General features: G+C 45.4%; 6 protein-coding genes across 11 annotated transcripts in view; 4 read left to right on the forward strand and 2 right to left on the reverse strand.

Annotated features, from left to right (window-relative positions):
• The first annotated feature begins 6,141 nt into the window (after window positions 1-6,141).
• LOC108699488 (RUN and SH3 domain-containing protein 1-like) lies at window positions 6,142-32,143 on the forward strand. 2 transcript variants are annotated; one of them, XM_018231585.2, is made up of 11 exons: window positions 6,142-6,283; window positions 8,025-9,853; window positions 12,044-12,298; window positions 28,955-29,017; window positions 29,148-29,224; window positions 29,303-29,480; window positions 29,558-29,657; window positions 29,794-29,840; window positions 30,089-30,776; window positions 31,303-31,434; window positions 31,978-32,143. In XM_018231585.2, the coding sequence occupies exons 2-11, from the start codon at window positions 8,206-8,208 to the stop codon at window positions 32,141-32,143; spliced, it is 3,354 nt and encodes a 1,117-aa protein (XP_018087074.1). In that variant the 5' UTR covers window positions 6,142-6,283; window positions 8,025-8,205. The 2 variants fall into 2 exon arrangements, with proteins under 2 accessions (XP_018087074.1, XP_018087075.1); XM_018231586.2 differs by lacking the exon at window positions 12,044-12,298.
• A 157-nt stretch (window positions 32,144-32,300) lies between these two features.
• LOC121397269 lies at window positions 32,301-34,800 on the forward strand. The gene is made up of 2 exons (XM_041573862.1): window positions 32,301-34,201; window positions 34,294-34,800. Exons 1-2 carry the CDS (start codon window positions 32,301-32,303, stop codon window positions 34,406-34,408), a joined length of 2,016 nt encoding a protein of 671 aa, XP_041429796.1. The 3' UTR covers window positions 34,409-34,800.
• Window positions 34,801-36,264: 1,464 nt separating this feature from the next.
• LOC108699167 (histone-lysine N-methyltransferase ASH1L) lies at window positions 36,265-87,820 on the reverse strand (the record flags this gene model as incomplete). Its single annotated transcript, XM_041574013.1, has 27 exons — window positions 36,265-37,931; window positions 38,010-38,293; window positions 38,494-38,534; window positions 38,864-39,030; window positions 39,478-39,650; window positions 39,963-40,101; window positions 40,179-40,269; window positions 40,584-40,670; window positions 42,919-43,167; window positions 43,246-43,378; window positions 43,588-43,642; window positions 46,465-46,617; window positions 46,693-46,841; window positions 47,101-47,195; window positions 47,374-47,535; window positions 48,065-48,173; window positions 48,920-49,066; window positions 49,556-49,762; window positions 49,906-50,014; window positions 62,822-62,867; window positions 63,990-64,063; window positions 65,975-66,069; window positions 67,124-67,300; window positions 75,706-76,345; window positions 77,678-77,767; window positions 81,738-85,377; window positions 87,575-87,820. Coding segments are annotated over 27 exons (7,650 nt in total), but the record flags the coding sequence as incomplete, so codon positions are not given.
• A 26,145-nt stretch (window positions 87,821-113,965) lies between these two features.
• Window positions 113,966-127,547, forward strand: dap3.L (death associated protein 3 L homeolog). 2 transcript variants are annotated; one of them, XM_041573863.1, is made up of 13 exons: window positions 113,967-114,190; window positions 120,661-120,701; window positions 120,874-120,978; window positions 123,588-123,689; window positions 123,872-123,983; window positions 124,080-124,172; window positions 124,251-124,381; window positions 124,557-124,637; window positions 124,727-124,885; window positions 125,478-125,537; window positions 125,636-125,725; window positions 127,059-127,176; window positions 127,312-127,547. In XM_041573863.1, the coding sequence occupies exons 1-13, from the start codon at window positions 114,178-114,180 to the stop codon at window positions 127,395-127,397; spliced, it is 1,191 nt and encodes a 396-aa protein (XP_041429797.1). In that variant the 5' UTR covers window positions 113,967-114,177; the 3' UTR covers window positions 127,398-127,547. The 2 variants fall into 2 exon arrangements, with proteins under 2 accessions (XP_041429798.1, XP_041429797.1); XM_041573864.1 differs by lacking the exon at window positions 125,636-125,725 and having other exon boundaries at window positions 113,966-114,190.
• A 7,989-nt stretch (window positions 127,548-135,536) lies between these two features.
• On the forward strand, window positions 135,537-139,837 carry msto1.L (misato 1, mitochondrial distribution and morphology regulator L homeolog). Of its 2 annotated transcripts, none has more exons than XM_018231592.2 (14): window positions 135,537-135,698; window positions 135,798-135,933; window positions 136,015-136,087; window positions 136,381-136,456; window positions 137,584-137,629; window positions 137,782-137,914; window positions 137,995-138,115; window positions 138,191-138,325; window positions 138,402-138,554; window positions 138,635-138,766; window positions 138,846-139,039; window positions 139,116-139,220; window positions 139,299-139,414; window positions 139,502-139,837. In XM_018231592.2, the coding sequence occupies exons 1-14, from the start codon at window positions 135,555-135,557 to the stop codon at window positions 139,723-139,725; spliced, it is 1,788 nt and encodes a 595-aa protein (XP_018087081.1). In that variant the 5' UTR covers window positions 135,537-135,554; the 3' UTR covers window positions 139,726-139,837. The 2 variants fall into 2 exon arrangements, with proteins under 2 accessions (XP_018087081.1, XP_041429802.1); XM_041573868.1 differs by having other exon boundaries at window positions 137,998-138,115.
• Window positions 139,838-139,872: 35 nt separating this feature from the next.
• Window positions 139,873-144,179, reverse strand: part of gon4l.L (gon-4-like L homeolog) — a 31,438-nt gene continuing 27,131 nt past the window's right edge. For all 3 annotated transcript variants that reach the window (XM_041573867.1, XM_041573866.1, XM_041573865.1), the window contains 2 exons: window positions 140,205-140,307; window positions 139,873-140,119 (listed from right to left, as the gene is read on the reverse strand). In XM_041573867.1, coding sequence (XP_041429801.1) covers window positions 139,991-140,119; window positions 140,205-140,307 — 232 coding nt within the window. In that variant the 3' untranslated portion in view covers window positions 139,873-139,990. The remainder of the gene's footprint in view (window positions 140,120-140,204; window positions 140,308-144,179) is intronic.

Genomic DNA, 144,179 nt, shown 5'->3' on the forward strand with positions numbered 1-144,179 from the left:
ATGTGCCAAGATGGGGGTGTAGAACTACAAGTCAATGTTCCAGGTTCCCAAGTGCAATTGGTCTGTGTGTGCTGCAGTGCTTGCTGGTTTCTCCCCATACAAGTTAGGTTGACTCGCTATTAGGAGTTTGGGGGGACAGACAGTTAGTGACAGCTCAGGGACTTTATTTGGAGCCATTTAGTGGAGCAGGAACATCAAATAGATTGTGGAATCAATCAAGCCATAGACTTTAGATGATAGGTGGGAAGAGGAAGAAGCCTGGAGCTACTTGTAGCCACCATGTCCAACCATTCTGATTCTAGAGGAACATGGAACAAGGAGATGTAGGCCAGGAGCCCATTGTGTTGCCTATAGTTGGCTTTGACTTTTTCCCATGTGGACAGAATCAAGTTGTACGTGAAGGACATCTGAGGGACATCCCAACACCAGGAATGGAATTATTCACCCACATATGTTGGAATGACTAGGGGGTTGGGTCATTTTATTACATAGTTGTCTCCTTTGTATTTCATGTGTCAGGACAGTTCTCCAAACAGCAGAATGAGAACCTTACTATATGTTCTTGGGGAAGTGCCAGTGGCCAATGGCAGCACTTGATTTTGGGAATATTGCCCTAAAATAAAGCATCTCAGATATTTTTGGTGAACATTGTCAAATGGAGCCCACATCTGCCAACACGTAGGCGCATGAGCAGATCAGAGGTGGTTTTATTGTCTCTTCTTTTCCTGGGGTCTTCCATCCATTGGGGTTAGGGTTAGTCCACCCATTATCTATTCATGTTTACAAAAGGTCATTTAACGGGAAAGTATGGTTGTTTCCTTGAAGAACATCCTGGGATCTTACCCTCCAAATTTTACATTTTTGGAGTATCCTTCAAAATGTGTTTCCATACCTATGACCAGACCAGAGACCAGAACTTTTCTGAAGGCGACTGGGACCTCTTTAGTGGGTTAGTGATCATGCCGAGTAGAGATGTGGGTAATACACTGATAGAATGGAGCACTTATAAGAAGAGTGAAAGCCTTGAGGGCAAGGTGCAGAGAGCTAAGAACAGAGAAACTCTATCTACAAGAAGGTTGTCACATCCTAGACCTAGAGGCAGAAATGGCGGCTTATTTCCCAGGATTCCTCTGTGGCACCATGTCATTACTAACGCCCACTCTGTGTAACAGAGCCACGTAGCCTCCAGTCTTTAATAGCCAGAGTCACAGTACTGGGGTAATAGCCAGACAAATACCCTCTATTTACTATACTGTGTGTGGAGTATTATATGGGCCAGTTCTACTATATTATACCTGGTAGTGGCAATTCTGAGCTATTATACATGGAATTGTATTTATCTGCTGTGGGTTCTGGGGTATTATACATGGAATTGGTCCTGTATTTATCTGCTGTGTGTTCTGGGGTATTATACATGGAATTGGTCCTGTATTTATCTGCTGTGTGTTCTGGGGTATTATACATGGAATTGGTCCTGTATTTATCTGCTGTGGGTTCTGGGGTATTATACATGGAATTGGCACTGTGTTTATCTGCTGTGGGTTTCTGGGTATTATACATGGAATTGGCCCCTGTATTTATCTGCTGTGTGTTCTGGGTATTATACATGGAATTGTATTTATCTGCTGTGGGTTCTGGGGTATTATACATGAATTGGGTCCTGTATTTATCTGCTGTGTGTTCTGGGGTATTATACATGGAATTGGTCCCTGTATTTATCTGCTGTGGGTTCTGGGGTATTATACATGGAATTGGCAACTGTGTTTATCTGCTGTGGGGTTCTGGGGGTATTATAAGCATGGAATTGGCCCTGTATTTATCTGCTGTGTGTTCTGGGGTATTATACATGGAATTGTCACTGTATTTATCTGCTGTGGATTCTGGGGTATTATACATGGAATTGGTCCTGTATTTATCTGCTGTGTGTTCTGGGGTATTATACATGGAATTGGCCTGTATTTATCCTGCTGTGTGTTCTGGGGTATTATACATGGGAATTGGCACTGTATTTATCTGCTGTGTGTTCTGGGTATTATACATGGAATTGGCCCTGTATTTATCTGCTGTGTGTTTCTGGGTATTATACATGGAATTGGCCCTGTATTTATCCTGCTGTGTGTTCTGGGGTATTATACATGGAATTGGCACTTGTATTTATCTGCTGTGTGTTCTGGGGTATTATACATGGAATTGGCCCTGTATTTATCTGCTGTGTGTTCTGGGGTATTATACATGGAATTGGCCCTGTATTTATCTGCTGTGTGTTCTGGGGTATTATACATGGAATTGGCCCTGTTATTTATCTGCTGTGGGTTCTGGGTATTATACATGGTAATTGGCCCCTGTATTTTATCTGCTGTGTGTTCTGGGGTAATTATACATGGAATTTGGCCCTGTTATTTATCTTGCTGTGTGTTCTGGTATTATTATCATGGAATTGCGCCCTGTATTTATCTGCTGTGTGTTTCTGAGGGGTAATATAACATGGAATTGCGCCCTGAGTATTTATCTGCTGTGGGTTTCTGGTGATTATACATGGAATGGCCCCCTGTATTTATCTGCTATGGGTTCTTGGTAGAGTATTATTACATGGGAATTGGCCCTGTTTTTATTCTGCTGTTGTGTTCTGGTGGTATTATTACATGGAATTGGAAACACTGTATTTATCCTGCTGTGCTGTTCTGGGGTACTTATACTATGGAATTTGCACGGGTGTATTTCATCTGCTGTGTGTTCTGTTATGGTATTATACATGGTAATTTGCTCTAAGTATTTATCTGCATAGTGTGTTCTGGGATATTACTATATGCGAATTTGGCACTGTATTTATCTGCTGTGTGCTTCTGGGGTTCATTATACATTGGACATTGGCCTTAATTATCCTGCTGTGTTTTCTGGTCTTCCACGGCGTATTATACATGGAATTGCCCTAGTATTTATCTGGGCTGTGTGGTTCTGGGGTTTATACACTCGGAATTGGCCCTGTAATTTAGTCCTAGCTGTGGGTTCTGGGCCTATTTATTACTCCGGCAATTGGCACTGCATTTATTGTATCTGCTGTTGGTTCTGGATGGTATTTCATAACATTGGTAAATTGCCGGACAAAACCTGTAATTATCCTTTCGCCCTGTCGTGTCTGCGATTATTACATGGAATTGGCCCAAAGAAATATTTATCTGCTGTGTGTTCTTGGGGATATAATATACATGGAATTTGTGCCCGTGTGATGTTATCTGCTGTGGGTTCTGGGGTATTATACCATGGAATTTGGGGCCCTGTATTATCTTGCTTGTTGGGTTCTTGGGGTTATTATACATGGAAATTGGCTCCAATGTATTATATTCTGCTGTGTGTTCTGGGGTATTATACATGGAATTGCACTGTATTGTATTCCTGCTGTGTTTTCTGGGGTATTATACATGAAATTTTAGGCACTTATTTTATTGCTGTGTGTTCTGGGTATTATACATTAATTGGTCCTGTATTTATCTGCTGTGTGTGTTGGGTTATCATACATGGAATGGGCATCAAAATGATATTATATCTGGCTGTTGTTACTGGGTATTATTTTGGATACCATGGATATTAATTGGATCCTGCTATTTATCCGTGCTGCCTAATGTTGTGTCTGGTTAAAGGATATTTATACACTTGTGTATTGGGCCCTGTATTTATCTGCTTGTGTTCTGGGGTTACTCTATACATGGTGACATTTGCCGCCCTACCTGTATTTATCCCTTGCTGTGTGTTCTTGGGTATTATACATGGAATTGGTACTAGTAATTTATCTGAACTTGTGTGTTTCTGGAAGGCTTATTTCAATATACATGGAATTGGCCCTGTATTTTCTGCTGTGTTCTGAGGTATTATTTACAATGGAATTGGCCCTTGTATTAATCTGTTCTGTGTGTTCGAAATAACGAGAATATTAATACATGGAATTTGTCTCTGGGTATTTATCCTCCTGTGTGTTGTTCTGCGTGGTCCTATTTTATACTATTCGAATTCTCCGCGCACCTTTTGTCCTATCTCTTATGGTCTGCTGTGTGAATTCCCACTGATGGTATTATACATGGAATTGGGTCCATGTATTAGGTTTATGCCTCCTGTGCATGGTTTCTGGGGGTTATTATACATGGAATTTGGTCTGGCTGTTTTTAGTTTATCCTTTGCTGTGATTGTTCATGGTGGTATCAGACCAATTGGAATTGGGCACGTGTGATCCTATTCATCTGCTGATAGAGAAGCAGAATGTTCTGGGTATCCTATAACAATTGAGAAATCCCATGGTTCCTGTATTTATCTCTTGAGATGATTTGTGCGTGGGTATTATAGCGAGGTGGAATTGGCACTGTGGATTTATTGCTGTGTGTTCTTGGCAAGAGAGAATGTATTATACATGGAATTGGTCCTAGTATTTAATCCTGAACCGTGGTGTTGTTCTGGACCGCGGGTATTATACATGGAATTTGGCCCATGTAATTGTCTGCTAAGTGTTTAATTTTATGTCTTCCTGGGGTATTTATTAAACAATGGGAATTGGCCCTTGTAATTAATATCTGCTGTGTGTTCTGTGGTTTATACATGGAATTGGACTGTATTTTAATCTGCTGTGTGCTTCTGTAGCGTATGATATCATGGAGTTAATTGAGCTCTTCCTGTATTTTTAATTATCTAGTCTGTGGTGTCCAATACTGTTGGTATTATAAATATAGGCATTGGAATTGTGCAACCTGTATTTATTACTTTGACTGTGCTGTGTTTTCTGTTTAAGGTATTATAACAGGAATTGCGTCCTGAAGTATTATAATATCCACTCTGTGTGTTCTTGGGGTATTCATACATGGTTAGAGTTGGCGACCCTGTATTATCTGCTGGTGTGTTCTGGGTATCTATACATGGAATTGTCCTGTATTTAATCCTTCCTGTGTGTTCGTGGGGGGTATATACATTTGGAATTTTGGTCCTGTAATTTATCTGCGTGGGGTGTGTTCTGGTTAATTGGTGTATTTCTATAACATGGAATTTGTCCTGTATTTTAATATGCTTTCTGTGTCGCTTGTCAAGAGTGTATTACCTATCGATGGAATTGGGCGCACTGTATATTATCTGCTTGCTTTTGTCTCGCGGTATTGTATTACACTCGGGAATTGGTCCTTGTATTTATTCTCGCAAACGTGTTGTTTCGTGTGCGCCTCATTTATACATGGAATTGGTCGATACTGCGTATTTTATTCTAGCTGTGGTTCTGGGTGAGTGTTTATAACCCACTGGAAATTGGTTTCCTGTATTTATTCCTGCTGTGTTGTCGTCATCTTGGGCTTTTGAGTGCTGTCTCACGTAGTTATACCATTGGGAACTTGCACCTCCATGTATTTATCGGTCTGATGTGCGTTGTTTCTGACTGCCGGTATAAGCCTGTCTGACTAAGTTCTATAACCAATAGGATTACTTGGGCTCCTCCTGTTTATTTATCTGCTGTGTGTTCTGGGTATTTAATACCAGTGGACTGGATTGGCACTGTATTTATACTCCCCAAGGTTGTGTGGTGTTCTGGAGGGTATTATCCTGCTGTGTGTTCTGGCAGGTATTATACATGAATTGGACCCTGTATTTATCTGCTGTGTGTTCTGGGATATAACATGGAATTGGTCCTGTATTTATCTGCTGTGTGTTCTGGGTATTATACATGGAATTGGCACTGTATTTATCCTGCTGTGTGTTCTGGGGTATTATACATGGAATTGGTCCTGTATTTATCTGCTGTGTGTTTCTGGGGTATTATACATGGAATTGGCCCTGTATTTATCTGCTGTGTGTTCTGGGTATTATACATGGAATTGGCCCTGTATTTATCTGCTGTGTGTCTGGGTATTATACATGGAATTGGCCCTGTATTTATCTGCTGTGTGTTCTGGGGTATTATACATGGGAATTGGCACTGTATTTATCTGCTGTGTGTTCTGGGGTATTATACATGGAATTGGCACTGTATTTATCTGCTGTGTGTTCTGGGGTATTATACATGGAATTGGTCCTGTATTTATTATGTATTAGCGTTGGATAAATAAATATGGCCCTGGCTTGTTGTCCCTTCCTGTGAGACGCACTGGTACTGAGCCTGTCCCTATTGGCTTTTGAGCCTGTGTCCCCGCCCCCAGTGATACAGCAGTGGCCCCTCCCTGAATGTTGGGGGTGGGATGCTGGTGCCGGTGAGACATTGGCTCAGACCTGATGCAGCGGCTCCTCTATTCCCAGTGAATATTCTGCTCCGGGGAGGGAGGTGAGAGAAGGGGGGCAGGAGGGTTTGGGATGGAGGGGCAGTGGATTCGGTGGGTAAAGGAGAAGGATTTGGGGGGCAGGGAGCTGTTTATTTTGGAGAGATCAGAGAGGGATGTGTGGGGGCTGTTTCTCTATAATTAGCAAAGGACATGGGGGAGTCATGGGGGCCCTGCCAATATAAAGACTTGATGTGTCCTGAATGGGGGGGGGGCTTTTAACCTCTTCCTGACTGTAGCTTGTATGTGTCAATATTAACCCTTTTCCTACATTTAAGTGGCATGTTAACCCATTCCTGTGTTTAACCTGTATGTACTAGTATTAACCCCATCTTGACTGTAGCCTGTGTGTATCAGTGTTAACCCATTCCTGTGTTTAACCTGTATCTACTAGTATTAACCCCTTCTGGTCTGTAGCCTGTATGTACCAGTGTTAACCCTTTCCTGTGTTTAACCTGTATCTACTAGTATTAACCCCTTCTTGTCTGTAGCCGGTATGTACCAGTGTTAACCCTTTCCTGTGTTTAACCTGTATTTACTAGTATTAACCCCTTCTTGTGTGTAGCCTGTTTGTACCAGTGTTAACCCATTCCTGTGTTTAACCTGTATGTAGTAGTATTAACCCCTTCTTGTCTGTAGCCTGTTTGTACCAGTGTTAACCCATTCCTGTGTTTAACCTGTATGTTCAACTATTAACTGCTTCTTGTCTGTAGTCTGTATGTACCAGTGTTAACCCTTTCCTGTGTTTAACCTGTATTTACTAGTATTACTCCCTTACTGCCTGTGCCTTGTATGTAAACCCCTTCCTGTGTGTAGCCTGTATGTTCAAGTATTAACCTTTTACTGCTTGTACCATGTATGTACCAGTGTTAACCCATTCCTGTCTGTACACTTTGCACTGTTTACTCATTTTAACCCCTTCATGTCTGTACCCTGTTTATATAGCAATATTGACCCCTTACTGCCTATTTCCTGAATGTACCAATATTAAACCTTTATTGTCAGTTCTCTGTTTATTTCTCTTTTAACCCCTTACTACCCTCTTGTTTGCGCTTACACTGATGACACACCTATTATTTACAAATTCCAATTGACCCTGTATTTGAAATTCAATGGTTTAATCATCAGAGCTATCAAGGGAAGTGACTTGTGCTTCTTCTGTGCCCAAGTGCAGGTGCCAGAACCAGCAGTTCACATGCTCGGTCTGTAAGAAACAGCTGTTCTTGTTCTAGAATGAACTGGAATTAGTACACAATATGTGTGTGATAGTCTTAACACAAACAAGAAGGCTGTGTGTCTGTTTTCAAGCTCACAATGAATCACACCCTTGCGGAGTTAACTATTTTGTGGAATTGAGAAAGAAATCAAGAAGGTTGTGTTTCCTTTCCCTTTTGATTGTGGCTGTAGCCAGTGGGGATTAGTCTTTTATTGGAGGATGAGGCACTGCTATAGGTGCTGCCCACATCAAATGGCCAGCAGGGTGGGTGGGGGGTTTGGGGGTGCCCATTTTCTAGGGTACAGGTATGAGGTGCAGTTCAGTAGCAATTCGTAGAGTTTCCAGGGTACAACATGAGGGACACAGGATGATTTTTGGGTGACAGGATGAAGGTTGGGGTGAGGAGATGTGGACTTTAGGGGTACAGCAGTGAATGCTTCAGAATAATGGCACACAGTGTTCTGTTTGGGGGGGGGGGTCCCCATACATATTCGGGTCTCCTCAATGGGACTGATTGTCTTTTTCTGCAGGTCTCGCGTCAGTGGAGCAGAAGGTTGGCACCACACAAGTCCACTGCACCAGTCCATGAACAAGTGATGGCTCTGATGTAGAGGGTCCCTCACACTATAAAACGGTGAGCAAAGTCTTGTCTGTGCAACTTTTGGCCACACCACTGGATTTCTCACGGGGCTGTAACTGACGACTGACACCATGTTGGCGCCTAGAAAAGGTCTTTTGGGCAACCTCAACTATGTTCACTTACAGCATGTGTCCCTCGGGGTGCACCTGTCCCTGCGGCCCGAGCTAGTGGAGGGTCCATTCACCAAGGGCCCAGGGAAGGAGGAAGAGCTCACTAGCTGTTACCACTGCATTAAGGAGGGTTCAGTACCCAATGAGGTGGATGCCAATTCGAATGACCCTTCTGTTCCGTGCCAATGTTGTGACCAACACCCTGGGCAGGGCAAAACCTGCAATTACAGCCCTCAAGACAACATGGATCCAATGACCAGCGATGATGAGCTCTTGTCTCCATCGGATCCTCCACTCAGCCCATTCTCCCCATCCTCCAACAGCAGCAGCTCTTCAGATTTCACTCTGGATGACTCTCCTGTCTCCATGTACTTCCGGGAATTCCTAGAGGGTGGGTGCGAGTCTCCTGACCACCAACCAGAGATTATCCCGCTAGATTCTTCCACTGGAGAACTCAATTCTTCCATGGGCCTCTCATCTCAGGACCATTCTCTGTGCCTGAACAATGAGAAGAACCAGTATAATAATCTAATGGTCATTACACCAGAGATACCCAAACACCTCAATATAGAGGCCATATCCAAAGTCTGGGGTTCTGGTTCTACTTTGGATGCCAACTGTAATGCAGTGCCAGACTGCCACACTCTGAATTTCAACCCCCCTGACAGAGCCACAGATAAAGGGGACATAGATAATAGGGTGGAGGAACTGAGGGGTACAGAGAAGGACACTGGCCCTTCAGCTACAGAGTTGAGTGAAGAGTCAGCAGCCCGTAGCCAATCTTACCGGGAAGCTGATGACTATATTACCAGTGTGTCCATGCCAGGATCATTCCAAAGCCCTAAGAAGAACATCACCTCATTCCATGAATTAGCTCAGAAAAGGAGAAGAAGTGGAGGGGTCCCCCCAGCCCTACAAGGAAAGAAAGACAAGAGTGACTGGCTAATCATGTTCTCCCCAGACACAGAACACCCCCCAATCAATGAACTGACATGCTCAGACTTCTTCCAGTTAAATGTAGGGTCCAACATCCAGACCCTTCCAGCAGGTAAGGAGACCATCACATTCAAAGAGCTGCGTTATCGCAATGCCCTTGTCAAGCAGAGCAGCCACCCAGCCAAATGTCAGCCTGATGGACAGAAGGAGCCCCTACAGCCTATTGCGGGACAGTGGTGGCCTCAAAACACAGCAGGAGACAAGGGTCCTCAGATGCCAGTTGGCAGTGACCCAGGACTGAAGTGCCACTCTGAGGAACACAGTGAGATCCAGGAGCCTTCTAAAGAAGACAAGGTCCTCCATGACCCACCTGCTGGTCAGTTAAAGCAGCACTCACAAACAATGGCAAAGGGAGACAATTATAGCTTGTCCTCTAAAAACCTGGGACCTCAACACTTATACACAGGCATGGACAATAGTATAAATAAGACCCTACAAGGAGCACACACTGCAAGTCCCTTGGCAGATTCCATCCTGGGGGGAACATTATTGCACTGCACCTTCCAGAGGAACAGATCAGAGAAACAGCAGCCAGTCACATGGACCATGCCAACCATAACCAAGGACTGGAGGCGAGGGATGGCAGATGGAGGAGACAAGAGAGGCAGAGAAGGTAATGGATTCAAACTTCTCTACTGAGTGGCTGGGGAATGTCTAAGCTCTGTGGGAAGATGTGGCTTGAGATCTGTACATACATGTAAGGACAACCCCAAATATGTTAGGCCTTCAGTTCTCCAAATGAGACTCCCTAATGGCTGGGGAGACTAAAAGTTAATAGTAAAAGTATTTCCAAACCTAATATATTTGTAATATACATGTACCCTGGCCAAAGTATGTAGCATTCGAGGGTCTCTAACCACCACCCTAATCTCACTGCACCCTGAGCTCCTCTCTAGTCTGTTACCATTACTTTTACATAGTTACATGGTAGATGAGCTTGAACTAGTCCCAAACCTGATCTCACCCTAGTCTCTAACTAGCACCCCAATCACACTCCTAATCTCTAACTAGCACCCCAATCGCACTCCTAATCTCTAACTAGCACCCTGATCTCACCCCTAGTCTGTAACTAGCACCCCAATCCCACCCGTAGTCTCTAACTAGCACCCTGATCTCACTCCTAGTCTCTAACTAGCACCCTGATCTCACTCCATCTCTAACTAGTACCCCAATCCCACCCCTAGTCTCTAACTAGCACCCCATAACCCCTAGTCTCTGACTAGAGCTCCTCTCTAGTCTGTAACCATTACTTTTACATAGTTACATGGTAGATGAGCTTGAACTAGTTCCAAACCTGATCTCACCCTAGTCTCTAACTAGCACCCCAATCTCACTCCTAATCTCTAACTAGCACCCTGATCTCACCTCTAGTCCATAACTAGCACCCCAATCCCACCGAGTCTCTAACTAGCACCCTATCACTCCTAGTCTCTAACTAGCACCCTGATCTTACTCCGTCTCTAACTAGTACCCCAGTCCCACCCCTAGTCTCTAACTAGCACCCTATCACTCCTAGTCTCTAACTAGCACCCTGATCTTACTCCGTCTCTAACTAGTACCCCAATCCCACCCCTAGTCTCTAACTAGCACCCTATCACCCCTAGTCTCTAACTAACACCCTATCACACTAGGGGGTATATTTATCAAAGAGTGAAGTTAATAGTGCAGTTCCGCCACTAGAGTGAAATTCCGCCACTTCCCATTCATTTCTATGGGGTTTTTATAGGCGTATTTATCAAAGGGGGAACTTTCACTTTCACCCATTGATAAATACGCCTTTCAAAATCCCATAGAAATGAATGGAGAGCTGCGGAATTTCACTCTAGTGGCGGAACTTCACTCTTTGATAAATTTACCCCTAGTCTCTAACTAGCACCCTGATCTCACTCCGTCTCTAAATAGCACCCCAATCTCACCCCTAATCTCTAACTAGCACCCTGATCTCACCCCTAGTCTGTGACTTGTCTAGTCTGTAGGTAACTAGGATAATGCAGACAGTGGGTTCCTCTAGTGCTGCTGAGGGAGGGGCGGGTATTTAGTTGGTTACCTGGAATTGTGGGTTTGTTTGAGCCAATGGGAATGAAGGAATTAGCCGGTACCTCTTCCCTCCCCAGACTTTCTGATAAATAAATGGGGGGGGGTATGTTCATCTTCATTGTTTGTTCTGTGAAAGACTAATGGTTTCATCTCTCTCCCCCACTGTCTGCTCCTCCCACTGACCCCCATCCCCCCCTGTTTGCTCCTCCCATTGACCCCCATCCCCCACTGTTTGCTCCTCCCACTGACCCCCCTTCTCTCCTCCCCCCCATTTCCCGCCCACTGTCTGCTCCTCCCACTGACCCCCATCCCCCCCACTGTCTGCTCCTCCCACTGACCCCCATCCCCCCACTGTTTGTCCTCCCACTGACCCCCCTTCTCTCCTCCCCCATCCCCCCACTGTCTGCTCCTCCCACTGACCCCCTTTCTCTCCACCCCCCATTTCCCCCCCCACTGTTTGCTCCTCCCACTGACCCCCTCCTCTCCTCCCCCATTTCCCCCCCACTGTCTGCTCCTCCCACTGACCCCCCTGCTTTCCTCCCCCCACTGATTGCTCCTCCCATTGACCCCCCTCCTTTCCTCCCCCCCCATATTGCCTCTGGGCTCCCCATTCTGTGTCCCACCCATTGGTTCCATGTTGCTGTGGGTGCCATTACATTTGGGACTCATCGCCCCCCCTGTGTCACATGTCCATTCCTCGCCTGGCTCTGCCCCCCCCCCGTGCTGCTTACACCCCCTGATGGGCATCTGCTGATTGATGGTACAGGGCCCCCACAATTCTCTGCTCCTGTTCTTGCCCCAGTCTCAGGCGATGCCCCAGCACCTCACCCCCCCGGCTTGTCTATGCAAATGCTCCCCACCCGCCTCTCCCCACTGGGTGCCTTTTCCCCCCCACATCGGGGGCTGCTGCCCATGTTGGACCCCCTTGAGTTCGCTGTTCTGCTGTCACCGCTGTTTCCCAGGAGCAGGACCCGCCCCAGACCGACCACAGAGGAAGCAGCCCCCCAGCAGGACTCACCAGGTTAGGGCTTTGTTCTGATTGGCTGCTGTGGAAGGAGGGGGTACAGGGAGCAGGTGAGGGGTGTTTGGGGGGCTTTATATAAAGCTGAACCCCCACATCTGCCGACGTGCCCAGGTCATTAAATAGTTATGTGACATGCTGCAGACTGTAGCGGCTTCTGTGCAACACGTATAGAATATGACTAAATACTATATATATATAATATAACTGCAACATTAACCCAAACACAAAGTCTCAGTAATAACTTCATACTTACTTCAGATCCTCCATGCAACCCTATAGGAACCACTACAGTCTGCAGCAGCCTCACATTAATAAATAATAAGCCATGCAGCACAGGGGGGGGGGGGGGGTATCTCTCACTCATGTAGTTCAGCCAAACCTTATGTTCTCATTAACCTGATCCTATGGAAGGAAATAGTTCTGCTCCTACAGCTCTGCTTCATCTTCAGTCCAGTTCTGCTCCATCATTATTCTAGTCCTGCTCCATATTCATTTTAGTTCTGTTCCATCATCATTTTAGTTCTGTTCCATTATTACTATTCTACCTCTGCTCCATATTCATTCTAGTTCTGCTCCATATTCATTCTACCTCTGCTCCATATTCATTCTAGTTCTGTCCAATATTCATTCCAGTTCTGCTCCATATTCATTCTAGTTCTGCTCCATCTTCATTTTAGTTCTGCTCCATCTTCATTTTAGTTCTGTTCCATCTTCATTTTAGTTCTGTTCCATTATTACTATTCTACCTCTGCTCCATATTCATTCTAGTTCTGTCCAATATTCATTCCAGTTCTGCTCCATATTCTTTCTAGTTCTGTTCCATATTCATTCTAGTTCTGTTCCATCTTCATTTTAGTTCTGCTCCATCTTCATTTTAGTTCTGTTCCATTATTACTATTCTACCTCTGCTCCATATTCATTCTAGTTCTGCTCCATATTCATTCTAGTTCTGCTCCATATTCATTCTAGTTCTGCTCCATATTCATTCTAGTTCTGTCCAATATTCATTCCAGTTCTGCTCCATATTCATTCTAGTTCTGCTCCATCTTCATTTTAGTTCTGCTCCATCTTCATTTTAGTTCTGTTCCATCTTCATTTTAGTTCTGTTCCATCTTCATTTTAGTTCTGTTCCATTATTACTATTCTACCTCTGCTCCATATTCATTCTAGTTCTGCTCCATATTCATTCTAGTTCTGCTCCATAGTCATTCTAGTTCTGTCCAATATTCATTCCAGTTCTGCTCCATATTCATTCTAGTTCTGCTCCATCTTCATTTTAGTTCTGCTCCATCTTCATTTTAGTTCTGTTCCATCTTCATTTTAGTTCTGTTCCATTATTACTATTCTACCTCTGCTCCATATTCATTCTAGTTCTGCTCCACATTCATTCTAGTTCTGCTCCATATTCTTTCTAGTTCTGTTCCATAATCATTCTACCTCTGCTCCATATTCATTCTAGTTCTGCTCCATATTCATTCTAGTTCTGTTCCATAATCATTCTACCTCTGCTCCATATTCATTCTAGTTCTGCTCCATATTCTTTCTAGTTCTGTTCCATAATCATTCTACCTCTGCTCCATATTCATTCTAGTTCTGCTCCATATTCATTCTAGTTCTGTCCAATATTCATTCCAGTTCTGCTCCATATTCATTCTGGTTCTGCTCCATCTTCATTTTAGTTCTGCTCCATCTTCATTTTAGTTCTGCTCCACATTCATTCTAGTTCTGTCCAATATTCATTCCAGTTCTGCTCTATATTCATTCTAGTTCTGCTCCATCTTCATTTTAGTTCTGCTCCATCTTCATTTTAGTTCTGTTCCATTATTACTATTCTACCTCTGCTCCATATTCATTCTAGTTCTGCTCCATATTCATTCTAGTTCTGCTCCATATTCATTCTAGTTCTGCTCCATATTCATTCTAGTTCTGCTCCATAGTCATTCTAGTTCTGTCCAATATTCATTCCAGTTCTGCTCCATATTCATTCTAGTTCTGTCCAATATTCATTCCAGTTCTGCTCCATCTTCATTCTAGTTCTGCTCCATCTTCATTTTAGTTCTGCTCCATCTTCATTTTAGTTCTGTTCCATCTTCATTTTAGTTCTGTTCCATTATTACTATTCTACCTCTGCTCCATATTCATTCTAGTTCTGCTCCATATTCATTCTAGTTCTGCTCCATATTCTTTCTAGTTCTGCTCCATATTCTTTCTAGTTCTGCTCCATATTCATTATAGTTCTGCTCCATATTCATTATAGTTCTGCTCCACATTCATTATAGTTCTGTCCAATATTCATTCCAGTTCTGCTCCATATTCATTCTAGTTCTGCTCCATCTTCATTCTAGTTCTGCTCCATCTTCATTTTAGTTCTGTTCCATCTTCATTTTAGTTCTGTTCCATTATTACTATTCTACCTCTGCTCCATATTCATTCTAGTTCTGCTCCATATTCATTCTAGTTCTGCTCCATATTCATTCTAGTTCTGCTCCATATTCATTCTAGTTCTGCTCCATATTCATTCTACCTCTGCTCCATATTCATTCCAGTTCTGCTCCATATTCATTCTAGTTCTGCTCCATATTCATTCTAGTTCTGCTCCATATTCTTTCTAGTTCTGTTCCATATTCATTCTAGTTCTGTCCAATATTCATTCCAGTTCTGCTCCATATTCATTCTAGTTCTGCTCCATCTTCATTCTAGTTCTGCTCCATCTTCATTTTAGTTCTGTTCCATCTTCATTTTAGTTCTGTTCCATTATTACTATTCTACCTCTGCTCCATATTCATTCTAGTTCTGCTCCATATTCATTCTAGTTCTGCTCCATATTCTTTCTAGTACTGTTCCATAATCATTCTACCTCTGCTCCATATTCATTCTAGTTCTGCTCCATATTCATTCTAGTTCTGTCCAATATTCATTCCAGTTCTGCTCCATATTCATTCTAGTTCTGCTCCATCTTCATTCTAGTTCTGCTCCATCTTCATTTTAGTTCTGTTCCATCTTCATTTTAGTTCTGTTCCATTATTACTATTCTACCTCTGCTCCATATTCATTCTAGTTCTGCTCCATATTCATTCTAGTTCTGCTCCATATTCTTTCTAGTACTGTTCCATAATCATTCTACCTCTGCTCCATATTCATTCTAGTTCTGCTCCATATTCATTCTAGTTCTGTCCAATATTCATTCCAGTTCTGCTCCATATTCATTCTAGTTCTGTCCAATATTCATTCCAGTTCTGCTCCATATTCATTCTAGTTCTGCTCCATCTTCATTTTAGTTCTGCTCCATCTTCATTTTAGTTCTGTTCCATCTTCATTTTAGTTCTGTTCCATTATTACTTTTCTACCTCTGCTCCATATTCATTCTAGTTCTGCTCCATATTCTTTCTAGTTCTGCTCCATATTCATTATAGTTCTGCTCCATATTCATTCTAGTTCTGCTCCATATTCTTTCTAGTTCTGTTCCATATTCATTCTAGTTCTGTCCAATATTCATTCCAGTTCTGCTCCATATTCATTCTAGTTCTGCTCCATCTTCATTTTAGTTCTGTTCCATCTTCATTTTAGTTCTGTTCCATTATTACTATTCTACCTCTGCTCCATATTCATTCTAGTTCTGCTCCATATTCATTCTAGTTCTGTCCAATATTCATTCCAGTTCTGCTCCATATTCATTCTAGTTCTGTCCAATATTCATTCCAGTTCTGCTCCATATTCATTCTAGTTCTGCTCCATCTTCATTTTAGTTCTGCTCCATCTTCATTTTAGTTCTGCTCTATCTTCATTTTAGTTCTGTTCCATTATTACTTTTCTACCTCTGCTCCATATTCATTCTAGTTCTGCTCCATATTCTTTCTAGTTCTGCTCCATATTCATTATAGTTCTGCTCCATATTCATTATAGTTCTGCTCCACATTCATTATAGTTCTGTCCAATATTCATTCCAGTTCTGCTCCATATTCATTCTAGTTCTGCTCCATCTTCATTTTAGTTCTGCTCCATCTTCATTTTAGTTCTGTTCCATCTTCATTTTAGTTCTGTTCCATTATTACTATTCTACCTCTGCTCCATATTCATTCTAGTTCTGCTCCATATTCATTCTAGTTCTGCTCCATATTCATTCTAGTTCTGCTCCATATTCATTCTAGTTCTGCTCCATATTCATTCTACCTCTGCTCCATATTCATTCCAGTTCTGCTCCATATTCATTCTAGTTCTGCTCCATATTCATTCCAGTTCTGCTCCATATTCATTCTAGTTCTGCTCCATATTCATTCTAGTTCTGCTCCATATTCTTTCTAGTTCTGTTCCATATTCATTCTAGTTCTGTCCAATATTCATTCCAGTTCTGCTCCATATTCATTCTAGTTCTGCTCCATCTTCATTCTAGTTCTGCTCCATCTTCATTTTAGTTCTGTTCCATCTTCATTTTAGTTCTGTTCCATTATTACTATTCTACCTCTGCTCCATATTCATTCTAGTTCTGCTCCATATTCATTCTAGTTCTGCTCCATATTCTTTCTAGTACTGTTCCATAATCATTCTACCTCTGCTCCATATTCATTCTAGTTCTGCTCCATATTCATTCTAGTTCTGTCCAATATTCATTCCAGTTCTGCTCCATATTCATTCTAGTTCTGTCCAATATTCATTCCAGTTCTGCTCCATATTCATTCTAGTTCTGCTCCATCTTCATTTTAGTTCTGTTCCATTATTACTTTTCTACCTCTGCTCCATATTCATTCTAGTTCTGCTCCATATTCTTTCTAGTTCTGCTCCATATTCATTATAGTTCTGCTCCATATTCATTCTAGTTCTGCTCCATATTCTTTCTAGTTCTGTTCCATATTCATTCTAGTTCTGTCCAATATTCATTCCAGTTCTGCTCCATATTCATTCTAGTTCTGCTCCATCTTCATTTTAGTTCTGTTCCATCTTCATTTTAGTTCTGTTCCATTATTACTATTCTACCTCTGCTCCATATTCATTCTAGTTCTGCTCCATCTTCATTCTAGTTCTGCTCCATATTCATTCTAGTTCTGCTCCATATTCTTTCTAGTTCTGTTCCATAATCATTCTACCTCTGCTCCATATTCATTCTAGTTCTGTCCAATATTCATTCCAGTTCTGCTCCATATTCATTCTAGTTCTGTCCAATATTCATTCCAGTTCTGCTCCATATTCATTCTAGTTCTGCTCCATCTTCATTTTAGTTCTGCTCCATCTTCATTTTAGTTCTGCTCTATCTTCATTTTAGTTCTGTTCCATTATTACTATTCTACCTCTGCTCCATATTCATTCTAGTTCTGCTCCATATTCATTCTAGTTCTGTCCAATATTCATTCCAGTTCTGCTCCATATTCATTCTAGTTCTGTCCAATATTCATTCCAGTTCTGCTCCATATTCATTCTAGTTCTGCTCCATCTTCATTTTAGTTCTGCTCCATCTTCATTTTAGTTCTGCTCTATCTTCATTTTAGTTCTGTTCCATTATTACTTTTCTACCTCTGCTCCATATTCATTCTAGTTCTGCTCCATATTCTTTCTAGTTCTGCTCCATATTCATTATAGTTCTGCTCCATATTCATTATAGTTCTGCTCCACATTCATTATAGTTCTGTCCAATATTCATTCCAGTTCTGCTCCATATTCATTCTAGTTCTGCTCCATCTTCATTTTAGTTCTGCTCCATCTTCATTTTAGTTCTGTTCCATCTTCATTTTAGTTCTGTTCCATTATTACTATTCTACCTCTGCTCCATATTCATTCTAGTTCTGCTCCATATTCATTCTAGTTCTGCTCCATATTCATTCTAGTTCTGCTCCATATTCATTCTAGTTCTGCTCCATATTCATTCTACCTCTGCTCCATATTCATTCCAGTTCTGCTCCATATTCATTCTAGTTCTGCTCCATATTCATTCCAGTTCTGCTCCATATTCATTCTAGTTCTGCTCCATATTCATTCTAGTTCTGCTCCATATTCTTTCTAGTTCTGTTCCATATTCATTCTAGTTCTGTCCAATATTCATTCCAGTTCTGCTCCATATTCATTCTAGTTCTGCTCCATCTTCATTCTAGTTCTGCTCCATCTTCATTTTAGTTCTGTTCCATCTTCATTTTAGTTCTGTTCCATTATTACTATTCTACCTCTGCTCCATATTCATTCTAGTTCTGCTCCATATTCATTCTAGTTCTGCTCCATATTCTTTCTAGTACTGTTCCATAATCATTCTACCTCTGCTCCATATTCATTCTAGTTCTGCTCCATATTCATTCTAGTTCTGTCCAATATTCATTCCAGTTCTGCTCCATATTCATTCTAGTTCTGTCCAATATTCATTCCAGTTCTGCTCCATATTCATTCTAGTTCTGCTCCATCTTCATTTTAGTTCTGTTCCATTATTACTTTTCTACCTCTGCTCCATATTCATTCTAGTTCTGCTCCATATTCTTTCTAGTTCTGCTCCATATTCATTATAGTTCTGCTCCATATTCATTCTAGTTCTGCTCCATATTCTTTCTAGTTCTGTTCCATATTCATTCTAGTTCTGTCCAATATTCATTCCAGTTCTGCTCCATATTCATTCTAGTTCTGCTCCATCTTCATTTTAGTTCTGTTCCATCTTCATTTTAGTTCTGTTCCATTATTACTATTCTACCTCTGCTCCATATTCATTCTAGTTCTGCTCCATATTCATTCTAGTTCTGCTCCATATTCATTCTAGTTCTGCTCCATATTCTTTCTAGTTCTGTTCCATAATCATTCTACCTCTGCTCCATATTCATTCTAGTTCTGTCCAATATTCATTCCAGTTCTGCTCCATATTCATTCTAGTTCTGTCCAATATTCATTCCAGTTCTGCTCCATATTCATTCTAGTTCTGCTCCATCTTCATTTTAGTTCTGCTCCATCTTCATTTTAGTTCTGCTCTATCTTCATTTTAGTTATGTTCCATTATTACTTTTCTACCTCTGCTCCATATTCATTCTAGTTCTGCTCCATATTCTTTCTAGTTCTGCTCCATATTCATTATAGTTCTGCTCCATATTCATTATAGTTCTGCTCCACATTCATTATAGTTCTGTCCAATATTCATTCCAGTTCTGCTCCATATTCATTCTAGTTCTGCTCCATCTTCATTTTAGTTCTGCTCCATCTTCATTTTAGTTCTGCTCCATCTTCATTTTAGTTCTGTTCCATTATTACTATTCTACCTCTGCTCCATATTCATTCTAGTTCTGCTCCATATTTATTCTAATTATTATTATTATTGTTATTAACATGTATTTATATAGCGCCAACATATTGTGTAGCACTGTAAAGTAAATGTGATTATACAACTACATCACATGAATTACATATATAGAATATATGGAGTAACATACATCACAATCAATACAGGTACAAAGGTGAGGAAGGCCCTATGCAAAAGAGCTTACACTCTAAAGGGAAGGGAGTAATACACAAGGTGTGGGAGTGGGCAAGATGGAATTAAGTGGGTGAGAAATGTGGTACTGTATGTGGTGTTGTGTTTGGTAGTTAAGCAGAGTGAGGGGAGGCTTCTCGAAAGAAGTGCGTTTTCAGAGATTTCTTGAAAGCAGAAAGGTTGGGAGAAAGTGGGACAGACCGTGGGAGAGAGTTCCAGAGGAGGGGTGCAGCCCTTCCAAAGTCTTGAATGTGAGCATGTGAGGAGGTAATGAGAGAAGAGTTGAGGAGCAGGTCAGTAGAGGAGCGTAGTAAGCGAGTGGGTGAGTATATAGAGATGAGTTTAGAGATGTAGGGTGGAGCAGAGTTATGAAGTGCTTTGAATGTCAGGGTCATTAATTTGAATTTGATTCTGAAAGGTAACGGAAGCCAGTGCAGGGATTGACAGAATGGCGAGGCAGAGGAGGAGCGGTTGCTGAGGTGTATGAGCCTCGCAGCAGTGTTCATTATGGACTGGAGAGCTGACAGTCTCTGGAGGGGGAGGCCAATTAAAAGAGAGTTACAGTAGTCTAGACGCGATATGATGAGAGAGTGAATACGAATTTTGGCAGCGTCTTGGGTGATAAATGATGGTATTTTGGATATGTTCCTTAGATGGAAGTGACATGATTTAATAAGTGACTGGATATGAGGAGTGAATGACAGGGCAGAATCTAGGATAACCCCAAGGCACCGGACCTGGGGAGAGGGGGTGATAGTGGAATTGTTAACTATGATGGATACTTCGGGGATGCTACTGGTGTTTCTTGGAGGAAAGAGAACCATTTCAGTTTTAGAGAGGTTTAATTTAAGGTAGCGTTGTGACATCCAGGTAGACATAGCGGACAGGCAGGAGGAGACGCGAGTTAGGAGTTCTGGGTTGAGATCAGGAGATGAGAGATAGATCTGAGTATCGTCAGCATAGAGGTGGTAATGGAAACCATACGAGTTAATTAATTTGCCGAGGGAGGAAGTATAGAGGGAGAATAGTAATGGTCCCAGGACAGAGCCTTGAGGAACTCCAACAGAAAGAGGTAGGGGAGAAGATGATACTCCATTGTAGGAGACACTGAAGGAACGATTGGTGATGTAAGAAGAGAACCAGGACAGGGCTGTGTCACGAAGGCCAAGCGACTGGAGGGACTGGAGGAGGAGAGGGTGATCTACAGTGTCAAATGCGGCTGAGAGGTCAAGCAGTATTAGTAGTGAGAAATGATTGTTGGCTTTAGCGGTTAAAAGGTCATTAGTTAGTCGAGTCAGGGCAGTTTCCGTGGAGTGTTGTGGCTTAAAACCAGATTGTAGGGGGTCCAGCAGGTTATTGTCAGAGAGGAATGAGGTTAGTCGGTTGTAGACTAGGCGCTCAAGTAGTTTAGAGATGAAAGGTAGCAGAGAGATAGGTCGGAGGTTGTCAAGATTGGAGGGATCAAGAGAGGGTTTTTCAGAATGGGGGTGACAAGAGCATGTTTTAGTTGAGAAGGAAACAGTCCAGTTGAGAGGGAAAGATTAAATAGGTGAGTTAAGGCTTTGATTAGACAAGGATTGGTATTGCGGAGAAGTTTTGAGGGAATTGGATCAAGCGGCAGGTGGTAAGGTGAGAAGAGGCCAGAAGCTTTGAGATTCCTCATCAGTGACAGGGGTGAAGGAGCACAGGAGAGACTGGGGAGTGTGGAGGGAGGGTGGTGGAAGTCTAGGGGGGTTGAGTAGTGTAATGTCCCTTCTGGTCAATTTTGTTTTTGAAGTGCTCAGCAATATCTTGAGCAGAGACAGATGTGCATGGAGGGGGTGGAGAAGGGGAAAGGAGAGGGTTAAAGGTGGAGACAAGTTGTGCTGGTTTTTTAGAAAGGGAGTTAATGAGTGAATAAACAAAAATAACAAAAGTGCTGATATTGAGACAAAATAAAAGTAGAGACGGATTTATCAGATTTCCCACAAACCTCTCTCTACATTTCTGTCAATTTGTCTTTTAATCAGAAATTTTCCACATTTTGTCTTTCTTGCGTCATTTTAATGTAGTTTCTTCTGAATTTGCCTTTAGCTCCTCCTCCTAAACCTGTCAGTCTGACATCAGGTGACTCTCACTGTGCCTTGTACTAATGACTGTTCCTTTAGCTCCTCCTCCTACACCTGGTCACATGACTCTCCTGATCCCATCACAGGTGTGTCACTGTATTGTGTGTCCCATTGGTGCCAGTGTGTGTTGGCAGGGCCCACAGAGAGACCGTCCCTGATATTGGTATTGAACCTGCGCCCCACAAATAACAGGACTGACAAATAAACATGGAGTCCTTCCCAAATCATTTCCCCTGTAGTTGGGATATGTATAGTTCAACCCATGCAGATAATGAAATAACATTAGAGTGTACTGGCCAAAGAAAGAATGGAATGTGAAAAGAACATTTGAGTGCAAGCTCACTGGGACACGGACTAATAGAATAGCGACATTAGAGTGTAAGCTCACTGGGACACAGACCAATGGAATAGGGACATTAGAGTGCAAGCTCACTGGGACACGGACTAATGGAATAGGGACATTAGAGTGTAAGCTCACTGGGACACAGACCAATGGAATAGGGACATTAGAGTGCAAGCTCACTGGGACACGGACTAATGGAATAGGGACATTAGAGTGTAAGCTCACTGGGACACAGACCAATGGAATAGGGACATTAGAGTGCAAGCTCACTGGGACACGGACTGATGGAATAGGGACATTAGAGTGTAAGCTCAGTGGAACAGGGACTATGGAATAGGGACATTAGAGTGTAAACTCAATGGGAGAGGATCTAATGGAATAGGGACATTAGAGTGTAAACTCAATGGGAGAGGATCTAATGGAATAGGGACATTAGAGTGTAAGCTCAGTGGAACAGGGACTAATGGAATAGGGACATTAGAGTGTAAGCTCACTGGGAGAGGCACTAGTGGCATAGGGACATTAGAGTGTAAGCTCAGTGGGACAGGGACTGATGGAATAGAAGTAGTATAAATGAGGTACAGATATTTATGAGAGGAGGAGAGTAGCGACAGGGTTGGTAACAGTAAGACACGTGACTATAGAGGAAGAGAAATTCTGGGCCGGGATCTTGTGGGAGCGTTTCCTTTTTCCTGTTCCTTAACAAGCCAGTGGGTACCAATGGGTTAATCCCCTCCCACCATGCAATGGGACAGGAAATACCAAAATAAAAGCCGCCATCATTTTTTCTCCTGCCGCTCTCCCCACTAGTTCCAGATGTCGTACATCCCCCCCTTCTGATGTCCCTGGATAGAGGAGACTTGTCTCATGTTCTGATTATGGAGACTATGGGCTAAATGCCTGCGTGATGCTTCTAGAGATGCTTCTAGAGACGCTCCATCACTAATATGATGAATTGGATAAAGGATTCATCAGTCTATGTCTTCCATGATGTCGCAAGTCACTGATAATGTGCTCATACATCGAGGTCACATCAGTAGATCTTCTTCTGCCGGCCATAAAAGTAGTCCTGGGGGGGTTATCCATTCAAGAGCAGACATTTCAGAGGAATCAGGGGAATCTGGAGGGTTCAGTGCAAGAGGGGGAATCTACATTCAACACTGACATGACTGAACCCCTTATTAAAGCTGAAAGACCCTGGATCTGGAAGACCACGGGAATACCCGTTAAATAGAATAAAATGTTTAAATCTTCTTCTTCTAAAAAGAATCATCTCCTTCCGGTTCATGATATTATCAAATCTACTATTCAGTCGGAATGGGATAATCCAGACAGGAAGCAAGTGGTCCCTAGAAAATTGGAAAAACAAATTCCATTTCCAGTGAACGTGGTTAAGTCCTGGGAAAACCCTCCCAGTGTTGATGCCGCCATAACCAGAGTGGCCAGAAAATGTTCCTTCCTGTGGATGAGGGAATGAAGGGTCCCATGGAGAGGCGGCAAGATGGGCCCTTGAAAGGGTTTATGTGGCAGGTGGAGTGGCCTGTAAATCTGATATTGCCGTAACGTCTGTTACAAGGGCCAATAAAATATGGATTCAGTAGCTGGAAGATGCTATCAAGGCTGGCACACACAGAGATAAACTAGTCACATTAGTTCTCACAAGTTAGCAGCTAAATCCATGGGCCTCTTGGTGATGGCTAGAAGGGGATTTTGGTTGAAACAATGTTATGCTGCCTCTCAAGCTAAACATAACTTATGTGCCCTTCCGTTCAAGGGAAATTTCTTATTCGGACCGGAGTAAGATCAAATAATTTCATAGGCATCGCGGCTGGTAAATCCTCATTCCTCCCACAACAGCATAGAGAAACTCTGTGGGGAATCTCAGAGGAAATGATAGAGATGCCAGACAGTACAAGGCTGGGAAGTCTTTCTCTAGAGTGACAATAAAAAACAGAAAACCAGTCCTTTCAGTCCAAAAGAGCCAATGCTAAGTCCGAAAAGCCTAGATCATGAAAGTGTGGGAGCCCCATTGTCTGTAGGAGGACGTTTAACGAGGTTCAGTGGGCTCAAGTATGGCCAGACAAGTGGATTTTAGATGTAATCATAGATGTAGATCATAAAAGGTTACAAATGAAATCTTCAGGAAAATCTCTCTCGTCATTTTGTTTCGTCAGACAAACCAAGATCCGCAAAGAAGTCTCATTCTAAGTTCTATCATTCAGGACCTACTGGAAAACAGAGTTATATGAAAGGTCCCTCGAGATCAGAGATTTTCAGAAGTTTATTCTCACCTTTTTCTCAGGCAAAAACAGAACAGAGAATTCAGAGTTATTCTCAACCTCAGAAGAGTAAACCAACAGTTAGAAGTTCCTTCTTTCAAGAGGGAAACCTTGAAGTCCATCACTCAATGCATAGATCCAGATGACTGGTTAGTGAAGTTGGACATAAAAGACGCATATTGGCACATTCCAGTCAAGGAATCTCATCGAAATTTCCTTCAGTTCAAGATTCTGAATGAACATTTTCAGTACTTGGTTCTTCCATTTGGCCTAGCAACGGCTCCAAGGCTGTTTACAAAAATCCTGGCTCCTATCATAGCGAGTCTGAGGCTCCATGGGATCTAGTTGTTCGCTTATCTGGACGACATCCTTATCAAAGCTGCTTCAAAAGAGATTCTAGAGGGTCACCTACTAAGGGTGTCCAGTCTTCTTCAAAGGCTGGGATGGATGGTGAACTGGGAGAAAAGTATTATACGTCCAGCTCAGCAGATGGAATTATCAACACCAGGGACTTCAATCTCACTCTCCCACAAAGGAGAATTTTGGACATTCAGAACTCTGAACATTTTCAGAACCAGGTCTCTACAGATGGCGGTGAAGTGCCAGAGAATATTGGGGAAAATGATCTCTACAATAGACTGTGTGAAACAGGCCCATTATCAGTCAGAATCTTACAGAACGACTTTCTGACCAAATGGGATCACAATCATCTCCGGCCTCATCAGCGGATTTGGTGAGCACCAACTACAATTCAGTCCCTGAGATGGCAGTAAATCTCAAACACCCAGTGCCCTTGAGTCAGCCTAATTGGGTGGTGATGACCACAAGTGGGGCTGGGGGTCTCACCTGCTGGGGCTCAAAGCTCAGGGCAGATGGTCCCCATTGGAAATCTCTAATCTGGGGAATGAGAACTTCATCAATCTGCCTTCAACATGATTCTGGCAAAATGGGGTTGTGTTGTCTCGACCATATGGCATCAAGGACGAATGTGAAATTGTCGAAATATGTTTCCTGGACAACAGTCCAGGATGCTTGGATGGTGGACGCATTTTCAATTCAGTGGAAGTTCTGCAGAGCCTATGTATTCCCTCCTTTGCCCTTGATCACAAGAGATCTGAGGAAAGTAAAGAAAGATTGTGCGCAGGTAGTCCTAGTGGCACCTTGGTGGCCTAAGTGGCCTTGATTTTCTCAGATATCTAGTATAGGTCAATCTAAAAACAACTGGACTTGCTGAGTAATCAATGAAGACGTTTCACTACTCATCCGAGCAGCTTCTTCAGTACAACTGACTGGTGTGGGAAGTTCTCGGCATATAAACTCTTCCACTAATCCAATCACAATGGCACATTGTAACTCTCAGATCCTGCTTCTCTCCAAGGATTCCCCATTCAGACTTCCCCTTTGGGAGGATCTGATGACGCAGGGAATAATAATCCATCCTCATCCAGACAAGTGGGCCTTAACGGCATGGCTCTTGAAAGGTTTAACCTTTCATCTTCAGGTTCCTCAAAAGCTTCTATTTCTACTTTGATAGCAGCTAGAAAGCCTAACATCTTAGAAAAATATTTCACCACTTGGGAAAAATTCAATGAGCGGTGTAGGGAAGCAGGAGTGGACCCGCTTGAGATCTCGGAAGTTCATGTAGTGGAGTTCTGTAATAACTTACCCTGGTGGTCTAGTGGGAGGGGGTCTGCAGGGACGCCTGCCGCTCCTCTTAAAGTGCAGTTTCTTAAGGCGCGTGCGGCGCGCTACTTCCTTATTTATTGGCGCATGCGCGCTCTCATGATGACACCAGCGTGCAGTGGCGCGAAGTTTAAAAGTATTTAAAGTCACAAAACATATTTTTCCTTGCCCGTTATTGGATCATATTTTGTAGTTCCTGGTGCTTCTGAGCCTATTATTCTGATTGTTATCTGATTCCAGTTGTGACCCCAGCCTGTTTTGACGATTCTGATCTCTGTAATCCTGACCCTGCCTGGTAACCGTCTCTTCTTTATCCGTATCCCTCCTGATTGATCTCCTGGTTTGACTCTTGCCTAACTGACTCCGTTTGTACTCTGCCTGCCCCGACCCGGTCTGATCTGACTTTGCTTTCTGTCTACGCCTTGTACCGCGACCTTCTGCCCAAAAGACTTTGCATTACCGTCGTGCCCCTTTGCTTGTCCAGAACCCTTCACTTGGCTCCTCTCTTAATAAGACCTGGCGGCATCCAATTAGCCGAGGGCTCCTCCTGAGGTGAAATGCGGCTGTTAAAGGCGAAAGCAAGAGCCAAGAACAGGGAGCTTAGCATTGGTTCTGGATTTAGGGTGCCGACCGTGACAAGTTCCTACAGAAGGGGCTGGAATTGAAACTCAGCATCTCTACTCTCAGGGGCCAAGTTATGGCGATATTGCATTTTTCTAAAGTGACATGATCTAATAACGTCTTGATTAAATAGTTTTTTCAAAGGACAAAAAAAACTGGCACCAGTCATTAGACCCGAAGTCCCTCCTTGGGATTTAAGTCTGGTGTTGAAGGCACTGACCAGAGAACCCTTCAAACTCATTACACTGAAGATGTTGAACTTAAAGATGTGCTTTTTACTGGCAATTACTTCTGCAAGAAGAGTTGGAGAACTTCAAGCTCTTTCTATTCGGGGAGGAAAGCTTACCTTTCTTCAGGATAACGTAGTGTTTCACACCACTCAAGACATCATATTAGTGACCTTCTTTCCTAACCCTAAATCTGACCTTGATCAAAGATGGCTTAAGTTGGACGAGGTGAGATGTTTGAAAACCAACCTGGAAAGGGTCCTTGGGATAAGATCTTCAGACTCCCTCTTAGTGATCCCGCAAGGCTCAACCGTCCAAATCCACGATATGGGGTTGGATCAAGAAGTGTATCCAGAGTGTCTTCCCATTAGTCCCATTGAACGAGAGACGGCATCCTGGGCTAGGTCAGAAGAAGTGTGTAAAGCAGCCGTGTGCTCTTCTTTCCTTTATTAACATTACAGATTTCATGTGTTGATGACAAATCTTCCTCTTTGGCAACTTGAGTGTTGAATTGTGCACTAAATGCTATTGAAACCCTGACTCTCCCTCCCTATGTTGTGTTTGTTCTTTGGTACGTCCCGTTGGTACCACTGTCGTGTGAAGGAAGAGGAATAGAGAAAATCACAAGATATTTGCCGACATTTTCCTTTCCTGGACTGTAACACGGCAGAGGTCACGGCTTCCCACCCTCATGGGGAGACTCCAGGATTCAAAGATGGCGGCAGGGGGCAGAAGCTGGCTTTTATTTGGTATTTCCTGTCCCATTGCATGATGGGAGGGGATTAACCCATTGTTGCCCAATGTCATGTTCCAGTCCAGGAAAATAAATGTCAGTAAGTGTCACATGATTTTCACTATTATACACGGAAATGATCCAGAGGGAGGCGGGGCACTAACTAGCAATTATCCGACAACAAGAGTCAATTACAGAAAGTGGGTGGGGTTGAGGCGCATGCACGCTGCTGATTGGCTCTGGGTTCACAACTGCACTTTTTACTCTCTCTTGGTCTTGGCTCCGCCGTCTACACCTTCTCAGGGATCCGGGTGAGTTCTTGGCTCCTCCCACTCCTGGGGCACAACAATTAATGTTCTTCCTGAGCTTCCCTTGTGTCTATTGGTGACTGTGGTGCCTGCGCACAAGGGATTATGGGAAATAGCCCTGCTGTCATGTCTCCTTCCCATAATCCCCTATGATTCCAGGGAATTTCCTGCAGGAATAGGTGGGGCTTTAGCCGTGGGGGAGGGGCAGTGACGTAGACCCACAAGCCCCTCCCTTGTGCCCCAGCTGTGCTCCTTTTCCCCACAATGAGTCTTGTGCTGATCTGTTGCCTAGCAACTAACTCCAGGCCCCCAGGAACCCATAATGCACCTGTGCCCCCAGGTCAGGGCAAAATAAGGGGCCAGAGGATTTGATAGGATTGAGGGATTATTAAAGGGAAAGTGTCCCTATAGGATTTCTGTGTATTATTTGTGTATTTGTTTATTATTTGTGTATTATTATTTGTGTATTATTATTAGTATATTATTATTTGATTATTATTTGTGTATTATTATTAGTGTATTATTATTTGTTTATTTGTGTATTATTATTAGTGTATTATTATTTGTTTATTATTATTTGTGTATTATTTGTTTATTATTATTTGTTTATTATTATTTGTGTATTATTATTTGTTTATTATTATTTGTGTATTTTGTTTATTATTTGTGTATTATTATTAGTGTATTATTATTTGTTTATTATTATTTGTTTATTATTATTTGTGTATTATTATTTGTGTATTATTATTTGTTTATTATTATTTGTGTATTATTGGTGTATTTTGTTTATTATTTGTGTATTATTATTTGTGTATTATTATTTGTTTATTATTATTTGTGTATTATTTGTGTATTTTGTTTATTATTTTTTGTGTATTATTATTTGTGTATTATTATTTGTGTATTATTATTTGTGTTGCAGCCGCAGCCCAGAGACTGTTGATGGCCGGTGAGATTGAAGATTCACTTCTCAGGGACAAGAAAGGTGAGACTTTCCTCTCTGTGGAACTGGTGGTTGTGACTCATGAGCTGCGCTATTCATGGTACAAATGCCCCACATCATTATATATTAATATATGGGCGGAGCTCATCTCCTGTGTTTCTCCCCCAATCAGGTCTGTTGGTTGCTATTGGCTCCTCTGTGGATCGGATCATTGGCCACTTTAACAGCAGCAGGAACCGCGTGCAGAAGGTGAGAATTGGGGCACGAGGGGGAGGAGTCAGAAAGTGGCCGAGGGGAGCTGAGCCGCCATGTTGTTTCTCTGACCAGGCGCAGTTGGGAGACAGTCGTCTGAGCCCAGAGCTTGGCCACCTCCTCCTGGGCGGCCTGTGCCCGTCTCTCTACTCCCTATTGGCCGACGGCCTCAAGCCTTTCCACCGGGACGTCATCGTGGGCAGGAGGAGGCTGAGCCCCTGGAGTCTAGTGGAGGCTTCTGTTGTCAGGGCAGGTAAGTGACTCTCTGTATCAATCACTCATGTGCTGCCGTATACAGGGGTAATAAGTATCACTCTGCTCCTCCCCCAGGTGCCGGGCCCCTCCACACCCTCCTGTGCAACATCAGCCGCCTGTCAGAGCTCAGGGACCCCCGGCGCAGGTTCAACGCATTCCTATTCGGCCTCCTCAAGTAAGTGGGAGGGGCAGGGAGGGTGGGAGGGGCCAGGATATCACATGCTGGATAGGGGGGTTGCAGTAGTTCCATTGGGAGAGGTGAGGGGTTTGTTCTTCTCTGGACCAACTTCATTGTCTCTCCTTGTTTCCAGCACAAAACAAGTGGAGCTTTGGATGTCCCTCGTGCATCAGTCATACGGTAGGTCCCGGGCCCCTGTGTGAGTGGGTGGCCCTAAGGGGGCATCGTGGGGCCATTCAGCTTCCAAGTGATTTAAACCAGTGAAGATTTTGGGATTAATCATTTATGTGAGTTTATTGTCTCTGGGCCCCGTGTATCACGGGGCAGAGGCTGCTGGGATTTGGGGAGGGGTCTGTGAGATAAATGGGCCCCTCAGGGGCGGGACTGATGGAGGGCAGTACTGATTGGTTCCTCCCTCTGTTCCATAGATTCCCTGTGTCTGTTCTTTGCCCCCACGGGATTCCTGCCGCTGGCTGTAACGACTGAGCGGGGGCTGTTGGACGAGTTACTGGTGACCCTCCAGCCCCTGTCGGCCCTCACGTTCCATGTGGATCTTCTGTTTGAGCATCACCACCTCCCCCTGCACGAGGCCCCCCAGCTCAACCAGGGGCCCCCCCATGAGACTTGGGGTGTTTCCACTATGCAGGATATTGTCAGTTTGGGGGCGTGGCTCAAACACAGGCTCCCCCCCCAGGACTCCCCCATTAGGGGCACAGGAATGAGCTGGTGGGGGCAACTCCGCAAAACCTCGCGCCTCTACCTGCCCCCTCAAAGGGCAAATTTCTCCTCCTCCCACTGGAACAAACAGGGGAACCCGGGGGGGCCCCAGAAAGTGGCAGAGGAGGAAACTGAAGGTTTAAGCCCCCAGGGGCAAAACACTCCAGTGTCTGAAATAAATACCCCAGGGCAACCCAGCGACCTGCCAAGTGCCCCCCCTGCAGAGCACATTGGAGCTGATTCCTCAGTGGGGGACAGAGAATGGAGTTCTGCGGATCCAAGAGAAAAGAAACAACACAACAGCCCCTACGTTGCCCCCAGAACTGGACAATGGGGAGGTTGGTTGGGGCATTTGTTTGGGGCAAAACCTTCTCCCACCCAACAAAAGACAAAGTCACGGTGAGTCCCTAGGGGGGTAATATCCAATACACTCCCTGACCCCCACCCTGTGACCCCGCCTTCTGCTCCTCCCCCTCTAACTGCAGCACTGACCCTGTGACCCCGCCTTCTGCTCCTCCCCCTCTAACTGCAGCACTGACCCTGTGACCCCGCCTTCTGCTCCTCCCCCTCTAACTGCAGCATTGACCCTGTGACCCCGCCTTCTGCTCCTCCCCCTCTAACTGCAGCACTGACCCTGTGACCCTGCCTTCTGCTCCTCCCCCTCTAACTGCAGCATTGACCCTGTGATCCCGCCTTCTGCTCCTCCCCCTCTAACTGCAGCACTGACCCTGTGATCCCGCCTTCTGCTCCTCCCCCTCTAACTGCAGCACTGACCCTGTGACCCCGCCTTCTGCTCCTCCCCCTCTAACTGCAGCATTGACCCTGTGACCCCGCCTTCTGCTCCTTCCCCTCTGACTCTTTGTGCTCACTAGAGGGCGCCCTTTCCTGTTGCCCCATTAACATTCTATTACACAATTGCCCCCAGACTGCCCTCTGCTTGGCTGCCCCCCAGTGTGAGTGTCCTGGATGTGATTGGACTCCCCTCATCATCATCAGAGAGAGCCCAGAGTGTGGCCCCGGGGCCGGAGGAGACGAAAAGGAAGAGCCGGTCCGAGAGGTAAAACCCCCGTCAGTGGGTCCCTCCAACTCCCCCGGGTAATGATCCAGTCAGAGCCGTACCACCCTGGGGAGAGAAGGGGGTGCTTGGTCCACTTGGCGTCTGTTGTTGGTAGGGGTGACACCTTTTCTGGAGAAAATCCCGGCCTTCCTATAGATTTATCTTTATTCCCTATTAATAACATTGGGATCACTGACCTTCCTATATATTTATCTTTATTCCCTATTAATAACATTGGGATCACTGACCTTCCTATATATTTATCTTTATTCCCTATTAATAACATTGGGATCACTGACCTTCCTATATATTTATCTTTATTCCCTATTAATAACATTGGGATCACTGACCTTCCTATATATTTATCTTTATTCCCTATTAATAACATTGGGATCACTGACCTTCCTATATATTTATCTTTATTCCCTATTAATAACATTGGGATCACTGACCTTCCTATATATTTATCTTTATTCCCTATTAATAACATTGGGATCACTGACCTTCCTATATATTTATCTTTATTCCCTGTCTGTCCCGCAGGTGGGTTCGGGCCCTGTGTGACCAGTGCGGGTCGGAGGAGGGGCTGAGCTTCAGGAAGGGGGAGGAGCTTCAGGTGATGAATACGGTGGACGAGGACTGGATCCGGTGTCGACGGGGGAATGAGACGGGATTGGTCCCCGTGTGTTACACCTCCCTTATTATGTGATTGGCACAACCCGGCCACACCCACCGACTCTGTAAGTGCCCCAGGGGAGGAAGTGCTGGAGGCCAATCACATGTTCTGCCACTTCATTACAGGATAATACAGGAAGGATCAGACACAATTAATAGCACTGAGCTCTGCCAGGGACTCAATCATCTCAATGTCAATCACTTTACTTCCATCCCTCCATCTAGGACCCGCCCCCTGCAAAAAGGAAGAGCATTCAGCGCTGGGCGTGGTCAGAAGGGAATTCAGCAGTGGGTGTGGCCAGGAGGGAGGGGAATTACACACTGGGTGTGGTCAGGAGGGAAGAGAATTCAGCACAAGGCGTGGTCAGGAGGGAGGAGAATTCAGCAGTGGGTGTGGTCAGGAGGGAGGAGAATTCAGTAGTGGGCGTGGTCAGGAGGGGAATTCAGCAGTGAGCGTGGCCAGGAGGGAGGAGAATTCAGCAGTGGGCGTGGTCAGGAGGAAAGAGAATTACACACTGGGTGTGGCCAGGAGGGAGGAGAATTCAGTAGTGGGCGTGGTCAGGAGGGAGGAGAATTACGCACTGGGTGTGGTCAGGAGGGAGGAGAATTCAGTAGTGGGCGTGGTCAGGAGGGAGGGGAATTCAGCAGTGAGCGTGGCCAGGAGGGAGGAGAATTCAGCAGTGGGCGTGGTCAGGAGGAAAGAGAATTACACACTGGGTGTGGCCAGGAGGGAGGAGAATTCAGTAGTGGGCGTGGTCAGGAGGGAGGAGAATTACGCACTGGGTGTGGTCAGGAGGGAGGAGAATTCAGTAGTGGGCGTGGTCAGGAGGGAGGGGAATTCAGCAGTGAGCGTGGCCAGGAGGGAGGAGAATTCAGCAGTGGGCGTGGTCAGGAGGAAAGAGAATTACACACTGGGTGTGGCCAGGAGGGAGGAGAATTCAGCAGTGGGCGTGGTCAGGAGGGAAGGGAATTCAGCAGTGGGTGTGGTCAGGAGGGAGGGGAATTACACACTGGGTGTGGTCAGGAGGGAAGAGAATTCAGCACAAGGCGTGGTCAGGAGGGAGGAGAATTACGCACTGGGTGTGGTCAGGAGGGAGGAGAATTACGCACTGGGTGTGGTCAGGAGGGAGGAGAATTCAGTAGTGGGCGTGGTCAGGAGGGAGGGGAATTCAGCAGTGAGCGTGGCCAGGAGGGAGGAGAATTCAGCAGTGGGCGTGGTCAGGAGGGAAGAGAATTACACACTGGGTGTGGCCAGGAGGGAGGAGAATTCAGCAGTGGGCGTGGTCAGGAGGGAAGGGAATTCAGCAGTGGGTGTGGTCAGGAAGGAGAATTACGCACTGGGTGTGGTCAGGAGGGAAGAGAATTCAGTAGTGGGCGTGGTCAGGAGGGAGGGAAATTCAGCAGTGGGTGTGGTCAGGAGGGAGGGGAATTCAGCAGTGAGCGTGGCCAGGAGGGAAGGGAATTCAGCAGTGGGTGTGGCCAGGAGGGAGGGGAATTCAGCAGTGGGCGTGGTCAGGAGGGAAGGGAATTCAGCAGTGGGTGTGGTCAGGAAGGAGGGGAATTCAGTAGTGGGTGTGGTCAGGAGGGAGAATTACGCACTGGGTGTGGTCAGGAGGGAAGAGAATTCAGTAGTGGGCGTGGTCAGGAGGGAGGGAAATTCAGCAGTGGGTGTGGTCAGGAGGGAGGGGAATTCAGCAGTGAGCGTGGCCAGGAGGGAAGGGAATTCAGCAGTGGGTGTGGTCAGGAGGGAGGGGAATTCAGCAGTGGTTGTGGTCAGGAGGGAGAATTATGCACTGGGTGTGGTCAGGAGGGAGGAGAATTCAGCACTGGGCGTGGTCATGAGGGAGGAGAATTCAGCAGTGGGCGTGGTCAGGAGGGAAGGGAATTCAGCAGTGGGTGTGGTCAGGAGGGAGGGGAATTCAGCAGTGGTTGTGGTCAGGAGGGAGAATTATGCACTGGGTGTGGTCAGGAGGGAGGAGAATTCAGCACTGGGCGTGGTCATGAGGGAGGGAAATTCAGCAGTGGGTGTGGTCAGGAGGGGAATTCAGCAGTGGGTGTGGCCAGGAGGGAGGAGAATTCAGCAGTGGGCGTGGTCAGGAGGGAGAATTCAGCAGTGGGCGTGGTCAGGAGGGGAATTCAGCAGTGGGTGTGGCCAGGAGGGAGGAGAATTCAGCAGTGGGCGTGGTCAGGAGGGTGGCAGTTTAACTACACAAGTGCTCAGGTGCCAACAGTGGTTTCTCCTGGTTGTGGGGCGGGCACTGAATTGATGGTGTCACATGACCCACTGTGTATCATGTGACTTGTGGGGGGTACTCATGTTTAGGGGTTCACTTTGGCACCTGTTAGGGACCCCATTTGTGCCCTTCTCCTGTTCCCTCCTTGCCAATAGGCCAGTACATTCCCCAATCAATTAACTGCGCCCATCCACTAACTCCGCCCTTTGGCTGGAGGGCCACACCCACAAATATAATCTTCCCCATTCTACTGCATTGTTCAAAGGCCACTGGGGGGGGGGAAGCTTGCTGGGCTGCCCTAATATATATATATATATATGGCACTATATAGAATTGTGAATTTATGGTTAGATTGTAAGCTCTTGGGCAGATATTATTCTATGTCCTGTGCACAGTATTGAGGGGATATATCTATTGTCTCACATATGCAGCGATATTAAACCTTCTCCCAAACGTCTATGTGTCTGATTCTTACATCATACGACTGCACCGCCACCAACTGTCACCCACATATGACAATTATTCACCCCAACAATCACCCCAGACTCAATCACCCCAACATTTTAACACAGGCTGAGACGCCCATCAAGTTCAGCCTTATCTCACTCTCTCTATAATTATATAATAAATCTGTCAGTTGGTCTAGAGGAAAGTCTTCTGAAGCCTCTGCCATTGGCCCCAGAGAGGGAATAATCCTTCCTGAATCCAATATGTCATCCCCTTTATCTGCTTAGTTGCTCTTCTCTGTACTTTCTCTATTTCATTACTGTTCCCATATATATATATATATATATATATATATATATATATATATATATATATATATATATATATATATATATATATATATATAGTTATGATCTCCCCCTTATATATTTATATACAGTGATCGTATCCCCTTATAGATTTATATATAGTGATCATATCCCCCTTATATATTTATATACAGTGATCGTATCCCCTTATAGATTTATATACAGTGATCGTATCCCCTTATAGATTTATATACAGTGATCGTATTCCCCTTATATCTTTATATACAGTGATCGTATCCCCCTTATATCTTTATATACAGTGATCGTATCCCCTTATATATTTATATACAGTGATCGTATCCCCCTTATATACTTATATACAGTGATCATATCCCCTTTATATACTTATATACAGTGATCATATCCCCCTTATATATTTATATACAGTGATCATATCCCCTTATATACTTATATACAGTGATCATATCCCCCTTATATATTTATATACAGTGATCATATCCCCCTTATATATTTATATACAGTGATCATATCCCCCTTATATATTTATATACAGTGATCATATCCCCCTTATATATTTATATACAGTGATCATATCCCCCTTATATATTTATATATAGTGATCATATCCCCCTTATATATTTATATATATAGTGATCATATCCCCCTTATATATTTATATACAGTGATCATATCCCCTTATATATTTATATACAGTGATCATATCCCCTTATATATTTATATACAGTGATCATATCCCCCTTATATATTTATATATAGTGATCATATCCCCCTTATATATTTATATATAGTGATCATATCCCCTTATATATTTATATATAGTGATCATATCCCCTTATATATTTATATATAGTGATCATATCCCCCTTATATATTTATATATAGTGATCATATCCCCTTATATATTTATATATAGTGATTAATATCCAACTTATATATTTATATATAGTGATCATATCCCCTTATATATTTATATATAGTGATCATATCCCCCTTAACTGTCTCTTCTCCAGTGTAACCAATCCCAACTTGTCTTTTCCCATAACTGATCCCTTCCATTCCCTTTATCAGCTTAGTCGCTCTTCTCTGTACTTTATTAGTGAGGTGCAAAAGGAAGAAGCCGGGGATTGGTAGGAAAGGGTTCTCTTCCCATTTAATACTAGGCTCCCATTGGCTGAGAGGTAAGTACATCCAATGCTAGGGTGGGTAATACATCATGTACAGAGAGTAACATCAAACAAAGATCTATGTTGTGAAGCTTCTGTTCGTGGTAGAAAGTTCTTAGCAGCATCTTTTCGTCAGCAAGAACATTATCGAGGGCATCCATGCAGACGGGCCCTCACGTAGTGCTTTGAGAGTTTAATAAACCTTCTTCTGATTGGTTATAAAATGAGAGTTGTAGATGAGGAGGAGGAGGGAGTAGAACACAGGCACGCACAGAGAAAATAGATTGATATATATATATTTATATAGAGCTGCAATCCTTTGATTGTCTCACAATGGGTTTATATGCCGTGAGCAGGGGAGGGATGGAGCGGGGGGCCCTCCTGTACTTGGGGCCCCATGAAATGAGCAGCAGGAGGACAGACACCAAGGGAAGCACCTACTGTAGCTGTGAGATGCCTCAGTCTGGTGCCGCGTCTCCCTCCCTTTCTGACTACACTAGTGAGTGTGAGTGTGAGTGCAGTCCGTCTGGGACGAGTATTAGATACTCCTATTGACCACACTCTTCTGTAAGAAAATATGCACATTCTTCTGCTTTTAATAAAATAGTTTTTAGGCTTTTTTCCCTCTTCTTTTCCTGGCCAGCAAGAGGCAAAGTGCGGTGGTGCTGGGATTGGCAGGGAGAGGGTTAACGGGCTGGCAGGGAGAAGGTTAACGGGCTGGCAGGGAGTCGTATTGCTTTGTAGCCTCCTGTATATCAGATATACACACGACTTGGCACTCTGGTATCCACACAATCGCGGGTCCTTTCAGGACAATAAAAAAGCTGAGCTTTCCTTTTGTAACTCCTGATGCCTCGGGGGCACGGGGTTAATGGGACCCTGAAGTCCCCTCTGCTGTCCCGGAGAGGAGTCGGGGGTAGTTGGACTTCTGCTTTTCCCCACTCTGGTGGTGCTGCTGCTGGGAGTTTTTGGCCCCTGCTAGGTGGGCACTCAAAGTGCTTTTCCTGTTCCTCTGGGAACGTTTATCTTGTGACTGCAGCCCCTCGTGGGCGGGACTTGTGTTTCAGGCTGAACCTAGTGCTGCTGTTGAAGGGAGTCGGCGGGAATACTGACCAAGGACATGCGCACAAGGTCGGGACACTTTGCAACTGTTTGGCACCCTAAGCAATTGATCCTGGGTACCTAGGGTCCCAGTTATTGAGAGACATGGTGGGTGCTGATAGGGTTAGGCAGGAGGAATCTGTTAGGCCACGCCCAAGTGTGCAGTAAAGCCTAAAATGGCAAGCTCTTGTGCACAGACCTCTAGCAAACTCCAACTGATAGGGGTTTCCCTTTTTCTTGCTCCCAGGAGGTGTGAAGCTAAAAGGCACTGAGGAACCGAGCAAATTGCTTGTGTTGGCCCTCAGGTGCCACTGAGCCCACTTCTCCCCATTCTCTCAGCTGCACAAGCAACACCAATGGAAGAGGAGACACTGTGTTACTCATCACACAGACTCACAACTGCCGCCTCATCATCTCTCTGTCACATCAGGCGCATCACTTCCTGAAGATGCATTGGGGCAGAGTAAGGGTGCGCCTGCGTAGCTTCCTGCAGGGACCTTCCTCCAGGAGATAAGTCACATCTATTGCTGGAGAGGAGAGAGGACAACGTCAGTCCCTGATTGGACACCGGCAGCCTGACCCCGCCCCCCGGCACACACACTCACCATTTTTCCCTGGGATCTTTTCTAGGAGCCGGAGCAGGATCTGGTTGAGTTTGTCCCTCTGGAGCTGCTGTCTCTCTTGCCTGGAGCACAAATGGGCCTGGGTGCTGCTGCTACTGTCCTCCACCTGCTGCTCATTCACTTCCACAGAGGGGGTCTCCACTTCAGAGACAGGAACTTCCTGCTGGCAATCATCCTGATTGGTCAGTAAATCCACCATTGCAGGAAGAGAGTCTTCTTCTGTGTGCAGGCCACTGCTTGATTGCTTGAGACATTTCCAGGCAGACCTGAAAGGAGTCAAATAAAGCAGAAAGGGTTCAAATGAACTGCAAGCTCCTCACCCATGTGACGTAACCTCTGGCTGCACTGGCGCCCGCAGGTCGAGACAGAAGTTCTGTTTGGAACAGGGACTCCCTACCCGTGGAAGAGATGGGACTGGCACAGCTCAGGCTGAACGAGGGGACGGCACCTAATTAATGGAACTCACCTGCCCCCGTTACGCTTGTAGTTATCGGGCACATGGTGAGGCTGCAACGGAATGAGAGAAGTTTGTTAGGGAAAGTCACGAAGATCACATTACCCTCAGCTCTGATCCCTTATAGGGATGGGGCATCCAAACAACTCCCTCTACAGAAGGGGGCACATGTCTACACAGCAATCTGGGGTCCCCTCACCCCAATCTCCATCTGTCCCCTCCCCCGGGATACAGGACATGCAGCAAGGAGGAAAGTGTACACAAGAAAGGAGAAAGAGGCATGCAGGAAGGAGGAAGAGGCAGACAGGAAGGAGGAAGAGGCAGACAGGAAGGAGGGCAGGATACACAGGAACTCCTGATAGGAAAAAAGCATCTCTCTTACAGAAAAGTCCCTTTTTGGTGTCAGCTTCTTGGGGAAGTGGTCAAAGGCATATGTTTTGGTGCAGACAGTGAAGCGATTCCTATGGATTTTGTAGAACAGATGCGCAGATTTATCCAGCCGGTAATCACATATGTAAACATCCTGTTCCTTTACACCTTTTGGTCTGCCTGCAACAGGAAGTCACATTAAGCACAAACAGCGAAACACAGAGGTGCTGCTCCCAACCATAGAAACTTGCCCTTGCAGGCGAATAGAGAGGAAGAGTGTGCTTCACACAGAAAGGAAGAGGTTAGACAGAAAGTAAACAAGAGGATATGGGAGCGCAGAGAAGAGCGGGATCAAACAAGAAATATGAGGTAGGGAAGGAAGAGAAGGGGTGAAAGAGAGTGGATAAGGAGAAACGGGTGGGAGAGGAAGAGAAGGTAGAGAGGAGTGGGAGAGAGAAGGAAGAAAGTGGATAAGGAGAAAGAGGGGTGCAGAGAGGAAAAGACAAGGTGACAGAGGAGTTAAAAGGGGCAGCAGACAGGAAGGAAGGGGATATGGACACAGGAAGAGGGGAAAAGGAAGGGACAGGCTCATAGTCTAGAAGTGCCAGCATAGTAGAAGGGACTTACCTTTGCAGTAAGTGTACAGATCAAGGACACAGCAGGTGCCCACCACAGCTTCTAGGGGGATAATCTCATAGAGGGGAACCCGGAAGAGCTCATTGTAATAAAACTTCCGTGATGGCGAGTGATGCGTCTCATGCGGCCGAAAGTAATGGTGCCCAAAGGCAAAGCGCTCCCCTCTGGAAGGGAAAGGGCATGGGGTTTGGAGACCCTGTATATTCACATTGTACAACAAGTATAATCAGACTTGTTACCCCTGTATATATACTACCCCTCCGTGATACACACCTCTCCTACATACTGAGCCTCTGTGCTTCCAGGTACATCTAACTGCCACTTACCTCTTCCATTATGTCCTGCAGCCCAGCACCTACATTCTACCTACAAACCACCCAGCTGCTCCCACCTTGGACTTTAACCTGTGGGAGGAGTTACATGTAGTGGGGGCACCATTGCCCGTGGGAGGAGTCAGATGGATGCACGGAACTTACTTCTCGTTCTTCCACAACTTCTCTATGCGGAATATATCGAGTTTTTCTCGGTTAATATGAGACAGGAGTCTGTATGACTGGCGCACTGGCTGTCCATCTGGTGTCCGACGACTGTCCCTCATTAGATACACACAGTCACCTATTGACAGAGAGACAAGAAAGGTGACTTCCTCCAGGATACACACTTCCCTCATCCAATCACAGGCTGGTACCCACCTTGGCGTAGGAGCAGGTCATCCCGCAACAGGCAAATAAAGTATATGAATCCCGGCTGTGCGTAGTGGGGGCAAGGGATCATGGGAACCTCCTGCAACGAAATTCCCAAGGTTCTGAATCTACGGATACTGACAGGCCTCTGGGATCTTACATAGGGGAACCAATGAATGCACAGTATCAGGGACAGATGATACAGCTCTGCAGGCTATCAGGACAGGCGGGTAGGTTAGTATCAAGACAGGCTGGTCGGTTAGTATTGAGGCAGGCGGGTAGTTTAGTATCGGGACAGGCGGGTAGGTTAGTATCGAGAAAGGCGGGTAGGTTAGTATCGGGACAGGCTCAGCGAGGAACAAGTTCCTATTGATGTGGAGGGTACAGGGAGAGCCAATCAGAGAGACATATTACCCGATCTACAGGGCGGGGGTCGCACTGCTCACACAGGTAATGCTCCACATCAGAGGTGACCCCCAGGCAGTCACAGTGCTGCCACGCCTACACAGGAAGAAACAGGTGTGTAAATAGTATACAAAATCTCCATGACAGTTGTGTGAATAGCATACAAAGTCTCCATGACAGTTGTTTGTATACTATTCAAAGTCTTAATGACAGTTGTGTGAATAGTATACAAAAAGGGATTTTAGACTTACCGGAAAATCCTTTTCTAGTAGGCCCCAACTGTCAGTGCAGACGTGTGGGTTAGTTCCATCTTCACCTCTGGAGGCAGGACAGAATGATCAGGCTCTTGACCCCTCCCCTAGTATATAGTCTGGCTCCACCTCCCATTCTCAGCTTAATGAGGTGGAGTATCTCAGAAAAATGGAGGAACCCCGGGCAAGAGAGCAATAGAAAGGACCTAGTGTCCACAGAACCATACTAAAATCAGCCTGCTACAAAAGGATTTTCTGGTAAGTACAAAATCCCCTTTTCTCTAGTTGGCTCTCCTGTCAGTGCAGACGTGTGGGGACGTCCAAAAGTTGTCCAGTAATTATTAGGGTAGGTAAACACAAAAACTCAGTGTAACCTTGGAATCTTTACTATGGGAATCATTAAAACAATGAAAAAATGTACTGTAATTATTAACCTTGTATCAAAAGATTTACTGTGCCACAGCTGCTTGTAAAACTTTGCGGCCAAACATGGGCAAATTTGAGGCAAAGACATGCAATTTATAAGATGTAATAAAATTGTTGAAGGACGCCCACTACATATTTGGAGAACCAATCATGGCTCCTTGGAAGATAGCACTGCCATTTCTGACACCCTCTTTGCTGATGTTATTGCTATAGGAAATGTTACTTTCAGGGACAACCACTTAAGATCACGAGTCTAAAGGTTCAAAGGGGGCTTTCTGTAGTGTTAAAAGCACCAAGGGCAAGTCCCAAGGAGGCGTAGGGTCTTTGAAGGGCGGCCTGGTGTGTAGGACTCCTTGAAGGATTGTTGTCTGGTAGTGTTTTCTGGCCACTTCTTGTTTGGCAGTGCCGAAAGAGCCGAGATCTGTGACTTTAGTGTGTTGTGCGCAAGACCGTCTGTAATAAATTCTGTGATTACTGGAGTAGTTCTTTCCCTCCAGGTCAATTGCCGTCAAACAGAGCATGGAAAGGTTGTAAAGTCTGGCTGCACTTTGGGTAAGGAGGTCCAGCTGTAGAGGTAGTCGCCACGGCTTGGAGACATATTGATCAGGTCCGTGCACCATAGTTTGTTCAGCCAATCTGGTGCAACGAGAATGGTTTTTGGTTGTTCTGTGTCAGAATCACCGTTTGATTCTGACTCTTGGTGGTCTGAAGCCTGCAGGTCAGATACACTAACTAGACCAGTGAAGAGTCTTCAGGTTTCCCGAGGAGTCTCAGAATATCTCCTGGGCCCTGTGCTTTGTATTCGAGGGTATATACTCAGGAATGGCTTGAAAGGTAGATTTTATCCATTCCAAAAAGTCCCCAAAATGATGGTTGCTCCTGTAGTATCAGTGCCAAACCCTCCTTTACCAACAGGGGGGAGTTGGCGTTACTTTGATGTTGTGCCTCTTCAGTGTGGGCATTCTCTGAGGAAAACTGCTCTCTGAAGTAGTGAGGCCCTGTGGTGACAGTAGGTGCCTCTGTAGGTTTGCAGTCAGTGTGTTCAGACTTCCTAAATGTGTGCTTGCATTTTTTTCATTTAATTATTTTCTCTACCCTTTTTGTGGGTTTTTTAGCTGATTTTGAGACTTGAATGTCCTCCCTTTGTTCCTTGAGGGAATCTGACCTGTCCATTACGATGTTAACCCGGAGGGAATTGCTGCTCTTATAGAGCGAATGACTTTGCTGCAGACAAAATGTCTGTGGCTCCGACCGTTTGCTGCCAATTACTGATACCAGTAAGAGGTCCTGAGGGTTATTGTGCTCCTCTAGGATTCTTTCACAGCTCCCCGAACTTTGTATCTTTACTGCGCCGTGCGTCTGTCTGATGACATTAGACATTCAAAGATACAGTAGCTCAGCACATCTATTCCCACCACACGTTGGGAGACAGCTCTGCATGCCTCCAAATCCTAAGCCTAGAATTCTGTAGCCTAGGAAGGAAAAAACAATTAAGGAAAAAATACCTAATTGTTTCTGTCCTATGCCTCCAGAGGTGAAGATAGACATAACCCACATGTCTGCACTGCCAGGAGGGCCGACTAGAGAAAGTCTCAATGACAGTTGTGTGAACAGTATACAAGTCTCCTGACTGTCAGGCCACGCTCAGCTCTACGTTTTGTACATACCATGCATTTGTCGCATTGAATCATCAACCCTTCGTCCTTGAAGAGGCCACAGATGCAGCGGATGATGTCATCATCTTTCTCATTTCCGCCATCTTTGTCACACAAGGAAGTCTCGCTGCTGTCTGCCTCGCTGGCTGTCTCGCCCACTATTTCATCAATCTGGGCAGCAGCCTCGTGCCTGGCATTATAATAGGCCTTCCTGAGACGACACACATCCCTGCCCACCTGGGACTTCCTCCCGTGGTACTTCTGTAACAGCAAATCAGCAGCTCAGTTAGCAGCCCTGGCTCCACCCCCTCTCCTCCCAGCAGCCCCGGTGGCACTCACCTCTGCATTGCGGAACACTTTCAGCATGTCTGTGTCAAACACCTCCACCGTCTTGTAGTGTCCAGTGAGGATCTGCTTCTCCACACTCAACAGGTCCAGGGGGTCTGACACCTTCTCATAGTAGTGGGGGTTTCTAAGGGCCACAGGGAATGTGTTACAGGCACAAGCTACTGGGAATGTCCCGCCCCCACGGAGCTCTGAGACTGTCGTGCCCCTGTCACTGGCTTTACTTGCCTGAGCCTGTCCCCCCCTCACAGAGACTGCCCTCTCACTTAATTGCCTTGCCTGAGCCCCCTACAGAGACTGTCCTTAATTGCCCTGCTAGACACTGTCCTCACTCACCTTTTCTTGTTGGGAAGACTCAGGAGAGGAGAGGCCAGGGGTCGATCAGAAGAATCTAAACAGAAAGAGTAGTGACATTTGTCATTAGGGGACCCTTTGTATTTCATGCTCCTGTGCCTTTAATGTCCTTGTGACTAGGGGCCCCTGTGTATTTATTGTTCCTGTGATTAAATACAGAGGGGCCCTAATGTCCCTGTGATTAGGGGCCCCCTCTGTATTTAATGTCCTTGTGATTAGGGGCCCCTGTGCATTCAATGTCCCTGTGATTATGGCCCCCTCTGTATTTAATGTCCTTGTGATTAGGGCCCCATGTGCATTTAATATCCCTTTGATTAACTATTGTATTTAATGTCCCTGTGATTAGGGCCCCCTCTGTTTTTTATGTCCTTGTGATTAGGGGCCCCTGTGCATTTAATGTCCTGGGTGAATAGGGACCCCTGTGCATGTAATGTCCCTGTGATCAGGGCCCATAATTACAGGGCTGATGCAGATTTCACCCAGTGGGCAGACACAGGGTTATTGCCTGTAGGTCAGGGTGATGTTGAGTTGCTGGGAGGCTAGTGTATTAGGGTGACTGGAGTACCCCAGTAATGACTTTCTCTAGTCGGCCCTCCTGTCAGTGCAGACGTATGGGTTGTGTCTTCATTCACTTCTGGAGGAGGACAGAAAATTGAACACTCAAGGCTCCACCTTCTCTCAGTTCTTTGTCCTGCCTCCGAGGTGAAGGACAGTCTTGGGGGGAAATTTAAGGGAGAAGTGGCCGTCATTTTGGCACTTCGCCGATTTACTAACGGGCGCATAATTACGCTAGCGAAGGAGATTGACTGGCCCAACTTTGCACTCTTAACGCCAGGCGAATTTCCACTCTGGCGAAAGAGCGCTGCTCTGCAAATTCACTAGTTTTTGATTTTACTGAACGTTTACTCTATCACCAGATTTGCCTTTTCCCAAAATTCTGGCGTCTTTTCCTTTTTACAGGGTGATAGGCTGAAAAAGATGGAATTTTTTGGGTAACCGGCTTCCCCCCTACATTTCCTAACATATGGCACAAACTATACACTGGGCTCATGTGTAGGGCAATATAACAACTTTATTTTATTAAGCTTCCCTGGACTTGTGTAATGTGTTTGCTGCAACATATACGTCCATTGTAACTTCATGCCATATGCAAATTAGCCAACGCTAGTGTAACTTCGAACTGCTGATCGTATTTTCGCTAGCGCAACTTCACAATCATTCGGTACCATGCGCAACTTTGGATACACACACACACCCCTCCCTCTCCTCTCTTAATATGCACACTTAAGACATCATACCATACTTGGATGACCAATATGTGCCTACAGGTGTTAACACAACACGGTTGGTTGATGAACCACCGCAAGAGCTCACTCACACCAAGCCAGACCATATGATTCCTGGGCCTCCAATTCGACTCACACACTCCTAGACGGTCTACCTACCAGAGAACAAAATCGACACAATAATATTTGCAACCCAATCCTTCCTGTCAGTGACAAGACTCTCGGCAGGGGACTCTCTGCCCCTTCTAGGCCTAATGGTCGCCACCCTGGAGGCCATACCTTTTGACAGGTTCCATCTCAGATACAAAACAACTACTTACAGCACTGGAACAAGAACCACCAAATTTCTGCTCTGACACACATAAGGTGGCTTGATCACGGCCCAACATTTCCTTAGAGGGGTAGCCAGGACTTGGCCACCTCTGAAACAACCCCTTGCTACATGGTACTTACCACTGGTCCTTGAGGCCCTACAACATCCACCTTTTGAACCCCTGTCAACTTGCGACCTGAAGTGACTCTGACTTAAGGTTACCTTTCTAGTAGCAATCAAGTCAGCAAAGCGAGTTTCTGAAATAGCCACACTCTCATGCAGAGAACCATGGCTCCACCAGGACAAAGTAGTACTTAGGACCGTATCTGGATTCCTCCCTTAAGTGGTGTCAGAATCTCATATGAACCAAGACATGGTCTTACCTTCCTTCTGCCAAAACCAGCAGACAAGGGAGAGAAATTACTCCATAAACTGGATGTGGTGAGTGCCCTCCAAATATATCTTAAAAGAGTCCACAACATATAGGCACTCAGACAGCCTATTTATCTCCTATGGCACAGCATTCAAAGGAAGGGCAGTGTCTAAACGAACTATATCAGAATGGCTGGTGGAAGTTATCAATAGCACTTACAATTTCAAACACTTAGAGCATTTGCAGTAAAGGCTCAGTCAACCAGGGCACAGAGCTCATCCTGGGCCCTGTACAACTTGGTAACAACAGATCTGCCAGGCAGCTAACTGGCTATCACAGAACACTTTTTTTAAGTTTTACAAAGTCAACCAGCCTCGTTTGGCTGAAAAGTTTTACAAGCGGTTGTAGCCAAATCAGACTGGATTACCCACCCAGCAAACGGGACAGCTTTTGGACGTCCCCATACATCTGCACGGACAGGAGGGCCGACTAGAGAAAAAGCGATTTTGTACTTACCAGAAAATCCTTTTCTAGTAGGCCCAAACTGTCAAGTCCCACCAGGTTGATTTAGTATGGGCTTTGGGGCCTCTTTCTCACTATCTACCTTTTGTCTCTTGGCCTTCCTTCTTTCTATCAATACTGTCTCCACTTACTGAGCTTTCCAATAGAACTGAGATGAGAAGGTGGAGCCAGCTGATGTAACCAGAGGGTGGGACCAGGGGTGTTCAATTTTCAGTCCTGCCTCCCGAAGTGAATGAAGACAAAACCCTGACGTCTGCACGGACAGTTCGGACCTACTAGATTAGGATTTTCCAGTAAGTCAAAATCCCTTTATGTAGCGTGACAACAAGGCTTTGGGGGTAGAATAGTGCCAGGGATGCAATCACCTTTGTAGCATATAATACCATCACAAATCTCTTTAAAGATCTGTGCCAGGCGGGCAGCCCGAGCTACCTCCATATTCTCTTCTGCCGCCGCCAGTCTCCTGGTGCGAACGGATCGTGAGGTCTGCAGGGCAGAGAACTGGGTCATGAACACATCTGAAAGGAGACAGAAGGGCACATTAGGGGGTTGAATGGGGTTCCCTTGGCACCCACAGAGGGCACAAGCCTCACCTGATTTGATGTTGCCATCGTCCCTGCCCATACTACTCCAGCGACTGTACAGACTCCCCGGGGACAGACTGTCCTTCACTTCCTCGTGTCTCTGACGGATCTTCTCCCAGTTCCGCACCAGGAAAACGTGATGTTTCAGCACAAAATTCCTGCCAAGAATTGTCATTACATTTACTATGGGCAGGAGCAAGCGTGGCACTGCACTCTACTTGACTCATAGCAGCCAATCCTCTTTCCGTATACACAGGGATTTACCCTTGCCATTATCTAATCACTTCAGGGGGCCCCTAATGTTGCACCAATATGAATGTAACTCTTGCCCCACTCTGCAGATTATTACCCCACCCTTTTGTGTGCCCAGAAGCGGGTTTGCTAGGCTGATGCCAGAAATGTGTCCGTCTGTCGTACCTCTCCCTGTTAGACATGGGCTTCATGTGCAGCTGTGGGCCGAGCCTGCTGGGAGCAGCAACGGCATCACCACGATCCTCGGGGAGGTGACCTTTCTGAAACAGACATGGCACAGACTCTGTACACTGGGCATGTAACCATGGGTATATACACACACACACATGGCATATAACCGCTGGGTATATACACAGGGGACAGAGAGCGGCATCAGCAGTACAACATGGCTGCTGCACATTCCCTGTACCCCTACGGGTCAAACTGCAGGGCACATACCCGCTTTTTAAGTCTGTGTTTGGATTTCCTTTTCTCCTTGGAACGGCCGAGCCTCCGTTGAGACGACATGAGATGCCCGGCCTTGTTTGGCAACCCATTCACCCGCTGGCTCTTGCCTCCGATGATCCCCCGGCACTTCTCCACACCACACTTGCACACTTGCTGAGAGCGACATACACATGTAAAAAAGACATTCATTGGTACAGTCTGCACCTGGGAAGTTACCCATGGCAACTGATCAGATATTTGCTTTCCCTCTTCAACCTGCAGATGGCTGAAAAAAGCTAATCACTGATGATGAATTGGTTCACTGTCTCCCCTACAGTGTATATGTAAAAGAGTTGTGGAAATAAACAGGCTCCAAAAACTGCAGAAGCTGTGCTGCAAGGTTTATTCACACAACATGTTTCAAGCTCCTTGGCTCTTTTTCAAGTTCAACACATGTCGTGTGAATAAACCTTGCAACATTGCTTCTGCGGTTTTTGGAGCCTGTTTATTTCCACAATTCTTTTACATATACATTGGCATGAGCTTCAGTTGGGACAGACGCAAGTGGAACAGGCATCAGGGTCTTGCAACTGGTACAATCCCCCTTATTTGGTCTCCCCTACAGTGGGTAGTGCAACCACAACATGCCAAGTAGATAGCCAGAGCATGACAGTGGCTAGGGGCACTAATAAAACTTCCTCACCTGCTTCTCTGTGTTGAAGGAATGGAAGTTGTAATCATACGTCAGTTCTGTGCCAGCGGGCATGTCCTTCAGCGCATACAGCCCAATGCGATACACGCCATTCACTGACCTACAGGAAAAGCACAAAGCAATATGCCACTTGCAGGGCAAACAGACACACATCCTCAACGCTAAATAACACTTAGGGTACACACAGGCTGATGTACATGGAGAACACCCATTAGCAGGAGGAGAGGTGCTGGAGGAGATGTACTGGATGAGATGGAGGCTAGACACAGGTTGGGGTACATGGAGAACATCCACAGGCTGGAGGAGATGTACTGAATGAATTGGAGGCTGGACACAGGTTGGGGTACATGGAAACACCCACAGGCTGGAAGCGATGTACTGGATGAGATGGAGGCTAGATACAGGTTGGGATACATGGAGAACATCCACAGGCTGGTGGAGATGTACTGGATGAGATGGAGGCTAGACACAGGTTGGGGTATATGGAAGACACCTACAGGCTGTAAAAGTTGTACTGGACAAGATGGAGGCTAGATACAGGTTGGGGTACATGGAGAACATCCACAAGCTAGAGGAGATGTACTGGATGAGATGGAGGCTAGACACAGGTTGGGTACATTGAGAACATCCACAGGCTGGAGGAGATCTACTGGATAAGATGGAGACTAGACACAGGTTGGGGTACATGGAGAATATCCACAAGCTAGAGGAGATGTACTGGATGGGATGGAGCCTAGACATAGGTTGGGGTATATGGAAGACACCTTTAGGCTGGAAAAGTTGTACTGGACAAGATGGAGGCTAGATACAGGTTGGGGTACATGGAGACAATACAGAGACTCTTACCACTTCTGCATTTCACAGTTGGGGTCACAACTATGGTTGATGAAACGAGCCTCATTCCCCATTCGGTAGCTGTCAATCACCATGCCACTGTCCAGGCTGAGACAATAATGGTCACTATGATTGTGATACTGTTCAATTGTGCGGTTTCTGGAAAGGGAAAGCAGAACAGATCTCTTTAGACACCACCTTAGCCCACTAGAGACAAGTTTGGGACCACCAATGAGATTACTTGTCTGTCTATGGGTGAGTCAGGTTGGTTCCTTGGTATAGAAGTGTTGGCAGAACATGAGAAGTAGAAGGAATTGGCTCTCAGGAGTACATACCAGATGAGGAGATAATATGTCTGTATGGGGGGGGGGGCATGATGGTTCCCTGGTTTAGAAGTGTTGGTAGAACATGAGAAGTAGAAGGAATTGGCTCTCAGGAGTACATACCAGATGAGGAGATAATATGTCTGTATGGGGGGGGGGCATGATGGTTCCCTGGTTTAGAAGTGTTGGTAGAACATGAGAAGTAGAAGAAATGGATGCCTGGGATGTATGGGGGGGGGGGGTTCAGTCTGGAATATAAGTGTTGGTATAACAACAGCAGTGGGAAGCCATTGCTATCAGTCAGGTGGCCACTAGTCATTAGTACCTGAACTCTGTTTCGCTGACTACTTCGCCCAGATACTCAATAATGAACTGTGACGCTTTCAGTGGTTCCTTGGTGCGAATGCCCCAGCCTTTGCCCTCAGCCCGGAAGCGCTCTAAGCACTGCACCCATTCATGCCTCTGTATGCTCTGGTTGCTGCACTGGTCCTCACATGGGCACGTATTGGGGGAGCACTCGGCAAATATCATCCTTTAAGGGAAGCAAAACAATGAATAGGACATACCATTAATCTGTGGGGGCAGCAGCAGGGCACAAAAGGGAGGGGAGTGTATATATATCAGAAGGTCATGCCCTGGGATTAAGGGTCTGATATAAGCGCTCAGGCCACCCACCGATTCAGACAGTCCTCCACACAGCCCTTCTCGGATTGGTTGTCCAGACTCTTGCAGTTGCATGTAGTCGCCTCGTAGCCAGACAGCGGCTTCACATCCACATACACATCTTGGGAGAGAAGGAACAAAGAGGTAAATGAGGATAACAACATTAAAGAGAAGCTGACACCAAAAAAACTTCTTTTAAAAAAATGATTCTTCATTTGAAGTTACCTATATGTCATGCTGACTGTTTTCTCCTTAAAGCTTTCTTTCACTTAATAAACCCAGTTCTGCATCCGACTGTGGCAGCCAGACTCCTGCTTCCTGTCAGAATGTGAGCTCGATGATGTCACAAAGGGGGCGGAGCTTCCCCCTCCTCTCCGCTATATCTCTCTGGCGTCTGTGAACCACGTGTGCTTTAGTAACTGATTTGCTAAGTACTGTAACTTGGTCATCAGTTATATAGTTTCTTTATTATTATATAATAAAGTATAAATGCATATTCATTCTCTTTCTCACAGTGTCACACTGTTTCGGTGACTTGCGGCTGCCGCTGCGGAACTGTTATGTCCTCCTCCTCCTCCTCCTGGGGCTTCTCCGATCCAGCCGGCAAGACTGTGGCAGCAGCTGAGGCCAAACACAGGCCCCTGTCCTGGAGTCGGAAGGGCTCTCCTCCTGACGGGCGAGTGTTGGCGCAGAGAAGATGCGCACGGAACTAGCACGTCTCTTAGCGCGCAAATGACGTCACCAAATCCATCCGCCCTCCACCCAGTGCACCGCGTGATGTATCAAGGCCCGGCGAGCAGACTGTCTTCGGTGCTAAGAGATGTGCTAGTTCCGTGCGCATCTTCTCTGCGCCAACACTCGCCCGTCAGGAGGAGAGCCCTTCCGACTCCAGGACAGGGGCCTGTGTTTGGCCTCAGCTGCTGCCACAGTCTTGCCGGCTGGATCGGAGAAGCCCCAGGAGGAGGAGGAGGACATAACAGTTCCGCAGCGGCAGCCGCAAGTCACCGAAACAGTGTGACACTGTGAGAAAGAGAATGAATATGCATTTATACTTCATTATATAATAATAAAGAAACTATATAACTGATGACCAAGTTACAGTACTTAGCAAATCAGTTACTAAAGCACACGTGGTTCACAGACGCCAGAGAGATATAGCGGAGAGGAGGGGGAAGCTCCGCCCCCTTTGTGACATCATCGAGCTCACATTCTGACAGGAAGCAGGAGTCTGGCTGCCACAGTCGGCCACAGTCGGATGCAGAACTGGGTTTATTAAGTGAAAGAAAGCTTTAAGGAGAAAACAGTCAGCATGACATATAGGTAACTTCAAATGAAAAATCATTTTTTTAAAAGAAGTTTTTTTGGTGTCAGCTTCCCTTTAAAGAGTGTGTATACCCCAACAAACTGAGTAAGGAGAGTCCCTTGTTTCTGTACAAAATCTGGAAAACAAAATAAAGATTTTTTACTTACTGAAAATTCCTTTTCCCTCAGTCCCAAAGGCAGCACTTAACGAGAGAGAAGCTCTCCTCACTTGTAGGTAGGATTAGCCCGCACCAATTAGAAGTGGCTCCTCCCCTATAAAACTCCCTGCAACCCCCAGGCTCTTCAGTGAATTTTCCAAGCAATAACAAGATATTATTTCTGTTGATAATTATTTTATTATGCACATAGAACGGGGGGGAATATATATGCTGCCTTTGGGACTGAGGGTAAGTATAAATTCTTATACAGGCAGCACTTAATGAGAGTATGAAAAGCAGTGAGTTAAGGGAGGGGTGAATTAATAATTGCTTTGGCAAAAGCCCATTGCTTAGATGCATCAATGTCCAGTCTGTAGTGTTTAGCCAAGGTTCTACAGCTTGACCACGATCTGGACCAATGTAATACCTGCTCTCTCTGCCCAGGAGGCTGACATTGCTCTTATTGAATGTGCCTTTAATTCCTCTGGCACTACTTTATTTGCCTTTTGGTAGGCTAGGGAAAGAGTTTGTCTTATCCATCTAGAGATGGTTGGTTTTGAGGCTGCTTTCCCTTTATTAGGACCCGCAAAGGAAAGGAGCAGATTATTGGCCACTCTGAATGGCTCCACACTTTGGAGATAGCACATCCGGCACATTTTTGCGTCTAGCAACTGTAACTCTCTCTCCCTCTAGTTTTTGGGAGAATGAATTTCAAAATTCCTGTGGAAATCTGACATGACTTTTGGGGAAAATGAGGGATCAGTCCTGAGGTTGGACCTGAAGATATGGTTGTTTTTTTTAAACTTCTTTTTATTGAGTTTACATCAATAAATGAGGTACAGATCAGAGGGATAAAGAAAGAAAGGGAGGGAAAGTAGAGGAAGAGAAGATATAACAGAGGAGAGGAGTCAAACCAATAATATAGTCAAATACTATGCATTAACGTAAACACTCTAGACTTTAAAAGACATGAGGGCTATTGGTTTCAGAGTTGAGCACTCAGATCATCCAAATGTCTATGAATTTGTCCATACAACCCCTTGCAAAATAGGCAGCTTTGTAGCATGGCAACGCCTTGTTGACAAGCTCCTTCCAAATTTCTAGTGTTGGCGGCTCTAGTCTGTTCCATTTTAAAACCATTTGTTTTCGTGCATAGTACATTAACAGTTGTAGCAAAATCCTGCTTGCCGCCGAGTCAACAACGCCTCTTGTGAGGCCCAGAAGTGCCAGTGCCGGTGGTATTGTAAGGACCATTATCTTGGATATGAATGCAAAGATTCATTTTAACCAGGTTGAGTCTGCCATACAGCGAGAGAGGAAGCGAGGCCCATAGTGAAAATGTATTCTTCATGTCAGTCAGAATAGGATCGATATTAAGTTTCGTGTACTGAGTGATATCATGTGTAACCTGGATCCCAAGATATGTGAACTTACCCACCCAGTGGAGTGGGGAATCAAGGGGTAAATGGTTTTTTGAGATATGGCTGTTTACATGATAGAGCTTGTAGTTCCCCAACATGCCTTGCCGAATAAATGGCAAAAAAAAAAAAAAAAGCCGATGATGCCTTTTATAAGGGTTCGAAGGGAAGTTTTTGTAAGGCTTTTAATACGAAATCAAGTTCCCACGTAGGGATGTGTTTGAATTTCTTTTGTCTCAAATTGGAGACTGCTTTTAGGAATATTTTGATTAAAGGGTGCTCTGCCAATGACTTACCCTTGTAGGCCCCCCAAGGCCGCAATCTGAACTTTCAATGTGTTCAGTGCCAATTTCTTTTCAAAGCCTTCCTGAAGGAAATCCAGGATTGTTACAGCTGAAGCTGTTTTTGGGGAAATGGTTCTGTCCTTACACCATGAACTGAATTTTTTCCAGATTCTCTGGTATAGAGTGTTAGTGATTCTCTTTCAGCTCTACAGCAGAATATCGATTACCTTGGATGAAATTCCTTGCTGGCTTAGTATGTCCCTCTCCGTTTCCAGTCCATCAACTTTAAGGCATCCGGGTTGTGATGTAGCACTGGCATTTGTAGTAGTAGTAGTAGTAGTAGTAGTAGTAGTAGTAGTAGTAGTAGAAGATCTTTCCTTTTTTGGGAAAGGCCAAGGCGGACAGGTTGACAATTGTAGCAGATCCGCATAAAGACTTCTTCTTGGCCAGGCTGGTGCAATTACAATCACTGTTGTCTGATGTTGTTTGATCTTTTTGATAACCTTTGCAATTATTGCAGGGGGAGGGAAAATGAATGCCAGCTTGAAATTCCATGGCTGTATCAGGGCATCCATTGCCAGTTCTCCCTGGTTAGTTGTTAGGGAAAAAAAGGTTTTCACTTTGTTGTTCTCTCTCATCCCCATTAGGTCTATTTCTGGAATCCCCCAAAGGCCACAGACTTGAAAAAACACCTCTGGATTAAGCTCCATTCTGTTGGTGAAATTTCCTGGTGACTTTGTATTTGTGGTGCCTCTTATATGTCTTGCTGTTAATTCTTCCAGATTGTTTTGGCACCAAGAACCCTTTTTTTAATGCCAATTTGCTTGGCTTTTGGAGCCTCCTTGGTGATTCAAGTAGTATACAGTTGCTATGTTGTCTGTGTGGATTCTTACTATGTGACCTCTCATGGAATCCTTAAAGGCCAGAATTGACCTCCAGACTGCTTCTAGTTCTGGAACATTTGAAGGTTGTTAAAACAAGTTTGTACTCCCAACGACCTTGCCTGTAGTAGCCATCTAGATGGGCTCCCCAACCCCAATTGCTTGCATCCGTGGTAATTAGGTTTGCCTGTTTTGGAAACAGAGAAGTTCCTTTTTGAAGGTTTTGTGGCAACAGCCACCAGTTGAGAGACTATTTTACATGAACTGGAAGGACTAAGAATCTTCCTGCGGATTCCAATTTTTGTAGTGATTTTGCATGGGCTTTGGGCCCAAGGAACTCTCTCTATTGATGAAGTAAAGAGACCTAGGGGCACATTTACTAAGCTCGAGTAAAGAATTCGAATGATAAATTAGATTTTCAAAGTATTTTTTTGGGTACTTCGACCATCGAATGGGTCAAATTCGATCGAATGAAATGATTTGAAGTAAAAATCGTTTGACTATTCGATAGTCGAAGTACCGTCTCTTAAAAAATACTTCGACTTCATACTTCGCCACTTTAAAACTACCGAGGTACAATGTTAGCCTATGGGGACCTTCCCCAGCACTTTTCTAACATTTTTTTGATCGAAGAAAAATCCTTCGATCGATCGCTTGAAATCATTCGATTTGAAGGTTTTAAATTTGAGGGTTTCTTAACCCTCGAAATTTGACCCTTGATAAATGTGCCCCCTAGGGTTTCCAAAATTTGTCTTACTGTAGATCATCTTCTTTGAGTAAGCAGGGATACTTTCTGAATTATCTTTTCGCATTTTTCTTCTTATAAAAAAAATCTTGCCTATTTTTTGTCCAATCACATTCCTATAAATTTTATTTTTTGAGTTGGGAAGATTACTGACTTTTCCCAGTTTACAACCCAGCCTAGGGAATGTAGGGTCTGTCGAATAAAAGAAGAAGTTATTTTAAAATTGAAGGGGATCTTCATTAGACAGTCATTGAAGTAGGGGATGATTGCCATCGAACTTTCCCTTAAAAAAAAGCTGCGACCACTACGAAGATTTTTGTAAAAACTTGGGGAGCGCTTGATAGGCAGAATGGGAGTGCTGTAAACTGAAGATGTTCCACTGAATGGTCTCCTTGTATGGCTACTCTTCGATATTTTTGATGACAGGGTATTATTGGAACATGCAGGTAGGCATTTTGTAAGTCCAGTGTGATCATGTAGTCTTCTGGAGACTATGCTATTCAGAGCGGAATGTTTCCATTTTGAACTTTTTCTTTTCTATGAACTGGTTTAGGAACCTTAAATCTAGAATGGTTTGATATTTTCCATCTGGTTTGGGAACAAGGAACATAGCAGAATATACCCCTATATACTTTTCAAGTGGAGGGACTGGACCGAGTACGCCCTGATTTTTGAATGGCTTCTAAGAGGGCTTGTCTTTGACAACGGATGAGTGGTCTCTGGGTCAACTTGTACTTTTTTGGTTTGGTGTTTGGTTATAAACTCTATGGAGTAACCCTTCTGGACTGTTTGAAGGACCCACTCGTTGTTTATTATCTTTTCCCAAGCTGATACAAAGTTTTTTAGTCTACCACCTACTGGCCTGGCATCAGGAGGAAAAAGGTCTTTGGTTGTAGCCCGGATGTCCTCTGCCTCTTTGTTGTTTTCTCCTGTAAGAGGAAAATTTATCCCTAATGGATCTGATGCCTCTTCCTTGTGGTCTCGTTTTATATGATGGAACATGTTTACGAAAAAATGTTTCCTTTGTTTTCTATCCTGGGGAAGACCCCCCCGATTCTCTCATCTGATTTCTTCCCAAAAAACAGATCTAATTCTGAGCCAAATAATTTTTCTCCTTCAAAATGGCATATTATCATTTTTGGAAGCGATGTCTGCTGTTCAAGGCTTCAGCCATAGTGCTCGGTAGCATAAGCAGTAGTTTTAGCAAGAAAGTCAATATTGGTTAATGCCATATCTGTGGCTAATGAAAGTATTGGTAAATCTTCCAGGAGACTTTCTCTTGAAGTTCCCTTTTGTGTAATTGATTGATCCATATTTTTGGGGATCTGACAACTGAGGCTGCTGCAATTGCTGGTTTGAATGAGGCTGCAGCTGCTAGATATGCCTTCCTAAAGCTGGCCATAGACGCAAAGATCCGATTATTCAAATCATTGAACGATCGGACTTCCCCCATCTCCCGACCTGCCACTAACCATAAAGTACAGATCAGCCGATGTTCTGCCCCGACAGCAATCGTACAAAAGTTATGTCCGACAAAAGCTAGTGACAGTCTCCCACTGAACATCGTATGAACGGCAATACATGCAGAGATGTTATCGGCAGCCGACAAATCTTTTAACCCTTTCCCTGCCAGCCATTTTGTCCTAGATGCGAACATCTACTGCCAAGCAGTTTTTAGATATTTTGCACTCTTTCACTTTAAGGGCCTTTCCTGGGGCGGTCTTTTAGTTTACCCAGGAAAACAATATATTGTTTTTTTCAGGACAACCTGAACTTTCAAAATATGCAAGAATTTTGATGTAATTCTACTTCTGTAAAAAAATATAGGCTTCTAAGTGTCCAATAAAATGAAAAAAATCATGTTTCACAAAGAACAATCACATATATCAGAAACATTATTTACTTTATGTATGAGAACACAGCTGATTTGGAAAGGTCTATGTCTCCTGAATGCGGCAATACCAAATATATATAGTTTTATGGAGATTTCTCACTTGTATAGATCAAAATCTACAAGCAGTACACCACCAAATTTCCAAAGCACCTCTCCAGATAACGACATACTTCTGATTTCAAGGCCAAACATTCCACTAACAGTAGGTTTATCCTAGAAAACTACCCATTATTAGAAAGAACAGATTCTGGTGAATCAAAAATGGGTAAACATATCGTTGTACTCCAAACTACTAAGTTGCAATTGTTTCCTAAAGTTATAATGTTTTATAGAAATTGGTGAATTTTTTGAAAAATGACCTCAAAGCTTCCAATCTACAGAATCATATCTCCCACACATCATTAGGTATCAATGTAAAACACCCCAAATATGAAAGCCTGGGGTCCACTGAACAGTTTGATGCCCAATATGTATAGGTGTACCCAAGCATGTGGCATATAGGGGCCCTAAAATGTAGACACCTCATTTGAGCTATCAGTTCTGTAATTCCAGATTCTGCAAAATCAACACATTTGCATCGTTTTAGGGTGGGGTAAAAGTAAAAAAATTAAGTTCACCCCAGAAAACCATATATTTTCGGAAAGTACACATTCCCACGAATCTAAAATGCATGTCTTTGTACTACAAAGTACCAAGCCGCAAACCATTCCTAAATTTGGTGATTTTGGTGACATTTCCAAAAATCACCTGAAAATTTCTACCCTGCAGCATCGTATTAGCCACATACTTTTAGGTATCAAGCAAAATCACCCCAAATATGAAAGCCTAGGGTCCTCTGAACAGTTTGATGCCCAATATGTATAGGTGTACCCAAGCACGTAGCATACAGGGGCCCCAAAAGGAAGACCCCCATATGGTCTGTCATTTCAGGTACAGCAAAATCAACACATTTACATCATTTTGGGGGGGGGTCAAAAGTAGAAAAAAGTAAGTTCACCCCAGAAAACCATATATTTTCAGAAAGTACACATTCCCACGAATCTAAATTATGTATGCATGTCTTTGTACTCCAAAGTACAAAGCCACAAACCATTCCTAAATTTGGTGATTTTGGTTATATTTCCAAAAATCACCTCAAAATTTCTACCCTGCAGCATCGTATTACCCACATACTTTTAGGTATCAAGAGATATCACCCCAAATATGAAAGCCTAGGGTCCTCTGAACAGTTTGATGCCCAATATGTATAGGTGTACCCAAGCACGTGGCATATAGGGGCCCCAAAAGGAAGACCCCCATTTGGTCTGTCATTTCAGGTACTGCAAAATCAACACATTTACATAGATTTGGGGGGCAGCAAAGGTAGAAAAAAGTACGTTCACCCCAGAAAACAATATATTTTCCGAAAGAACACATTCCCCTGAACCCAAATTGGGTATGCATGTCTTTCTAATCCAAAGTACCAAGCCACAAACAATTCCTAAATTTGGTGATTTTGGTGACATTTCCAAAAATCACGTCAAAATTTCTACCCTGCAGCATCGTATTACCCACATACTTTTAGGTATCAAGACAAATCACCCCAAATATGAAAGCCTGGGGTCCTCTGAACAGTTTTATGCCAAATATGTATAGGTGTACCCAAGCATGTGGCATATAGGGGCCCTAAAATGAAGAACCCCAGTATGGTCTGTCATTTCAGATACTGCAAAATCAACACATTTACATTGTATTGGGAGGGGGGCAAAAGTAGAAAAAAGTAAGTTCACCCAAGAAAACCATATATTTTCTGAAAGTACACATTCCCAAGAATCTAAATTGGGTATGCATGTCTTTGTACTCCACAGTACCAAGCCGCAAACCATTCCTAAATTTGGTGATTTTGATGACATTTCCAAAAATCACTTCAAAAGTTCTACCCTGCTGCATCGTATTACCCACATACTTTTAGGTATCAAGATAATTCAACCCAAATATGAAAGCCTAGGGTCCTCTGAACAGTTTGATGCCCAATATGTTTAGGTGTACCCAAGCACGTGGCATATAGGGGCCCCAAAAGGAAGACCCCCAATTTGGTCTGACAGTTCAGATACTGCAAAATCAATACATTTACATTGTTTTGAGGGGGGCAAAAGTAGAAAAAAGTAAGTTCACCCCAGAAAACCATATATTTTCGGAAAGTACACATTGCCACAAATCTAAATTGGGTATGCATGTCTTTGTACTCCAAAGTACCAAGCTGCAAACCATTCCTAAATTTGGTGATTTTGGTGACATTTCCAAAAATCACCTCAAAATTTCCACCATGCAGCATCGTATTTCCCACATACTTTTAGGTATCAAGAGAAATCACCCCAAATATGAAAGCCTATGGTCCTCTGAACAGTTTGATGCCCAATATGTATAGGTGTACCCACGCACGTGGCATATAGGGGCCCCAAAATTAAGACCCCCATATGGTCTGTCATTTCAGGTACTGAAAAATCATCACATACATAGTTTTGGGGGGGAGCAAAGGCAGAAAAGAGTACATTCACCCCAGAAAACCATATATTTTTGGAAATTACACATTCCCACGAATCCAAATTGGGTATGCATGTCTTTGTACTCCAAAGTACCAAGTCGCAAGCCTTTCCTAAATTTGGCGATAAAAGCAACAGTTTTTACATTTCTGAAAATTGCCTAAATATATTGCAATTGGACGCATTTATCTCACCCAATTTCTTACATACAATTGTAAAACACCATAAATACTGATGCCAAGGGTCTACTGAACAGTTTGATGCCCAATATGCATTGATATACCAAGGCAGCTGGAATGTGCGGTCCCTAAATGAAAATAGTGCATATGAGTTTTCTCCGCTGCCGATTCGCCTTCTGTGAACATAGACCCTTGACTTCATATTATGTGCCTCAAGACCCTCCTAAAAGCAAAGACCCCCCAAAACCATATATTTTTGGAAAGTTCACATTCTGACAAATCCAACAAAGATAAAGACGTCTTTCTACACCAAACTGCAAAGCTTTTCTAAACATAGAGGTTTTTACAACATTTCTGAAAATCGCCTAAAAATGTTGCAGTTTTCCGCATTTATCTCACACAATGTTTTACGTACAAAGAAAAATCACCCTAAATATGGACGTCAGAGGTCTACTGAATAGTTTGATGGCCAATATGCATAGCTTTACCAAAGTATGTGGTGTGTACGGACCCAAAATGAAAAATGAGCATTTGAATTTTCACGCCGGCCAACTCAGCTGCTGAAAAGAGAGCCCCAACTGTGCGTTATGTGCCGTAAGAGCCCCAAACTGTAAAAAAAAAGCTAAAAAACCATATATTTTTGGAAAGTACATATTCTGACGGATCAAACAAAGTAAAATATATCTTTCTATACCAAAGCACCAAACAGCAAAACTATACTAAAAATACATATGCAAAACAGAACAGAATATTCAATAAAAAAAATCACAGAAAAAGCAAAAATGATAAAATGACAGCAAATAAATATAATTATGCAGGTGTATACTCTTGCAAAGGTGTGTGTATATATGTGAGTATTGGTGTGGGTATATGGGTGTACAAATATACAAATATAGTGGGGGAAAGAAGTGAGAAATTGATAAAAGTAAAAAAAAAAAAACAAGTTTGATAAAAACAAAGTGTAATAAAGTAAATTTTGTACCTGGGGATAGGCAAAGTCTCCCCCTCTTGAACACAACTGGAGGTCCGCAGCAGGAAGGCTCCCAGGCAGATCAGCACCAGCAGAGAAGAAGGGGGGCGGTGCTGAGAGGCAGGATTTTTTACCCCAGAAGCAGCCACGTGTCAGCTGACGTTGGCGCTGCTTGGGGGTCACGTGGGGGAATGATCGTGGGGCCAGCAGGCGACTGAGGACCCGGAGCTCGTTGCCTAAGGGGCTGGCAAGTGATCTGCGGCTTTTCCCAGCAGCGCGAGCCGCAGATCACAGAAGAAAAGAAAAGTGCCTTGAAATCCGACACGGTTAGTGTTTGGGTAGTCGGCGGATCTTGGGGTCGGGTGGGGGGTCGATCGGTGGGGCCAGCAGGGGATCGAGGACCGGGTGCGCGTTGCCTAGGGGTTTGCAAAGTGATCTGCGGCTGTTTCCTTCCCCTGCGAGCCGCAGATCACATTAGAAAGCAGGAAATACCAAACAACATACAAGGTACGTGTTTGGCAGTCTGAGCCCTTGCCTGACAGAACGTACAGCGTACGTGCTTGGCAGGCAAAGGGTTAACCTGTACGATCGACTAAACGACCGATCTCCGTCAGACAACAAATGTCGGGACTCTCCACACATGGTCCGAAAATCGTATGAATCCTTGATTCGTACGATCAGATCATTGCGTCTATGGCCAGTTTAAGGGCTGCTTCACCTTTCCTGTCCATTGGAGCATTTAGCCCTGAGCTATCTTCCAGGGGTAGTGTGGTTCTTTTTACCGTCTGGCAGATCTAGCAGATCTAGCTTTGGTGTAGTATCCCAATTCTTTGAGTCCTTTGTGTCAAAGGGAAAGAGAGATTCAAATCTTGGATAGCTGGATAGAAAAGGATAGTTTCCTATCAAGTGTTGACCAGTGGCTTTTTATTCTTTCCCATATAGCAGAGTCTAAGGGAAAGCAAAGCTTCTTTTTATTGATTCCTGCAACAAGTTTACTAGTCTTTTTGGGTGGTTCTGTTGCTTTTTCCATACCCATGGTATCTCTGACTGCCGATAAAAAAGGTTTGATTTGCTCAATAGGAAAAAAGTGCTCTGTTTCAGGTAGTTCACCTTCCTCTGATTCCGATGACATTTTCCTTTTAGAGGGACCTTCATCTGCTGAACCCTCTGAAGAAACGTCCTCAAAAACTGACTCCGCTACTGAGGAGGTCCCTTCATTATTTTTAAGAGAATCAAAAGTTTCTTGCATAGCTCTTTTCATCCAGGTAACAAAATCTTGCATCGAAGGCACAGAATTTAATTTTTTCAGCACAAGGTTTGCATGGTTCTTCATTTTCCAAAGGAATAAACACTACGTCGCAGCCTGCACAGGGTGTTGTTTCTTTAAATCCTTCATGTACTCTTTTTTTTTTTTTTACTACATTCTGAAGGCAGATATTTTGATCTTGGCTTGTCTTTTACTTTTTGGCTTATCGGCATCAGCCTTTTTTTGGAGTTTGGTCAACCATATCTAAAACAAATGAAGTACTCCATAAGTTGCTGAATAATACAGCCTTAGTTACATAAAGTGGCAGAGTGTTACCAGTGGAGAAGCAGGAAAGCATGTATGTATGTATGGATGTATGTACAGTATGTATGTATGTATGTATGAATGGACCCAGCTCTGTTGTATCCAGGAGTGGAGTGCGCGTGACAATTTCTCCCCATAAATAACATGAAAAAATGTAAGTGACACAATTGCATTCATTTTCGTGCCAATTTTTTGACGCTGTACAGAAATTTTTTTCGCGCCCATTTTTACGCTGATACGGAAATGACGCCCGCGCATCAATTTTCACGCCAAAAAAATGATGCAGGCAAGATGCTAATGCGTCCATTTTGCGCCAAAAACCATGTGGCAAACAAAAACTGCTCCATTACTTCTCCAGTTATGCCCTACTTCCACCAAGGCTTCCGGAAGGGTCTGATACCTGCTGAGAGGGACTTTTGGGTGAGGGAAAACAGCAGGTGGCGTGACACCCTCAAGCAGGCCGGTGCACTTTGTAGTTGGGTTACTTTTTGCCCGTCCCTCACCACTTGACATAGTCATGTCACCTCACTCCTAGGGGAATAGGCAGAGCCTTGCTCCCTGCAGACTGGTTTCGGATCTTTTCTTTCCGTTGTCCTTGCTGCGGTCTGTATCCTTCCTAGTTAGAGCCTGGGGGTTGCTGGGAGTTTTATAGGGGAGGAGCCACTTCTAATTGGTGCGGGCTAATCCTACCTACAGATGAGGAGAGCTTCTCTCTCGTTAAGTGCTGCCTGTAGGGACGTGAGGGAAATTCAGGTTTCTTTTCCAGGAAAAAAGGAAAGTATGAAAAGGGTTAAGAAATGCTCCTGATATTTAATAAATGTGCCCCATTGGGAAGGAAACGGTCAGCAAACGAGGCAGATACACACAAGTGAATGCAGAGGAAACTTTCCAGCCAGTTACAAAATGTCTCAGAAGAGCCAGCCAATCAGAGCAGACACAGAAAAGCACATTGGGGCAGAAGAAGCAGTCAGTTAAGCTCAGAGAGATGAGCAATCGGTCACTTACTGGAACGTATCTTCTTGTACAATGGGACATCTGGTTTCTTGTACAACTAAGAGAAAAGAAACCATTAGAGGCTCACATTATATCCACACCCATCATCACCCAATAGAAGAAAATAAGGCTGTCACTCTGACAACATCAGATCTCTAGTGTATGAGCTGAGATCTAGTTTAGGGCCAGTGAGGGGGCAGGTATCAGTACTAGAGAGCTGGGATCTAGTTCAGTGAGGGTGCAGGTATCAGTACTAGAGAGCTGGGATCTAGTTTAGGGCCAGTGAGGGTGCAGGTATCAGTACTAGAGAGCTGGGATCTAGTTTAGGGCCAGTGAGGGTGCAGGTATCAGTACTAGAGAGCTGGGATCTAGTTCAGTGAGGGTGCAGGTATCAGTACTAGAGAGCTGGGATCTAGTTCAGTGAGGGTGCAGGTATCAGTACTAGAGAGCTGGAATCTAGTTTACGGCCAGTGAGGGTGCAGGTATCAGTACTAGAGTGCTGGGATCTAGTTCAGACCAGAGAGGGTGCAGGTATCAGTACTAGAGAGCTGGGATCTAGTTCAGTGAGGGTGCAGGTATCAGTACTAGAGAGCTGGGATCTAGTTTAGGGTCAGTGAGGGTGCAGGTATCAGTACTAGAGAGCTGGGATCTAGTTCAGACCAGAGAGGGTGCAGGTATCAGTACTAGAGAGCTGGGATCTAGTTCAGTGAGGGTGCAGGTATCAGTACTAGAGAGCTGGGATCTAGTTCAGACCAGTGAGGGGGCAGGTATCAGTACTAGAGTGCTGGGATCTAGTTCAGACCAGTGAGGGGGCAGGTATCAGTACTAGAGAGCTGGGATCTAGTTCAGACCAGAGAGGGTGCAGGTATCAGTACTAGAGAGCTGGGATCTAGTTTAGGGCCAGTGAGGGTGCAGGTATCAGTACTAGAGAGCTGGGATCTAGTTCAGACCAGAGAGGGTGCAGGTATCAGTACTAGAGAGCTGGGATCTAGTTCAGTGAGGGTGCAGGTATCAGTACTAGAGAGCTGGGATCTAGTTCAGTGAGGGTACAGGTATCAGTACTAGAGAGCTGGGATCTAGTTCAGTGAGGGTACAGGTATCAGTACTAGAGAGCTGGGATCTAGTTAGGGATCACTGGAGGGGTTTGGGAAAGAGATCCAGGCTATATAGGTGTCAGTACCTGATTATGTTTCCATTGCCACAGGATGTCGTAGGGAAGTTGGAAGTCGTTCCTCTTCTGCCTCAGATACTTCCCTGGGGTATAAATACAATTTCATTACTCACCACAAGCCAGATACATTGTCTCCACTACTCCATGACCTTGATTTATTTATTGCAATTCCATGAGTTTTATTTCATTTACACAAAACAGGTTTTGCTTTTCAATCCGGAACCCTTACCCCGTCCCACTGATCCAGTCTGGTACCGACATGACACACAATGTCCCACGGCAGGAGGGCCAATGTTATCGTTAGGGCCCCGCCCCCACAGTAACCGGGAATGATAAGGGTCCACTCATAGGCAGCATTAAACTGTTCTGCCCCAAACATAATTCCTGGCAGCCCACAGCTGCATGAACAATTTTAGGGTACACTACTCAACCTTGGCCCCCAGTATGTGTCCCTAGCAACCAGTGGAAGGAGAGGTGTTGGGGCCTGTGTCCCTAGCAACCAGTGGAAGAAGAGGTGTTTAGCCCATGTCCCTAGCAACCAGTGGAAGGAGAGGTGTTGGGCCCCGTGTCCCTAGCAACCAGTGGAAGGAGAGGTGTTGGGCCCCGTGTCCCTAGCAACCAGTGGAAGGAGAGGTGTTGGGCCCCGTGTTCCTAGCAACCAGTGGAAGAAGAGGTGTTGGGCCCGTGTCCCTAGCAGAGAGTGGAAGGAGAGTTGTTGGGCCCCGTGTCCCTAGCAGAGAGTGGAAGGAGAGAAGCGGAACAGAACCCTCCCAGTCCAGTTCCAGGAAAGGGCTCAGACTATTGGGAATTGGTTCCAGTGTGATGATGTCAGAGGGAAAACAATGGGCTCCTTCATGAGCTGTGGCTGGGAGCCACACAGGCCCAGAATAGCAGCTGTAACCAAATCTGTGCACCTCTCCACCTTTCATTGGCCTCTGTGCGCCCCACAAACACTACTACCCCCCTAAATGAAGAGTAGGAATCAATCACACCCAGCCAGGCCCAGGATAGGAGGGTTACCATGACTACAATGATATAATAATAAAGACTTTAGTATGCCAGGGTTCTTTGGTATCCAGAATTACCCAAGCTTCTGAACAACACAAAATATATATAAATAGTGCCCAGTCAATGCACCGCCGCAGCCTTCAGTCTGACGGAGCAGAGGGGTGTGAGGGGTTAGGTACAAAGTCTATGAGCAGACGAGTAGTACCCACAGTGACACCACCAACCTGAGGCTTCCAAATACACATTACTACTCCCTTCCCCTCTTCTACCCTCCTGACCCCTCTCTTCATCTTGGCTGACAACAGTGTTTCCTCTTTTCACTGAAATGTATGGGGCAAACACCTGCCCGAATCTGCACTGGTTCATCTAAGCAATGTATTGTTCTTACACACACTGGGACTGAGCTCAGGGAAGTGGCAGCACAGTGGGGGGGGGGGGGTAAATAATACAATGGGTTATGAGTTTGCAGGGGCCATATAACAGAGCAACATTAGGTCCATGTATAGTCTTAAAACAAAATCAAAGAGAGAGAATGAGAGGGAGGGAGGGAGAGAGGGGGAGAGAGAGGGAGAGAGAGAGAGAGAGAGAGAGAGAGAGAGAGAGGGAGAGAGGGGGAGAGAGAGAGAGAGAGAGAGAGAGAGAGAGAGAGAGGGAGAGAGAGAGAGAGGGGAGAGAGGGGGAGAGAGAGAGAGAGGGGGAGAGAGGGGGAGAGAGAGAGAGAGAGGGGGAGAGAGAGAGAAAGAGAGAGGGGGAGAGAGAGAGAAAGAGAGAGAGAGAGAGAGAGAGAGAGAGAGAGAGAGAGAGAGAGAGGGGAGAGAGAGAGAGAGGGGAGAGAGAGAGAGAGAGAGGGGAGAGAGAGAGAGAGAGAGAGAGAGAGAGAGAGAGAGAGAGAGAGAGAGACAGAGACAGAGAGAGAGAGACAGAGAGAGAGAGAGAGAGAGAGAGCGAGACAGAGAGATAGAGAGAGAGAATCTCATGGAACTGACCGATATGGATGGGGACAGGCAGTAGTCCGTACTGGTGCTCTCGGGGATCATATTCCAGTTTGTCTTTCTTCAGCTGGATCAGGCGACTCCTGGGACTGCACAAGACACACAAGCTCAGGCTGTTACAACAGCACAAATATCTATCTATATCTATATATTCAATAATGTAAACTGAACCCGCACTTTACTTTCTTCAAAATGTGCAAAAAACTTTTATTATTGCAACATCACTGGTGCATCCAACATTTCGACCCCCATTGGGGTCTTTATCAAGGATAAAGTGCAGGGTTTTATACCCTCATTTACATCACAAAAAAACGTAAACAGTGACATCATCTCATTAACATAATCCATTTAGGAATGATTTTAAGAGTGAAACATCTGAGGATTAATCCTCTAAGAATCTCTGTGTTTAGTGCAAATTTCAATAAGGTGCTATGAATTGTGCATATTAAAATGCTCTAAAATATTCCCAGTCTGTAGGAAACAATGTTGCTAAAAATAGATAAAAAAGGAAACAAGCTGCAAATTATAAATTAAAACATTGTATTATTGGTTAGAATTTGAACACAAAATTATAAGTATTGTGAAATTATTTTTCTTTTCTTTTTAGGTAATGTTACATGGTATCTGCTGTTTCTGGAAGTTTAAGTAAGCGATGTATTATCTTTATTATCCTACCTTTTTGATCACATGAAGATGGATTTTTTATCTATTTTTAACAACATTGTTTCCTACAGACTGGGAATATTTTAGAGCATTTTAATATGCATAATTCATAGCACTTTATTGGAATTTTCACTAAACACAACGATTCTTAGAGGATTAATCCTCAGATGTTTCACTCTTAAAATCATTCCTAAATGGATTATGTTAATGAGATGATGTCACTGTTTACGTTTTTTTGTGATGTAAATGAGGGTATAAAACCCTGCACTTTATCCTTGATAAAGACCCAATGGGGGTCGAAATGTTGGATGCACCAGTGATGTTGCAATAATAAAAGTTTTTTGCACCTTTTGAAGAAAGTGGTTCAGTTTACATTATTGAATAAATAAACCATTTAACTGAGCACCCGGACCTTGGAACCAGGGGCACAGTGCGGACACCACCTGCGTTATTATTTATATGGCACAGACCAGCACTTACTCCACAGTCTTGTACACATCAGAGAACAGACCAGCTTTCTGATATTTCTTCTTGGGAGCTCGAGGAACCTTCTTCTCTTTCTGCAGAGCTGGTGCTGCCATAGTGATCTCTCTGGCCCGTTCTTCCTGCTCCCCACTGATATCATGGGCTGCTGCTGCTGCTGGGGCCTCACACAGGCTGCAACAAACACACGGACATTAGCTTCTGTCCTCACCCACTATACACATAAATACAGTCATATGAAAAAGTTTGGGAACCCCTCTTAATTCTTTGGAGTTTTGTTTATCATTGGCTGAGCTTTCAAAGTAGCAACTTCCTTTTAATATATAACTTGCCTTATGGAAACAGTAGTATTTCAGCAGTGACATCAAGTTTATTGGATTAACAGAAAATATGCAATATACATCAAAACCAAATAAGACCGGTGCATAAATCTGGGCACCCCAACAGAAATATTCCATGAATACTTAGTTACAAATGTAACAGCCTCTAGACGCCTCCTATAGCCTTTGATGAGTGTCTGGATTGTGGATGTGGCTATTTGTGACCATTGGTCCATATAAAATCTCTCCAGTTCAGTTAAATGTGATGGCTGCCGAGCATGGACAGTCTGCTTCAACTCATCCCATAGATTTTCCATCATATTCAAGTCGGGGGGCTCCAGAATATTGTACTTGTCCCTCTGCATAAATGTCTTTGTAGATTTCCAAGTGAGTTTAGGGTCATTGTCTTGTTGGAATATCCGACCCCTGCAGCTTAACTTCAACTTTGTGACTGATGCTTTAACATTATCCTGAAGAATTTGTTCATATCGGGTTGAATTCATCTGACCCTGGACTTTAACAAGGGCCCCAGTAGTCCCTGAACTAGCCACACAGCCCCTGAACTAGCCCCACAGCCCCTGAACTAGCCCCACAGCCCCCGAACTAGCCACACAGCCCCCGAACTAGCCACACAGCCCCTGAACTAGCCACACAGTCCCTGAACTAGCCACACAGCCCCTGAACTAGCCACACAGCCCCTGAACTAGCCACACAGCCCCACAGCATGATGGGACCTCCACCAAATGTGACAGTCGGTACCAGGTGTTTTTCTTGGAATGTCGTGTTCTTCTCCCGCCATGTAAAGTGCTTTTTGTTATGAGCAAATAAGTCAATTTGTGTCTCCTCAGTCCAAAGCTCTCTGTTCCCAAATGCCTGTGTGTTGTGTAAATGATCTTTTCCATAGAACAAGCGAGTGTGTTTGTGTGAGTGCAGAAAGGGCTTCTCATCCCCCTGCCATACACATGTTCTTTGTGCAAATTGTGCTGAATTGTAGAACGATGTACAGATACACCTGCATCTGCAGCAAGATCTTCTTGCAGCTCTTTGGAGATGATCTTTGGCTTGTCTGTAACATTCTCACAATCCTCCGCATATGTCGCTCCTGGATTTTTCTTGGCCTGTCAGACCTGGGTTTTACAGCAACTGTGCCTGTGGCCTTCCATTTCCTCATTCCATTCCTTACAGTTGGAACTGACAGTTTAATAAACCTCTGAGATGCTTTTTGTAGCCTTCCCCTAAACCCTGATACTGAACAATCTTTGTTTTCAGATCTTTTGAGAGTTGCTTTGAGGATCCCATGCTGTCACTCTTCAGAGGAGAGTCAAACAGAAGCACAACTTGCAATTGGTCACCTTAAATACCTTTTCTCATGATTGGACACATCTGCCTATGAAATTCAAGGCTTAACCAGCTAATCCAACCAATTTGGTGTTGCCAGTAATCAGTATTGAGCAGTTACATGCATTCAAATTAGCAAAATTACCCCAAATTTTTGCACAGCCAGTTTTTCACATTTTGATTAAATTTCATACAACTGAATACTGCATCGCTAAATATCTTTGTTCAGGAAACAGCCCAGTACTCAGATGTTCCTGGGAAATGAAAGACATACCACTGTTATCTTTTTGGTTGAAAGTGGAGTCAATTATTATGCAGTCTGAGAGGGGCTCCCAAACTTTTTCATATGACTGTATGTTTATGTGTACACACACAGTCACATGAAAAAGTTTGGGAACCCCTCTCAGCCTCCATAAAAAAAAAAAAAATTATATATATCTATATCTATATCTATATATCTATATCTATCACCAACTCATTCACTACACAGCTGAACTACACATATTTAAAAAGAACAAATGTACAGATCTAGCAAAATAGATGTGTATACGGCTGTCTTACGGGGGGGGGGGGGGGGTGAACAAACCAGACCCACATTGAAGAGACCACAAAGACAACCTTTTGGTATTAGTGGCCCTTCCAATAATTCCAGCCCCCTAACACTGCAGTTACACATTTACTGGTAGATGAATCATTGAAACCGAGGAGCTATCCCTACCCTGGCTGATAATTGCACTATAGTTATACACCCTGTGGATAAAGGGGGTGGTGAGGTCATTCCTGATTATTCCAATTACAGATCTGATAATGTCAAACAATTTGGAGACCCAGACATCTATATACGCTTAAGGTCACCATAGACGCAAAGATCTTTCGTTAGTGAACAACCTATTTTAGCAAAATTGGACCAATCCATCAAATTATTGTGAAGTTAGTGGGAATCGAACGATCGTACATCTTATGATTTTTCGTCCGTCAACAATTTTTATCGGCCCCAGTGCAATCTATGTTTGCGGGGCCGAGCAGGCAGCTCCCCTCAGTTCTCCTGGCAATATCACCTGAAATGGTCTTTTTAGTTGATGGACACCTCATACATTTAAACCATCATTTAGAGATAATCGTGGTCTCACTAAAATGAAAAGATCTTTTAAAGATTTCTACATCTAGGGCCATCTTAACTCATCTCTGAGACCACACATACATTCCTTGTGAAGACCCACCTTGTATGTCCCATTTTGTACACACTACTGAAGATACACACAAAACCTAGAGAATCCTCCTGGTCGCCCAATCGTAAGTGCACATGACTCCATCCTACAACCCCTTGCAATCTATATAGATTATTACCTACAACCCATTGTATAAAAATCGCTGACTTACCTTAAAGACACAGACTACCTACTTACCAAACTCAAAGGTTGCCAACCGGTACAAACTCGTACTTTGCTAGCCACCAGGGATGTCATATCACTATACACAGTTATACCCACTGATCAAGGTATCGATATAATAAGAACAGCATTTCTACAAAAGCCAGACCCTACAAGTCCAAAGACTGAGATTCTTATTGACCTTCTGGAACTTTGCCTCAAACACAATTACTTTAAATTCAAACTCTGCTACTACCTCCAACTCAGTGGTGCCAGCATGGGGTCAAATGTGGCACCAGCACCAACTTGATGAAGGGATTACCTGCTTCCAACAACGTGGGTATCCCTTACATGGGTTGAACAGCCGTGAGAAAGTTACACTATTTACACAGAATGATTTATTAGCCTCAACCAACATTCCCACAACAGCGGACAACGATGACCGACTCCCTTTTCTTACTACATTCTCACCCAGCACCAGATCCATCACCAGAGCCATAACCATTGGTCAATTATACAAAAGAACCGTACGCTCCCACCACCGAGTAGCCTACAAAAGGTGATGAACCCTACGAGACCTGCTAGTCAACACAGATCGTGCACATTGCTACCGATCCTCTACAACATCAACATGGCTACCCAATCCCAGGAGCAGTTGTTACCGCTGTACCGACTACACCACATGCAGACAATTACTCACAGGCCCTATGTTCCCACATTCGGGTAAACCCATTGCCATCAAACACAAGGTGTCCTGCACTTCCAAGTACATCAGGTACATCATCAAATGCCCTTGTATGTGGGCAAGACCATCACCGGTGTCAGGGATAGGATGGCCAATCACAGGTCCGCTATATGCACTGCCCTCAATGGCAAAAGGGATCCAGCAGTCTCACAACATTTTGCTGAACACTCAGAAGCATGATCATTGACTTTGTACCTATGCCTCCATGTGGCGGAGACTGTGAACAACTACTACTACAAACTGAACTTAAATGGATTCACAGAGGGGACACTGTCATCCCCGTGTTCTGAATGAATTGATCTCATACGCAGCACCTTTATTGTAATGAAATGTACCTATATTTTCACATTCATATTGCTATGTTCATTTGTTGGTTTTTTTGGCCATGTACCTTTATCACAGTGTTTTACAAACATTTTTCCTCCCCTTCCCATATATCTTGCCCCAGCTCTGTCCCATACCTTACGCTGTAATCAGACTAGTAACGTGGATATGACTCGCTGTCAACCTCAAATAGTGGAAATATAGCCAGGAATTGGGGGCTCCGATGACACTACCCTCCTTATATGGAATGTGCTCATTAGGACTACCTTTGTGTCCAATATACAATAGCGCAAGTCCCTCACAATAATGGACACAGTACAGCTATGAGGGTAAAATATGCTTTTATTCACATAAACACACACATTTTTCGGATGGCTGATGTGTTTTCACTCACTTTACAAAGGTACTGGCCTAGCACCCAGTGTGTGATACGGACGCACTCTATGTGGTCTAGTCACTATCATTGTACCCAGAGCACCCTGCAAGTCCAGATGGTGCTTATTAGATGAAGACTATACATTCACCAACAACAGATGTAAATCTTAGCACACTCCCATAACGGACACTCCTCCCATATAAATGTGATCCCTCGGTTTCTCCCCCAACTCCCATACCCTTCTCCTACACCTTTGCTTTGTTTCTGCTTTGTCCCTTCCCCAACAGCTGCTCCTTGTTGTAAACGTCCCTGGTAAGGCCTCATCTGGAGTATGCAGTTCAGTTTTGGACTCCAGTCCTTAAGAGGGATATAAATGAGCTGGAGAGAGTGCAGAGACGTGCAACTAAATTGGTTAGAGGGACGGAAGACTTAAATTATGAGGGTAGACTGTCAAGGTTGGGGTTGTTTTCTCTGGAAAAAAGGCGCTTGTGAGGGACATGATTAGACTTTACAAGTACATTAGAGGACATTATAGACAAATAGCAGGGGACCTTTTTACCCATAAAGTGGATCACCGTACCAGAGGCCACCCCTTTAGACTAGAAGAAAAGAACTTTCATTTGAAGCAACGTAGAGGGTTCTTCACAGTCAGGACAGTGAGGTTGTGGAATGCACTGCCGGGTGATGTTGTGATGGCTGATTGAGTTAATGCCTTTAAGAATGGCTTGGATGATTTTTTGGACAGACATAATATTAAAGGCTATTGTGATACTAAACTCTATAGTTAATATAGGTATGGGTATATAGAATTTTAATTAAAAGTAGGGAGGGGTGTGTGTATGGATGCTGGGTTTTCATTTGGAGGGGTTGAACTTGATGGACTTTGTCTTTTTCAACCCAATTTAACTATGTAACTATGTAACTATGAATGTCCCACTCATATATATATATATATATATATATATATAATGGTGTCTAATAAAAGGGCAGCCAAGTATGGAGGTTTACTTTGAAAGCAGCAAGTAAGTTGCAGGTAAAACTTAGTCCCTTTGTAAAATGTATAATGAAGCAATAGAATTCTTAATGAATCAGATAAAATTAAGTGTAGGACTGGCCAGATATGGGATGAGTTTATTATTAAATATATTGCAATATATGGACAAACAATCCCTGTTTTGTTTAAAGGGTAAGGCATTTTTCAGTAGCAGTAGCACAAAATGTCGCTGTCTTAAATATATTGATAATGGGTTGAGTGCAGAGGAATCTTGTATTTGACTATATGTATTTTGTGGTCACACCCTCATTGCACCCCCGCCTAATGGTTTTAAAAACTAGTGGTGAGCACAACTTTCCCTTGTTTGTTATAGTTATACAGGAGCAGTGACCAGCTCCATGTTGTAGCTCCACCCCTCCCAGCTATAGTCAGGTGATCCCACTGGTGTCTAATAAAAGGGCAGCCAAGTTTGGGAGTTTTACTTTGAAAGCAGCAAGTAAGTTGCAGGTAAAACTTAGTCCCTTTGTAAAATGTATAATGAAGCAATAGAATTCTTAATGAATCAGATAAAATTAAGCGTAGGACTGGCCAGATATGGGATGAGTTTATTATTAAATATATTGCAATATATGGACAAACAATCCCTGTTTTGTTTAAAGGGTAAGGCATTTTCCAGTAGCAGTAGCACAAAATGTCTCTGTCTTTAATATATTGATAATGGGTTGAGTGCAGAGGAATCTTGTGTTTGACTATATGTATGTGTGTGTGTGTATATATATATATATATATATATATATATATATATATATATATATATATATATATATATATCCACACACACACACACACACACACACACACACACACACAACACATACTGTTTATTGCGTGGTAACTCCCCAGCCAAGGATGTCATGATTTTCCATTTATTTTATTTTTTAATAACAATGTTGAAATTTTGGTTGCTACAAGACTATCTTAAAGGGATGCTGTCATGGGAAGACATGTTTTTTTTCAAAACACATCAGTTAATAGTGCTGCTCCAGCAGAATTCTGTACTGAAATCCATTTCTCAAAAGAACAGACAGATTTTTGTATATTCAATTTTGAAATCTGACATGGGGCTAGACATATTGTTAGTTTCCCAGCTGCCCTCAGTCATGTGACTTGTGTCTGCACTTTAGGATGGAACTGCTTTCTGGCAGGCTGTTATTTCTCCTACTTAATATAACTGAAAGGGTCTCAGCGGGACCTGGATTTTACTATTGAGTGCTGTTCTTAGATCTACCAGGCAGCTGTTATCTTGTGTTAGGGAGCTGCTATCTGGTTACCTTCCCATTGTTCTGTTGTTTGACTGGAGGGGGGGTGATATCAGTCCAACTTGCAGTACAGCAGTATAGAATGACTGAAGTTTATCAGAGCATAAGTCACATGACTGGGGGCAACTGGAGAACTGACAATATGTCTAGCCCCATACCAGGTTTCAAAATTTTATATAAAAAGATCGGTTTGCTCTTTTGAGAAATGGATTTCAGTGCAGATTTCTGGTGGAGCAGCACTATTAACTGATGCTTTATGAAAAAAACATGTTTACCTATGACAGTAACAACATCACAGTCACCTGTTAAATGAACTATACCCATAGCTAGGGACTAATGATATGTGGGCCAATCGGGCTGACCCCTGGACGAAATGCGCGGGTTGTGGGTCGAGCTCGTCTCCTGCTCTCCCTGCCCACGACCTAGTACTGCCGGCTTACGGTGCCGGAATTTATAGACATCCGCCCTGCCCCCCTCCTTTTGTGACGTCACTGCGGGGCGGGTCAGGCGCGGGTCTATAAATAAAGGGGAGCTGCGGGACGGGTCGGATGCGGGTAGGGAGCGGGCGGGTTAGGGTTGGGTCGAGAAATTCTTGACCTGCACATCACTACTAGGGACATATTGGCGCCATCTATTGGCCATACTGGAAGTTTACACATCTCGCCTCGCTTGGGTCCAGTCACGGCCCATGTCTGACTACAACAGTCCACACGGGTAATACAGGAAGGAGAAAGGGGTCACGCCCCGAAACGTTGCATCCGCAATAAACGAGCAAGGTTATACCTGCTAGTAACACCCATGCTGTGCCGGTGTGTTCTGTGTCTACGTTGCTTTTGAGGTTGCCCAATTCCTCTATCATCGAGCACCTGGGATTCGTTTGTTTCTGGACGGCCAGGGTGTGCGAGTGTAAGTTTGTTCTTTTACAATAATACAGGAAGGACAACAGACTCTGGTTCCCCCTGTTGAAAAGATTGATGTCCCGACAGTGGAACGTACTGTAAGGCAGTGACAGTTACAATTTCTGCAGTTCTACAAATAGGAACCTTCATGTTACCGCCTCTGAACCTAAACAGCACTAAGCTTCATCGGTTGTTTTTAACTAGTTCTGATCCTTTTCACTTACCCTGCTGATTCCCAAGCAACAATGGCTTTAATACGTGCTGATGTCGCTAATCTTTTTCTGTGTGAAACTTAGTGATAACATTTTCTGTTATTCCAACGGCGTACTTGCCACATTGTGTACAAACATCCAATATTGATGTACTAGTTATTTGGCTACTACTTTTTCCACTTAACTGCAACTACCTTTTATTTAACGTGAATTTCTTTTGTGCACCCCCTCCTACTATGACGTCACTACACCTCCTTTTCCCGCCACATGGTTTTGGATTGTTTGTATCAAGCACTTTGATAAAGGCTAAGAGTGATAGCCGAATATATATATATATATACACACACTATACAGCACACACACACACACAATATATACACTATACAGCACAACTGATTGCTGATACACATCACTGCCAGGGTGTAATTCCTAATTGAGAAGGATTTGGGGGGATGTGTGGGTAACAAGCTGTGTAAATCATTAGACAGATACCATAGGAAATTGGGATATAGTGTGTGTGTTTGTGTGTGTGCGCTGTATAGTGTGTGTATTGGCACTGGTGGGGTTTGGAGGGGTTAATGGACTTTGCTCTTTTTTCATGAAGGAGCAGCACCCAGAATGAGGGGCACCCAGTCAGAGTATAATGAGGGGCAGCAGCCAATCAGTAGAGGCTGGTACTGACCTGGTGTTACTCTCCCGATCCTCCTCAAACAGGGATTTTGGTCTTTTTCTCACTTGTTTGTCCAGTGCCAAGTGCTTTCTCTTCCATGCCTTTCTCTGCTCGTCCCCAAGGCTGACACTCTGCACCACAGCTTCAATGACGTCCGTGACAGTGTCGGTGCTCATGCTGGGGGGCAGCGGAGCAGCCAGCAGGGAATCCAGAGGGTATTTGCGAGGTCTCCCCGGCCTCCTCTTAACAAAGTTATTACCCGTCCGGGACTGTCTCTGCAGTTTCTTGGCCTTTAGAATCTTATTGACATGGTCCAAGTTCTTCTTGCTGGTGAGGATCTTGTTATAGTTGTACATTCTCCTGGCCTGTTTGTGTATGGCCTCCACCATGCTGCGCTTCAGCTGCTGCCTGGACTCTGTCCCTGGGCCATCCAGGGGCCAATCTGCAGTTGGAATGCGCTTCTCCTGGATTCTGTCCCTGCTGTGGCCCCTAGAGGAGCTGTTAGAGGTTGGGGCCCCGGCAATGAGAACGGCTTCTCCAGTCTTGTCTATGGGGTCTGCCTTCTCACTATGTGCAACTCGCTGAAGTAAAGGCTCCACAGAGTCGTCCACCAAGGAACCCATCCTCGTAGCTCGTGCCCCGCCTCCCATCACTGCAATTAGGGGGTAAAAAGCCCGACATGTGATACACTCATATACGTGATGTACCTGCAGCTCATGCCCCACCCACTCCTCATACTAATGAACTATACACGTTAGTCTTGTTATATATGTGTGGCCATATGCACACACGCCAGTAACAGCCTGAACCTTATATAAACACCTGTATGTCACATGATCTATTCAACCATCAAGATACTACAAGCCTCTACTTTACTCTTCCCCACCCAGGTCTGGATTGAGAATTAAAATAAGCCCTGGCATATCAGCTACAAACAGCCCCCACCAGCCCACTAAATAGCGACTTTCTATGGCACCTTATAGCAGCCCCTCATTAGCAGCATTTGCCAGAACCCACAGATTGTCTGTCCGGGCCTATACCCACCTTCCACCAAGCCATACAATTAGCCCCTTACACTTGCCCACCTCCCACCAAATTCTTAGCTCCTTACTCTACTCTTACCCACCTCCCACCAAGTTCTTCAATTAGCTCCTTACTCTACTCTTACTCATCTCCCACCAAGTTCTTCAATTAGCCCCTTACTATAATCTTACCTACGTCCCACCAAGTTCCTCAATTAGCCCCTTACTCTACTCTTACCCACCTCCCAAGTTCCTCAATTAGCCCCTTACTATAATCTTACCTACGTCCCACCAAGTTCTTTAATTTGCCCCTTACTATCCTCTTACCCACCTCCCACCAAGTTTCTCAATTAGCCCCTTACTCTACTCTTACCCACCTCCCACAAAGTTCTTCAATTAGCCCCTTACTATAATCTTACCTACGTCCCACCAAGTTCCTCAATTAGCCCTTACTCTTCTCTTACCCACCTCCCACAAAGTTCTTCAAATAGCCCCTTAGTCTACTCTTACCTACATCCCACCAGGTTCTTTAATTAGCCCCTTCCTCCACTCTTGCCCACCTCCCGTCAAGCCATACAATTTGCCCTTGGTTCAATAAGCCCCTACGCTCTCCCACCTCTCAAGGTAAACGGCACAGAGTAACTTAAAGATGTACTTAGGTACTCAGGGCTCATGACTGCCGACTCTATAGTCCAACACTGATTTATAATAAAATCATGACTCTATACTGCAGAAACGACCATTCCATTGAGTATTGCCTGTAGCTGGGTACATTTGTGTTTGGTATTGCTCTGGCTATCACCGTACCAGAGTAAAGAGCTCCCTCACGATCTGAGATTACTTTGAATCGAACTACTGAATTACTACTGTGCTGCCCTATACTTGAATATAATGGGTGCAATGCTTTGCCGTCAGTCAGCTGAACACAAAGAGATTGGGGAACACAGATTGGGGTGACTTACATGCAGGGGATGGGCTCTCTGACACAGTCCTTCTCCGGGGGGGGCTACAGCTCGATCTGTCCGACTGCCTCAGGCTCCTCTCCTGGGATGCTGGAAGAGAAGCAAAAAATGTCATCAGTATAGCACTCCCCATAATAACAAGTCTATTAATGTATAACCTAGCAGCACCAAGGCAGAGGATCCCTTCCCATTGGGCAGAGCTACAGATACAATATGCAGAGGATTCTTTCCCATTGGGCAGAGTTACAGATACAATATGCAGAGGGGACCTTCCCATTGGGCAGAGCTACAGGTACAGGGAGCTCTCCTTGAATCAGTGGTACAGGCTGATACATTAGATAGGTATAAGGAAGGGTCGGATGCTTTATTCACCAATAGCTCCTCCCAGCAGACAGGAGGGAGCCAATGAGATTAGAGGAGGGAAAGGGGTGTTACAGGGAGAGCTGGGAAGTGAATCAATGGTACAGGCTGATACATTAGATAGGTACAAGGAAGGGTCGGATGCTTTATTCACCAGTAGCTCCTCCCAGCAGACAGGAGGGAGCCAATGAGATTAGAGGAGGGAAAGGGGTGTTACAGGGAGAGCTGGGAAGTGAATCAGTGGTACAGGCTGATACATTAGATAGGTACAAGGAAGGGTCGGATGCTTTATTCACCAGTAGCTCCTCCCAGCAGACAGGAGGGAGCCAATGAGATTAGAGGAGGGAAAGGGGTGTTACAGGGAGAGCTGGGAAGTGAATCAGTGGTACAGGCTGATACATTAGATAGGTACAAGGAAGGGTCGGATGCTTTATTCACCAGTAGCTCCTCCCAGCAGACAGGAGGGAGCCAATGAGATTAGAGGAGGGAAAGGGGTGTTACAGGGAGAGCTGGGAAGTGAATCAATGGTACAGGCTGATACATTAGATAGGTACAAGGAAGGGTCGGATGCTTTATTCACCAGTAGTTCCTCCCAGCAGACAGGAGAGAGCCAATGAGATTAGAGGAGGGAAAGGGGTGTTACAGGGAGAGCTGGGAAGTGAATCAGGGGTACAGGCTGATACATTAGATAGGTACAAGGAAGGGTCGGATGCTTTATTCACCAGTAGCTCCTCCCAGCAGACAGGAGGGAGCCAATGAGATTAGAGGAGGGAAAGGGGTGTTACAGGGAGAGCTGGGAAGTGAATCAGTGGTACAGGCTGATACATTAGATAGGTACAAGGAAGGGTCGGATGCTTTATTCACCAGTAGTTCCTCCCAGCAGACAGGAGAGAGCCAATGAGATTAGAGGAGGGAAAGAGGTGTTACAGGGAGAGCTGGGAAGTGAATCAGGGGTACAGGCTGATACATTAGATAGGTATAAGAAGGGGTTGGATGGTGTTTAGCAAGTGAGGGAATACAGGGATATGGGAGACAGCTCATAGTACAAGTTGATCCAGGGACTGGTCCCATTGCCATTTGGAAATGGGACCATTTGAGGCAATTTGGAGAGGCTTCAGATGGTTTTTTTTTGCCTTCCTCTGGATCAACTAGCACTTAGGCAGATTAAAAAAATAACTAAAAGGTTGAACTTGATGGACGTGTGTCTTTTTTCAACCTTACTTACTATGTTACTATGTTACTATGATACTATGTTACAATATGCAGAGGATCCCTTCCCATTGGGCAGAGCTACAGATATGATCTGGGCTGGGGAGATTGGCTGAATGACAAGTGAGTGACTCGAGAGAATCGCAGGCGGCACAGATATTTATACAGGAGCCAGAACCCTTTCAGCGGAGCTGCAGCACATATCTGAATGTAACCCTGCAGCATCTCTTTTATAGGCACCCTGACAAGCCCCAGTTTGAGTGGCAGAGTGCCTGCACAGTAAGGTCAGTATTAAGCTGGCAAACCTGGGCACAATTACACTGGCATCATATATACATATTACATATTTGTGCCCGAGGAGCCAACTGCTTATCAGCCATGTAGCAAATGTATTCTACATGGAATGTGTTTAACGGAAAGGTCTGGCAATCTTATGTCTAGAAACTCTACATGCTAAAGAGAGGATGCTGGGTAAGGCCACTTTATTAACAGTACAGCACATATTTCAGGCACAGTCCAAAGCAACAAGGAACCCCTTTACTAGGGTCACGTGGCATTGGGTTAGTAAGATAACCAATCCCTTTACTAGGGTCACGTGGCATTGGGTTAGTAAGATAACCAATGGGATTGCTCCAGCAAGATTAAAAAAAATCCCATTGGTCCAGTGTTTCTATCTGACTCTATGTGATTCCACTTGGGAGACAATGCAGTCTCCGTGTTTGCACTTTATTCCAACAGTTGCATTTCAGGTGCTGACAGTAACAGTGCTGCACCACTCAGCCCCTTTTTTCTGCAATCAGAGCAGGGGAATGGGGGGGGGGACAATAAACACAAAAAGACAGCACTCCATGTGCATCACACTCAGTAGTATTAGGAGTGGCAACAGACAAACGTGTGCACCACTTTTCTTTTCCCAGAGATATGGTTTTAACCAGCTGCACATCAATCTTAACTGGCCTGCTGTGAACTTAACAAAAGCTGCTGTGAACCCCAATGCAGAGGAGCAGAGCTGCTGTGAACCCCAATGCAACGCTGCCGCAGGGTCCAAAATTCCAGCACCCATCATGAACCAAGTGCAGGTTTATTTCTTATTGCTTATGAAGAGATGCAGAGCGACTGATAGTGATGCATGCACCAAAGTGACTACAAACACTTCAGAGTCAGCTCATAAATTTCCCCCAATCTTAAACATACAGTACGTTCCATCAGTGGTCCATCCTCCATCAGGAACAGCGTAATAGACATTTCTGTACAGCACCTTATAGTGTAAAAATGCTTTTATTCAAGTTTTCATGGCAGAATCTGGGCAGCAACGTTTCAGGCCTTAGTGTGGCCTTTTATCAAGCTCACTTAACACTGGTTAGATTAGCTCTTTTATAGACACAATTTCACCACCTACTGGCTACAAATTGACATAGAGTAACAAATATACTCATTAAGGTCATTATCTGGAGTATTGATACACTGATTCAAACATCTGAAAGACATAATAATTAAAATCAATTAAAGACCAAATATTTAACGAAAAATAGCTTGAAGATGGTATTCTCTGTTTAACCCTTGTGGGCCAAGTGTCTCTAATCTTCTTATCCAAATTGCCTCTTTCCTCAGTAATATTTTTACTCAGTCCCCCCCTCGCCTAAGAGTAGGCACATGATCCACCCCTTGATATTTTAATTGGTGTATCCATGGGCGGTTTCTATAAAATGGTGTGCAACCGCTTGTTCTAATTGCTGATTTATGTTCTCTCTCACGTTCTCTAACGGGACATGTTGTCTGTCCCACATATAATTTTATGATCTATACGACACAACTTGATGCACATGTATAAAAACCCCATATTTGTATAGGGGTGCCCTTGTGTGGATGATGTACTACATCCCCTTTCTGACAATTAGAGCAGCAGTTGTGCTCCGAACAAGGAAAAGTTCCATTTCTGACAGGACACAAAGTGGTTTGAATCTCTCTCCTGCCCCCTATGTCAGATTTAACCAATATGGATGCCAATACCATCTTCAAGCTATTTTTCGTTAAATATTTGGTTTTAATTGATTTGAATTATTATGTCTTTCAGATATATGTTTGAATTAGTGCTGCGATTGTAATTTGTACAGTCAAGAAGTTTTGTGTGAACTTTATGACATTGTAACAAAATTGTATCAATACTTAATGAGTATATTTGTAACTCTATGTCGATTTGTAGCCAGTAGGTGGTGAAATTGTGTCTATAAAAGAGCTAATCTAACCAGTGTTAAGTGAGCTTGATAAAAGGCCACACTAAGGCCTGAAACATTGCTGACCAGATTCTGCCATGAAAACTTGAATAAAGGCATTTTTACACTATAAGGTGCTGTACAGAAAATGTCTATTATGCTGCACCAAAGTGATACATTGTAGAAGAGGAACGTGTTTGGTTGAGCTGTACTGGAACAGCCTTGCCCTACACCTGGCCCCCCCCAGCGCTGCAAGCCTGTGCCCATAACATTCTTACCTGACAGAGCCGGAGGTATTTTGTCACTGGGTGGCTGTTGCTCTTTTCTCAGAGATCTGCTTAAAGTGCTCTCCATAAAAAAGGGTGAGTTTTCGCTAAGCGTCTTGCGTCCGACACCTCCGCTCATGGGGCCACCAGTCCGGCAGTTGCCTATTGCACTTGTAAAGAGATTGGTGTGCTCATCACTGCTCACTGGCTCTGAGCTGGGGGTGAATCCTCCGAGAGAGAGTCCCGGAGAGCTGTCGGAACAGTCTATATGTAAGGGGCTCTGCAGCCCCAGGGAAAGGGAGCGTCTGTCTGGGGAATCTCTCCGTGCCCAACGTTCATCTCTGCCCAATAACCCCTGGGACGGGGACAGGTGTGAGCAAGCAAGATGGCACCTGTGTTTGTCTTTATGTTTGTACCGGTCGCTAACAGACCTGTACCGCTTTAGCGACTCCAGAACAGACCTGGAAGAGGGATCAATGGAGAGCTGGTCGGGCAGTCGGTGCTCGCGATGTTTGTGCCGGTGCCGGTGCTTGTGCTCAAACATCCAGCTGTATGCCATTTCTGCAGGAACACTAGGGTAAGTGCTCATGGGAAAGAGAGGAGTCCTGCTGCTGCTAAGGAACTTATGTTTCTTCTTATGATACTTGCCAGGGTTGAGGAGCAAGTGGCCTGTGTGCATGTACGAGGGAGGGGGCAATGGGGTAGTAAATGAGGCAGAGGGGGGAGGAGGATAGATTGTGGGCGGGTACCTTCCATAATAACTTAGACCAATAGGAGGGGGCGTGAGGGGGGAAGGAGAATAAGGCATTCCATAGGAAGGGTAGAAGCCGAGGCTGTGCATAAAGGGCATTTCGGCAATGGTATCCCGCAGTTTCGGAGGCCGGCCCCTCTTCTTCTTTAAATTAGGTTTACGGATGTAGTGCAACGGTTCCAAAGGGAACGTGGGGTGACTGTAGAAATTGTTGAAGTTGAGGCGGAAAATGGTGGGCAAGAGATCCCGGGGGATGAAATGGTGAGTCCTGTGGGTGATGTTGATCTCGCTCAGACGGCTGATGAGCTCCTCCAGCTCGGCCAGGAAGTCGGGATCCTGATGAGTGCGCAGCTGGGGGTACTTCTTTTTCCTTTTCCTCTTTTGTCTTTTCTGTTTGTCATAAGTGAGGAAATCCCGGTGCTTGCATTTGTGCTTATGTTTCTCCTTCAGAGTGCTCAGCAGCACAGAGGCTTCTACGGGCATCAGGGGCATGTGCTCAAACAAGTGCCTCCTCCTCTTCTGCTGCTGCTGCTGCCCAAACAACTTCTCTGCCCGGTCCGACGTGCTGTTGTTATCCGTTCCAATGCCGCTGTCACTCGGGATGGTCTCGTCACTGTGAGATTCACTAATTGGAGAAGGCGTGGCCTCTTTTAACGAGGACAGCTCGCTGATATGGGCCGGAGAGTTGGGCAGCAAGGTAGGGGGAGACAGCTGCCGGGCATCTTTGGAAGCTTTTCTCATGGCCAGTGTTTGGAGAGCTGAGCTGTGGCGTGAGTGCAAGTAGGAGCTCGGTTCCACAAAGCTGGCATCACTACTAACTGGACTCAGGGCTCCGCTTGTAGCAGATAAATGGGAGCTGACAGGAGACGGGAGAACCTCAGGACATGAGGCTGCAGGAGGCAGTGGGGTGGGACTGGCCAATTGTTGTCCTGGACTTTCCAAAACAGGGGGGCAAGAAGAGTTCTTTGCTAGGAGGCACTCGAGCTGAGCCTTTGGCTTCCTACCCCTTCTCTTTCCTATGTAAATAGTTCCTTTCTTGCTGACATTTATTTGCTGCCCTAATTTAGAGCTGAAAGTGGCTGCGAGGCTTGAGACAGAACCTTGCAGCTTGGGCTGGACCCTAGTGCCGTGTTCTGAGCTGCCGGACAGAATCTGGCTCACGAGCTTTCTTCTCTTTATGCTCTTCATTTTATTGATCTTTCTGATGATTGTTTTGAAGAGCTGCCCGTTACCTTTACTGAGCGGTCTCCTGGCCGATTCCGAGCCCTGGTCACTTGCCCCGTGAGACTCCTCTCTGAACGGATCCATATTGTTGTGGTGCCCAGCATCTGCTTCCTCCACACGGACAGATTCACCAAGAGTGGAAAGTCCAGGGGGAGGCCTCAGTAGCGGTGGAGCTAGCTGTCTCCTGGGCCTGCCTCGCTTCTTAGGAACCAGCTGTCCAGTTTGGTGAGAGGGCGGTATCTCCACCTCGGGCTGCAGGACGGGGGGCCCTTGCTCTTCTTTTGACTGGGAGGAGATCACTTTGGAAGCGGGAATTGTTAGGGTTCTTTTGGGGGATGCATCTAAATGCAGCATGTCCTTGCTTCTGGATTTCTCCCTGGATTTCTGATCTCTAGGGTTGTACAACGAGGAGTAGGTCCTACGGGAATCATAGAGTTTGTGGTTAGCCTTGGGGAAAGAACTGATTTTGGTTGTATGTGCTAGTAACGGTGCCCCCCTTATGGCAAGACTCTCCTGCTCAGCTCCTGGGTCAGCACATAACTTTGCAGACTGACCAGCGCTTTTAGTCACAACCTTCATCCATTTGGGTTTTTTCACTTTCATTTTGGCCTGATGAATGGGACTTGAGACTGGTGAAGAGCTGAAGGGCCTCTCTGCTGGTGCCGCCATGCTGCTGATCTTCAGTTGCCGCTGTTTCCTAAGTAAAGTGGCAAAGCTAACGACAGAAGGGTCGGACTTATGGCTGCTGGGCTCATTCTGTGGGATACAGAGGCCAGAAGGCAAATGACTTCTACTCGTCTCGCTGTGGGCACTTTTAAACAAGTCCGACTCCAGACTGTGATGAGCAGCTCGGTGGCCTCGGGGCCCAGGTACATTGTCTGAGGCAAAGGGACTTTTGTCAGTTGGCTGGTCAGTACATTCCACTGAGACTGGGTTTAAGTGCAATGAATTGGGAGAGTGAGGAAAGGTCCTATCGGAGGTGACTGAGGTCACAGGTGCTGGAGACGGGAGGTTTCCCTCACCCACCGCACTAAATGGCGACTTAGCTGTGGAGGCATCTGATGCCCCTCCCATTCTGAAGTCCAATGAAGTGCAATATACAGGAAGCATCTTCTCCTGTGGGTTTGAGTGGGGAAGTCCTTTCTCTCCGAGGGACAAGGTAGTGTCACCAAGCTCTTTCCTGGTGCCAGGTAACTTTTCCATCAGTCCCTCCTGCCGCTGGCTGTTCCTCTCCAATGCCCCACCGCCCCCCTGTTTGCCAGGCAGCAGCTCCTTTAGCTTTTCTGCTGAGCAGGCGGCACTGATGCTATTGCCATTGGGAGGCTTTGTACTCTGGGGGGCAGCAAGGGCTGGCTCATGGGCTGATCTAGCACCAACCTCCTTGGTACCGTTTGGGCCTGGGTTTGGCTGCTTCTTCACTCTGCTCTTGGAAGACTTGGCAGGGGGGCAAGTTGCTATGAGCTGGGCCAGCTTCTCAGTCATGCTATTCGCTGAGCTGTTCCCCAGTGATCTGGGTGCCGGCCTGGAGGAAGCATTGGGGTGACTGAGGGCTTCTGGGGGTGAAGAGTTGTTAGACATGGGGCCTCTCTCTTCCTCTTTGCTAGCATGTAAACATTCCAACTCGGGAGAGTTAATGTGGGAATCCTCTTCGGGCTTCCTGGGAGTTGCAGCTGGATCCTATAATAAGAGAGAGGGGAACAAGTGGTTAGGGATGAATTGTACCATAGAATATACATAAACCAGTAGATAGTAGCAGGGGCAATTAGAGACTATCCCACGGCTCACCCATCACCCCCAGGCACACTTGCTAAGGAGTGCAGTTTCATGCTACGCACTACAAAGGCATAATAGGGGGGGGCGTGTGAGCAGCAAGCAGGAGGGAGGGGGTACAGCGACAATCATGGAGAAATTGTTCCTGCGCAGGCTGATGATTAGATGTCATACTGTAGCAGTTACACCTCCCGCGGGACTAGCAATAGCCAGCAATGAGCCGAGCGCTAAACTGACAGCTGAGCAGCAGGACAAAATGGCAGCAGGCTGATAATGTTACTTGTTGTGGGACAGATCCCAAGCACTGATAGGCCAGGGTCTGATTACACAATGCCACTTATTTATGGAAATACATTTGGCACCTTGTTCTCCCCTGGAGGTAGGAGGAGAGATCTGACGCGTTCTGCCCCCTGCTTTATGTACGGGAAGAGAGGGGGGAGATTGAGAGGGAAAACACACTATGGTGGAATGCAGAGCTTCTGCTCAATTAGCATAATAGCCTCGGCTGCCATGGAGAGTCTGGGCTGTGTGCCAACTACTCCTTCATACGTCAGCTCCACTCACTCCCGCTCTCATCTTACTGCCCCTCCTTCTCTCTATACTCCCCTTATACTCATTACTGTGCCCCTCCTGCTCCCTATACCCCCCACATACTCATTATTCTGCCCCTCCTGCTCCCTATACCCCCCACATACTCATTATTCTGCCCCTCCTGCTCCCTATACCCCCCTCATACTCATTACTCTGCCCCTCCTGCTTCCTATACCCCCCTCATACTCATTACGGCGCCCCTCCTGCTTCCTATACCCCCCACATACTCATTACTCTTCACCTCCTGCTTCCTATACCCCCCTCATACTCATTACTGTGCCCCTCCTGCTCCCTATACCCCCCCACATACTCATTACTCTGCCCCTCCTGCTTCCTATACCCCCCTCATACTCATTACTGTGCCCTCCTGCTCACTATACCCCCCTCATACTCATTACTGTGCCCTCCTGCTCACTATACCCCCCTCATACTCATTACTGTGCCCCTCCTGCTCCCTATACCCCCACATACTCATTACTCTTCCCCTCCTGCTCCCTATACCCCCCCACACTCAAGTTTGGGTGCAGATGGGTTGTTTTCAAAGGAGTAGTTACTAGTTAATGATCCCATCCAGCCCCTGGAGGAGGTAAATTGTGGATAAATACTGCTGATGGTGCACAAGTTGCACAGTTTTGGGGCAGTAATAGAGCAGTGTGACCCAACACAAAGAACAGATCCACAGGCAGTATGAGCAAAACAGTGTGGCCCCCAACACCCTTGTCCCACTGGCTGAATCCCCGTGGCCCTTGCATCTGTGCTATTCTCCCAGAAACAGGGGCCACACAGCGTTACTTACCCTTTGTTTAACCCTACAGGACCTGGGAATGGGGCAGCCCCTCTGATTCCCTGTACCTGCCCTGACTATCCCACGCCCAATGAAAGCAGCACAAAACTTCTGCCACCAAATTAGGTCACTAGTCTCCATGGAAACAAGCAGAGGATGCAAAAGGATCCAGCCAATTGCATCATGTTTCTCCATCACCGCTAAAAATACCCATGTGCAGCACAGCCTGGCAATCACCAGCTCTCATGCACCCCTGGGGGACAGCACCCCCAAACATCCTCCTGGTACAGCTCTACTCCCATAGCCTTCCATAAAGACTATATCCCCCAATACTCTGCCCCAAAATCCTACTGATATATCACTACTCTCCTAGCCCCCCATAGTAACTATATCCACCACTACTTTGCCCCCAAACTGCACTCCATTTCTCCCTCAAATCCTCCTGGTATATCACTACTCTGCTAAACCCCCAGTAACTATATCCCCCAATATTCTACCCCCAAACTGAACTCCACCCCCCCCCAATCCCCATGGTATATCACTACTCTGCTACCCCCCATAGTAACTATAATCCGCCACTACTCTGCCCCCCAAACTGCACTTCATTTCCCCCCTGAAATCGTCCTGGTATATCACATAAACATGAAACTTTCCAGCTGTCCCCAGTCCATCCGTCACACACAGTCATACAGAGGAGCCCAGACAGACAGCAAGGCCCATGCCACCTACCTGTTTAGGGGGGGGGCCATCCCGTTTGCCCTCCGGTATGTTGCCGGCCTTGGGGGGCAGTTTGCGGGTGGATTTATTGCTCGTCTTTATGGCCGGGCGGCAGACGTAATTCTCCAGGTTTTTTGGGGGCTTTTTAGTCCTTTTGGCTTGAAGTCCAATTTTCACCTTAAAATGCCCCTCAGAAAAAACACTCTGAGTGACGGAGAAGTGCTGGGGGTCAGTGCCCTCTCCTGGGCAGAGCTGTGCCCCCCCCCCCCCCCCCCCCCCCCCCCCCCCCCCCCCCCCCCCCCCCCCCCCCCCCCCCCCCCCCCCCCCCCCCCCCCCCCCCCCCCCCCCCCCCCCCCCCGCCCCCCCCCCCCCCCCCCCACCCCCCCCCCCCCCCCCCCCCCCGCCCCCCCCCCCCCCCCCCCCCCCCCCCCCCCCCCCCCCCCCCTCCCCCCCCCCCCCCCCCCCCCCCCCCCCCCCCCCCCCCCCCCCCCCCCCCACCCCCCCCCCCCCCCCCCCCCCCCCCCCCCCCCCCCCCCCCCCCCCCCCCCCACCCCCCCCCCCCCCCCCCCCCCCCCCCCCCCCCCCCCCCCCCCCCCCCCCCCCCCCCCCCCCCCCCCCCCCCCCCCCCCCCCACCCCCCCCCCCCCCCCCCCCCCCCCCCCCCCCCCCCCCCCCCCCCCCCCCCCCCCCCCCCCCCCCCCCCCCCCCCCCCCCCCCCCCCCCCCCCCCCCCCCCCCCCCCCCCCCCCCCCCCCCCCCCCCCCCCCCCCCCCCCCCCCCCCCCCCCCCCCCCCCCCCCCCCCCCCCCCCCCCCCCCCCCCCCCCCCCCCCCCCCCCCCCCCCCCCCCCCCCCCCCCCCCCCCCCCCCCCCCCCCCACCCCCCCCAACCGCCCCCCCCCCCCCCCCCCCCCCCTCGCCCCCCCCCCCCCCCACCCCCCCCCCCCCCCCCCCCCCCCCCCCCCCCCCCCCCCCACCCCCCCCCCCCCCCCCCCAGCCCCCCCACCCCCCCCCCCTCCGACCCCCCCCCCCCCCCCCCCCCCGCCCCCCCCCCCCCCCCCCCCCCCCCCCCCCCCCCCCCCCACCCCCCCCCCCCGCCCCCCCCCTCCCCCACCCCACCACCCCCCCGCCCCCTCCCCCCCCCCCCCCCCCCCCCCCCCCCCCCCCCCCCCCCCCCCCCCCCCCCCCCCCCACCCCCCCCCCGCCCCCCCCCCCCCCCCCCCCCCCCCCCCGCCCCCCCCCCCCCCCCCCCCACCCCCCCCACCCCCCCACCCGCCCCCCCCCACCCCCCCCCCCCCCGCCCCCCCGCCCCCCCCCCCCGCCCCTCGCCCCCCCCCCCCCGCCCCCCCCCCCACCCCGCCTCCCCTCCCCCCCCCCCACCCCCCCCCCCCCCCCCCCCCCCCGCCCCTCCCCCCCCCCCCCCCCCCCCCCCCCCCCCCCCCCCCCCCCTCCGCCCCCCCCGCCCCCCCCCCCCCCCCCCTCCCCCCCACCCCCCCCCCCCCCCCCCCCCCCCGCCCCCCCCCCCCCCCCCCCCCCCCGCCCCACCCCAGCTGTCCCCCCCCCCCCACCCCCCCCCCCCCCCGCCCCCCCCCCCCCCCCCCCCCCCCCCCCCCCCCACCCCCCCACCCCCCCCCCCACCCCCCCCCCCGCCCCCCCCCCCAGCCCCCCCCCCCCCCCCCCCCCCCCCCCCCCCCCCCCACCCCCCCCCCCCCCCCCCCGCCCCCCCACCCCCCCCCCCCACCCACCCCCCCACCCTCCCCCCCCCCCCACCCCCGCCCCCCCACCCCCCCCCCGTCATCCCCCCCCCCCTCCCCCCCCCCCCTCCCCGACCCCCCCCCCCTCCCCCCCCCCCCCCCCCCCCCCCCCCCCCCCCCCCCCCCCCCCCCCCCCCCCCCCCCCCCCCCCCCCCCCCCCCCCCCCCCCCCCCCCCCCCCCCCCCCCCCCCCCCCCCCCCCCCCCCCCCCCCCCCACCCCCCCCCCCCCCCCCCCCCCCCCCCCCCCCCCCCACCCCCCCCCCCCCCCCCCCCCGCCCCCCCCCCCCCCCCCCCCCCCCCCCCCACCCCCCCCCCCCCCCCCCCCCCCCCCCCCCCCCCCCCCCCCCCCCCCCCCCCCCCCCCCCCCCCCCCCCCCCCCCCCCCCCCCCCCCCCCCCCCCCCCCCCCCCCACCCCCCCCGCCCCCCCCCCCCCCCCCCCCTCCCCCCCCCCCCCCCCCCCCCCCCCCCCCCCCCCCCCCCCCCCCCCCCCCCCCCCCCACCCCCCCCCCCCCCCCCCCCCCCCCCCCCCCCCCCCCCCCCCCCCCCCCCCCCCGCCCCCGCGCCCGCCCCGCCCCCCCCCCCCCTCCCCGCCGCCCCGCCCCCCCCCCCCCTCCCCCCCCCCCCCCCCCCCCCCCCCCCCCCCCCCGCCCCCCCCCCCCCCCCCCCCCCCCCCCCCCCCCCCCCCCCCCCCCCCCCCCCCCCCCCCCCCCCCCAGCCCCCCCCCCCCCCCCCCCCCCCCCCCCCCCCCCCCCCCCCCCCCTCCCCCCCCCCCCCCCCCCCCCCCCCCCCCCCCCCCCCCCCCCCCCCCCCGCCCCCCCCCCCCCCCCCCCCCCCCCCCCCCCCCCCCCCCCCCCCCCCCCCCCCCCCCCCCCCCCCCCCCCCCCCCCCCCCCCCCCCCCCCCCCCCCCCCCCCCCCCCCCCCCCCCCCCCTCCCCCCCCCCCCCCCCCCCCCCCCCCCCCCCCCCCCCGCCCCCCCCCCCCCCCCCCCGCCCCCCCCCCCCCCCCCCCCCCCCCCCCCCCCCCCCCCCCCCCCCCCCCCCCCCCCCCCCCCCCCCCCCCCCCCCACCCCCCCCCCCCCCCCCCCCCCCCCGCCTCCCCCCCCCCCCCCCCCCCCCCCCCGCCCCCCCCCCCCCCCACCGCCCCCCCCCTCCCCCCCCCACCCCCCCCCCCCCCCCCCCCCCCCCCCCCCCCCCGCCCCCCCCCCCCCCCCCGCCCCCGCCCCCCCCCCCCCCCCCCCCCCCCCTCCGCCCCCCCCCCCCCCCCCCCCCCCCCCCCCCCCCCCCCTCGACTGGCTGCTACTCGACTCTGGGGGGCGTCCTCCTGCTGGGATTTTTCCACAGACACTCCTTATTAAGGGGCCACTTCTAACATATGCGAATCCCTATGATCCATCCAAAGGAACTTCCCTCGGAACTGGGGGGTCCGAGAGCCAGGCCATGGGGGGGAAGCATGCGACAGCACTAGAGTAGGTTTCCAGATCCCCTCTGGCAACACCAGAGCTGCTCAGTGTAAAGTACAAGTCTTATAAACACATAAGAGACCGTCAGTGTAGTACAAGTCATTAGTAAGACATAGAGACGTCAGATGTAAGTAAAAGTCAGTAGTACATACATAGAGAGCGTCAGTGTAAGTAAAAGTCATTTAGTACACACATAGAGACCGTCAGTGTAAGTAAAGCTCAATAGTAAACATAGAAACCGTCAGTGTAAGTAAAGATCAGTAGACATAGGAGAGCGTCAGTGTAAGTACAAGTCATTTAGTAAACATAGAGCGCGTCAGTGTAAGACAAGTATTAGTACACTAGAGAGCGCAGTGTATAGTACAAGTCATAGTAATAGAGACCGTCAGTGTAAAGTACAAGTCATAAGTAATAGAGACGTCAGTGTAAGTACAAGTCAATAGTAACAACATAGAGAGGCAGTAGGTAAGGCTACAAGTCGAATAGTACAACATAGAAACCGGGATACAGTGTAAGTCAAGTCATTGTAACAAAGAGACCGTCAGTGTAAGTACACAGTCAATAGTCACAACATAGAGACCGTAAGTACAAGTCAATAGTACACAACATAGGACGTCAGTGTAAGTACAAGTTCATTAGTACATTACAGGACCCGTCAGTGTAAGTACAAGTCATAGTACAGACATAGACCCGTCAGTGTAAGTACAAGTCAATAGTAACAACATAGAGACCATCAGTGTATAGTATAAGTCAGTAGTAAAAGATAGAGGGCGTCAGTGTAAGTAACAAGTCATTATACAACATAGAGACCGTCAGTGGTAGTAAACAGTCAGTAGTACACACCATAGAGACCGTCAGTGTAAGTACAAAGTCAGTAGAACAACATAGGAGAGCGTCAGTGCGTAAGTAGCATAGTCAATAGTACAACAGAGACCGTCAGTGTAAGTACAAGTCAGTAGTACAACATAGAGCGTAAGTGTAAGTACAACATAGAGAGCGTCAGTGTAAGTACAAGTCAATAGTACAACATAGAGACCGTCAGTGTAAGTACAACTCATTAGTACAACATAGAGACTGTCAGTGTAACTACAAGTCAGTAGAACAACATAGAGAGCGTCAGTGTAAGTACAAGTCAGTAGTACAACATAGAGCGTAAGTGTAAGTACAAGTCATTAGTACAACATAGAGACCGTCAGTGTAAGTACAAGTCAATAGTACAACATAGAGAGCGTCAGTGTAAGTACAAGTCAATAGTACAACATAGAGACCGCCAGTGTAAGTACACAGTCAATAGTACAACATAAAACATAGAGAACCGTGTGTAAGTACACAGTCATTAGTACAACAGAGACGTCGTGGTAAGTTAAAGTCAATAGTAAACATAGAAGACGTAAGTAAAAGTTCAATAGTAAACATAGAGACCGTCAGTGTAAGTACAAGTCATTAGTACAACAGAGCACCGTCAGTGTACAGTAGCAAGTCAATAAGTACAACATAGAGAGTGTAAGTACAAGTCATTAGTAAAGGCATAGAGAGGCGTCAGTGTAAGTACAAGTCAATAGTACAAGAGAACGTCAGTGTAAGTACAAGTCAGTAGTACCACATAGAAACGTCAGTGGTCAAGTCACAATCATTACGTACATGCAATTGAGAGCGTCAGTGTAAGTACAAGTCAGTAGAACAACATAGAGAGCGTAGTGGTAAAGTACAAGTCAATAGTACAAGCATAAAGACCGCGTGTAAGTAACAAGTCCGTAAGTACAACATAGAAGGCGTAAGTGGGTAGAGTACAAAGTCAGTAGTAAACATAGATGAGCGTCAGTGTAAGTACATAGTCAATAAGTAAAAAATAAGACCAGTCAGTGTAAGTACATAGTCAGTAGTAGCATACAAATAGAGCGTCAGTGTAAGTATAAAGTCAGTAGTAATAAGATAGAGGGCAGTCAAGTGTAAGTACAAGCTCAATGTAACAGAACCGTCATGTAGTACAAGTCATTAGTACAACATAAGAGAGCCGTCAGTGTAAGACAAGTCAGTAGAACAACATAGATGAGCGTCAGTGTAAAGTATAGAGTCAGTAGTAAAGATAGAGGGCGTCAGTGTAAGTAGCAAAGTTCAATAGTACATGGACGCGTCCAGTGTAAGTCACAAGTACATATAGTACAACAGAGACCGAAAGTGTAAGTACAAGTCAGTAGAACAACATAGAGACAGTCAGTGGTAAGTACAAGTCAGTAGAAAAACAGAGAGCGTCAGTGTAAGTAATAAGTCAGTAGTAAAAGATAGAGGGCGTCAAGTGTAAGTAAATAAGGTCAGTAGAAAACATAGAGCAGCCGTCAGTGTAAGTATAAGTCAGTAGTAAAAAAGATAGAGGGGCGTCCAGTGTAGTACAAAGTCAAGTTAGTACACCATGAGAGAGCGTCAGTGTAAGTACAAGTCAGTTAAGTAACACACAGAGACCCGTAGTGTAAGCTAAAGTCAGTAGAACAACATAGAGGAGCGTCAGTGTAGTAACCAAGTCAATTAGTACAACATGAACCTGTCAGTGTAGTACAAGGTCAATAGTACCACAGAGACCGTCAGTGTAAGGTACAAGTCCAGTAGATACAATCATAGAGAGGCGTTCAGTGTAAGTACAAGTCAATAGTAAGAACATAGAGACCAGTCAGTGTACATGTAACAAGGCAATAGTACAACAGAGACGTCAGTGTAAGTACAAGTCAGTAGAACTAGAGAGCTCAGTGTAAGTTACAAGTCATTAGTACTAATAGAGAGCGTCAGTGTAAGTACATTTCATAGTCAAGTACAAAGTCAATAGTACAACATAGAGAGCGTCAGTGTAAGTACAAGTCAATAGTACAACAGAGACCGTCAGTGTAAGTACAAGTCAATAGTACAACATAGAGACCGTCAGTGTAAGTACAAGTCAATAGTACAACATAGAAACCGTCAGTGTAAGTACAAGTCATTAGTACAACAGAGACCGTCAGTGTAAGTACAAGTCAGTAGTACAACATAGAGCGTCAGTGTAAGTATAAGTCAGTAGTAAAAGATAGAGGGCGTCAGTGTAAGTACAAGTCAATAGTACAGAGACCGTCAGTGTAAGTACAAGTCATTAGTACAACATAGAGACCGTCAGTGTAAGTACAAGTCAGTAGAACAACATAGAGAGCGTCAGTGTAAGTATAAGTCAGTAGTAAAAGATAGAGGGTGTCAGTGTAAGTACAAGTCAACAGTACAGAGACCGTCAGTGTAAGTACAAGTCAATAGTACAACAGAGACCGTCAGTGTAAGTACAAGTCAGTAGAACAACATAGAGACCGTCAGTGTAAGTACAAGTCAGTAGAACAACATAGAGAGCGTCAGTGTAAGTATAAGTCAGTAGTAAAAGATAGAGGGCGTCAGTGTAAGTACAAGTCAGTAGTACAACATAGAGCGTAAGTGTAAGTACAAGTCAGTAGAACAACATAGAGAGCGTCGGTGTAAGTACAAGTCAATAGTACAACAGAGACCGTCAGTGTAAGTACAAGTCATTAGTACAGCATAGAGACCGTCAGTGTAAGTACAAAGTCAGTAGTACAACATAGAGAGCGTCAGTGTAAGTACAAGTCAGTAGTACAACATAGAGAGCGTCAGTGTAAGTACAAGTCAATAGTACAACAGAGACCGTCAGTGTAAGTACAAGTCAGTAGAACAACATAGAGAGCGTCAGTGTAAGTACAAGTCAATAGTACAACATAGAGACCGTCAGTGTAAGTACAAGTCAATAGTACAACAGAGACCGTCAGTGTAAGTACAAGTCAGTAGAACAACATAGAGAGCGTCAGTGTAAGTACAAGTCAATAGTACAACAGAGACCGTCAGTGTAAGTACAAGTCAATAGTACAACAGAGACCGTCAGTGTAAGTACAAGTCAGTAGAACATAGAGAGCGTCAGTGTAAGTACAAGTCATTAGTACAACATAGAGAGCGTCAGTGTAAGTACAAGTCATAGTACAACATAGAGAGCGTCAGTGTAAGTACAAGTCAATAGTACAACAGAGACCGTCAGTGTAAGTACAAGTCAATAGTACATAGAGACCGTCAGTGTAAGTACAAGTCATAGTACAACATAGAGACCGTCAGTGTAAGTACAAGTCAATAGTACAACATAGAAACCGTCAGTGTAAGTACAAGTCATTAGTACAACAGAGACCGTCAGTGTAAGTACAAGTCAGTAGTACAACATAGAGCGTCAGTGTAAGTACAAGTCAGTAGAACAACATAGAGAGCGTCAGTGTAAGTATAAGTCAGTAGTAAAAGATAGAGGGCGTCAGTGTAAGTACAAGTCAATAGTACAGAGACCGTCAGTGTAAGTACAAGTCATTAGTACAACATAGAGACCGTCAGTGTAAGTACAAGTCAGTAGAACAACATAGAGAGCGTCAGTGTAAGTATAAGTCAGTAGTAAAAGATAGAGGGCGTCAGTGTAAGTACAAGTCAATAGTACAGAGACCGTCAGTGTAAGTACAAGTCAATAGTACAACAGAGACCGTCAGTGTAAGTACAAGTCAGTAGAACAACATAGAGACCGTCAGTGTAAGTACAAGTCAGTAGAACAACATAGAGAGCGTCAGTGTAAGTATAAGTCAGTAGTAAAAGATAGAGGGCGTCAGTGTAAGTACAAGTCAGTAGTACAACATAGAGCGTAAGTGTAAGTACAAGTCAATAGTACAACATAGAGGACCGTCAGTGTAAGTACAAGTCAATAGTACAACAGAGGACCGTCAGTGTAAGTACAAGTCATTAGTACAACATAGAGAGCGTCAGTGTAAGTACAAGTCAATAGTACAAGAGAGACCGTCAGTGTAAGTACAAGTCAGTAGTACAACATAGACCGTCAGTGTAAGTACAAGTCATTAGTACAGCATAGAGAGCGTCAGTGTAAGTACAAGTCAATAGTACAAGAGAGACCGTCAGTGTAAGTACAAGTCAGTAGTACAACATAGACCGTCAGTGTAAGTACAAGTCATTAGTACAGCATAGAGAGCGTCAGTGTAAGTACAAGTCAGTAGAACAATAGAGAGCGTCAGTGTAAGTACAAGTCAATAGTACAACATAGACCGTCAGTGTAAGTACAAGTCAGTAGTACAACATAGAGCATAAGTGTAAGTACAAGTCAGTAGTACAACATAGAGAGCGTCAGTGTAAGTACAAGTCAATAGTACAACATAGACCGTCAGTGTAAGTACAAGTCAGTAGTACAACATAGAGCGTCAGTGTAAGTACAAGTCAGTAGAACAACATAGAGAGCGTCAGTGTAAGTACAAGTCAATAGTACAACATAGACCGTCAGTGTAAGTACAAGTCAGTAGTACAACATAGAGACCATCAGTGTAAGTATAAGTCAGTAGTAAAAGATAGAGGGCGTCAGTGTAAGTACAAGTCAATAGTACAACAGAGACCGTCAGCGTAAGTACAAGTCATTAGTACAACATAGAGACCGTCAGTGTAAGTACAAGTCAGTAGAACAACATAGAGAGCTTCAGTGTAAGTACAAGTCAATAGTACAACAGAGACCGTCAGTGTAAGTACAAGTCAGTAGAACAACATAGAGAGCGTCAGTGTAAGTACAAGTCAATAGTACAACATAGAGACCGTCAGTGTAAGTACAAGTCAATAGTACAACAGAGACCGTCACTGTAAGTACAAGTCAGTAGAACAACATAGAGAGCGTCAGTGTAAGTACAAGTCATTAGTACAACATAGACCGTCAGTGTAAGTACAAGTCAGTAGTACAACATAGAGACCGTCAGTGTAAGTACAAGTCAGTAGTACAACATAGAGACCATCAGTGTAAGTATAAGTCAGTAGTAAAAGATAGAGGGCGTCAGTGTAAGTACAAGTCAATAGTACAGAGACCGTCAGTGTAAGTACAAGTCAGTAGAACAACATAGAGACCGTCAGTGTAAGTACAAGTCAGTAGAACAACATAGAGAGCGTCAGTGTAAGTATAAGTCAGTAGTAAAAGATAGAGGGCGTCAGTGTAAGTACAAGTCAATAGTACAGAGACCGTCAGTGTAAGTACAAGTCAATAGTACAACAGAGACCGTCAGTGTAAGTACAAGTCAGTAGAACAACATAGAGAGCGTCGGTGTAAGTACAAGTCAATAGTACAGAGACCGTCAGTGTAAGTACAAGTCATTAGTACAGCATAGAGACCGTCAGTGTAAGTACAAAGTCAGTAGTACAACATAGAGAGCGTCAGTGTAAGTACAAGTCAATAGTACAACAGAGACCGTCAGTGTAAGTACAAGTCAGTAGAACAACATAGAGAGCGTCAGTGTAAGTACAAGTCAATAGTACAACATAGAGACCGTCAGTGTAAGTACAAGTCAATAGTACAACAGAGACCGTCAGTGTAAGTACAAGTCAGTAGAACAACATAGAGAGCGTCAGTGTAAGTACAAGTCAATAGTACAACATAGAGAGCGTCAGTGTAAGTACAAGTCAGTAGTACAACATAGAGAGCGTCAGTGTAAGTACAAGTCATTAGTACAACATAGAGACCGTCAGTGTAAGTACAAGTCATTAGTACAACATAGAGACCGTCAGTGTAAGTACAAGTCATTAGTACAACATAGAAACCGTCAGTGTAAGTATAAGTCAGTAGTACAACATAGAGACCGTCAGTGTAAGTACAAGTCAGTAGTACAACATAGAGACCGTCAGTGTAAGTACAAGTCATTAGTACAACATAGAGATAATATACCCCCATAGCTATTAGCAACACAGGGTGACTGTATTCTATGGGCTGACACTTACAGGCGGCAGTTGCTGATCACATTCCTCATGACCAATAACTGGGCAGAAAGGGCAAGTGATGTAATGCGAGTGTGTGTAGCACTCCCCCTGCTGGCAGCCAATGAGAGGGCCAGGAAGTGAGCCTGCACAAGTCAGCAGGTAGGGGACATACAGCAATGGTATACGTAGGGCACGTCCCACATGTTATGGGATCCCGACAGCACAAAACGCTAAATAATCCACAACCCACATATAATAAAAAAAAAGACAAATTGACTCAGAATAGTCTGTGTATCATATTAAAAGTTAATGTAAAAAGGTGAACTAGCCCTTTAATTGGAAGAGGAGCCAAATATTTACCATAAAATAGCAGGACAGCTCCAATTAAAGGGATGATCCAGGAAAGCAAGGGTAGCAAAATGTGGCCCCCCACCTTGTCCCCTGCTTGTGCAGTGATGTCACACGTGAGCAAACTATTACTCATTACTTGTACCTCATGAGCTATGATGTCAGTATTCCCAAACAGTTACATCACTAGTAGGCAGCCCAGCAAAGTTATGATGTCATTAGGTGGCTGCAAGTACTGCTACCCAGTTACTGCCATTAAATACTCCCCCATTATAACTGTGCTCTCCAGAGACCCCACACCCCCTTGGGGGTCCAGCCGAGTTATGAAGTCATCCCCCCGCTGTCAGTTTCACTAGATGCCCCCTCCCCACACCAGTGAGAGCAGACCCCCGCTGTAGCTGCCAGTGATGTGTCAGATTTGGGCCACTATTATGGGATAACACACACATTACAGCACTGCAGGCAAGCGAGCGGCTCCACCCACCCCTCCAGCCATAATGAATGTAAGGCACGGGGGGGAGAGAGCGGGGCTAAAGTCACTGCTCTACCTGCACACCCGGCTCCCTGTGGCCCCTCTCCAGCGACATTCAGCAGCCACTCCCACTTCTTTACCTCAGCCAATCAGTAAGAGGGGAGCAGCTCTGCTCTATTTACACTGAGGAGGAGGAGGAGGGCTGGCACTAGTGAGTGAGAGTTCTGCATCTCTACATGGGAGGGGGAAGCGAGGAGTAGAACTCCCAGGAACCTTTGCCTAATAACATACAATTAACTCCTTCCTGTCTGCTGGCCTGTCACACAAGAGGGGCCCAAACAGAGAGACTCCTCCCCCTCCCTTATACAGAGTGTAAACTGTGACCATATAAAGGCACAAGGCTGCAGGCTGAGTTATACAGGGAACTCTGAGTATCACTCATGTATTATAAGGTATAATGTACCCCTACTGTAAATGATAAGGATATTAGAAGTCACTGAGGGGTTGTTCTGTGACCATATAAAGGCACAAGGCTGTAGGCTGAGTTATACAGGGAACTCTGAGTATCACTCATGTATTATAAGGGATAATGTACCCCCTACTGTAAATGATAAGGATATTAGAAGTCACTGAGGGGTTATATGACCATATAAAGACACAAGGCTGCAGGCTGAGTTATACAGGGAACTCTGAGTATCACTCATGTAGTATAAGGGATAATGTACCCCCTACTGTAAATGATAAGGATATTAGAATTCACTGAGGGGTTGTTCTGTGACCATATAAAGGCACAAGGCTGCAGGCTGAGTTATACAGGGAACTCTGAGTATCACTCATGTATTATAAGGGATAATGTACCCCCTACTGTAAATGATAAGGATATTAGAAGTCACTGAGGGGTTGTTCTGTGACCATATAAAGGCACAAGGCTGCAGGCTGAGTTATACAGGGAACGCTGAGTATCACTCATGTATTATAAGGGATAATGTACCCCCTACTGTAAATGATAAGGATATTAGAAGTCACTGAGGGGTTGTTCTGTGACCATATAAAGGCACAAGGCTGCAGGCTGAGTTATACAGGGAACTCTGAGTATCACTCATGTATTATAAGGGATAATGTACCCCCTACTGTAAATGATAAGGATATTAGAAGTCACTGAGGGGTTGTTCTGTGACCATATAAAGGCACAAGGCTGCAGGCTGAGTTATACAGGGAACTCTGAGTATCACTCATGTATTATAAGGGATAATGTACCCCCTACTGTTAATGATAAGGATTAGAAGTCACTGAGGGGTTGTTCTGTGACCATATAAAGGCACAAGGCTGCAGACTGAGTTATACAGGGAACTCTGAGTATCACTCATGTATTATAAGGGATAATGTACCCCCTACTGTAAATGATAAGGATATTAGAAGTCACTGAGGGGTTGTTCTGTGACCATATAAAGGCACAAGGCTGCAGGCTGAGTTATACAGGGAACTCTGAGTATCACTCATGTATTATAAGGGATAATGTACCCCCTACTGTAAATGATAAGGATATTAGAAGTCACTGAGGGGTTGTTCTGTGACCATATAAAGGCACAAGGCTGCAGGCTGAGTTCTACAGGGAACTCTGAGTATCACTCATGTATTATAAGGGATAATGTACCCCCTACTGTAAATGATAAGGATATTAGAAGTCACTGAGGGGTTGTTCTGTGACCATATAAAGACACAAGGCTGCAGGCTGAGTTATACAGGGAACTCTGAGTATCACTCATGTATTATAAGGGATAATGTACCCCCTACTGTAAATGATAAGGATATTAGAAGTCACTGAGGGGTTGTTCTGTGACCATATAAAGGCACAAGGCTGCAGGCTGAGTTCTACAGGGAACTCTGAGTATCACTCATGTATTATAAGGGATAATGTACCCCCTACTGTAAATGATAAGGATATTAGAAGTCACTGAGGGGTTGTTCTGTGACCATATAAAGGCACAAGGCTGCAGGCTGAGTTATACAGGGAACTCTGAGTATCACTCATGTATTATAAGGGATAATGTACCCCCTACTGTAAATGATAAGGATATTAGAAGTCACTGAGGGGTTGTTCTGTGACCATATAAAGACACAAGGCTGCAGGCTGAGTTATACAGGGAACTCTGAGTATCACTCATGTATTATAAGGGATAATGTACCCCCTACTGTAAATGATAAGGATATTAGAAGTCACTGAGGGGTTGTTCTGTGACCATATAAAGGCACAAGGCTGCAGGCTGAGTTCTACAGGGAACTCTGAGTATCACTCATGTATTATAAGGGATAATGTACCCCCTACTGTAAATGATAAGGATATTAGAAGTCACTGAGGGGTTGTTCTGTGACCATATAAAGACACAAGGCTGCAGGCTGAGTTATACAGGGAACTCTGAGTATCACTCATGTATTATAAGGGATAATGTCTCTCTAGGGAGAAAGCAAGACAAGGTTTATAGTTCTGTGTAACTGTCATAGTGTCTGTCCCTTTCTCTTCTCTGCACTGCTGCTTCTGACTCCTGATACAACTTCCCAATATCCATTCATTCCTCATTCTCACTGGGTTTATAGTTCTGTGTAACTGTCATTGTGTCTGTCCCTTTCTCTTCTCTGCACTGCTGCTTCTGACTCCTGATACAACTTCCCAATATCCATTCATTCCTCATTCTCACTGGGTTTATAGTTCTGTGTAACTGTCATTGTGTCTGTCCCTTTCTCTGCACTGCTGCTTCTGACTCCTGATACAACTTCCCAATATCCATTCATTCCTCATTCTCACTGGGTTTATAGTTCTGTGTAACTGTCATTGTGTCTGTCCCTTTCTCTTCTCTGCACTGCTGTCCCTGACTCCTGATACAACTTCCCAATATCCATTCATTCCTCATTCTCACTGGGTTTATAGTTCTGTGTAACTGTCATTGTGTCTGTCCCTTTCTCTGCACTGCTGCCTCTGACTCCTGATACAACTTCCCAATATCCATTCATTCCTCATTCTCACTGGGTTTATAGTTCTGTGTAACTGTCATTGTGTCTGTCCCTTTCTCTGCACTGCTGCTTCTGACTCCTGATACAACTTCCCAATATCCATTCATTCCTCATTCTCACTGGGTTTATAGTTCTGTGTAACTGTCATTGTGTCTGTCCCTTTCTCTGCACTGCTGCCTCTGACTCCTGATACAACTTCCCAATATCCATTCATTCCTCATTCTCACTGGGTTTATAGTTCTGTGTAACTGTCATTGTGTCTGTCCCTTTCTCTGCACTGCACTGCTGCTTCTGACTCCTGATACAACTTCCCAATATCCATTCATTCCTCATTCTCACTGGGTTTATAGTTCTGTGTAACTGTCATTGTGTCTGTCCCTTTCTCTGCACTGCTGCTTCTGACTCCTGATACAGCTTCCCAATATCCATTCATTCCTCATTCTCACTGGGTTTATAGTTCTGTGTAACTGTCATTGTGTCTGTCCCTTTCTCTTCTCTGCACTGCTGCTTCTGACTCCTGATACAGCTTCCCAATATCCATTCATTCCTCATTCTCACTGGGTTTATAGTTCTGTGTAACTGTCATTGTGTCTGTCCCTTTCTCTTCTCTGCACTGCTGCTTCTGACTCCTGATACAACTTCCCAATATCCATTCATTCCTCATTCTCACTGGGTTTATAGTTCTGTGTAACTGTCATTGTGTCTGTCCCTTTCTCTTGTCTGCACTGCTGCTTCTGACTCCTGATACAACTTCCCAATATCCATTCATTCCTCATTCTCACTGGGTTTATAGTTCTGTGTAACTGTCAATGTGTCTGTCCCTTTCTCTGCACTGCTGACTCTGACTCCTGCTACACCTTCCCAATATCCATGCATTAGGGGACACACTGAGGGGTATATATGAATATATTGCCAAGTTATGTAAAGGAAAAAAGCACACCAATTGACACAGGCTGAAGTCTTTTTAAACTGAAGGGAAAGGGGAATCCAGACTGGCTGTTTAAGCAATTGTTGATTTAGGTTAGCGCTCTCACAGAGTCAATGTGTTCTAGTATTGCCCATCCACACTGCATGTTTAGCATCATAAATATGTTTAGCTAAATGTACTGTACTTTTTTGTTTCCTTCCTTTCTCAGGGGAATAGTTGCGTATGTTACTCTTGTGTTCACTCAATCGGACCTTAATGCTCCTACATGTCTGTCCCACATATAATAATCCACATGGACATTTGATTTCCGTCGTCTATATGAGAATAAGGGGGTGTCCATGAAGATGCTGCCCAGTTCCCGGTCTAGTTCTAATACTTTCCAGTGCTTTAAAATCATTTTTTTCCCAGTGGTGTTTAAGTGCCAAAGGTTGAGACAAATACGTTTTTCTTACCTTTCGGTTTAGTGACCTTCGCTTTTCTTATTAGCAGCTCATTGCGTTTAGCATTTTTACTCATCCCCTTGATTTAACTCTCCCCGATTATATCCCAGTTGTACGAAGTTTTTGACTTTCACTTTCATACAAGTCATTACCCATTATGTTCTGCCTTACTCTCTTCAATAGACTATGTGGGAGACCTTTGAACCCTACGGGTGGATGGCAAATGGCAGGCAGCAAAATAGTATTATAATCCATCGGCTTGTAACGCATGGTAGTAGTTATGTAATATTTTCTATTATAACCTTTACATCTAGGAACGCCAACTCACAATCGGAATGTTCAAAAAGTGAATTTAAAGGAGAAGGAAACCCCCTGGGTGTAAAAACCCTAACCCTGTGTGCCCCCCCCCCGTCCTACCTGTCCCCCTGGGCAATTGCCCCTAACTTGTTACTTACCCCTCTGCGCAGGTCCTGTCCACGGAGTTCAGTCGCCATCTTCTTCCATGCGCGTCTTCTTCCAGCTTTGACCGGCGTCTTCTGGCGCACGCACAGTAGGAACATTTACCGGTGCGGATCTACTGCACATGCGCCAAATGTCACAAAGTGAAATCAGAAAACTTCGTGATATTCGGCGCATGCGCAGTAGATCCGCACCGGTAAATATTCCTACTGTGCGTGCGCCAGAAGACGCCGGACAAAGCAGGAAGAAGACGCGCATGGAAGAAGATGGCGACTGAACTCCGTGGACAGGACCTGCGCAGAGGGGTAAGTAACAAGTTAGGGGCAATTGCCCAGGGGGACAGGTAGGCCAGGGGGTTTCCTTCTCCTTTAATGGTCTCAGTTTGTTCAGCTCCTGTACCATCAGTTCAAACTGTTCATCCGCACCATCCCAACGAAGAAAAAGATCATGCACATAGCGCCAATAATGCAGAGTACGATCATTCCAAGAATTGTTGTGTAAAATTTACTTATTTTCAAACATGAACGTATTGGTATATAACTGCCCTGTTAGCAGCCATTGCGCAGCCCATTGACTGTACAAAAGATTGGTCACAAAACACAAAATAATTCAACCGCAATTTTGTAAGATGGATTCATATACATTGTCTGCCTTCTGAATGTGGAATAGTGGAATACAAGTCACAGACATCCAGGGAACAGAATAGAACCTTCCTATCTGGTCATTTCACCTCCAACATCTTATTTCAAAACTAGACATTAAGGCCGTTAAATTAACGGGCACTAGAGGTCCGTGGGGCACATGCGCAGTAGCGCAATCCCACGGACACAGGGACTGGACGCAGACACACTTCAACTTTATTATATAGGATTCAGTTGTGAGCAAGTGGTGAAAAGGTTAAAAATCAGTTGGCACACACATCTACATACACTGCGAGTGTATTATGGACCCCCGGCTGGAGACTATAGGTCTTCTAGCTGGTTTTTGTAGGTTCTTGTGTATTTTCAGACCCTGTTTAACCATATATTCAAACATTGCAATAAATTTGTTGTTAATATTTGGAATAAACAAGCGATTTCACACCTAACTTATTTTTTTATCACTTCAACTTCCTTGTTTGGTTTCTTATTAAAATCACCAGCCCCATCTTTCCTCTTACATGTATCAAAATGGGCACGCAATTTAAAGGGATACCGTCATGGGAAAACATGGTTTTTTTTCAAAACACATCAGTTAATAGTGCTGCTCCAGCAGAATTCTGCACTGAAATCCATTTCTCAAAAAAGCAAAAAATATTTTTTTATATTCAATTTTGAAATCTGACATGGAGCTAGACATATTGTCAATTTCCCAGCTGCCCCTGGTCATGTGACTTGTGCCTGCACTTTAGGAGAGAAATGCTTTCTGGCAGGCTGCTGTTTTTCCTTCTCAATGTAACTGAATGTGTCTCAGTGGGACCTGGATTTTACTATTGAGTGTTGTTCTTAGATCTACCAGGCAGCTGTTATCTTGTTTTAGGGAGCTGTTATCTGGTTACCTTCCCATTGTTCTGTTGTTAGGCTGCTGGGAGGTGGGGAGATGATATCAATCCAACTTGCAGTACAGCAGTAAAGAGTGATTGAAGTTTATCAGAGCACAAGTCACATGACTGGGGGCAGCTGGGAAATTGACAATATGTCTAGCCCCATGTCAGATTTCAAAATTGAATATAAAAAAATCTGTTTGCTCTTTTGAGAAATGGATTTCAGTGCAGAATTCTGCTGGAGCAGCACTATTAACTGATTCATTTTGAAAATGTTTTTCCCCCCATGACAGTATCCCTGTAAAGTCCTTACAAACTTGAATAAGTCTAAATCAAATAAAATTTCAATGTTAAATGAATAAACCCCAGTCCTTTACTTTAACACCCCTCTTTCAGTCTCAGTAAGGCATCTTTGAGATAAATAAACAACGTGTTTACCTATGGTTAGCTTTCTGTTGGGAAAGGCGAAGGAAACCAATTGGACTTGGGGGGGGAATTCACAAAAGTGGAGAGAGCCCATTTCTGCAGTAAAAGTGATGGTAAACTGGTGTCAAATACTTTCTTCATATTCACAAACAGAAATCCGCATTGATTCCATTGGAACCGCCAATTTTCATTTTTTAGATAGTTTACCGACACTTCTATGAATTTTTCTTTCAAACAACATAAAAATGAAACAAAAATGACATTTTAAATAACACTTTCTCCCGAAATTTTAAAAATGGAGTACACCTTCCCTTATGTGTCACATCAATTCTAAAATAAACTGCTCTGTTTTGGGTCAGCCAATCTTTATTTCACTCCTCTTGTAGGTGCCCCATTGGGGAATGATCATATTAATAGGGATCAGCATTTTATAGTCAGGGCACAAGTTTCTTTCTAAACTTATAGGTGTAAAAGCCTCATTAACAAAACAAGTAAAACACTGATTAAACAAAAAGTATATTTTATACAATTTTAAATGTTAAAAGTTATTAACACACACTTGCGTTACTTTACTACTTTTATCTTAATGAATGAGGCAATATTAGCAATTTGAGTGATTATTTTATAGGAAAAGTAAAGCCTCCCAGGCATTTTTTCTTAGTTTTAGCAGCAATTAGAAAATTGACCAAAGATAATCTGATACAAATCCCTGTATAATGCAAAATAGCATTTCTTGTATTTAGTCCCTTATATCTCGTTACAGAAGTGAAATTACACAAACATGTCGGCAGATTTAGAAGGCCCACGTTATCCTCCAAAAAAAAAAAATAATGTATAATTTTCCTAGGTAAAATAAACCCCCTCAACCAAAAATTCTAATTTGATGGCTGACTGACAGGTGTAGGAAGAGCTAAAGACAAATTAAGAAAACATTTCGTTAAAATGTTGTGAAAAAGACACAATCTGAAAACTGTCTGTTTTAAAGACAAATTCACAAAAGTGGAGATAAAGGTTTGTGAATTTGGTGGGAAATCAGACATTTTTTATCTCAATATCACCACTTTTGTGAATTCCCCCCAAACAGTCTCAAATACTTTTTTAAATAAGGATAAAAAAGTGGTATGTTGGCACTGGGACAATTAGGGGACATTTTACATGCAATACTTCTGCTGTTCTCTATCTAATTAAATGTCCATGCGGATTATCATATGTGGGACAGACATGTAGGAGCAGTAAGGTCCGATTGAGTGAACATAACAGTTATAATTGATTTAGAGAGAGAAACCCCACCAATGGCTATAAATATTTAATTACCAAGTTACAAAGACTGGAGGTCTTTTTCAACAACCAATTAAGTGCAAATATAAAGTGCTGTGCAAATTTAAATTAAGTGCTAATATTCTAATCAATTGATTATCCGAGATAGCTTATAGTGATACTATTTATTGCTTAAATTATAATAAAATTAATTCTAATTAATAACACTCAACCAATTCATCCAGAAATTAGTTAATTAGAAGTATAAGTTCATTGATTAATTTTATATCCAGACTGAAATAAATCAATTGGTATTTCACATCTTGCTTTCAATTGATTATCCAATTAAGTGCAGTGCAATAAATTAATGTGAATAAGACTCGGTGAGGGTCATTTATCAACACTGGGCAAATTTGCCCATGGACAGTAACCCATGGCAACCAGATTGCTGCATTCATTGTTCTACTTGCAGCGGGCTTTAACAAGCTAATTATCGATTGGTTGCTATTGATAAGTGCCCATGGGCAAATTTGCCCAGTGTTGATAAATGAGCCCCAGTAATTCGTTGACTAATTAAAAAAGGAGTATAAAAATTGATGGCCAAAGTTAAAAGTGGGTTAAAAAGTCGTGTAGTCACAATCCATAATATAGTTAAAAGAAACTGGGAAAGAATAGATGGTGGAGTTGTCCCGTAAACTAACTGTCTGTTTGTTTCTAAAGTCTGGGACACCACAAAGTTTAGGCAGGACAGGGTAACGGGGGCTGTGGCCTTGGTATTTATCTTGCCCCAGTAGTTAGGAGAGGCTAAGTGACCCTAAAAAGCCCAAACCCACGGCCCCTTAGAATGGAAGGAAGAATGGAGATTGGTAAAGACAAAGTTGGATTTAAGCCAGAGGCAATTCACACCCACGTCTGCTGTAATATCGATCAGACCGTTACTCCAATTAGGTTAAGTTATTTAAAAAGAAAGAAAGATCTATTTGAATCAGGAGACTGAAATTCAATTGGAATTCAAAGAACGCCTACGCGCGTTTCGCTTAAAAGCTTTGTCATGACGAAAACGATGAGTCCGTACGGTACATGCATAGAAGTAGACTTCTGAAATGTGCATCACTATCTTCACTTCTCACGGGAACTTAGTCACGGAGGGTCACCAAGCTCAGTCAGCGTCATTACCTCCCAGTCACACGTCATCCGGATCTTCCTACTAGGATGACTATGTGTATCAGGACCCTCCCATAATCATGTCTATAGTAGGTGTATAGTGACGGACCCATTGAATCAATATTGTTCCTTATGATGGTAGCATCCAGAAGTTCAAAACTTCTCCAATAGGAACTGTCACAGTCGGCACCCTAAACCAGAACTAATGCCAAGCTCCCTGGTCTCGGCTCGGCTTCACCAGTAGTGTGACCGCCTTTGGCTTCGGGAGGAGCCCTCAGTGTACTCAGATGCCACCTGGACTTTTTGAGAGGAGCAAAGCGAGGAGTTCTGGCAAGCAAAGGGGCACGACTGTTGTAAAAGTCAGTTAGGCCGAAGGTCACGGTACAAATGGAGCAGGCAAAGAGAATCGTCAGACAGGCAGGATCGAGGCAGGCAGATATCGAGAATCGTCAGGCAGGCAAGGGTCAAACCGGGTTGTCAATCAAGGGGTTAAGCAGGAAGAGTTGTCGTAGGCAGGCAGGGGTCAGGTTCCAGAGATCAGAATAGTCAAACAGGCAGGCAGGGGTCAAAACAGATAATCAGGATCAGATTCAAACGGAATAGCAATAGCCAACAGCACCAGGAACAAATCCTATCACGGGCAATGACAGTGGAAATGCCCCTTTAATACTTTCAAATTTGGCGCCATTGCGCGCTGACGTCACCATGTCAGCGCGCATGCGCCTTTAAACCCGGAAGTGCACGTGCGCATGCGCACTAGGAAACCGACGCGAGAGGAGCAGCAGCGCGGCGGGCGTCCCTGCCGTCCCCCCACTAGACTACCAGGGTAGGACTTCCTTACAGGAACATTATCTCTTTAGAATGCACGGCACAACTATTACTCATCATGTTTTTAAAACATATTTGTGAATAGTAACAAAATCCAATCTATTAGTAAAATCAAATGTCTATCACACATGTAAAATTCCTATGTTTTCTAATTAAGTTTGAGAGCAGTAACAAATAGGGGGGGGGAAGAGAAGCGTTTACTTCATACTATATGACTAGTGTACTACAAGCCATCCGTCTCGACGTCCCGTGAGAAGTGAAGATAGTGACGCACATTGCAGAAGTCTACTTCTATGCGTGTACTGAACGGACTCATCGTTTTCGTCATGACAACGCGCGTCTGCGTTCTTTAAATTCCAATTGAATTTCAGTCTCCTGATTCAAATAGATCTTTCTTTCTTAATAACTTAACCTAATTGGAGTAACGGTCTGATCGATATTACAGCAGACGTGGGTGTGAATTGCCTCTGGCTTAAATCCAACTTTGTCTTTACCAATCTCCATTCTTCCTTCCATTCTAAGGGGCCGTGGGTTTGGGCTTTTTAGGGTCACTTAGCCTCTCCTAACTACTGGGGCAAGATAAATACCAAGGCCACAGCCCCCGTTACCCTGTCCTGCCTAAACTTTGTGGTGTCCCAGACTTTAGAAAAACAACAGGCAGTTAGTTTACCTCCACCATCTATTCTTTCCCAGTTTCTTATGGATTGTGACTACACGACTTTTTAACCCACTTTTAACTTTGGCCATCAATTTTTATACTCCTTTTTTAACTAGTCAATGAATTACCGAGTCTTATTCACATTAATTTATTGCACTGCACTTAATTGGATAATCAATTGAAAGCAAGATGTGAAATACCAATTGATTTACTTCAGTCTGGATATAAAATAAATGAACTTATACTTCTAATTAACTAATTTCTGGATGAATTGGTTGAGTGTTATTAATTAGAATGAATTTTATTAGAATTTAAACAATAAATAGTATCACTATAAGCTATCTAGGATAATCATTTGATTAGAATATTAGCACTTAATTTAAATTTGCACGGCACTATATTTTTGCACTTAATTGGTTGTTGAAAAACACCTCCAGTCTTTGTAACTTGGTAATTAAATATTTATAGCCGTTGGCGGGGTTTCTCTCTCTAAATCAATTATTCTACCCTGTGATAGTACCTGACATTGTCAGACCTCAGCCAACAGCTACGTAAGGGATTTACATCTAAATAAGAGAATCCACTTTTCATTTGTGAACACGAGTAACATACGGAACTATTCCCCTGAGAAAGGAAGGAAACAAAAGTACAGTACATTTAGCTAAACATATTTATGATGCTAAACATGCAGTGTGGATGGGCAATACTAGAACACATTGACTCTGTGAGAGCGCTAACCTAAATCAACAATTGCTTAAACAGCCAGTCTGGATTAAAACTATGGATTCCCCTTTCAGTTGAACATGTTTTTTTGTAGCTATTGCAATTTTTATAACTGTTGCAATTAATTTTTGGATACTTTGTTTAGATTGGTTTAAACAATGTAACTTTCATTTACTGTTACATTCTTTCAGATAGAGATACACAACGAGCCGCATGCATTGGATTGTTATACTATTGATTAACATAAAGCCGTTTTTTGGACTGTGATTAATTAAGCGGATAAGATGGGGTTAATGGCTCACACATTTGTACCACATGGCTTGTAAGGTATTTAAACTTGATTTGTGTTCACTGTTGTGTATTTGCACCTGAGGAAGGGGTTGGTCCCCAAAAGCTTGTGCCACAATGTCTAGAATATAAACAAGATGAAGATTAATCCTGTGTGAATTGGTCAGATTCTCCCCCTTACATCACTATTGGACTTGTCCTACACTGAGGGGTATATGAGAGGAGTATATTGTCCTACACTGAGGGGTATATGAGAGGAATATACTGTCCTACACTGAGGGGTATATGAGAGGAGTATACTGTCCTACACTGAGGGGTATATGAGAGGAATATATTGTCCTACACTGAGGGGTATATGAGAGGAATATATTGTCCTACACTGAGGGGTATATGAGAGGAATATATTGTCCTACACTGAGGGGTATATGAGAGGAATATATTGTCTACACTGAGGGGTATATGAGAGGAATATATTGTCCTACACTGAGGGGTATATGAGAGGAATATATTGTCCTACACTGAGGGGTATATGAGAGGAATATATTGTCTACACTGAGGGGTATATGAGGAATATACTGTCCTACACTGAGGGTATATGAGAGGAGTATATTGTCCTACACTGAGGGGTATATGAGAGGAATATATTGTCCTACACTGAGGGGTATATGAGAGGAATATATTGTCCTACACTGAGGGGTATATGAGAGGAATATATTGTCCTACACTGAGGGGTATGAGAGGAATATATTGTCCTACACTGAGGGGTATATGAGAGGAATATATTGTCCTACACTGAGGGGTATATGAGAGGAATATACTGTCCTACACTGAGGGGTATATGAGAGGAGTATATTGTCCTACACTGAGGGGTATATGAGAGGAGTATATTGTCCTACACTGAGGGGTATATGAGAGGAATATACTGTCCTACACTGAGGGGTATATGAGAGGAATATACTGTCCTACACTGAGGGGTATATGAGAGGAATATACTGTCCTACACTGAGGGGTATATGAGAGGAGTATATTGTCCTACACTGAGGGGTATATGAGAGGAATATATTGTCCCACACTGAGGGGTATATGAGAGGAGTATATTGTCCTACACTGAGGGGTATATGAGAGGAGTATATTGTCCTACACTGAGGGGTATATGAGAGGAGTATATTGTCCCACACTGAGGGGTATATGAGAGGAATATATTGTCCTACACTGAGGGGTATATGAGAGGAATATATTGTCCCACACTGAGGGGTATATGAGAGGAATATATTGTCCTACACTGAGGGGTATATGAGAGGAGTATATTGTCCTACACTGAGGGGTATATGAGAGGAATATATTGTCCCACACTGAGGGGTATATGAGAGGAATATATTGTCCTACACTGAGGGGTATATGAGAGGAGTATACTGTCCTACACTGAGGGGTATATGAGAGGAATATATTGTCCTACACTGAGGGGTATATGAGAGGAATATACTGTCCTACACTGAGGGGTATGAGAGGAATATATTGTCCTACACTGAGGGGTATATGAGAGGAATATATTGTCCTACACTGAGGGGTATATGAGAGGAATATATTGTCCTACACTGAGGGGTATATGAGAGGAGTATATTGTCCTACACTGAGGGGTATATGAGAGGAATATATTGTCCTACACTGAGGGGTATATGAGAGGAGTATATTGTCCTACACTGAGGGGTATATGAGAGGAGTATATTGTCCTACACTGAGGGGTATATGAGAGGAATATATTGTCCTACACTGAGGGGTATATGAGAGGAATATATTGTCCTACACTGAGGGGTATATGAGAGGAATATATTGTCCTACACTGAGGGGTATATGAGAGGAATATATTGTCCTACACTGAGGGGTATATGAGAGGAGTATACTGTCCTACACTGAGGGTATAATGAGAGGAATATATTGTCCTACACTGAGGGGTATATGAGAGGAATATATTGTCCTACACTGAGGGGTATATGAGAGGAATATATTGTCCCACACTGAGGGGTATATGAGAGGAGTATATTGTCCTACACTGAGGGGTATATGAGAGGAATATACTGTCCTACACTGAGGGGTATATGAGAGGAATATACTGTCCTACACTGAGGGGTATATGAGAGGAAATATATTGTCCTACACTGAGGGGATATGAGAGGAGTATATTGTCCTACACTGAGGGGTATATGAGAGGAATATATTGTCCTACACTGAGGGGTATATGAGAGGAGTATATTGTCCTACACTGAGGGGTATATGAGAGGAATATACTGTCCTACACTGAGGGGTATATGAGAGGAATATATTGTCCTACACTGAGGGGTATATGAGAGGAATATATTGTCCTACACTGAGGGGTATATGAGAGGAATATATTGTCCTACACTGAGGGGTATATGAGAGGAGTATATTGTCCTACACTGAGGGGTATATGAAGGAATATATTGTCCTACACTGAGGGGTATATGAGAGGAATATATTGTCCTACACTGAGGGGTATATGAGAGGAATATATTGTCCTACACTGAGGGGTATATGAGAGGAATATATTGTCCTACACTGAGGGGTATATGAGAGGAATATATTGTCCTACACTGAGGGGTATATGAGAGGAATATACTGTCCTACACTGAGGGGTATATGAGAGGAATATATTGTCCTACACTGAGGGGTATATGAGAGGAGTATATTGTCCTACACTGAGGGGTATATGAGAGGAATATATTGTCCTACACTGAGGGGTATATGAGAGGAATATATTGTCCTACACTGAGGGGTATATGAGAGGAATATATTGTCCTACACTGAGGGGTATATGAGAGGAATATATTGTCCTACCACTGAGGGGTATATGAGAGGAATATATTGTCCTACACTGAGGGGTATATGAGAGGAATATATTGTCCTACACTGAGGGGTATATGAGAGGAATATATTGTCCTACACTGAGGGGTATGAGAGGAATATATTGTCCCACACTGAGGGGTTATATGAGAGGAATATATTGTCCTACACTGAGGGGTATACCCTGAGGGGAAGAGAGGAGTATATTGTCCTACACTGAGGGGTATATGAGAGGAATATATTGTCCTACACTGAGGGGTATATGAGAGGAATATATTGTCCTACACTGAGGGGTATATGAGAGGAATATATTGTCCTACACTGAGGGGTATATGAGAGGAATATATTGTCCTACACTGAGGGGTATATGAGAGGAATATATTGTCCTACACTGAGGGGTATATGAGAGGAGTATATTGTCCCACACTGAGGGGTATATGAGAGGAATATATTGTCCTACACTGAGGGGTATATGAGAGGAATATATTGTCCTACACTGAGGGGTATATGAGAGGAATATATTGTCCCACACTGAGGGGTATATGAGAGGAATATATTGTCCCACACTGAGGGGTATATGAGAGGAGTATATTGTCCTACACTGAGGGGTATATGAGAGGAATATACTGTCCTACACTGAGGGGTATATGAGAGGAATATATTGTCCTACACTGAGGGGTATATGAGAGGAATATATTGTCCTACACTGAGGGGTATATGAGAGGAGTATATTGTCCTACACTGAGGGGTATATGAGAGGAATATATTGTCCTACACTGAGGGGTATATGAGAGGAATATATTGTCCTACACTGAGGGGTATATGAGAGGAGTATAAGGGGTATTGGTATATGAGGGGTATGAGAGGAATATGAGAGGAATGAGGGGGAGACAGCGCCCCCTGGGGTAGGAAGTCGCTAATTAAGAAAGACGAGACATTATAGTGACACAAAGTCGCGCTGTCCGACAAGTAACATTGTCCCTCAGGGAGTCACGTGACATACAACGAATGATGGAACTGTACCTCACTCTCGCTATTTACTGCGCAGCTCCGGTCACATCTCCCTCCGGTGTTAAGATGGCGGCGTTCGGTGTAATCGCGTCACCAACCCGAGACTCACGTGACTATAACAGCGCGCCGGAGCCTTCTCCGCCCCGTGACGTCACACCTGTCGCTAACACATCCGCTTCCTGTCACAGCGCCCCCGCCGGAAGTGTCTGGAAGAGGAAGTGCTGCAGTCGCCATGTCACCTTCAGGTATGGAACGTGTAGTGTAGTGCGGCGGTATTTATATATGTGTGTGTGTGATGTCATGTTACTGCTTGTGAGGATTCTGTGTCCTTTCTACTGTGTAATGTGTGTGTGACTCCTGTCTCCTCTCTATTACTCACTCACCTACTTGTCCTTTACTTCTTCTGCCTTACACTTCACTCACTGACATCCCTGTGTATTACTGTATATATATATATATATCTATATAAGTACTGGCCTAGAGAAAGTACAGAGAAGAGCAACTAAGTGATAAAGGGAATGGAAGGGATCAGTTATGGGGAAAGGCAAGTTGGGATTGTTACACTGGAGAAGAGACAGTTAAGGGGAATATGATCACTGTATATAAATATATAAGGGATATGATCATTATATATAAATATATAAGGGGATATGATCACTATATATAAATATATAAGGGGATATGATCACTATATATAATATAAGAGGGATATGATCACTATATATAAATATATAAGGGGATATGATCACTATATATAAATATATAAGGGGGATATGATCACTAATATATAAATATATATATGATCACTTATATATAAATATATAAAGGGGATATGATCACTATATATAAATATATAAGGGGGATATGATCACTAATATATAAATATAAGAGGGATATGATCACTATATATAAATATATAAGGAGATATGATCACTATATAATAAATATATAAGAGGGATATGATACACACTATATATAAATATATAAGGGGATATGATCACTATATATAAATATATAAGGGGGATATGATCATATATATAAATATATAAGGGGATATATCACTATATATAAATATATAAGGGGAATATGATCACTATATATAAATATATAGGGGATATGATCACTATATATAAATATATAAGGGGATATGATCACTATATATAAATATATAAGGGGATATGATCACTATATATAAAATATATAAGGGGATATGATCACTATATATAAATATATAAGGGGATATGATCACTATATATAAATATATAAGGGGATATGATCAACTATATATAAATATATAAGGGGATTATGATCACTATATAAAAATATATAAGGGATATGATCACTATATATAAATATAATAAGGGGGATATGATCACTAATATAAATATATAAGGGATATGATCACTAAATATAAATATATAAGGGGGATATGATCACTATATATAATATATAAGGGGATATAATCATATATATAAATTATATAAGGGGATATGATCACTATATAAATATATAAGGGATATGATACTATATTAATATATAAGGGGATATGATCACTATATAATAAAATATAAGGGGATATGATCACTATATATAAATATATAAGGGGTATGATCACTATATATAAATATAATAAGGGATATGATCACTATAATATAATATATAAGGGGATATGATCACTATATATAAATATAATAGGGGATATGATCACTATATATAAATATATAAGGGGGATTATGATCACTATATATAAATATATAAGGGGATATGATCACTATATATAAATATATAAAGGGGGATATGATCACTATATTAAATATATAAGGGGATATGATCAGCTATATATAAATATATAAGGGGATATGATCACTAATATATAGAATATATAAGAGGGATATGAATCACTATATATAAAATATAAGGGGATCATGAATGCACTATATTAAAATATAGAGGGATATGATCACTATATATAATATATAAGGGGGATATGATCACTATATATAAATATATAAGGGGGATATGGATCACTATATATAATAATATAAGAGGGATATGATCCTTTATTATAAGGGGGATATGATCACTATATATAAATATATAAGGGGATATGATCACTATATATAAATATATAAGGGATATGATCACTATATATAAATAGTATAAGGGGGATATGATCACTATATATAAATATATAAGGGGGATATGATCACTATATATAAATATATAAGGGGATATGATCACTATATATAAAATATATAAGGGGATATGATCACTTATATAATAAATATATAAGGGGATATGATCACTATATATAAATATATAAGGGGGATATGATCACTATATATAAATATATAAGGGGGATATGATCATATATATAAATATATAGGGGGGATAAGATCACTGTATATATAAATATATAAGAGGGATATGATCACTATATAATAAATATATAAGGGGATATGATCACTATATAATAAAGTATATAAAGGAGATATGATCACTATATATAAATATATAAGGGGATAATGATACTATAATTAATATATAAGGGGATATGATCAACTATATATAAAAGTATAATAAGGGGATATGATCACTATATATAAATATATAAGGGGATATGATCACTATATATAAATATAAATATAGGGGATATGTCACTTATATAATTATATAAAGGGGATATGATCACTATATAATAAATATATATAGAGGGGATATGATCACTATATATAAATATATAAGGGGATATGATCACTATATTATAAATATATAAGAGGGATATGATCACTATATATAAATATATAAGGGGATATGATCACTATATATAAATATATAAGGGGGATATGATCACTATATATAAATATATAAGGGGGATATGATCACTATTATAAATATATAAGATATGATCACTATATATAATATATAAGGGGATATTGATCACTATATATAAATATATAAGAGGAATGATCACTATATATAAATATATAAGGGGATATGATCACTATAATATAAATATATAAGGGGATATGATCACTATATATAAATATATAAGGGGGATATGATCACTATATATAAAATATATAAGGGGATATGATCACTATTATATAAATATATAAGGGGGATATGATCACTATATATAAATATATAAGGGGATATGATCACTATATATAAATATATAAGGGGATATGATCACTATATAAAATATATAAGGGGGATATGATCACTATATATAAATATAATAAGGGGGATTGATTCACTATATATAAATATATACGGGGTATATGATCACTATATATAAAATATATAAGGGGATATGAATCACTATATATAATATATAAGAGGGATATGATCACTATATATAAATAGTATTAAGGGGAATATGAACTATATAAATAAATATATAGGGGGGATATGATCACTATATATAAATATATTAAGGGGGATATGATCACTATATATAATATATAAGGGGGATAATGATCACTATATACTAAATATATAAGAGGGATATGATCACACACTATATATAAATATATAGGGGATATGATCACTATATATAATATATAAGGGGGATATGATCACTATATTACATAATATAAGGGGATATGATCACTATATAAAATAAATATATACGGGGATATGATCACTATATATAAAATATATAAGGGGATATGATCACTATATATAAATATATAAGGGGGATATGATCACTATATAATAAATATATAAGGGGGATATGATCCTATATATAAATATATAAGGGGGATATGATCACTATATATAAATATATAAGGGGATAATGATCACTATATATAAATATATAAGGGGGATATGATCACTATATAATAAATATATAAGGGGGATATGATCACTAATATATAAATATATAAGGGGGATATGATCACTATATATAAATATATAGGGGATATGATCACTATATATAAATATATAGGGGATATGATCACTATATATAAATATATAAGGGGATATGATCACTATATATAAATATATAAGGGGATATGATCACTATATATAAATATATAAGGGGGATATGATCACTATATATAAATATATAAGGGGATATGATCACTATATATAAATATATAAGGGGATATGATCACTATATATAAATATATAAGAGGGATATGATCACTATATATAAATATATAAGGGGAATATGATCACTATATATAAATATATAAGGGGATATGATCACTATATATAAATATATAAGGGGGGATATTATCCACTATATAAGAATATAGAAGGATATGATCCACTTACTTATAAATATATAAGGGGATATGATCAACTATATATAAAATGATTAACGGGGATATGATCACTTATATAAATATATAAGGGAGTATTGATCACTATATATAAATATTATAAGGGGATATGATTCATCTATATATATTAATATATAAGGGCGATATGATCAACGTATATATAATAATATATAAGGGGATGATGATCAGCTATATATAAATATATAAGGGGCGATCATGATCACTATTATATAGAATATATAAGGGAACTGATCACTACTATAGAAAATATAGCAAGGGGATAATGATCACTATTATATAAATACTAGAAAGGGATATGTTCACTATATAATAAACTATATACCGGGATGATCCACTATATATAATATATAAAGGGATATTGATCACGTATAGTATAAATATATAAGGGATATTGATCACTATATATAAATATATAAGGGGGATTATGATCACTATATATAAATATATAAGAGGATATGAATCACTTATAGTAGAATATATAAGGGGATATGAGCACTAGTAATTAAATATATAAGGAGGATATGATCACTATATATAAATATATAAGGGGATATGATCACTATATATAATATATAAGGGGATATGATCACTATATATAAATATATAAGGAGGATATGATCACTATATATAAATATAAAGGGGGATATGATCACTATATATAAATATATAAGGGGGATATGATCACTATATATAAATATATAAGGGGGATATGATCACTATATATAAATATATAAGGGGGATATGATCACTATATATAAATATATAAGGGGATATGATCACTATATATAAAATATATAAGAGGGATATGATCACTATATATAAATATATAAGGGGATATGATCACTATATATAAATATATAAGGGGATATGATCACTATATATAATATATAGGGGATATGATCCACTATATTATAAATATAAGGGGGATATGATCACTATATATAAATATATAAGGGGATATCGATCACTATATATAAATATATAAGAGGGATATGATCACTATATATAAATACTATAAGGGGATATGATCACTATATATTAATATATAAGGGGATATGATCACTATATAAATATATAAGGGGATATGATCACTATATATAAATATATAAGGGGATATGATCACTATATATAAATATATAAGGGGATATGATCACTATATATAAATATATAAGGGGGATATGATCACTGTATATAAATATATAAGGGGGATATGATCACTATATATAAATATATAAGGGGGATATGAATCACTATATATAAGTATATAGGGGATATGATCACTATATATAAATATATAAGGGGATATGATCACTATATATAAATATATAAGGGGATATGATCACTATATATAAATATATAAGGGATATGATCACTATATATAAATATATAAGGGGGATATGATCAACTATATATAAATATATAAGGGATATGATCACTATATATAAATATATAAGGGGGATATGATCACTATATATAAATATATAAGGGGATATGATCACTATATATAAATATATAAGGGGGGTATGATCACTATATACAAATATATAAGGGGATATGGATCACTATATATAAATATATAAGAGGGATATTGATCACTATATATAAATATATAAGGGGGATATGATCACTATATATAAATATATAAGGGGATATGATCACTATAAATATATAAGGGGATATGATCACTATATATAAATATATAAGGGGATATGATCACTATATATAAATATATAAGGGGATATGATCACTATATATAAATATATAAGAGGGATATGATCACTATATATAAATATATAAGGGGGATATGATCACTATATATAAATATATAAGGGGAATATGATCACTATATATAAATATATAAGGGGATATGATCACTATATATAAGAGGGATATGATCACTCCTTATTGGGGTGGAACACCCGCTATTGGGGGGGGGGGGGACAGTCGCTATTAGACATCGATATGTGAATATTTCTTTATAAAGAACTTTAATGGGTTTCCTAATTTTTTCACAAGACTGGATTGAGTGTTTTTTGGGTGAGACTATTAAAGGGCAAGTATATATCTAAGAACACCTTTGCTAAAAACAGCACAGTAAATAGGATTTTTTAAAAAACTTTGGCCGGATTTGAAGCCTAATTTGCATATAAATTATGGGGACAGAGAAAATGAAAATTTAACTTCCCTGTCTGTTGATAAAAAGTCGTGATTTTTTTTAAAATTCGGTTTGGCCAGAGATTTGGATTCCGAATCCTGCTGAAAAAGGCTGAATCCTGGGTTCAATGCTTCCCGAATAGGACGTTGGAATTAAAGGGAAATTTCATGTTCTTGTTTAGTTGCAGGAATATTTCTTGACCCACCTCATTCCCTCTCTGTATAATGTTCTCTTTCTTTGGCAGGAATTCTGGTGCGGCGGCTACACCGGAATCTGACACAGAATGTGAGTGCAATAGCCCCTCCCTTTAGGAACCCCTCCCTGCCAGCCCCACCTCCTAGAAACGCCTCCTTGTCAACCCCTCCCTGTAATTCCCTCCTCCGAGTAACTCCTCCCCACCAGCCCCTCCTCTGAGTAACCCCTCCCCATCTAACATGAGATTGTGTTGTCCTTGCAGCTGGTTGGTGGGCATATATTTCCCAGCAGGCTTTGGAGCAGCGCTGCTTCCTCCCCTGCCCAGGATGCCCCCAGGGAAGTTTTCCGGACCAGTGAAAGTGACCCAGTAGGTTTCTGTGTTTGATTTTTGGGGCACTTGGGCTGTTTCCATTGTACAGAAATATAAATCGGTGTTGTACAAAGGGGTGTGCTACATATGTGCTGTGAGGTCACTACTCCCTTTGAAGGGGAGGTTCACCTTTAAATTAATATTTAGTAAGTTATAGAATGGGCAATTCTAAGCAACTTTTAAATTGGTTATCATTATTTATTTGTTACATTTTTTGAATTATTTGCCTTCTTCGTCTGACTCTTTCCATCTTTTAAATGGGGGTCACTGACCCCATCTAAAAACAAATGCACCGTAAGGCTACAAATGTATTGTTATTGTTACTTTTTATTCCTCCTCTTTCTATTCAGGCCTCTCCTATTCATATTCCAGTCTCTCATCGTATCAATGCCTGGTTGCTAGGGGAATGTGATGCTAGCAGGGCTGGAACTAGGGGTAGGCAGAAGAGGCAGCTGCGATTGAGGGGCGCAACGATTGAGGGGCGCTGAGCTTCTGGCTACCTCTAGACCGGACGCACCTTACACCCCCCTTTCCATCTCACACGTGTGACATCACTGCGCCTGCGCATAAACTGTTACAGGCCACAGGCGCAATGTCACGAGCCACAGGAGAAGGAGTCGGCGAGTGTCACGAGCCACAGGAGGGGGAGAGCTGGCCGGCTGGGTTGCCTAGGGCTCCCGGCTGGATCCTAGCAACCAGAGCGCTGAAATTACAAACTGGAGAGCTGCTGAATAAAAAGCTAAATAACCCAAAAACCACAAATAATAAAAAATGAAAACCAATTGCAAATTGTCTCAGAATATCCCTCTGTACATCCTACTAACAGTTAACTCAAAGGTGAACAACCCCTTTAATAAGATGTTATATCAGCATATCCTGCAGCCAATCCGTATCCTTTATTTGCTCTCTTGTACCCACTGGGAATCCTTCCTCTTCTGCTATTGGCCCATGTCTCCTACTGTCACTAACACAGGGTGCTGGGAGTTACAGCTGGAGGAAAGGCTTAATACCAATGTTTAGGGGAACAGGGGGTTAATGACAGTGTTTATTTGGGGTGCTGGGAGTTACTGATAAGGGAAAGAGTTAGCGACAGTGTTTATTTGGGGGTGCAGGGAGTTACTGATGATGGAAAGGGTTAGTGACTGTGTTTATTTGGGGTGCAGGGAGTTACTGATGGAAAGGGTTAGTGACAGTGTTTATTTGAGGTGCAGGGAGTTACTGATGGAAAGGGTTAGTGACCGTGTTTATTTGGGGTGCGGGGAGTTACTGATGGAAAGGGTTAGTGACCGTGTTTATTTGGGGTGCAGGGAGTTACTGATGGAAAGGGTTAGTGACAGTGTTTATTTGGGGTGCAGGGAGTTACTGATGGAAAGGGTTAGTGACAGTGTTTATTTGAGGTGCAGGGAGTTACTGATGGAAAGGGTTAGTGACCGTGTTTTTTTGGGGTGCGGGGAGTTAATGATGGAAAGGGTTAGTGACCGTGTTTATTTGGGGTGCGGGGAGTTACTGATGGAAAGGGTTAGTGACCGTGTTAATTTGGAGTGCGGGGAGTTACTGATGGAAAGGGTTAGTGACTGTTTATTTGGGGGTGCGGGGAGTTAGTGATGAGGGAACGGGTTAGTGACTGTTTATTCAGGGGTGCAGGGAGTTAGTGATGAGGGAAAGGGTTAGTGACTGTTTATTCAGGGGTGCAGGGAGTTGTTAGTGATGAGAAGTGGGTAAGTGCCTGTTTATTTAGGCCAGTGATGACCAGCCAATGACGTGTGAGTATCGTGTTGCTCCCAATGGGCACAAAGCTGCTGCTGATTTTTGGATTTGTGACTGGGGGGGGTGAGATTTAGAGACAAACAGAGCCACGTGCCAGTCACATGGGGGCTAACAAACAAGCAAGTACAGCCCCCCAGGAACTCATGTTTTATGTTTGATTGTTGGGGTGTAAGAGGCTGGGGAGCCCTGATTTGGGGGCACAAGGAGTGGATTCTCTGTAGACTGTACCATCTTATAACTGGGGGAGGGGCACCACTGGCTCCTGCACTATAACACCGCTGTTTCCATGGTGACTCAGACAGACATGTGATCACCACGGATACTGTTGCTAGGGAGATGGCAGGTCTGTTCTGTCACGGCCAATCACTGAGTGTCTCACACCTGAAGGGGGGGGGGTCTTTGGGAGCCTCAGGCGGCAGTGAGTGACCTTTTTGCTTTTTACACTTGGCAAAATCCCTAGCAGTGTGGCCCCCCCTAACCCACTCCAACACAAAAGTTATAAGGGGGCGACCCCAGGCCTTGCTACTGTTAACCCTTTCACAGCCAGCACACTCCTGCTCTGACCCCTGTGGTACTTCAGCACCGTGTCATCTTTGTGGCCCCCCAGCGTAGGGCCCCGGGCAGTTACAGCTAAACTAGTCCAAATGATGAATCCAGCCCCCACATTGTACACAATGGCTAATGAACCCCCTTGTAATGATCACACTCCTCCATGTTGGGGTTGGCCAGTGGGCGGGGCTTCAGGGCAGTAATATTATGTCATGTACAGCCCCTTGTATTGAGCACACTCCTCCATGTTGGGGTTGGATTGAGGACAGTAATATTCTGTGCTTGTGTAGGGTCAGCACACGGAGCAACACGAGGGGCAGTTCTATTCGCTGTCGGCCCAGGACGTAAGGGCCATATTCCCCCAGGGCCTTCCCTGGTGCTTCCAACAACAGGTGAGTGTCAGCCTTTGTGCCTATTCTTTCAGTTCTGTCTGTCAGCATTAGGGGCAGTGTTGCATGATGTTCCCATACTGCCCAACTTCCTGGGGCCCTCCAGCCATTGCTTTTCATGGGGGGGGGGGTGACAAGCCGCTTCCCATGTTCATCCTCCCTGTTCCCCTTTGGGGCCCCTGCAGAGCAAGACCTTCAATGAGACGTGTGTGATGGTGCGGCCCCCCGCTGTAGAACTCATCCGCTACCTGAGCAACAAGTCCCACCTGTCCCAGCCGGCTGTGCGCTACGTCCTGTGTATCCTTGCGCCCTGGTCTATGTGTGCTCCATAGTCTCGCTCTGCGGGGGCGGAGTCACTGGGCTTCAGCTTTTCCTTAACCAATAGCACATCAGATGGCAAGAGAGGAACGGGCAAGAGTCTGACCCTGTGCCACATTCTCCATTACTGCTACACCCGAGGCTGGCTCCTCCTCCAGGTGCCCGACGGTAAGTGCTGCGGTTGGGGGGGGTGTGGCCCTAGTTGTACAGGGTGTGGCCCCTGAATTTGATTTCTTGTGATTGCAGCTCATGTCCTGGTGAAGAACTGTAAGGAACTCATGCCGTCCACCTACCATAAAGACCGATTCGACCAACCCTTGGAAGCCTCTAATTGGCTGAAGAACTTTAAAGCCACCAATGAACAGTTCCTGAAGCAGGTGAGCTCCCTCTGCTGGTGTATCCCTGTATGTACTAACAACTGACACGGCAGCTCCTAGCCTAGTGACCCCGTGTGTGAATGAAAGGAGCCAATACGTTTCTCATTGAGATGCATGGGGGCGGAGCAAGGGAGCGACCATGTGATCTGCACTTACCCCTCTCCCGCTTTCCTAGATCCAGACCCAACAGCGATACGTGTGGAGTAAACGGGAAGCCACGGAGGAGGGGAGACCCCTGGGAGAGGTGGTGGATCAGGTACATACAATACACATCAGTTCCTTGGGGGTGGGGTATATGGCGGGAGAGGGGGAGGGGCTTAGCTACTAATTGCTCTTGTTCACTAGGGGCTGACCAGGGTGAAGAGCGCCAGTGATGCGGTGGGCGTGGTTCTGAAGGAGCTGAAGAGACAGTCGGGAGGAGGAGCATTTCGGATGTTGGTCTCTATGGATGGAGTTAATGCTCTTTGGGGCAGAACCACCATAAAGAAAGAGGACAAGAGTTGGGTAGGGAAGAATAAAGGGGAAGTAAAGCTCCTATTGCAACAGTGTCCTTGCGCAGTATGAAAGAAAGAGAGCGCAACATCATCTTTACATTCACTGTGTTTTTGTATCTGGGTGGTCCGTGCCTAGAGGAGTGGAGGAGGGTAGGTGGGTTGGTGCCTAGAAGAGTGGAGGTGGGTAGGTGGGTCGGTGCCTAGAAGAGTGGAGGTGGGGTCGGTGCCTAGAAGAGTGGAGGTGGGTAGGTGGGTCGGTGCCTAGAAGAGTGGAGGTGGGTAGGTGGGTCGGTGCCTAGAAGAGTGGAGGTGGGTCGGTGCCTGGAGTAGTGGAGGCAGGTAGTGGGTCGGTGCCTGGAGTAGTGGAGGCAGGTAGGTGGGTCGGTGCCTGGAGTAGTGGAGGCAGGTAGGTGGGTCAGTGCCTGGAGTAGTGGAGGCAGGTAGTGGGTCGGTGCCTGGAGTAGTGAAGGCAGGTAGTGGGTCGGTGCCTGGAGTAGTGGAGGCAGGTAATTCGGTTGGTGCCTGGAGTAGTGGAGGCAGGTAGGTGGGTTGGTGCCTGGAGTAGTGGAGGCAGGTAGGTGACTGTGGTGTCTGTATTGTAGGTGTCTGCGGAGGAGCTGACCCTGGTGCACAACATGAGGAAGATGGTGCAGAATGATTGGGTGAGGATGTGGGATATTGGGGGTGGGAGGTATGTGGCCCTTGGCTCCGGGCCCCTGTGTAGGAGGGGGAGATGTTACAGATTTGTCTTGTCTCTCAGACAGGGGGCGCCATTGTACTGAGTGTGACCCAGGCTGGATCCCTGTACAAACCTACTCCTGCCTATCTGCCCCACCATCTGCTTGGGAAGGTAATGATCTGCCCCATGTCCCGCCCCTTTCTGAGCTGCTCTCTCAGCCAATCCCTGACTTTCATGCTAATGAAGTTTATTCTGTCTGTGACTCAGTGAATGGGCCAAGGTTTGAAATCTATAGATTTACTTGCACCCAACTGTGGCCTGACCCCAAGCTGGACACAAACATGAGGCGTGAGAGTGGCGGGAGCTATGTGAGTGGGTATGAGAGTGACGTGAGTGGTATGAGAGTGACGTGAGTGGGTATGAGAGTGACGTGAGTGGTATGAGAGTGACGTGAGTGGGTATGAGAGTGACGTGATTCAGCTCTCACTCTGCACCTAATGGGTGACGGGTGTGGGGCCAGTTTAGCCCCCCGACTCTGAAGCTATTGTGGGGGAGTCACAGTGGGGCTTTATTGATATAAAATGTGTGTGAGATACAGAGATGATGTGCGGGGTCATGTGATGTATGTCGGGCTCATCAGTAGCACCCCCACATTACACCAGCGTCTTCTTCTGTAGGGGTCACACTATGTATTCTCCCATGTGACGTGTTTTACTTTACATACATGCAGTCCCATGTTAGTACTAGTACCCTGATAGTAATCTACTTGTAACCTGATAGTAATCTACTTGTAACCTGATAGTAATCTACTAGTAACCTGATAGTAATCTACTAGTAACCTGATAGTAATCTACTCGTAACCCGATAGTAATCTACTCGTAACCCGATAGTAATCTACTAGTAACCCGATAGTAATCTACTAGTAACCTGATAGTAATCTACTTGTAACCTGATAGTAATCTACTAGTAACCCGATAGTAATCTACTTGTAACCCGATAGTAATCTAATAGTAACCCGATAGTAATCTACTAGTAACCTGATAGTAATCTACTTGTAACCTGATAGTAATCTACTAGTAACCCGATAGTAATCTACTTGTAACCCGATAGTAATCTAATAGTAACCCGATAGTAATCTACTTGCAACCCGATAGTAATCTACTTGCAACCCGATAGTAATCTACTTGCAACCTGATAGTAATCTACTTGTAACCTGATAGTAATCTACTTGTTACCTGATAGTAATCTACTTGTAACCTGAATGTAATGAGCAATTCTCCATATTTTCTATATAAATGATTCCTCATTGTCCCCCGTTATTTACACCAATGGGATGAGATCGTATCCAGAGAACCTCATTTAACCCCGTCACTTGGTTAAAAAGTCTCAGAAGCGTCTCGGGTCAGTTAGTTAATGTGGGCGGGGCCTGTATGTAAATCAGTGGTGTGACACCCTATTAACTCTTTCACTGGCTCAATAACAAAGTGGCTCATTGTCCCCACAGGAGGGATTTGATGCCCTGGACCCGTTTGTGCCCGTCCAGGTGACCAATTACAGTGACAAGGAGTTTGAGAGCTGCTATCAGTATTACATGGAGCGCAAGTGGCTCCAGCACCACAAAGGTAAGTACTGACCAATCATGTGCTGCGCCACTGGCTCCGTCACCTCTGCATTAGGCCTGTTACTGCCTGACCCAGACATTGAGCCAATCAGGGCACTCCACTGCTGATCATGTGACCTTGTCCTGCTTGTTTCAGCTCTCACGCCAGAAGGGAAGGAGGAGCTGCGGTTCTTGAGTGATTTGAACCCTAAGGAGCTGGAGAAGATTTGCGCCTTCCTCTGAACCGTTGCACTGGGCGGGGCTTCCCAGACGGACTGTGTATTTGGGCTGAGTTGCCCCGCTGGAGCCCATAGTGTTGGTGGGACTGATCACTACTCTCTTGCCGTACGTGACTGGGGCAGCTCGGGGTCTATAAATCACCTTGTTTTGCTACAAGAGTCGCACGTGTGTTTCTGGGGGGCACATTATGGGGGGCAGGACAGGGTGCAGTTCCTTGTGCCTCTGAGAGGTTTCACATTTCTGTGCAAGGAACGTGCACCCCAATAATGACTGGGCATGTTACAGGCACCCACATCGGGGAGAGGAATGTAGGGAAGAGTGTTGCACTGACTGCTCATTGGCCCAGCAAACAAGTGTCTGGATAGGGAGGGACTTTCTATGTAAGGGGAGGAGCCATTCACAGAAATCCCATCATACCCACTGAGAGATTCATTTCCTGGGCTGGAACATGGCAATGGGCAACAATGGGTTAATCCTTCCTGCCTCGTGATTGGACAGAATACCAGATTAAAAACATTATTTCTGCCCCAGGCGCCACCTTTGAACCAGTTCCATGTTCCAGTGGGACAATAAAATCTCAGTAATTCCAATAGGATTTAATGTTTCCTGTTCCTTCCAACAATGGGATGTCCCAAAGCACAAACAGGAAGCTGATGAATCTCTGGGAATAGCGACTGCAGGACAGACGGCCCAAACAAAACATCCCATTTGTAGGGTGCTGCCTGGTCGGGGCACCCATAGTTCCTCTGGGTTGGGTTCCATAGGCAACGTGGCCTCACTGCTTGCTCCATTTGCCAAGGGAACTACCAAGAGCAAGTCCATCCATCTGATGGCTACGACTCCATCCAGGCATTTAGCCAAATAGCTTCTTGTTCCCTTTCAGGATGTTAGAAGGAAAGATGTCGGCTTGATATCCTGAGAGGAATGGGATTCAGATATGACTTGGGGCAAGGCCTCTGTTCTTAGAATCTGAAGGAAGATGAACTGGGCGGTAGAGTGAGAAGGTATCGACTCTTCTGGCCGAGACTAATCACCAACAAGAAACGCATTCAATTCAGGAATTTAATAGAAAGCTTCTCCGGAGCATTCCGTACCACGTTAACATCTCAAGGAGGAACCTGACCATCAACTCATGGTTTGAGACCTTCAAAGAATCTTCTAATCGAGGCTTGATTGGCCCATTGGAAAGAGACAAATAGCTGCCACATGCCCCTTCAGGGAAGAGGAATTCCACTATCTGAACTTCCATAGATTTAGAGGGGTCCCTCTCGGACTCTTTACACCAGTCTCAAAACTTTTTCCAAATGGAGAAATATGGCTGGATAGTGAAGGGCTTCCTAGCGGCAATTAGGGTGCCAATTTATTTACAAGAGAGATCCGAGGACTCGAGATTCAGCCTTTCAAAAGCCAGGCTGTTGGGAGTCCGTCTCTCTGAATGTGGGTGAAGGATTCCTTCTTTCTTCTTGACTGAGAAGGTCTGGCCATGCCTGTAGCCTGATACCTCGATGGTCAAAGAATTTGAGAGAACCAAGGCCCTACGACACCACTTCTGCCAGAACCTGAGGGATTTTGAGAATGGGGGAAACACATACACCCCGCTGAAGTTCCACTGGATGGGAAAAGGCGTCTTATCAAGTCGGCAGTTTGGTCTGGTATCCACAAGGCGTACGTCATCATTTGCTTTTTTCTCATTTCGCCTGTACCACAAGGAACGCAATCTGGTGATGGTCACATACCCCTACTGAAGGTAATGACCATCCTAACTTGTCTGCTGCCATTTTCTAAGTCTAGGTAGTCTAAGTAAGTTAGGTTGAAAAAAAACACATCCATCAAGTTCAACCTTTTAACCTGCCTAACTGTCAGTTGATCCAGAGGAAGGCAAAAAACCCATCTGAAGTCTCTCCAATTTGGGGGAAAAAATTCCTTCCTGACTCCAAAATGGACCAGTCCCTGGATCAACTTGTACTATGAGCTATCTCCCATATCCCTGTATTCCCTCACTTGCTAAACACCATCCAACCCCTTCTTATACCTATCTAATGTATCTGCCTGTACCCCTGATTCACTTCCCAGCTCACCCTGTAACACCCCTTTCCCTCCTCTAATCTCATTGGCTCCCTCCTGTCTGCTGGGAGGAGCTACTGGTGAATAAAGCATCCGACCCTTCCTTGTACCTATCTAATGTATCAGTCTGTACCCCTGATTCACTTCCCAGCTCTCCCTGTAACACCCCTTTCCCTCCTCTTATCTCATTGGCTCCCTCCTGTCTGCTGGGAGGAGCTACTGGTGATTAAAGCATCCGACCCTTCCTTGTACCTATCTAATGTATCAGCCTGTACCCCTGATTCACTTCCCAGCTCTCCCTGTAACACCCCTCCTCTAATCTCATTGGCTCCCTCCTGTCTGCTGGGAGGAGCTACTGGTGAATAAAGCATCCGACCCTTCCTTGTACCTATCTAATGTATCAGCCTGTACCACTGATTCACTTCCCAGCTCTCCCTGTAACACCCCTTTCCCTCCTCTAATCTCATTGGCTCCCTCCTGTCTGCTGGGAGGAGCTACTGGTGAATAAAGCATCCGACCCTTCCTTGTACCTATCTAATGTATCAGCCTGTACCCCTGATTCATTTCCCAGCTCTCCCTGTAACACCCCTTTCCCTCCTCTAATCTCATTGGCTCCCTCCTGTCTGCAGGGAGGAGCTACTGGTGAATAAAGCATCCGACCCTTCCTTGTACCTATCTAATGTATCAGCCTGTACCCCTGATTCACTTCCCAGCTCTCCCTGTAACACCCCTTTCCCTCCTCTAATCTCATTGGCTCCCTCCTGTCTGCTGGGAGGAGCTACTGGTGAATAAAGCATCCGCCCCTTCCTTGTACCTATCTAATGTATCAGGCTGTACCACTGATTCACTTCCCAGCTCTCCCTGTAACACCCCTTTCCCTCCTCTAATCTCATTGGCTCCCTCCTGTCTGCTGGGAGGAGCTACTGGTGAATAAAGCATCCGACCCTTCCTTGTACCTATCTAATGTATCAGCCTGTACCACTGATTCAGGGAGACAATTCCACATCTTCACAGCTCTCACTGTAACAAACCCCTTCCCAATATTTAGGTGGAACCTCTTTTCTTCTAATAAGAATGGGTGACCTTGTGTCAGCTGGAAGGAGCTACTGGTAAATAAATCATTAGAGAGATTATTATGATTCAGTTTCCCCAGAATGAGTTCCACCTTCAGATCTTGTAGATAAGTTTCCACCCAGGAGAAAACAAGGAAGGTCAAGTGTTCTGACTATGTCCCACCAAGCTTACCTGATACCGGAGCACCATCATGTGGCCTGACTAGATGATCACAGTCCTATTGAAAATCGGATGTTGAAATGTCAGCAAACCCCGCTGAATTGCCTTAAACTCTCTCCAACTAGAAGACTTGCAGGCTTCCAGGGATGACCATATCCCCTTGGGTGTTGATGATTTCCATGTTGACTCTCCAACTCAAAACTCTGGGAGCTGGGGTCAGCCATGTACTGAAAATGTTCATTCAATACCTTGAACCTGAGAAATGTGCTGTGGTGTTTATACAAATGGCCTGTACATGTTACTGTGCATTCTTACTGGTAGCTTAAAAGTGAAAGTTACTGTTGTGTAATGGCTGCACCTTCTCTTCCAAACCCTGGTGAGACTACCATACCTTTTACTGCTTGGATCCGTATGTTTGAAAATGACAATTGCTGCTGACCAAGGGGAGATTTGTGCTGCTAGAAAGCTTTACTTATTCACTGCCTGGGAGCAGAGGGACAGCGTATATTCTATACATTACCATTACCTGATAAGACTTATGAAACTGCACTTACTGATATAAAGAACTCTTTTGTGCCAAGAGTAAATGTAGTTGCTGAAAGATATAAAGTCCACCAACGTGGACAACGTAACGGCGAAACCACAGAACAATTTGTAGCAGCTTTGAGAGAGCTGGTTGTTACCTGTGAGTTTGGGAATCTGACAGATGAAATGCTAAGAGACCAAATAGTGGAAAAACAAACTCATCCAACTCGGCTACTCAATACATAACATCTGCTGTGGGCTTTCCAAACACGTTTGTGAAGGACAGTGTCTTTTAGGTCTAATTTCGCTAACCAGTCTCCCGGATCCAAACACTGGCCTCCAACCTTTCCATCCTGAAAGTGGGAGTATTGAGGTGTTGATTGAGTGCTCTTAAATTTAAAATCTGAAGTCCACGTTTGGCTTTCTTTTGAGAAAAAGTTCAGAATCTGATTTTATCTGATGGCCACTCTTGATGTGATTCTTTTCTCTAAAAGGTCATAGAGCTTCATTGAGCTTTTGCTCCTTCTCATGACCTTGGCTTGTCTGAAGAGATGAAACAGTTAGATGGGAACCTCTTCCTATGAGATCCTGAAGTCTTAAGTCTTTATTAAAGAAAAATGCACCCCCCCCTCAAAACAATGGGGCTCCCGAACTTTTGTGCCCTGTTTAAGTATTTTGTTCATTTCTTTTGGGTTGCAAGGACGGATGTCTCCGTTTTCATTGCCAAGAGAAAGCTCTTCTGGGTTTTTATTGTTCGGTTCCATAAAGGAACTGGAGTGTAGTTCTGGCTACTCAAGTAACTGTGGCATTATTTTTGGGAGAAGTCCCAAGGTTTCGAATGGTCGGCTGGGAAAGGAAATGTCCTCTTGAACCTTCTGGAGAGGACACATGTCTAGCCTTGACGTCATGGACAGGAGAAAGATTATTTGTAGTTACAACGTTGAACTTTGGGGGAACAGGGCAGGACACACCTGGGTAGATTTTGGGGGAAAGGGAACAGGACACACCTGGGTAGATTTGGGGGAAAGAGAGAAAGGTAACAGGGCAGGACACACCTGGGTAGATTTGGGGAAAGGGAACAGGGCAGGACACACCTGGGTAGATTTGGGGGGAAAGGGAACAGGGCAGGACACACCTGGGGAGATTTGGGGGGAAAGGGAACAGGGCAGGACACATCTGGGGAGATTTGGGGAAAGAGAGAAAGGGAACAGGGCAGGACACACCTGGGGAGATTTGGGGGGAAAGGGAACAGGGGAGGACACACCTGGGTAGATTTTGGGGGAAAGGGAACAGGGCAAGACACACCTGGGGAGATTTGGGGGGAAAGGGAACAGGGCAGGACACACCTGGGGAGATTTGGGGGGAAAGGGAACAGGGCAGGACACACCTGGGGAGATTTGGGGGGAAAGGGAACAGGGCAGGACACACCTGGGGAGATTTGGGGGGAAAGGGAACAGGGCAGGACACACCTGGGGAGATTTGGGGGGAAAGGGAACAGGGCAGGACACACCTGGGGAGATTTGGGGGGAAAGGGAACAGGGCAGGACACACCTGGGGAGATTTGGGGGGAAAGGGAACAGGGCAGGACACACCTGGGGAGATTTGGGGGGAAAGGGAACAGGGCAGGACACACCTGGGGAGATTTGGGGAAAGAGAGAAAGGGAACAGGACAGGACATACCTGGGTAGATTTGGGGAGAGAGAAAGGGAACAGGACAGGACACACCTGGGTAGATTTGGGGGGAAAGGGAACAGGACAGGACACACCTGGGTAGATTTGGGGAGAGAGAAAGGGAACAGGACAGGACACACCTGGGTAGATTTGGGGAGAGAGAAAGGGAACAGGGCAGGACACACCTGGGGAGATTTGGGGGGAAAGGGAACAGGACAGGACACACCTGGGTAGATTTGGGGGAAAGGGAACAGGGCAGGACACACCTGGGGAGATTTGGGGAAAGAGAGAAAGGGAACAGGACAGGACACACCTGGGTAGATTTGGGGAGAGAGAAAGGGAACAGGGCAGGACACACCTGGGGAGATTTGGGGGGAAAGGGAACAGGGCAGGACACACCTGGGGAGATTTGGGGGGAAAGGGAACAGGGCAGGACACACCTGGGGAGATTTGGGGAAGAGAGAAAGGGAACAGGACAGGACATACCTGGGTAGATTTGGGGAGAGAGAAAGGGAACAGGACAGGACACACCTGGGTAGATTTGGGGGGAAAGGGAACAGGACAGGACACACCTGGGTAGATTTGGGGAGAGAGAAAGGGAACAGGACAGGACACACCTGGGTAGATTTGGGGAGAGAGAAAGGGAACAGGGCAGGACACACCTGGGGAGATTTGGGGGGAAAGGGAACAGGACAGGACACACCTGGGTAGATTTGGGGGAAAGGGAACAGGGCAGGACACACCTGGGGAGATTTGGGGAAAGAGAGAAAGGGAACAGGACAGGACACACCTGGGTAGATTTGGGGAGAGAGAAAGGGAACAGGGCAGGACACACCTGGGGAGATTTGGGGGGAAAGGGAACAGGGCAGGACACACCTGGGGAGATTTGGGGGGAAAGGGAACAGGGCAGGACACACCTGGGGAGATTTGGGGAAAGAGAGAAAGGGAACAGGGCAGGACACACCTGGGGAGATTTGGGGAAAGAGAGAAAGGGAACAGGACAGGACATACCTGGGTAGATTTGGGGAGAGAGAAAGGGAACAGGACAGGACACACCTGGGTAGATTTGGGGGGAAAGGGAACAGGGCAGGACACACCTGGGTAGATTTGGGGAGAGAGAAAGGGAACAGGACAGGACACACCTGGGTAGATTTGGGGAGAGAGAAAGGGAACAGGCAGGACACACCTGGGGAGATTTGGGGGGAAAGGGAACAGGACAGGACACACCTGGGTAGATTTGGGGGAAAGGGAACAGGGCAGGACACACCTGGGGAGATTTGGGGAAAGAGAGAAAGGGAACAGGACAGGACACACCTGGGTAGATTTGGGGAGAGAGAAAGGGAACAGGGCAGGACACACCTGGGGAGATTTGGGGGGAAGGGAACAGGACAGGACACACCTGGGTAGATTTGGGGGAAAGGGAACAGGGCAGGACACACCTGGGGAGATTTGGGGGAAAGAGAGAAAGGGAACAGGACAGGACACACCTGGGTAGATTTGGGGAGAGAGAAAGGGAACAGGGCAGGACACACCTGGGGAGATTTGGGGGGAAAGGGAACAGGGCAGGACACACCTGGGGAGATTTGGGGGGAAAGGGAACAGGGCAGGACACACCTGGGGAGATTTGGGGAAAGAGAGAAAGGGAACAGGGCAGGACACACCTGGGGAGATTTGGGGAAAGAGAGAAAGGGAACAGGACAGGACATACCTGGGTAGATTTGGGGAGAGAGAAAGGGAACAGGACAGGACACACCTGGGTAGATTTGGGGGGAAAGGGAACAGGGCAGGACACACCTGGGTAGATTTGGGGAGAGAGAAAGGGAACAGGACAGGACACACCTGGGTAGATTTGGGGAGAGAGAAAGGGAACAGGGCAGGACACACCTGGGGAGATTTGGGGGGAAAGGGAACAGGACAGGACACACCTGGGTAGATTTGGGGGAAAGGGAACAGGGCAGGACACACCTGGGGAGATTTGGGGAAAGAGAGAAAGGGAACAGGACAGGACACACTGGGTAGATTTGGGGAGAGAGAAAGGGAACAGGGCAGGACACACCTGGGGAGATTTGGGGGGAAAGGGAACAGGACAGGACACACCTGGGTAGATTTGGGGGGAAAGGGAACAGGGCAGGACACACCTGGGGAGATTTGGGGGAAAGGGAACAGGGCAGGACACACCTGGGGAGATTTGGGGAAAGAGAGAAAGGGAACAGGACAGGACACACCTGGGTAGATTTGGGGAGAGAGAAAGGGAACAGGACAGGACACACCTGGGGAGATTTGGGGGGAAAGGGAACAGGACAGGACACACCTGGGTAGATTTGGGGGGAAAGGGAACAGGGCAGGACACACCTGGGTAGATTTGGGGGGAAAGGGAACAGGGCAGGACACACCTGGGGAGATTTGGGGGAAAGGGAACAGGGCAGGACACACCTGGGGAGATTTGGGGAAAGAGAGAAAGGGCAGGAAACTTCACAGAATTATTGCACAAAAGGAATATCTCCCTCTAGTAAGATGGCGAATTAAATGTAAGCGACGGAAGAAGTAAAAGGTTCAGTTTCCGGCACGTGCACAGATTGAACCAATACAAACTGGGTACTTGTTGTAGCCAATGCGAGGGCAGTAGATTCAGAGATTGGCCAATCAAGTTTGAGTGATGCGGTCGCTATGGCTATAGGGGCGGGGTTAGCAGCTAGAGGCGAGTTCTCGGCGAGTTGCAGGACAGAGATGGCGGCGCAGTGTGGGGAGGTGGTGACTCTGCAGCTCGGGCCCTTCTCTAACTGTGTCGGGGCCCATTGGTGGAACTTGCAGGTAACGGGGGAAGGGTTAATGGCTGGAGGCTCGGGGGTTAATGAGGGTCAGTAGAAGAGGAGAGAGAGTTTGTGAGAATGACTCGCCCCTCCCCCGCAGGACTCCCTCATGTCCCTCCAGTCACGTGACGGACGAGAGACCGCCCAGCTGTGCAGTGACGTCACGTACAGACACGGGGAGACCCTGAGTGGGCGGGACACTTACACCCCTCGTCTCATCGCTGTGGACAGAAAAGGTGAGGCCTGGGGGTGTGGCTAACGGAGTGTGGGCGGGGCTGTACCGTGTGGGCGGGCTCTGAGTGTCTCTCTGTCTCTAGGGGGTGTGGCCTCACTTCCAGTATTGGGGTTCCTGTATGAGGAGAGAGAGACCAAGTGTGCGACCCCCGCCTGGTGAGTAATTCCCCCAATATATTCCCCTCCCCCCCCAGACCTGGATATTGGGGGGCTGGTGAGTAGATGACCCCCACAATAGCCCCTGGGTCCCTTGTCCTCGTGCACAGGAGCTAGCACTCGTGGGGTGGGGGGGGGCCTGGCAGAGGAGCTGCTGGGGGTACAATTGTTTTCTTCTCAGTCTCCCCTCGTATTGTGGCCCTAGCACGGGGGGGGGGCAGTACTTCAGAACTACCAGTGATTTCTGGGGGGAACCCAGTAACAACAGCAAGTGACCCCCCAATCTGTTCCAGGACAGGAAATCTATCAACTCACCAGGAGGAGCCCCCAGAAACCGGCCCCTTGCAGGCGGAGCTTAGTGTGGGAGAGGTGAGACCCCAACATTCCAGCAGGCCCCCCAATTGGAGTAACACGGGGGTACACAGACCATAATGGGGGTGATTTGCTTATTCCTGGGGGTTACTCACAGCGGGGGGGGGCAGGTATATTTAGAGGTTTGTGGCTGAAAGTGGGGTGCAGGTACTATAGGGGAAACAGGAGATATGGGGGTGCAGGGACAATTAGAGAAACATAGGAGATATGGGGGTGCAGGGATAATTAGGGGAAACAGGAGATATAGGGGTGCAGGGACAATTAGGGAAACATAGGAGATATAGGGGTGCAGGAATAATTAGGGGAAACATAGGAGATATAGGGGTGCAGGGACAATTAGGGAAACATAGGAGATATGGGGGTGCAGGGATAATTAGGGGAAACAAAAGATATAGGGGTGCGGGATAATTAGGGGAAACATAGGAGATATGGGGGTGCAGGGATAATTAGGGGAAACATAGGAGATATGGGGTGCAGGGATAATTAGGGGAAACAGGAGATATGGGGTGCAGGGACAATTAGGAAAATATAGGAGATATGGGGGTGCAGGGACAATTAGGGAAACATAGGAGATATAGGGGTGCAGGTACTATTAGGGGAAACAGGAGATATGGGGGTGCAGGGATAATTAGGGGAAACATAGGAGATATGGGGGTGCAGGGATAATTAGGGGAAACAGGAGATATGGGGGTGCAGGGACAATTAGGGGAAACATAGGAAATATGGGGGTGCAGGGATAATTAGGGGAAACATAGGAGATATGGGGGTGCAGGGATAAATAGGGGAAACATAGGAGATATGGGGGTGCAGGGATAATTAGGGGAACAGGAGATTATGGGGGTGCAGGGATAATTAGGGGAAACATAGGAAATATGGGGGTGCAGGGATAATTAGGGGGAAACATAGGAGATATGGGGGTGGCAGGGATAATTAGGGGAAACATAGGAGATATGGGGGTGCAGGGAGAAGTAGGGGAAACATAGGAGATGGGTGCAGGGATAATTAGGGGAAACATAGGAGATATGGGGGTGCAGGGATAATTAGGGGAAACATAGGAGATATGGGGGTGCAGGGAGAAGTAGGGGTTCCAGATGACCAATAACAGCTGCTGTGTCTGTTTATAGGGAGAGAAGTTGAGAGGAGGAGATGGAGTGGCGGCTGGTGGGGAAGGTAAGTACTACTACTGGGCAGCACTTGTGGGACACGGTCTATTAGTAATATGGGCCCCCCTTGTCTGATGTGCTGGTATTGGGGTCCCTAGGGCCCACTCAGAGAGAGACGGGGGAGGAGATCAGAGGAATTCCCTGTCTGTTGTGTTTCAGGGCTGGTTGGGGCCCCCGGGGCCACTCGGAGGGATTTGCATCATGAGAGGAGGGGGAACGTCTGGTCGGACTTCCTACAAACAAATCTGCACCCCAAGTCTTTATGTGTCGTGAGTCAGTACAGCCATGGTGGGTATGTGGGGCGGGGCTAGTGGAGGGGGCGGGGCACTCAGTGATTGGAGAATAAAGAGGTGACAATGTGATCCCCCCCAGCAGTGGAACGGAGGGGCCCGAGGCATTCGGTCAGGGGGAGGCGCTGTTCAGGGAGGCGGCGTATGGGGAGGAGCTTGAGGACCGACTGCATTTCTTCACAGAGGAGTGTGATTATCTGCAGGTGAGACATTGGGGCGGGGCATGGAGTGGGGGCGGGGCAAAGAAACAGGCTCAGCTCTCGCCACTTCCCTTTCAGGGTTTCCACATTGTCTGTGATCTGCACAGCGGCTTCTCTGGAGGCGGAGCCAAAGTGGCGGAACTTCTGCATGATGAGTATCCTGGGCGGGGCATCCTCAGCTGGGGGACTTACCCTGTGCCCCCCGCAGACAGAGTGAGTATAAGGGGGGTGCTGCTGTACGTATGGGCCCCGGGGCCACGAGTCACCTCAGTCTTGTCTCCCCCCTCAGGACCTACACAAGGACATGTACCAACTGCTGAACTGCATCATGGGAATTGTCCATCTGTCCAATCACAGCTCTCTGTTCTGTCCTCTGACGCTGAATTCCAGCCTGGGCCGGAGACCTGGGCCCCCTGTGGCCCTTACGCACCTTCTCTATGATGTGAGTAACGAGAGAACTAACGAGGGCCCTAAATAAAGCACGTTAGAGTGTAACCCCCGCGCTCTTTGCTCCACCCCCAGGCGGAGTCTCAGTATCACAGCAGCGCCGTGCTGGCTCTTACCCTGGACACCCTGACTGCCCCCTACAGGACCGCCCCCTCCCGCCTCTCCATGGTGCAACTGGCCGACGCCCTCAACTTCAGCGGCAGGAAGGTAAGTGGGTGGGGCTTGTTTGCACTTGGGTGAGTGTGAGCTCATGTGGTTACAGGAAGTGATGTCACTTCTATTTCAGGTTATGACGGCGGCTTCCTCTCTCCCGTTCCCACTGGAAAGCTCCTCCTCCCTCGCGGATGCGTTCCAGTCGTATGTGGGGACCCCGCCTTGGACTTGTCTCTCTGGTTGTGGGGGGCCGCAGGTATCAGGGGGCAGCACTTGCTTCTCCCAGTCAGTGGTTCTGAGGGGGGTGCGCGAGGCCCAGCACATCAGGTAATTATTGGCCCAGAAATCAGTATCGTTTTTAGCATTGCTCTGATTGGCCAAATAATAATATTGTTTCTGTCAGGCCCCTCCCCCGAGGGACAAGACCCCCATCTGCGCTCCATACGTGCGGCACTAGCGACGAGATCCTCCAGCGTTACCTGCAGACCGTGTCCCCGGGGGCAGTCAGGTGAGAGGCAGGGGGAATATTAGGCCACACCCACTCAGTAAGGGGGCGGATCCTAATCTTCTGCTTTGTGAATTACAGTTTGGCCAGTGTTCTGCAGCCCCCCTGTACCCTGGGACCAACCTTCCCACAATTCTTTTCTCCTCATGTGACCAGAGAAGGTTTTACAGCCGAGACGCCGCTCAGCCCGCCTACCGGTAACCATAGCAACATGTATTAGGCCTTAGTCCCGCCCATGCAGATACCACTCCCGCCTCTAACCCCTCCCCCTTGTGTCCCCCCAGCTGTGGATTCCATTCCGGCTCTGGCTGCATTACAGGCGTCGCGGGCCCTGGGGCCCATGTTACTCGGCTTGTCCAAGGAAGTGCGTGAGATTGATGTGCGGCGTGGGCAGAGCTTCCTGAATGCGGGGGTGGAGGAGGGGCAACTGCAAGAGGCGCTGGAGGAGCTGCGAGACCTGGCGCAATGTTACTCGCCGGCACAGGACAGTGAGGGGGACAGTGACTGAACTTGCCCCACCCCCTGACACCATTGTTGGACTTTTGCCCCAGGCGGGGTCGTACCTGTATTAAATGCCCCAGGCGGGGTCGTACCTGTAATAAATAAATGCCCAGTGGAAAGAGTGTGTCATTGATAAATAAAGGGGAAGTATTCCTGCAGCAGAACGCATTTAATGCAAAGTATTTTCCTACCCCCCCCCCCACTATACACACAGGTCCGATCCCGCGGCTGCACCCAAAGTCCTTCCTTTCAAAATAAAGGTAATTATTGGCTTAGTCCCCGCCTTCCACTTCCTGCTCAGACAGCATTTCTGTGGCACTTCCTGTTTCCTCCTCTTCATCAGAGCTGGTAACACAGGCCGTCTGGAAGAGCAGCACCAGTTCCTGGAAGCGCCACGACACCTGCAGGAAACACACGGCAGTCACTTTCTACACAATGATTGGATGCACTCAAAACTCCGCCTCCCACACCAACTAGCGATCTCACCTCTTCCGCACTCTTGTTTCCCAGGAGCCTGGAAATTGCACCAAACGTCTCTGGCCACGCCCCCCGCTCCTTGCACATAGTGAGGATCACTCGATCAGCCTCCCTGCCCAAAAAATACATGTCCGTCAGTCTGGGACCCACACGTGCTCTCCATTCTGCCCCTTCAGCTACACTGGCATCTTTCTGAACAGACTATGAGAAAACTTAGGGGACTGTTCCTGCTGAATTGTGCTTAGTACAGGGAATACCTATGCTGCCATAGTTTTATGGGGTCTCTCTGTACAGACTATGAGCAAACTTAGGGACTGTTCCTGCTGAATTGTGCTTAGTACAGGGAATACCTATGTGCCATAGTTTTATGGGATCTCTCTGTACAGACTATGAGCAAACTTAGGGGCTGTTCCTGCTGAATTGTGCTTAGTACAGGGAATACCTATGTACCATAGTTTTATGGGATCTCTCTGTACAGACTATGAGCAAACTTAGGGACTGTTCCTGCTGAATTGTGCTTAGTACAGGGAATACCTATGTACCATAGTTTTATGGGATCTCTCTGTACAGACTATGAGCAAACTTAGGGACTGTTCCTGCTGAATTGTGCTTAGTACAGGGAATACCTATGTACCATAGTTTTATGGGATCTCTCTGTACAGACTATGAGTAAACTTAGGGGACTGTTCCTGCTGAATTGTGCTTAGTACAGGGAATACCTATGCTGCCATAGTTTTATGGGATCTCTCTGTACAGACTATGAGCAAACTTAGGGACTGTTCCTGCTGAATTGTGCTTAGTACAGGGGAATACCTATGTACCATAGTTTTATGGGATCTCTCTGTACAGACTATGAGCAAACTTAGGGGACTGTTTCCTGCTGAATTGTGCTTAGTACAGGGAATACCTATGTACCATAGTTTTAATGGGATCTCTCTGTACAGACTATGAGCAAACTTAGGGACTGTTCCTGCTGAATTGTGCTTAGTACAGGGAATACCTATGCTGCCATAGTTTTATGGGATCTCTCTGTACAGACTATGAGCAAACTTAGGGGACTGTTCCTGCTGAATTGTGCTTAGTACAGGGAATACCTATGTACCATAGTTTTATGGGATCTCTCTGTACAGACTATGAGCAAACTTAGGGACTGTTCCTGCTGAATTGTGCTTAGTACAGGGAATACCTATGTACCATAGTTTTATGGGATCTCTCTGTACAGACTATGAGCAAACTTAGGGACTGTTCCTGCTGAATTGTGCTTAGTACAGGGAATACCTATGTACCATAGTTTTATGGGATCTCTCTGTACAGACTATGAGCAAACTTAGGGACTGTTCCTGCTGAATTGTGCTTAGTACAGGGAATACCTATGTACCATAGTTTTATGGGATCTCTCTGTACAGACTATGAGCAAACTTAGGGACTGTTCCTGCTGAATTGTGCTTAGTACAGGGAATACCTATGTACCATAGTTTTATGGGATCTCTCTGTACAGACTATGAGCAAACTTAGGGGCTGTTCCTGCTGAATTGTGCTTAGTACAGGGAATACCTATGCTGTCATAGTTTTATGGGATCTCTCTGTACAGACTATGAGCAAACTTAGGGACTGTTCCTGCTGAATTGTGCTTAGTACAGGGAATACCTATGCTGACATAGTTTTATGGGATCTCTCTGTACAGACTATGAGCAAACTTAGGGGACTGTTCCTGCTGAATTGTGCTTAGTACAGGGGATACCTATGTGCCATAGTTTTATGGGATCTCTCTGTACAGACTATGAGCAAACTTAGGGACTGTTCCTGCTGAATTGTGCTTAGTACAGGGAATACCTATGTACCATAGTTTTATGGGATCTCTCTGTACAGACTATGAGCAAACTTAGGGGCTGTTCCTGCTGAATTGTGCTTAGTACAGGGAATACCTATGTACCATAGTTTTATGGGATCTCTCTGTACAGACTATGTGCATAGTTGGGGTAACAAGCTGGGTCAGAATACCAAATATATAGTAACAGAATATGAAAGAATGGTCAAGGTACAGAGAGAGGTCAGGACAGGCAACATATAGGACTTGGTAAAGATCAGGCAGGGTCAAACAACTCAGAAGTAAAGGAAATCACACCCAGGAACTACGAATAGACCTTTACGTTGGGCAAGGACCAGTGAGCAAGGAGCCCTTTACATTTTCAAGTTTTGCGACAATACATCAGCATTTTCCGGATATAGCTGAGCATAACCATGTGGCGCTAACCCAGAAGAAGAGGCACATTCAAGAAGAAAGGGCTGAATCCCCGTCGCACCCCCACTACACCACCAGAGTGAGTTGTCCCATTACCCCCTTCTCTAGAGGGGACCACTGGAGCCCTACGCTTATCAGGAAACCTGGCATGGTCCTCATGAACATCAGAGGCTAGGACCCATAGTCCTTCCAATGAACCAAGTACTGCAGTTTGCCCCTGGAAAAACGAGAGAGTGTACCAACCTTTGTACCAGGTACTGACCTTCAACAGAAACTGGAGGAGAAAACAGTCGGACATTTCTGGCTTTAACAGAGAGTCATGAGAAGAATGAGAAATGTTCAGTTCAGAAGGCAAATCTAATGTGACAGTACCAGGACTGATCATATCAGACAGAAAAAGGACCAATGAATTTAGGTCCTAATTTGGTTTCAGGGATTTTCAATGGAATATTTCTAGATGACAACCAAACCATGTCCCCAAGCTGATACCCAGGAGCCTTCTTACGATGCCTATCAGACGCTCTTTTCTGAGCAGCCAATGCAGAGGCCAAGGAATTCTGAACCTTTTGCCAAATCTCAAAGGTGATTCACCAAAGAACTTACTGCGGGCACATCAGAAGACTGATCTGAGAAAGAAAAGGCTCTAGGATTATTGCCCAAAAAAAATGGAGATTCTCCAGTGGAAGAACGAGGAGCATTATTAAAAGCAAAGTCAGCGCACAGAAGAAATTGTGCCCAGAGTGATTGATCACTGGAAATAGAACACCTGAGATATTGTTCAGATTCTGTGGATGATATGCCGACGTGAAAGACAAATCAGTCCCTATAAGAAAGCAAAAATCCCGCTAAATTTACACACAAACTGAACCCCTCTATCTGAAACATTATTTACAGGGGCCCCATGAAACTGAAATATATTGGATAGGAAGAGTTCAGCATGCAATTTGGCAGAGGGGAGGATGGGAAGGGGAATGAAATGGGACATTTTATTAAAACGGTCAACTACCACTCAATATTCCCTCTAGAGAGGTAAGTCCACAATAAGATTCATGGACATGTGGGTCCATGACTTTTCAGGAACTGGGAGTAACAGCCCCTGAGTTAATGACCTGGAAGGTTTTGACCGTTGACAAACCAGCCATGAATCAATATAACTACCTACTCCCTGCTTCAAAGTTGGCTACCAAAGTGTGCGTGACAGAAGTGAACAGGTTTTTGTGTGGCCCGGATGTCCGGCTACCTTCGAGTTCAATCAGAACAGCCTCACAAAGGACTTCTGGAACAAATAATTTGCCCGGAGGAATATTGGCAGGAGCATTACCCTGGGCCTTAGCCAATGAGGAAGACACATCAGCAGCCGCCAAAATCACTTCCTTACCCACAATAGAGTCTGGTTGATTCTGCTTTGGGATTGGAGAGAAAACTTCTAGACAGGGCCTCCGCTTTTATGTTCTTTTCCCCAGGACTGTTCATAATACAATTAAAACGGGTAAATAAAGCCCATCTTGCTTGTTTGGGGTTTGGGCGTTTAGTGGATTGAATATACAACAGGTTTTTATGATCCATAAAGACCGTGACTACATCTTTAACACCCTCTAGAAGATGTCTCCATTCCTCAAAGGCCCATTCGATGGCCAGCAATTCCCTGTTACCGATATAGTAGTTCACCTCAGCAGCAGAGAATTTGTTTTAGAAAAGAACGTACAAGGATGAACCTTATTGGTGAGACAAAACCTCCCCTG

The sequence above is a fragment of the Xenopus laevis genome, chromosome 8L (genome assembly GCF_017654675.1).
Source record: "Xenopus laevis strain J_2021 chromosome 8L, Xenopus_laevis_v10.1, whole genome shotgun sequence".
Lineage (NCBI taxonomy): Eukaryota > Metazoa > Chordata > Amphibia > Anura > Pipidae > Xenopus > Xenopus laevis.

Bases quoted from the DNA above. Each gene is read 5' to 3' on its own strand.
- LOC108699488 (XM_018231585.2), top strand. From the start codon at position 8,206: ATGTTGGCGCCTAGAAAAGGTCTTTTGGGCAACCTCAACTATGTTCAC. The intron at 29,018-29,147 runs GTGAGACTTTCC...TCCCCCAATCAG, and splicing joins ACTTCTCAGGGACAAGAAAG to GTCTGTTGGTTGCTATTGGC. The intron at 29,225-29,302 runs GTGAGAATTGGG...TTCTCTGACCAG, and splicing joins GCAGGAACCGCGTGCAGAAG to GCGCAGTTGGGAGACAGTCG.
- dap3.L (XM_041573863.1), top strand. The intron at 124,382-124,556 runs GTGAGCTCCCTC...CCGCTTTCCTAG, and splicing joins ATGAACAGTTCCTGAAGCAG to ATCCAGACCCAACAGCGATA. The intron at 124,886-125,477 runs GTAGGGAAGAAT...TCTGTATTGTAG, and splicing joins AGAAAGAGGACAAGAGTTGG to GTGTCTGCGGAGGAGCTGAC.
- msto1.L (XM_018231592.2), top strand. From the start codon at position 135,555: ATGGCTATAGGGGCGGGGTTAGCAGCTAGAGGCGAGTTCTCGGCGAGT. The intron at 137,630-137,781 runs GTAAGTACTACT...GTTGTGTTTCAG, and splicing joins AGTGGCGGCTGGTGGGGAAG to GGCTGGTTGGGGCCCCCGGG. The intron at 138,767-138,845 runs GTAAGTGGGTGG...CTTCTATTTCAG, and splicing joins TCAACTTCAGCGGCAGGAAG to GTTATGACGGCGGCTTCCTC.
- LOC121397269 (XM_041573862.1), top strand. From the start codon at position 32,301: ATGTCAATCACTTTACTTCCATCCCTCCATCTAGGACCCGCCCCCTGC. The intron at 34,202-34,293 runs GTCAGGAGGGAG...GCAGTGGGCGTG, and splicing joins AGAATTCAGCAGTGGGCGTG to GTCAGGAGGGTGGCAGTTTA.